At 42.7% G+C, this 144,179-nt stretch overlaps 4 protein-coding genes across 6 annotated transcripts; 2 read left to right on the forward strand and 2 right to left on the reverse strand.

Moving 5' to 3' along the window:
* Nucleotides 1-14,607: 14,607 nt before the first annotated feature.
* LOC311145868 (protein tweety homolog 3-like) lies at nt 14,608-76,642 on the reverse strand. Its single transcript, XM_084182217.1, has 14 exons — nt 76,224-76,642; nt 61,496-61,665; nt 43,690-43,801; nt 43,225-43,445; nt 41,548-41,643; nt 36,068-36,140; nt 35,387-35,462; nt 31,361-31,416; nt 29,827-29,919; nt 28,781-28,873; nt 24,912-25,048; nt 22,599-22,775; nt 21,871-21,949; nt 14,608-17,117 (listed from the first exon to the last, which is right to left on the reverse strand). The coding sequence occupies exons 1-14, from the start codon at nt 76,347-76,349 to the stop codon at nt 16,947-16,949; spliced, it is 1,680 nt and encodes a 559-aa protein (XP_084038343.1). The 5' UTR covers nt 76,350-76,642; the 3' UTR covers nt 14,608-16,946.
* Nucleotides 76,643-78,016: 1,374 nt separating this feature from the next.
* On the forward strand, nt 78,017-108,076 carry LOC311104527 (sorting nexin-8-like). Its single transcript, XM_084146390.1, has 13 exons — nt 78,017-78,077; nt 94,741-94,868; nt 95,574-95,703; nt 99,414-99,604; nt 100,084-100,204; nt 102,091-102,227; nt 102,361-102,441; nt 102,543-102,703; nt 102,907-103,036; nt 103,138-103,206; nt 104,922-105,071; nt 105,670-105,819; nt 106,029-108,076. Exons 1-13 carry the CDS (start codon nt 78,056-78,058, stop codon nt 106,116-106,118), a joined length of 1,560 nt encoding a protein of 519 aa, XP_084002516.1. The 5' UTR covers nt 78,017-78,055; the 3' UTR covers nt 106,119-108,076.
* A 64-nt stretch (nt 108,077-108,140) lies between these two features.
* LOC311104548 (oxidized purine nucleoside triphosphate hydrolase-like) lies at nt 108,141-111,130 on the reverse strand. 3 transcript variants are annotated; one of them, XM_084146415.1, is made up of 4 exons: nt 111,042-111,130; nt 109,383-109,539; nt 108,951-109,096; nt 108,141-108,755 (listed from the first exon to the last, which is right to left on the reverse strand). In XM_084146415.1, the coding sequence occupies exons 1-4, from the start codon at nt 111,049-111,051 to the stop codon at nt 108,583-108,585; spliced, it is 486 nt and encodes a 161-aa protein (XP_084002541.1). In that variant the 5' UTR covers nt 111,052-111,130; the 3' UTR covers nt 108,141-108,582. The 3 variants fall into 3 exon arrangements, with proteins under 3 accessions (XP_084002541.1, XP_084002540.1, XP_084002542.1); XM_084146414.1 differs by lacking the exon at nt 111,042-111,130 and adding an exon at nt 110,490-110,516; XM_084146416.1 differs by lacking the exon at nt 111,042-111,130 and adding an exon at nt 110,142-110,321.
* Nucleotides 110,960-117,480, forward strand: LOC311104538 (rRNA methyltransferase 2, mitochondrial-like). Its single transcript, XM_084146402.1, has 2 exons — nt 110,960-111,304; nt 116,873-117,480. Exons 1-2 carry the CDS (start codon nt 111,004-111,006, stop codon nt 117,298-117,300), a joined length of 729 nt encoding a protein of 242 aa, XP_084002528.1. The 5' UTR covers nt 110,960-111,003; the 3' UTR covers nt 117,301-117,480.
* Nucleotides 117,481-144,179: the final 26,699 nt, after the last annotated feature.

Raw genomic sequence — 144,179 nt, forward strand, 5'->3', positions numbered from 1 at the left:
CTGTAACTTTTCCCACTACATCTCACTAAGCCAAGCTATGATTATGGCCTTGTGGTCTGGATGTTTCTCTGGTAATTTGTCTCACATGCTCAGCTTCATTGATGGGTCCTTCATCCCTTGTTTACATGAAATGTTTTCTAAATGGACAAATGACTGTAAATGTAAAGTGGCTGAGTCAAAATATTAAAATGCTTTGAGAGATAGGCTACAGTCCCACTGAATGGAAGTCCTGAGAGCGTGAGACAGACAACCATAGACGTGTATTTACAGACACAACAGCAGGTGACAGATGACAGACATGTAACTGGTGAGATGGTTATCAGAGAGCAACAACAGGATGCTACAGCCCTGTAACCTCATCTCTTCTGGTGACTAGACATAATGTTGAAATAGAACCGGGGATGTTGTTGTGCCTCATCCTGTTATAATAATAATAATAATAATAATAATAATATGCCATTTAGCAGACGCTTTTATCCAAAGCGACTTACAGTCATGCGTGCATAAATGTTTTGTGTATGGGGGATCGAACCCACTACCTTGGCGTTACAAGCGCCGTGCTCTACCAGCTGAGCTACAGAGGACCACAGAGGACCTGTTATCACTGATAAAGATTCTAGGAACCAAACCAGTCCACTATCCAAATTCAGTTTTTAAATGAAGTATTGTCTGCATAGTTGGTGTTGTTTCTCCACACACTGATGCCAGTCGACACTCGATCTCCAGTCTTCCTTGTGTTAGCTTCTCCAGAATCGTGCCAGTCAAACTGTCTGCCCTCACCCTCCCTGTACTTGTGGCTTTAACCCTGGGAGTCAGTCATCATGAATAGCTGTTGTATCTTGTCTGTCTGTCTGCTCTGCCATCCTTTTAATGATAGTCAGTTCTGAGAACTCCCATGTGGCAGTTGACATGAATTCATAAGTACTTTAAACACACATTTACTTAAGGTTTTATATTTGTTTTGACTGGTTCCCCTCCACTTCAGAGGCTGCAGACTGTCTGAGTTCCGCCTTTTCCCAGACGGTCCATTTAATGGGTGCTTCCTGTCTAAAAAAGCTCACAACCTACTTGAGAATGTGTAGGCTAATAATAGAGCGAGTAGGATTCCAAACATTACAACTATAACTATATTTAAATCATGAAATCATGTTCTGCAATGTAAAGGACAGTACAACTGGTGCCTTGATAATGAAAAGGGAAAGCAAAGGTAGTTGCATTGTGACTCACTGACTCATTTGGTGAACACATTCAACAGTTAACCCAACTATAATTTTATCTAAAGAGAAGGAAGTGTCAGAGCTGACTATAGATGGTGATGACCTGGAACTGTCTGTATCCTGCTAAAACAAACAAACACTTCAACACCTTGGAGAATCTCTAGCCTTATAGGTGTTACTTCTAGCACCTCCCTGCTCGCTGTTGGTTCAAATGTGTCAAACTACACACAAAAAGTATGTTTTAGTAGGGAGGTCTGCCTTTTTTCATTCATACCCGCTGTTTCCACATAATTTCAATGAAATTACGTTGAACCAACGTGGAATAGACGTAGAATTGACGTCTGTACCCAGTGGGTATTATTTCCATTTATGTGTCAATTAATAAATGACTGTCTGACAATGGAATGGCCTTTGGCAGTGATGGTGTGGATTAGGAAACTCCTGCAGTGATAGTCATGGTGAATCCTGGCACAAGGCTAAAATCTGGCGAGGTATGGAAGGCGTCCAACGTTGGAACAACTGCCAGGAGACCAACTTTCTACAGCGCGCCGGGGATTATGGAGACACTGGTGACTCGCACGCTGTCACTGTGGCTTTCCCCTGAAGATCAATTAACAGCCCACGGTGTCTGTATGATTAGAATGGGCTGGAGTGGCGGGATGGTTCTGCATTGCCCCACTGGGAGGGAGCACTCACAGCAACTGGCTGAGGGCTTCATCCGCTTCCTCAACATGTACTCAAAGGCTGGGAAGGCTGTCTTTACCATAATCCAGGTATCACATATCTCTAGAAGTGAGGGCTCGCTTGAACTTCAGTGGCCATTATTTGTGAAGACATTGTCCTTGAACAGACTATAGTGAAGATCCAGCCTTAGAGAAGTGCTGTAGGCTCCTCCCAGACCAGTTCATCCATATACCGTAGCCTCTTGAAAGGTCCATTGGGTAAGGTAATACATGAGGGACCTTCTACATTGTCCCACAGCAGGTAAAACAGTTCCTGTGTGTTCAGCCAATAGCTTGATCTCACCCATCCATTCCACACTGACTCGGAATGGCTGTGCCTGTATCTCATTATGATTATTGAATTATTTGATCTGTGCTGGGCAATTAATTCCTGTTGACACAAGCTGTAATTGAATTATCCATCAACAGTCTTATAGTGACAATGATAATCTACTTGAACACTTTCCATTACATTGTCTTAATTAAATCATTTTAATTATCTGAAAACACCCACTTATTATTTCATCAAAGACATGAAAGACTGTCAAGATCTTGAAGATCATACATTATGCTCCCACCTATTCCTCACTCATATACCATTGCTGCCCCAGGCGTACTTTTTTACACTTACAGAAACATACACTGAGTATACAAAACCTTCTCTTTCCATTACATAGACTGACCAGGTGAATCCAGGTGAAAGCTATGATCCCTTATCAATGTCACTTGTTAAATCCACTTCAATCAGTGTAGATGAAGGGGAGGAGACAGGTTAAAGAATGATTTTTAAGCCTTGAGACATGGATTGTGAATGTGCACCATTCAGAGGGTGAATGGGCAAGACAAAATATTTAAGTGCTTTAGAACAGAGTATGGTAGTAGGTGCCAGGAGCACTGGATTGTGTCAAGAACTGCAACGCTGCTGGGTTTTTCCACGCTCAACAGTTTCCTGTGTGTATCAAGAATGGTCCACCACCCAAAGGACATCCAGCCAACTTGACACAACTGTGGGAAGCATTGGAGCCAACATGGGCCAGCATTCCTGTGGAATGGTTTCGACACATTGTATAGTTCATTCGCCGACGAATTGAGGCTGTTCTGACGGCAAAGGGGGGAGGGGTGTAACTCAATATTAGGAAGGTGTTCCTAATGTTTGATATACTCAGTGTATAAGGGAGCTACATTGTGAGGGAGGAAAGCTAACTCCATTATACTTGGGGAACAAGGATTAGATTGTGAAGTCAATACTGTACGCCCTGAGGTTTAATACTTTTCCCACTCCAGTGTTCTACAGTGATAACATTGGCACCTGCAGGGCTGTTGAGTGACGCTTGGGCCCACACCCTTTGCATTAACATCATAACGGTAACAGCAGAGGAGATCAGTATTTAAATCTTGATGCTGCTATCAGATATGCAAATATCACCGTCAGCGAGTTCTGTTGGGGAGATGAAGACTGACCATCTTTACCAGTTGAACACTAGGTAAAGTCGTTTGACCTCCATTACAACACATTCGTAAATGTACACATGGAAGGAGGCCTATTCTTATAACACCAAATATATATTTTGCAGAGATATGCAAGAAAGGTTGATTTGATTGTGGATGCAACACAATATAACACTTATTTTACACATTTAGGGAAATAGTCCTAACTTAGGGACTCAAGCACATATTGAACTGAATAAATCTATTTTCTTGTGTAAGTGTCCTGGGGTGTGCGAGACACGAGCTTTTGCATGGAATGCAAATTCATTTTCCAGACAGACAGCTCCTTCTCCAGACCTCTGCCCCAGACACTCAGAGAGATATGACTCCACCCTACGAGCGTTGACTGAAGCTTGATTACTGGCATGTGTGCCTCATAGCCACCTGTCTGGAGATTTTCAGTTAAATACAGTATAGTACAGCTATTGCATAACATTGTTTATTCATAATAACCTATACCAAATCCAAATAATTCATCTGTAATCCAGGATTACTGTTATAGGTGTGCCACACTTCAAATGGGGCTCAATTCAATCATTCCATTGCAGTATTTATGTATTAGGCCTAAGAACCAACCAGCAAAAAAATTAAAGTAATAAAAGAGCCAACCAGCAACCGACCAGCAACAAGACAATCGCCACCACAGAGGAAGACCAGTTCTTTGTAACACAATAGCTCTTTCTGTAAATGACATTTCCAGCCATTGTTGCTTTTACAGGAGGAATGTGGCAACATTCACGGCAAGTGTGGCAAACTAATGTGAAAATGTACCTTGTTAAACCTGTTACCTCAGAGGTGGTGTAAAAACATTGGTTCAAGACATTCGTTTTGCAGAGGAGGCAAGACGCCCCCCAAAGCCTAGGAATGAAAAGGGATACGGTTTAGATTACTGTCAAAAGTGGGACACAGTGAGAGGGAGGAGGGGATTTGTTCGAGAAGTTAACTACCCTGCACCAATACCAATGCTTGCTTCTGAAAATGACTGGTTTTCCACACAGCCATGGGATAAAAGGTTAAGGAGGGGGCAACAGGGTAGCTCCAGCAATCCCTCATTCTCCCTCCTGGTGTGTGTGGGATGTGTTTAAAAGAGCTGCTGGGGTGTGAGTAACACAGACACACCCCCCACAGGATACAGCTGCCTCTCTCTTTTGAGTCCAGCCACAAAGGAGAGACAAGCAACACACCCTGTCTCCTTGACTCCCAGGCACCCCCCCCATTACTGTAACTACAATGTGCCTGGTAAGATGTCCCTCCAGTCAAAGATGTCCAGAGACCTGCATTCACTGCTCTTTGCCTGGGTCAGTCCCACAGGACACTACTGTACATTATGTTAAAAAAGGGTGAATCAGAATACACTGAGAAATCCTCTAGAATTAGACTTTTCTTTACAGAAGTTAAAATGGATGACAACTTAGAGAGGCATCTACACTAATAGGTTTCTTCCGTCTGGTCTGTCATGCAGCTGCTTTGAGTCCTGGAGAGATAGCTAGGGTTAGAATCCTGCAGAGGAGAGAGAGCTGTGCTAGTGTAGGAGCACCTGGCAGCTCGCCCAGGCCCGACTCAGGAAGTGTCTGCTGGGGGTCAGAGGGCTCTGGCACCATCTCGCCCCGCTCCGCTATTCAGCCCTCCACCTCAATGCATTAGCAATGCATTCCTCCAATCCAACAATGGGGAGTAATTCAATTTCCTCAGGAGTAAGACTGTGTGAAATTTCATTAGTGCGCTCCTTCTCGCTGAATACATTTCCGGTGCATTTGTGAAAAACCAGGCTACATTTTCAGGAGAAACAAGACTATTTAAACACCGTTCTGCTTTGTTTCTTTACTTCTCAGTCAAACTGAAACTTTGAGAAGCAGGGAAGGAAGGGGGTAGACGTGCTTGCTATATTCATTTGTTTTAAGACAAGAATATTGAATTAGAAAAAGTTTCATTTGTTTCAATTTTTTTTCCATTGAATATCGTAAGCATCATTAACCATTTATATGTAATACCAAAATAATAGATTCTGATAGGCACGGTTGTCTCCATGCCGACTTAAAGTATATCATAAAGGGCAGTGGTGTAAAGTACTTAAGTAGTACTTTCAAGTATTTTTACTTAAGTCGTTTTTTTGGGTATCTGTACTTAAGTATTTATATTTTTGTCAACTTTTACTTTACTACATTCCTAAAGAAAATGATGTACTTTTTACTCCATACATTTTCACTGACACCCAAAAGTACTCGTTACATTTTGAATGCATAGCAGGACAGAATATTGTCCAATTCGCACACTTATCAAGAGAGCATCCCTGGTCATCCCTACTGCCTCTGATCTGGCAGACTCACTAAACACAAATGCTTTGTTTTTAAATGATGTCCGAGTGTTGGAGTGTGCCCCTGGCTATCCGTAAATAAAATAAAAAAGAGACAATTGTGCCGTCTGGTTTGCTTAATATCATTTAAAATTATTAGTACTTTTACTTTTGATACTTAAGTATATTTTAGCAACTACATTTACTTTTGATACTGAAGTATATTTAAATCCAAATAAAGTAGCTTGTGAAAGTATTCACCTCCCTTGGCATTTTTCCTATTTTGTTGCCTTACAACCTGGAATTAAAATTGATTTTTTGGGGGTTTGTATCATTGATTGACACAACATGCCTACCACTTTGAAGATGCAAAATATTTTTTCTTGCGAAACAAATAAGACAAAAAAACTGAAAACTTGAGCATGCATAACTACTCACCCCCCCAAAGTCAATACTTTGTAGAGCCACCTTTTGCAGATATTACAGCTGCAAGTCTCTTGGGGTATGTCTCTATAAGCTTGGCACATCTAGCCACTGGGATTTTTGCCCAATCTTCAAGGCAAAACTGCTCCAGCTCCTTCAAGTTGGATGGATTCCGCTGGTGTACAGCAATCTTTAAGTCATACCACAGATTCTCAATTGGATTGAGGTCTGGGCTTTGACTAGGCCATTCCAAGACATTTAAATGTTTCCCCTTAAACCACTCGAGTGTTGCTTTAGCAGTATGCTTAGGGTCATTGTTCTGCTGGAAGGTGAACCTCTGTCCAAGTCTCAAATCTCTGGAAGACTGAAACAGGTTTCCCTCAAGAATTTCCCTGTATTTAGCAGCATCCATCATTCCATTCTGACCAGTTTCCCAGTCCCTGCCGATGAAAAACATCCCCACAGCATGATGCTGCCACCACCATGCTTCACTGTGAGGATGGTGTTCTCGGGGTGATGAGAGGTGTTGGGTTTGCGCCAGACATAGCGTTTTCCTTGATGGCCAAAAATCTAAATTCTAGTTTCATCTGACCAGAGTACCTTCTTCCATATGTTTGGGGAGTCTCCCACATGGCTTTTGGCGAACACCAAACGTGTTTGCTTATTTTTTTCTTTAAGCAATGGCTTTTTTCTGGCCACTCTTCCATAAAGCCCAGCTCTGTGGAGTGTATGGCTTAAAGTGGTCCTATGGACAGATACTCAAATCTCTGCTGTGGAGCTTTGCAGCTCCTTCAGGGTTATCTTTGGTCTCTTTGTTGTCTCTCTGATTAATGCCCTCCTTGCCTGGTCTGTGAGTTTTGGTGGGCAGCCCTCTCTTGGCAGGTTTGTTGTGGTGCCATATTCTTTCAGTTTTTTAATGGATTTAATGGTGCTCCGTGGGATGTTTAAAGTTTCTGATATTTTTTTATAACCCAACCCTGATCTGTACTTCTCCACAACTTTGTCCCTGACCTGTTAGGTGAGCTCCTTGGTCTTCATGGTGCCCCTTGCTTAGTGGTGTTGCAGACTCTGGGGCCTTTCAGAACAGGTGTATATCAAATCAAATCAAATTTAATTTGCCACCTGCGCCGAATACAACAGGTGTAGACATTACCGTGAAATGCTTACTTACAGCCCTTAACCAACAATGCATTACATTTCTTAATAAAAAAGTAAAATAAAACAACAACAACAAAAAAGTGTTGAGAAAAAAAGAGCAGAAGTAAAATAAAATAACAGTAGGGAAGCTATATACAGGGGGGTACCGGTGCAGAGTCAATGTGTGGGGGCACCGGCTAGTTGAGGTAGTTGAGGTAATATGTACATGGGTAGAGTTAAAGTGACTATGCATAAATAATTAACAGAGTAGCAGCAGCGTAAAAATATGGGGTGGGGGGGGGGGGGGGGGGGGGGGGGGCAGTGCAAATAGTCAGGGTAGCCATGATTAGCTGTTCAGCAGTCTTATGGCTTGGGGGTAGAAGCTGTTGAGAAGCCTTTTGGACCTAGACTTGGCGCTCCGGTACCGCTTGCCGTGCGGTAGCAGAGAGAACAGTCTATGACTAGGGTGGCTGGAGTCTTTGACAATTTTGAGGGCCTTCCTCTGACACCGCCTGGTATAGAGGTCCTGGATGGCAGGAAGCTTGGCCCCAGTGATGTACTGGGCCGTACGCACTACCCTCTGTAGTGCCTTGCGGTCGGAGGCAGAGCAGTTGCCATACCAGGCAGTGATGCAACCAGTCAGGATGCTCTCGATGGTGCAGCTGTAGAACCTTTTGAGGATCTGAGGACCCATGCCAAATCTTTTCAGTCTCCTGATGGGGAATAGGCTTTGTCGTTCCCTCTTCACGACTGTCTTGGTGTGTTTGGACCATGATAGTTTGTTGGTGATGTGGACACCAAGGAACTTGAAGCTCTCAACCTGTTCCACTACAGCCCCGTCGATGAGAATGGGGGCGTGCTCAGTCCTTTTTTTTCCTGTAGTCCACAATCATCTCCTTTGTCTTGGTCACGTTGAGGGAGAGGTTGTTATCCTGGCACCACACGGCCAGGTCTCTGACCTCCTCCCTATAGGCTGTCTCATCATTGTCGGTGATCAGGCCTACCACTGTTGTGTCGTCAGCAAACTTAATGATGGTGTTGGAGTCGTGCCTGGCCATGCAGTCATGGGTGAACAGGCAGTACAGGAGGGGACTGAGCACGCACCCCTGAGGGGCCCCCGTGTTGAGGATCAGCGTGGCAGATGTGTTGTTACCTACCCTTACCACCTGGGGGTGGCCCGTCAGGAAGTCCAGGATCCAGTTGCAGAGGGAGGTGTTTAGTCCCAGGATCAGCTTAGTGATGAGCTTTGAGGGCACTATGGCGTTGAACGCTGAGCTGTAGTCAATTAATAGCATTCTCACGTAGGTGTTCCTCTTATCCAGGTGGGAAAGGGCAGTGTGGAGTGCAATAGAGATTGCATCATCTGTGGATCTGTTGCAAATTGGAGTGGTCTACGGTTTCTGGGATAATGGTGTTGATGTGAGCCATGACCAGCCTTTCAAAGTACTTCATGGCTACAGACGTCAGTGCTACGGGTCGGTAGTCATTTAGGCAGGTTATCTTAGTGTCCTTGGGCACGGGGACTATGGTGGTCTGCTTGAAACATGTTGGTATTACAGACTCAGTCAGGGACATGTTGAAAATGTCGGTGAAGACACTTGCCAGTTGGTCAGCAAATGATCGGAGTACACGTCCTGGTAATCCGTCTGGCCCTGTGACCGGGTGAATGTTGACCTGCTTAAAAGTCTTACTCACATAGGCTACGGAGAGCGTGATCACATAGTCATCCGGAACAGCTGGTGCTCTCATGCATGCTTCAGTGTTGCTTGCATAGAAGTGGTTTAGCTCGTCTGGTTGGCTTGTGTCACTGGGAAGCTCACGGCTGTGCTTCCCTTTGTAGTCTGTAATAGGTTTCAAGCCCTGCCACATCCGACGAGCTTCAGAGCCGGTGTAGTACGATTCAATCTTAGTCCTGTATTGACTCTTTGCCTGTTTGATGGTTCGTCGGAGGGCATAGTGGGATTTCTTATAAGCGTCCGGGTTAGAGTCCCGCTCCTTGAAAGCGGCATCTCTACCCTTTAGCTCAGTGCGGATGTTGCCTGTAATCCATGGTTTCTGGTTGGGGTATGTACGTACGGTCACTGTGAGGACGACATCATCGATGCACTTATTGATGAAGCCAGTGACTGATGTGGTGTACTCCTCAATGCTATCTAGAATCCAGGAGCATGTTCCAGTCTGTGCTAGCAAAACAGTCCTATAGCTTAGCATCTGCGTCATCTGACCACTTTTTTATTAACCAAGTCACTGGTGCTTCCTGCTTTAGTTTTTGCTTATAAGCAAGAATCAAGAGGATAGAGTTATGGTCAGATTTGCCAAATGGAGGGCGAGGGAGAGCTTTGTATGCGTCTCTGTGTGTGGAGTAAAGGACTAGAGCTTTTTTTTCCCTCTGGTTGCACATTTAACATGCTGGTAGAAATTAGGTAGAACGGATTTAAGATTCCCTGCATTAAAGTCCCCGGCCACTAGGAGCGCTGCCTCTGGATGAGCGTTTTCCTGTTTAGTTATGGCCTTATACAGCTCATTGAGTGCAATCTTAATGCCAGCATTGGTTTGTGGTGGTAAATAGACAGCTATGAAAAATATAGATGAAAACTCTCTTGGTAAATAGTTTGGTCTACAGCTTATCATAAGATACTCTACCTCAGGCGAGCAAAACCTTGAGACTTCCTTAGTATTTGATTTTGTGCACCAGCTGTTGTTTACAAATATACACAGACCGCCACCCCTTGTCTTACCGGAGTCAGCCGTTCTATCCTGCCGATGTAGCGTATAGCCCGCTAGCTGTATGTTGTCCATGTCGTCGTTCAGCCACGACTCTGTGAAACATAAGATATTACCGTTTGTAATGTCCCGTTGGTAGGATAAGCGTAATCTTAGGTCATCTAATTTATTTTCCAATGATTGAAGATTGGCTAATAGGATTGATGGAAGAGGCAGTTTACTCGCTCGCCGTCGGATCCTTATGAGGCAACCCGACCTACGTACACGATATCTCTGTCTCTATCTCCTGCGAATGACGGGGATTTGGGTGTCTGTAGGATATCCTTCGCATTCCGACTCGTTGAAGAAAAAAATCTTTATCCAATACGAGGTGAGTAATCGCTGTCCTGATATCCAGAAGCTCTTTTTGGTTATAAGAGACGATGGCAGAAACATTATGTACAGAATAAATTACAAATAACGAGAAAAAACACACAATAGTACAATTGGTTAGAGGGCTGTAAAACGGCAGCCATCTTCTCCGGCGCCATCTGAGATCATGTGACAGATCATGTGACACTTAGATTGCACACAGGTGGACTTTATTTAACTAATTATGTGACTTCTGAAGGTAATTGGTTGCACCAGATATTATTTAGGGGCTTCATAGCAAAGGGTGTGAATACATATGCACGCACCACTTTTCCGTTATTTATTTATTAGAATTTTTTTAACCAAGTCTTTTATTTATTTGTTTTACTTCACCAATTTGGACTATTTTGTGTATGTCCATTACATGAAATCTAAATAAAAATCTATTTAAATTACAGGTTGTAATGCAACAAAATAGGAAAAACGCCAAGGGGGATGAATACTTTTGCAAGGCACTGTACTTTTACTCAAGTAACGTTAGTATTTTCCTGGGTGACTTACACTTTTACTTGAGTCATTTTTCCATTAAGTTATCTTTACTTTCACTCAAGTATGACAATTGAGTACTTTTTCCACCACTGATAAAGGGTTACCAAGAAGTTCACGTCTGGTGTGAGATACTAACGGGACCATCCAGACTGATGACAGTGCAGTGAATACAATACAATACAATACAATACAATACAGAAGGAATACACAGCTGCTGAGTGTGTATCTACTTATCCAGCTGTTCACTTATCATCATCCTACTATCCAGGAAGAAATGTTGACCAGTTTTCTTTGTTCATACTACAGTCGTGGTCAAAAGTTTTGAGAATGACACAAATACTTATACTAATTTTCACAAAGTCTGCTGCCTCAGTTTTGATGATGGCAATTTGCATATACTCCAGAATGTCATGAAGAGTGATCAGATGAATTGCAATTAATTGCAAAGTCCCTCTTTGCCATGAAAATGAACTTAATCCCAAAAAACTTTTCCACTGCATTTCAGCCCTGCCACAAAAGGACCAGCTGCCATCATGTCAGTGATTCTCTCGTTAACACAGGTGAGAGTGTTGACAAGGACAAGGCTGGAGATCACTCTCATGTTGATTGAGTTAGAATAACAGACTGGAAGCTTTAAAAGGAGGGTGGTGCTTGAAATCATTGTTCTTCCTCTGTTAACCATGGTTACCTGCAAGGAAACACGTGCCGTCATCATTGCAAGCGCCAGGACCGTCTCTTAAAGTTGATTCAGCTGCGGGATCGGGGCACCACCAGTGCAGAGCTTGCTCAGGAATGGCAGCAGGCAGGTGTGAGTGCATCTGCACGCACAGTGAGGCGAAGACTTTTGGAGGATGGCCTGGTGTCAAGAAGGGCAGCAAAGAAGCCACTTCTCTCCAGGAAAAACATCAGGGACAGACTGATATTCTGCAAAAGGTACAGGGATTGGACTGCTGAGGACTGGGGTAAAGTCATTTTCTCTGATGAATCCCCTTTCCGATTGTTTGGGGCATCCGGAAAAAAGCTTGTCCGGAGAAGACAAGGTGAGCGCTACCATCAGTCCTGTGTCATGCCAACAGTAAAGCATCCTGAGACCATTCATGTGTGGGATTGCTTCTCAGCCAAGGGAGTGGGCTCACTCACAATTTTGCCTAAGAACACAGCCATGAATAAAGAATGGTACCAACACATCCTCCGAGAGCAACTTCTCCCAACCATCCAAGAACAGTTTGGTGACGACCAATGACTTTTCCAGCATGATGGAGCACCTTGCCATAAGGCAAAAGTGATAACTAAGTGGCTCGGGGAACAAAACATCGAAATTTTGGGTCCATGGCCAGGAAACTCCCCAGACCTTAATCCCATTGAGAACTTGTGGTCGATCCTCAAGAGGCGGGTGAACAAACAAAAACCCACAAATTCTGACAAACTCCAAGCATTGATTATGCAAGAATGGGCTGCCATCAGTCAGGATGTGGCCCAGAAGTTAATTGACAGCATGCCAGGGCGGATTGCAGAGGTCTTGAAAAAGATGGTTAAACACTGCAAATATTGACTCTTTGCATAAATGTAATGTAATTGTCAATAAAAGCCTTCGACACTTATGGAATGCTTGTAATTATACTTCAGTATACCATAGTAACATCTGACAAAAATATCTCATAACACTGAAGCAGCGAACTTTGTGAAGACCAATACTTGTGTCATTCTCAAAACTTTTGACCACGACTATATGTTGGAAGAACACGTCACAACTGATTTGATTTAAAAGGATTTGTTGGACATTTCTGTCATGTTTGTTCAATTAATGTATCGTATAGACGGAGTTCCTTACATTACATTTGTAGTAAAATGGGATGAACAAAATACCAGGATTAAATGTACTTTGGCTCATGATCTTTCAGGATCGAGGGACCATTCACTCTTCATTCATCCATGTCCCCATCCCATCCCTCCAACCCCTCTAGACTAGACAGGACGCCAGTCTTGGAGAGACAGCAGCTCCCTGACGGTCTGCCCTACAGGAAGGAGACAATGCTGGACGTCTGTCCTGTTTGTGACACTTACCTCTCACCTGCCATCAGCCCAGTGAGGTCACACACACACACAACACAACCTTTCTCCTCCAGTCAACAGGACATCCAGGCCTATAGCCTTCTATCTGCAGACTACAGAGAACAATAGCACATCCCAGAAATAGACAAATACATTTGAGCTATATCACTGCCTGCAACAAAGCATTACATTTACATTTTACAAAGCCTGATGTGTTGAATATCAAAATATTTGTATCAACAAACCACCATCACCTCAGAGTATTATAGCGCAGATACATTTACTGAGACACACTGTGCAGTTCTGCTGCTATACAGTGTTACTAGTCACATTGTCAGCCAAGTGGGGCAAGCAATCTGTTATCTTGGTTGTACCATTGATAGCAGCACATAGCCTAGATTATTATTTTACAGTGGAAGCATACATTTAAATCAAACTCTCGTATAAATAATTTGGAACAGTTATGATCAACATTCTCTATGTAAAGACAAGTCAGGGTTCAACAGTTAAGGTTGGTTTAATTTCAAAACACTGAGTTCAAGCTCAATAAAACCACAGGTTTAACATGTACAATATTTTTGTAATTGCTTTAAAATAATATAAAAACAATGAGTAAATCTACAGTGAAATGTTATCAAAACAAAGCAATGAAAGACAAAAACTAAATCGTATTCACATAAAAGAAACAAACATTTTGTGTTTGCTACACACGGTAATATATGCAACGAACACTAAAAATAATCAATGGTAAATTACTTTTTTTTTTTATGAAGCAAAGAGATTTCATCACAATGAGAAAGGAAATGTCAACTTCACCAGCTCATTTAGCAAACATGTTTTAAAGGGATACTTCAGGATTTTGGCAATTAAGCCCTTTATCTACTTCCCCGGAGTCAGATGAACTCGTGGATACCATTTTTGTCTCTGCGTGCAGTTTGAAGGAAGTTTCTAACTAGCATTAGCACCATTGCTAGTAGATACCATACACTTCCACTCATTGCACTATCGCTAGTTAGCATTGGCTTGCGAAACTACCTCTAACTCATACTGAATGCAGAGACATACACATGGTGGTCCATTAGTTCATCTGACTCTGGGGGAGTAGATAAAGGGCTTCATTGCCAAAATCCCAAAGTATCCCTTTAAAGTCTGTACATTGGTCTAGCATTACAACATTAATTAAGAAAATATGACTACTCCAAAACAGTAAAAATGCATCATCACTATAATAAATTGTCTTTCACACACAGAGAATAAAACAACAAGTTCAAAATGTAGGGCTCATTTTCCTCATTTGGTTGCTCAGGCAACCACAGTGCTGTGAACTGTACAAACAGGCGTTAGTGAGACATTTAAAAATATAATAGTAAAGGTAAGGTGTTGTGTTTGGTTATTGGCACAGTCTGAAGAAAGAAACACACCTCTCATATTGATTACAATGCAGAATGAAGAGGCGCCAAGAGAAGCGTCAGTAGCAACAATGTACAACAATATTTCACTATACATTTGAAGGGTCACGATGCTTTAGGAGTCCACAGAACCGTAGGATGCTCTTACTGAAAAGGTGAATGGTACAAATGAACCTGTGTCACTACAGCATTTCTTCAATTTACCCATTGTGAAACAACTCCCGCAGTTTTCATTTTTTTTTCTCCAAAAGAGTTCTTTATGCTAAAACACATTTTTGTGACAATGAAATGCTGGTGCATTAGGATGTAAATTTTGCAGTTCTGTTGGCTGTTGTAACATGCATAACTGTACACTATAATACATGTATTCCACACCCCTTGAGAGAAAATACATACTGATTAATGTACACAGCCTCCAGACACTCTGGATATAATGTGATGTTACAGTCTGTGACTATATCCATAGGGTTCAGCAGAGGAGAACGTTGCGAGGCGGTCGGAGATAGGAGTGGACTAGCTGCTGCTTTCCAGATCTGTTGGGAGGACAGGAGACGGCAAGCTAACACACCGACCACTGTACGCAGAGGAACACCAACACTAGCACAAGATATTTGGCTAATAGAAGAGCACCGCAAATTATATTTTGAACGAGAGTCTTATAATGGTGGAGGAAAACTTCTGTTTAGTTTAGTTTTGTCTGTCAGCAATCAGGAACCAGTCCTCAGCTGTCTGTTGAAAAAAAGCATGTGCTTCCGTTAGTTTAAAAATGTTTCCTTTCCCTTGTCTGAATAGTCTTCTGTTTGGGAACAAAACCTTACCATAGACGTGAACATTTTGCTAAGCATATTCTCAATTGACCAAACTCTTCAAATGTAATGAGAACTACAGTTCTGATAACAGCAGTCTGTGGTATTGATGAGAGGACAGTGGGTCCCACCATTTATAGCTCCTCTTCTTTAGTGACCTTTATCAGTCTTTTCAGCTCACATCATCCAAGAGCAGACGCTGGAATCGCAAAAGCTTCAGTAATTTTTCTGGAATAGTGGCATACTGTAACACTCCAATGGCAAACCTCCCTCTGGGGGGCAACAACAGCCACAAGCATGCAGGTCAGGACTAATTTAAGAGTTAAGAGGTCCCAGTCTTTTCCAGTCATAGACCTACTACTGTAAGACATTATGAAATAAGATAACTGAGATTTAAGACAAATGCAATAACAAGCTGATGTCTACCTAGATCAGAAATAAGTGGTCTTTCAGCTTGTTAGGCAGTAGTAATGATATGTCAATGTGATCTCGTCAGACACGTATTAAGAGACAGGATAATACAATTGATGTTAATGCCCTTTCTTCGATCAGGCGTTCTACTGGTCATGTTGCAAGTCCTCCAGATAACAGGATTACATGAGGAACTGAGATGTTTCACTATTATGAAGAACACTCACACGGAATGCTTGAGAAACACTGGTCTTTGTCTTTAAGACATATCATTGCCTTAGTATTGTTGCGGTACATCCAACCTTTGAGGAACTGTGCCTGCATCACAACTTGCTATGACAGAGGCCTAGTTCTGTAAAGGGTGTGAGGGAACGGTAGTTGCTAGGCCTTTCCACAGCTCTCTGTGTAAGGCATTGCTCAACATCTCCTACAGCAATGAGAGAGAGAGAGTACAGTACGTAGCAACATATTGAACAAAATCACTATCAATAGTTATAAGTGCTAGCCTAGACATTCTCTCTCAGTCCTCACCAAAGCAATGGCAGTTTAGTTTCATTATCTATTCAGGTGTTCTCTCCTTCACTACATTCACAGCACCATAACTAGCGGTTTTTGCAGTGGTAAACATGGACATTTGATTGTGGATATCTCCTTCATACAATATCAAACACAGGGAGACCCCAAAAGTGGCAGACAAATAAAAGCAAAGATGTTGTTTGAGCAACATATCCTCACATTAGACATTATCATTCAGTTCAAGATGATATTTGGTGGACTGAGCAGACAGAAGAGTGGAAAAGGAGCAGAGATCATTCATGATGAGCTGGAGGCCAGTTGCCTAATTAGTCTGTATTGTCCCTGGGCCACATGAGGATGGCCCAGCACAGAGACGAGGCGGTGGTAGGGGGTAGCAGGGGAACAAGGACCACCACTCAGTCAGTCCAATAGCAGCCCATGAAGCCAATGACAGCGATCACACAATGCTGGAAATAACCTCCTCTTGGCCCTCACAATGCACTGGCTAGCTGCTCTGCTCTATGTGGGCCAGCCCAGACTGGTCATCTGGAAACATCATGAAAGAGCCTCCGGAAAACATTGTAATGACGACAGCACTATTTACATGATGCGTCTGCCTTGCATATCCCTTTCTAAGCTCTGCTATCAATACATATTTGGCCCCGATGTTTGAAGTTGTTGCTGGGGGAGAGGGCTAGTAAGGGTGAAGAGGAAAGCAGATCTGGACTGTAGACTGGATGGGAATGGAGATGATGTCACAGAAATGTTGAAGGGCATTGGAGAAGAGGTTCCAGAGGCTAGGTGGTTCCACACTGGTGTGTCTGTAGGTGGTCACGCCCCGGTGTTGTCTAGAGCTGTGCTGTAGGGTGAAGTGGTGGGCGGTGTGGAGTGTGCTGTCGTGAGTGGTGTGCCGAGTCGTGTTCTTGGTGCTGTGATGGGTGCTGTGGAGGTATGGGTGTGGAGGTACTGGGACCAGGGCCACTGTTGGCCAGGTACTTGGCCCTCATGCTGGAGGTGTACTGTTGAGAGAAAGAGAAAGGTAGGCGTAACAAAACAGCATGGGATGACCCATGTATACACAGATAAAGAATTACAGTTTTCATCCAATAGAGAACTACAGTGCCTTCGGAAAGTATTCAGACCCCTTGACTTTTTCCACATTTTGTTAGGTTACAGCCTTATTCTAAAATTGATGAAATTGTTTTTTTCCCCTCATCAATCTACACACAATACCCCATAATGACAAAGCAAAAACAGGTTTTTAGAATTTTTTGCTAATTTATATATAAAAACAGAAATATCACATTTACATAAGTATTCAGACCCTTTACTCAGTACTTTGTTGAAGCACTTTGGCAGCAATTACAGCCTCGAGTCTTCTTGGGTATGACGCTACAAGCTTGGTACACCTGTATTTGGGGAGTTTCTCCCATTCTTCTCTGCAGATCCTCTCAAGCTCTGCCAGGTTGGATGGGGAGCGTTGCTGCACAGCTATTTTCAGGTCTTCCAGAGATGTTCAATCAGGTTTAAGTCTGGGCTCTGGCTGGGCCACTCAATGACATTCAGAGGCGTTGTCTTGGCTGTGTGCTTAGGGTCGTTGTCCTGTTGAAAGGTGAACCTTCGCCCCAGTCTGAGGTCCTGAGTGCTCTGGAGCAGGTTTTCATCAAGGATCTCTGTACTTTGCTCCGTTCATCTTTGCCTCGATCCTGACTAGTCTCCCAGTCCCTGCCGCTGAAAAACATCCCCACAGCATGATGCTGCCACCACCATGCTTACCCGTAAGGATGGTGACAGGTTTCCTCCAGATGTGACGCTTGGCATTCAGGCCAAAGAGTTGAATCTTGGTTTCATCAGACCAGAGAATCTTGTTTCTCATGGTCTGAGAGTCTTTAGGTGCCTTTTGGCAAACTCCAAGCAGGCTGTTATGTGCCTTTTACTGAGGAGTGGCTTCCGTCTGGCCACTCTACTATAAAGGCCTGATTGGTGGAGTGCTGCAGAGATGGTTGTCCTTCTGGAAGGTTCTCCCATCTCCACAGAGGAACTCTAGAGCTCTGTCAGAGTGACCATCGGGTTCCTGGTCACCTCCCTGACCAAAGCCCTTCTCCCCCGATTGCTCAGTTTGGCCGGGCGGCCAGCTCTAGGAAGAGTCTTGGTGGTTCCAAACTTCTCTCATTTAAGAATGATGGAGGCCACTGTGTTCTTGGGGACCTTCAATGTTGCAGAGATTTTTTGGTACCATTCCCCAGATATGTGCCTCGGCATAATCCTGTCTCTGAACTCTACGGACAATTCCTTCGACCTCATGGCTTGTTTTTTGCTCTGACATGCACTGTCAACTGTGGGACCTTATATAGACAGGTGTGTGCCTTTCCAAATCATGTCCAATCAATTGAATTCACCACAGGTGGACTCGAATCAAGTTGTAGAAACATCTCAAGGATGATCAATAGAAACAGGATGCGCCTGAGCTCAATTTCGAGTCTCATAGTAAAGCATCTGAATACTTATGTAAATAAGGTATTTCTGTTTAAAAAATATATATAATCTTAAAACCTGTTTTCGCTTTGTCAGTATGGGGTATTGTGTGTAGATTGATGAGGATATAAAAACAATATAATTTTTTTTAAATAAGGCTGTAACGTAACAAAATGTGGAAAAGGTCAAGGGGTCTGAATACTTTCCGAAGGCACTGTATAAAATATTTACGATAGTGGTGTATATTTTATATTTGCTATGTTTGAAAGTGCAGGTGTTTGCCCTGACATCAAAAAAGCATTACTAATGTAAAAAGCTTAGAACACCAAAAACAGGTCACCTTAACAAATCAATAGAGAGGGTTTGGCTGTGAGGGCTTGAGAATGAACAAGCCTCACACATTACATGACAACACCAACACAGAGAAAACATTCAGGGTCCGATTCTGACGATGCAAAGAAATGCGGTACTAGTGTGAAAAACAAAACAAAAACTTGTAGGACCATTCATTTTAAATTCAGTAACTGTGCAGAGTCCATGCGGGATACAGCGCCGCGGTTTTTGCATTGTGGGAATGCCACCATGGGAGTCATTTGGACAGCCTATTGTGGACACCTAGGATCAGCAGTATGTTCAGAATATCTCAGATTCCCCTACCCTCAGATTTGACTCTGAACAATCTGTGTGTGATATCAGAAATCTAACTGCTTGGTGCATAAAATCAAGTTTCAGTCTGCATTTTGGTTGGCAATGGCAAAAATGAATTGCATATTCAGTCTGATGGGAGGTAAACCTGAAATACAGATCATTTTGTCCCTTAACTGCCTTATCTGTATACCATTTGGAATTCTACCATATATATATATATATATACATATACAGTGGGGATTATCAGTGGTCATTTCCTAATAATTGCTCCCACAGTTGATTTCTTCAAACCAAGCTCCTTACCTATTGCAGATTCAGTCTTCCCAGCCTGGTGCAGGTTTACAATTTTGTTTCTGGTGTCCTTTGACAGCTCTTTGGTCTTGGCCATAGTGGAGTTTGGAGTGTGACTGTTTGAGGTTGTGGACAGGTGTCTTTTATACTGATAACAAGTTCAAACAGGTGCCATTAATACAGGTAACGAGTCGAGGACAGAGGAGCCTCTTAAAGAAGAAGTTACAGGTCTGTGAGAGCCAGAAATCTTGCTTGTTTGTAGGTGACCAAATACTTATTTTCCACCATAATTTGCAAATAAATTCATAAAAAATCCTACAATGTGATTTTCTGGATTTTTCTTTCTCATTTTGTCTGTCATAGTTGACGTGTACCTATGATGAAAATTACAGGCCTCTCTCATCTTTTTAAGTGGGAGAACTTGCACAATTGGTGGCTGACTAAATACTTTTTTCCCCCACTGTGTGTGTGTGTATATATATATATATATATATATATATATATATATATATATATATATATACATACATATATACACACACACACACACACACACACACTGTATCTATCTACTGTATCTATCTATCTACTGTATATATAGTATGTTTCTACATGGGAAAGTAAGGGCTTATCATACTGTACTTAGAGATAATAAACCATACTGGAATTGGGTTGGGTTGTCACATCTGTGTACATTACAATGTATGTATTGCAAAAGAGCAGACAAAACCAGGTGCACTTGCAGTACATACTCTGTGAAAGGATATGTGACAGGTTTACAGAACTAACAGGACTAAAGCTCCTAACACCTTATTCCAATTGCCTATAGCTCCTATATAATTTATATAATATATATATGCCATTTAGCAGCCGCTTTTATCCAAAGTGACTTGCAGTCATGCGTGCATCCATTTTTAGTGTGGGCGGCCCCAGTGGGCATCGAACCCACGATCCTCAGTGTTTTGCAAGCGCCATGCTCGGCCAACTGGATATAACCACACGTTATATCCTGCACATAGTTGTGCTGAAAAGTGGCCTTGCCAGATCAACATGATTTTCAATGGGAGTCTCTTAGACTTAGTGGTAAAGTGAGGTGGAGACCATCCCACTCCCCACTCAGGAGCCATTCTACCCGCTATACTGTACATCTATGAGCTCTGAAGGCCAGGAGAGAGAGACAGAGACATAGGTGGAACAACTTGACAATAGCAGAAGGATGTTATAGCTCACAGAAGAACTCAAGACTTCCAAAATGAACTAGTACAGGTTCTGGACTAGTGGAATGTTCTGGCAACAAACCGCCCAGATCTATCAACAACTGGATAAAGTTGTTCTCTTCTACAGTAATGAACTCGTTCCTTTTTCAAAACCGTCAATCCCTAAAGAGGTCCACTGTGATGTAATTCACGCAGTAATAAGTCCTTTCCAGGGCCTCCCTGTTTCAGGTGGAAAGGGGAATGCAACACTTAGTCTAAAGGGCTCGGAATGCAATGCAGTACGTGAATGTCATATGTAGGCTTAAATGTTCATGAAAGGAAAGCCATGATGGGCCTGAAGGCAGGACTAGAACGTGACATGTTCCACCTAAAACAGCTGCAGTGCTGGGGGATAGGATGGGCCACAATCAGGGGACACGTGTTAGGTGAGGTGTCAAACTAGCAAGACAAAGGAGGGCAGTGGGGTGGCAGGTAGCTCTGGTTAGGGCGTGGGTGGTTGGGGTGGGGGGAGTAGACTTGGTTTGGGGGAACACAGGCCAGTAAGTGAAGGTGGGGTGGGGGCATTGTCTGTACCTGTTAGCATAGCGGAGGAGGTTACCAAAACGATCTCTCACTCGCTGAGGGCTTTAACTGCCAGCTGTGGTGGCTGTAACTGTCCATGCCGGCAGTCAAATACAACTGTATGGGTTTGCAGGAAAGAAAACAACAGCGACAAGACAGTATAGAGAAGATACACAGCGCAGAGTTTAGGTCCAAGCAGACACACTGACACCGAGGAGGAGGGGCTCACTCTCCAGGACAGGAGGGCAACCGGCCAGGGAGGAACAGGGACCACTGACGGAAGGACTCAGGTTGACTTACAACACACAACCTATGGAGACTGGTAGCTAGGATCGTCATGTTGACTAGCTCTTACTGTGAGCCAATCTAACTTGAATATGTCAAAATCAGAGGCAAAAATACTGCACTGAGACATCATTTCCAAAACCAGGCCCTGTTGGCAGACTGTTTACTTTTAAACAACAATATCTCATTGGAAAGATCTTCGTCATTATCCTGTCCTACACAACGGCTGCCAAATGACCCAGTCAGTGGAGGTGTTCTGTCCATCAGTGTATAACGTAGACATTGGGACACTTACCGAGGGAGGAGGGGACTCTCTCTCTATCAGTGGAGTGTTCTCACACCGCGGGTTCTGGAAGGCATTGGCATTCTGGGTCCTGTGTAACAGAACAAACACACACTCCAAGGTTAAACACAGCCGGGGAGGGAACTACAGCTGCAGAACACGCACAGAAATAGGTTCACAAAAACGTCCATGACTTATTGACCCTCAAAATAACCTTTCCATGCCACAGAAGCACGTACACCCACATATACAAATCTTTCATGATACCATTTAAACCCCTACAGGCACCACAGACACAGACCCCCACAGTACATCCATGGCTGTACTATACTGTACAATCCACCAAAACCAGAGTAACACCAAATCCCCTCTCCCAGGCAACACATCCCCCATCCCAATCCTAAGAGGTCCATTCATAAAGCTGTTGGCCTTGGGTTTCAAAGGACCACAGCTGGAGAGCAACAGCTGCATCGGTCACGGACGCCAGAATGTGACCCTCTATGGGAGAGCAGAGCACGGCTCCTCTCTCTCAGCGGTGCCCTAAACGTGGAGGCTGTGCTAGTACAGCCCTGGGTCACATGGTCTCTCACATTCCTCATCCCTCACCACCACAGCCTGCTTTGAACCTTTCAACACTGAGAAAGTGGAGGGGAAAAAACAGATCCCCCTAACACTTGTAATTGCACCCACTGTTCCCCAGTGATTCTCTTTGAGATGAGTGTTGGTGTTACTGTACTCACATGTACTCTGTGACGGGGGCGTTGCTGACGGTGTGTGCTGCAGCAGGGATGCTGGTCTCGCTGCCGTAGCTGCTGCCACAGCTGTACAGGCTGGGCATGTGGACCCGGTACAGGTTGTCATGGTTCTGCAGTCTGCCTCCGTGGGCCATGGACTCCTCCTCGCTGTCCGCCTCGTTCCTATAGGGACACACAGGGACACACAGAGAGAGAGAGAGACACTGCTGAGTCACACAGGTCCACCAGGACACATTCTACCAGGAAAATCATTGAGGACAAGGCAACAGAAAACATGTCGTCCCCAAAGAATGATGTAGTGACCCCCCGGGCCAACTGAGATATTGCGTGTGACTAACACATTTCAGTGACGTTACTATAGCTCCCACCTTGGGCCAATCAGTGTAATTTTGTAAATGCTGGATCTCTATGGCAAGACGCATCATTCACCTAAGTTTAGTCAAAATCAGCCCAGTGCTGTCTGAGATACTGTGTGTGACGAACATACGGAGACAGATCCACAGTCCCCTCCCTGATTTCATCGTTGGGGAGAAAATGTGAATTTCAGTTTACTTCCAAATTCAAATGGAATTGACCACAACCCTGCAGAGTGACAAACGGCCACAAGGGGGAGCCCTCTCCCACTAAAAGGGAGAGCAGCTGCAGCACAAAAGCATGCACATTCACGGTCACGTTTTGTATTCATTCACGGTCACGTTTTGTATTCATTCACTGCCACGTTTTGTATTCATTCACTGCCACGTTTCTATTCAATTCCTTCACTGCCCAAGGTTAGACGAAAGATGTGTTCTCTTTGAAAAAGGGAAAGCAGCAAATTCCCGCTGAGCTTAAGGAATGAAACCACGCTCCAGTAAGATAAGAACGTATCTAGTTTCCACAGGAATATTACAGAATGATCTGCTACAATATGGATTGGTCTACATTGCCATTTCTGTTCAAACATGAGCTGTGATTGTGACTAGTGCAAGGGCACCACTGAAAGCCCACATTATCAAAACATAAAAACACATTTGCCCCTGAGGCACAATGGTCAAGATATAAAACCTGGATAACAAAAAGAAGACAGAAACAGCCCTGTGGTGCTGAAGGGAATTAGCGCTGATGATGACATGGTGGCGCTTGTCTCCCTCTAGTGTTCAACACCACCACCCATAGGCTTTTCCTCCACACAGCTAATTAATGACATCATCCCATTCAATGGCAGCACGAATTCGCACATACAGAACATTACAAAGACATTAGAGTATGTAGTTGGGGTGAAAATATAACTAATTTCCAACATTACCGTGTTCAGCTGGTAGAGCACGGCGCTTGTAACGCCAAGGGAGTGGGTTTGATCCCCGGGACCACCCATACACAAAAAAAATGTATGCACGCATGACTGTAAGTCGCTTTGGATAAAAGCGTCTGCTAAATGGCATATTATTATTATTTATTATTATTATATATAAAATATATCAATAGAATGGCTTAAGGGATTAAAAGCAGTACAGCTTAATGGGGGGTTATTAAGAATTACATGCATCATTAAAACAATGAGATATTATTCAAACAACTGTATGCCATTTAGAAAATGTATTCCTATAAAAAACCCTGTGTTGTATAACAGGAACAGTGAGCTGAGATCAAACTGCAGAACATAACATATCCACCCCTATCCTCAGTTAGAACTCTGCTAATTACATAGTGGAGTTAAGCTGGAGGCGTTGCCTGGGACAACTAATTCTCATCTCTCTTACAAGGCATTATGTTTAATCCTATCCATCTGCTGCTGATAGGGTCACCCAGTGGAGGGAAATCAGATGGATTTCATAAAGTACAACGTCAACCTCGGAAATTACACCACTCCACGCAATGGTTGCAATAGATTTAGGCAAAGCTTTGCACGATAAGGGAGAGGGGGATAACAGGAAGTGATATATTTGGGGAAGCAGCTGGGCCCTGCCGGCCAGGTCCCACGGAACACGCTGCCAGTGTTCTACACACTAGAGTATTGTCTCTTTCTGTCTGTCTACAGGCAAATCATTATAATTTCAGTCATTTCCGTGTAATGTAAAAATGGGACGCAGAGGCTACAGTCCACGGTTTCAGCAAAAGCTCTATTAACTGAGTTCTATTGGAGGCAATTCTAAATGGTTTCTCAAACACTGAAATACCTAAAACATCCTTTACTTTCTGAACCATTTTGCTCATAGACATGGAACACTAACAGACAAACAGAAATAGCATTGAGGTCCAATTGGACTGACTGTATGTGGTACTGGAGGATAGTGGTGTGTATGGGAGATGGGTTCTTACCTCTTGTTGTTCCAGGTGTGAGGCACGCTGCAGACGATGGAGCTGAACATGAGAGCCGTGACGAAGGAGAAGAACACCAGGTAGATCAGGCCCTCTAGTCCATCATAACACAACCCTGTTATAGCCTGGACATAGTCCTGGAACATAACACAGCAACACAGTTAATAACACAACCCTGTTATAGCCTGGACATAGCTGGAACACAACACAGCAACACAGTTAATAACACAACCCTCTTATAGCCTGGACATAGCTGGAACACCACAGCAACAGACAAGTTATTTATAACGGTACCTAACATTGATTATGAGCACAGTATGCACAGGGTGGTACAGTGCATATCAGGGTCAGTCTCTTCAATTACGTGATGACGCTATATCACTGGAAGACGTCATACATACATACATACATACATGCAGTATCTCACAAAAGTGAGTACACCCCTCACATTTTAGTAAATATTTGAGTATATCTTTTCATGTGACAACACTATAGAAATGACACTTTGCTACAATGTAAAGTAGTGAATGTACAGCTTGTATAACAGTGTAAATTTGCTGTCCCCTCAAAATAACTCAACACACAGCCATTAATGTCTAAACCGCTGGCAACAAAAGTGAGTACACCCCTAAGTGAAAATGTCCAAATTGGGTCAAATTAGCCATTTTCCCTCCCCGGTGTCATGTGACTCATTAGTGTTACAAGGTCTCAGGTGTGAATGGGGAGCAGGTGTGTTAAATTTGGTGTCATCGCTCTCACACTCCCTCATACTGGTCACTGGAAGTTCAACATGGCACCTCATGGCAAAGAACTCTCTGAGGATCTGAAAAAAAGAATTGCTGCTCTACATAAAGATGGCCTGGGCTATAAGAAGATTGCCAAGATGCTGAAACTGAGCTGCAGCACGGTGGCCAAGACCATACAGCGGTTTAACAGGACAGGTTCCACTCAGAACAGGCCTCGCCATGGTCGACCAAAGAAGTTGAGTGCACGTGCTCAGCGTCATATCCAGAGGTTGTCTTTGGGAAATAGACATATGAGTGCTGCCAGCATTGCTGCAGAGGTTGAAGGGGTGGGGGGTCAGCCTGTCAGTGCTCAGACCATACGCCGCACACTGCATCAAATTGGTCTGCAGGGCTGTCGTCCCAGAAGGAAGCCTCTTCTAAAGATGATGCACAAGAAAGCCCGCAAACAGTTTGCTGAAGACAAGCATACTAAGGACATGGATTACTGGAACTATGTCCTGTGTTCTGATGAGACCAAGATAAACGTATTTGGTTCAGATGGTGTCAAGCGTGTGTGGCGGCAACCAGGTGAGGAGTACAAAGACAAGTGTGTCTTGCCTACAGTCAAGCATGGTTGTGGGAGTGTCATGGTCTGGGGCTGCATGAGTGCTGCCGGCACTGGGGAGCTACAGTTCATTGAGGGAACCATGAATGCCAACAAGTACTGTGACATACTGAAGCAGAGCATGATCCCCTCCCTTCGGAGACTGGGCCGCAGGGCAGTATTCCAACACTGCCTTGCTAAAGAAGCTGAGGGTAAAGGTGATGGACTAGCCAAGCATGTCTCCAGACCTAAACCCTATTGAGCATCTGTGGGGCATCCTCAAATGGAAGGTGGAGGAGTGCAAGGTCTCTAACATCCACCAGCTCCGTGATGTTGTCATGGAGGAGTGGAAGAGGACTCCAGTGGCAACCTGTGAAGCTCTGGTGAACTCCATGCCCAAGAGGGTGAAGGAAGTGCTGGAAAATGATGGTGGCCACACAAAATATTGACACTTTGGGCCCAATTTGGACATTTTCACTTAGGGGTGTACTCACTTTTGTTGCCAGCGGTTTAGACATTAATGGCTGTGTGTTGAGTTATTTTGAGGGGACAGCAAATGTACACTGTTATACAAGCTGTACACTCACTACTTTACATTGTAGCAAAGTGTCATTTCTTCAGTGTTGTCACATGAAAAGATATACTCAAATATTTACTAAAATGTGAGGGGTGTACGCACTTTTGTGAGACACTGTACATGTATACATGTACAGTAGGCCTGTATGACAGGACATTGATGCAATTGTGCATGTGCAAATGTGAAGTGTTGCAATGCCTGGATAAAAAAACCACTAACATGGTCACAGATCTGTCTGTGCATATTATACTCCACTGTCTAGTAGGGCGATACTTAGGTGCCGATACCATATGTACTGCGACTCTATATGCACTGCGATTCTATATGTACTGTGATTCTATATGTACTGCGATTATATATGTACTGCGATTCGATACTGTGATTTTATTACGATTCGATCATCCAAAAATATTGCTGCTGCAGTGGGACAAGACAGAGCCATGAGAAAATGAGTTTTGATCAGTCACGGAAATAAAAGTGCTGAAAACTAATTAGCTCCCTATTTAAAAAGAAGATGGAGAACAAGGTATGAAGGGAAAATACTGTAGTTTTGGTGCATGTACAGCAAACTAGCGCAAAAATATTATTGCGATATTGTCAAAACTATGCGATATATCGTCAAAAAGAATACCCCGATATGTAACTATATCGATCTTTCCTCCCATCACTACTGTCTGGTTCGTTGTCATGTCATATGCTGTACATGCATGTATCTATGACAACTAGTGCACAGGCTAGACGTCCACATCATGTCATAGAAATACAACTAACCAGACAGACCTACCAAACAGATGCTTCATATTGCCTGTCTGTTTGCTACACAGGGTTCCTGTACGCAGCGCCCTGTCTGACACACATGCTACACATGCTGGAAGAGGAAGGTTAGACATTACTATTTAACCCTAACTCCGCCTCGTGTCGAGGAGTGAAAGCAGGCCAAGACAGTGCTTTTCCTGTGCCTTGCGTCAGAGCCAGGCACATTAGTCATTATTGAGAGGAAGTAGCTCGACAACATGTGCATTACCCAGGAGAGCTATTCAACATGACAAAAGCACAGAGTAAGTGGGGAATAATATAGTCCAGCTTTTAAAGAAAACCTTTCATGATGGGTGCTTCTGCTTCCTGCATTTGCATTGAGAGACCTCTTGGATGTTCCTTCTAGGTATAGCATGTTTACATGTGATGTAGTAGCAGACGTGTTACGGCATCCTCCTGGGTCATGCTCAGCACAATGTTCAGAAAGAAATATATGATGCAGAACAAACATCCCTCTCTGTAGAAGAACAAATCACATCTGCAACATTACACAAAGTTTGCCTACTGAAAGTAGCCCTGGTATAGGCAGAATGTGAGCTCCTGGGATACTGGTTGATTGGCTCAGGTTCTCCTGCCCTCTGCGGTGAGGGCAGTGAGTGGTGGGGATGAAAGTGGGAGTGACAGTAGGAACAGTGAGACCCAGGCAGGGTTCTGAGTGTGACAGTGGGCCTGGCCACATAGGGGTTAACAGGGGAGGATGTGAAGAGCTGTCAGGGAGGGCTGCTACTACAGATCATAGAGATATGCTGCCCAGCCCAGGGCGGCGGGTGCACTGCAGGCAGAGAGGAGCAGAACGGGGTTGAATACAGGGCTGAACCAAGAGCAGTGGAGCAGAGTTGAGCTCAGCTGAGCGGCGCAGATGCACAGGAGTGTGAACTGTGAACGTGGTCCTCTCCACCACACAGACAGAGGGAACGCCAACTGCAAGTCATGCAACGGGCTCACTGGACCGTTTACACAGCTCGCATACACATCTGCAAACATCATCGGACTAGACGTGCACTGAATATGCTAAAATCACATCACAGAGAGGGATATGTACACATGTAGACCATGAACATACAACACAGAGACCATACAACACCCCCTGTGGAGTAAGGATGTTAGCCATGGTTCCCCTGTAGTCCCAGGCAGGAAGGCAGCTCACCATGTGCAGGCTGCGGCAGTCCACCAGGGCAGTGAGCTGATGCAGGCCAATCTCTGTGGTGTTCAGTACCCCCTGGATCTGTTCTAGATTCCCCTGCAAGACACACACACACACAGTTTAAAAACAGGGCCAGGTCTCCATTTAACACAGTAAATTAGGCCAGACCACTGTCTCAGTGTGCATGTGTGTATGAAAGAGATACTTTGAATACTTATTTAGGTGTCCTACTTAAACTAGTAAAGAAGGTTTGTATGAGGTCAACAAAAGTAGAGTCGGCGAAACTTTGAGAAAACTCCCAAACCAAAACAGAGTCAGCAACCCTGACGCCTCTTGCAGACAGACTCCAGAGTTTTAATGGTGCGCGCCACATTCCATTGAAATGAAGGTACTTCCTCCGATTCTCAAACTTAGGCTATACCGCAGTCTGTCTGCACGAGGAGTAATAACAAACAACGTTCGGATTACATTTTCCTATGGACTGTAACGGTCGGTAGAGAACAGCATTTGTCCAGAGGTGCATTTTAAATGACCAAATACGACATGAGGGCTGTTGAGTGTTGGCAGAGTTATACATCTCTGATAGCCCTACAGTATGTGAAATATTTCCATGAACTCAGCATTTTCTCTCTTCACTGTGCCACTGAAGTATGCCTGCCTGCCTGCCTCTATTTTCCAACACGTCCCAAATGTCAGGCATCATTTGTTCCTCTGTGCACACAGTGGAAGGCTCATCGCTGGATAATACAACACAGGGCTGTACAGGAGGCCAGTGAAAGTAACATGAGCATAATGCAAAGGTGACGTGTCAGCAGACTTTTATGGCCAGGTGCGCTCATCTCCTCTCTCTCTGCCTGTTGGTCCTTTGGTTCCATTCAACCCTTAGAATTGCTACAATAGTACAGCCAGTGTAGCCAGACCAGGGGGAAGGGCAGGGTGTGTTTGTGTGGAGTGACTGAGCCAGCAGGTATACTGTAATATCAGTACACTGGGAGGTGGCATTCACAGCAGGAAGTAAAGTGATAGATCGCAAGAGTCAGGACACTCACCTTAGTTTGGGGGTACTCTCTGGTGGCCGAGTGAAGCAGTTCAGACAAGTCGTCCTGCATCTCCACTAAGGCTTTGTGGCTCCCGGACAACTTCTACAACACAAGAGGAAAACACAACCGCCTGTATCAGACATTGCATTGAGTACTACACTACTTGTTCAATGTCACCTGACCCTTACACAGAAAATATAAACCCCCTGCTAGCGAAAACTAGTCCTTTCTGATAGTCAAATATGTCCCTTTACACTCAACCCAATGTTGGCACATTGACACCCTGTACCTGTGAGATATATTGCATGCATTATGTATCAAACTTTTCTCTTTACAGATGTACCTGTGATAGCTAAGCCTGGGCTTGTACTGCACTAAGTCATTTGATCAATTCATGAGAATAGAAAAAAACCACTACAGTCCATTAAAAGCAAGTCACAGAAAGGGTCTTAGGGTAGGGTCTTCAAATCACATTCATATTTAACACTGGCAATTGCCTTAGTGGCCGTTTCGCAGTTCTACATTTAAACCTCCATGAAAAGCTGGGAAAAGCTGACATGTCCTTGAGTGGCCCATCCAGAGCCCGGACTTGAACATGATCGAACATCTCTGGAGAGACCTGAAAATAGCTGTGCATCGACGCTCCCCATCCAACCTGACAGAGCTTGAGAGGATCTGCAGAGAAAAATGGGAGAAACTCCCCAAATACAGGTGTGCCAAGCTTCTAGCGTCATACCAAAGAAGACTATTTGCACTGCCCCCCCACCCCATCCTTTTTACGCTGCTGCTACTCTGTTAAGTATTTATGCATAGTCACTTTAACTCTACCCACATGTACATATTACCTCAACTAGCCGGTGCCCCCGCACATTGACTCTGCAACGGTACCCCCCTGTATATATAGCCTCCCTACTGTCACTTTATTTTACTGTATATATAGCCTCCCTACTGTCACTTTATTTTACTTCTGCTCTTTTTTTCTCAACACTTTTTTTGTTGTTGTTTTATTCTTACTTTTTTTGTTTAAAATAAATGCACTGTTGGTTAAGGGCTGTAAGTAAGCATTTCACTGTAATGTCTGCACCTGTTGTATTCGGCGCATGTGACCAATAAAATTTGATTTGATTTGATTTGATTTGACTTGAGGCTGTAATCGCTGCTAAAGGTGCTTCAACAAAGTACTGAGTAAAGGGTCTGAATACTTATGTAAATGTGTTATTTCCATTTTAGAATAAGGCTGTATCATATCTTTTTTGGGAAAAAGTCAAGGGGTCTGAATACTTTCCAAATGCACTGTATGCAGTGAGATGCATTAGCTAGATGAGAGTCATCTCACTGTTCAGCCTCATTAGACCAGATAAATGATGGCTGCATCAAAGTTACATATCAGCCTGATTCACGCATATACTGTCTACTGAAATAGATGATATGAATACTAAACATGTTATAAAACCAACACATCATTGGGTCTGTGACGCCAATATCAAAGCTCTTTGCTACTGAAAATATGATGGCCAGTAAAAGTCTGTTTGAAGTAGCCTACCTGTTGGAATGGGTTGGTTTGGTCCACACTGCATCTCATGTAGTACTGCAAAATGTCTGTGGAAAAACACATACAACAGGACTGGATCAGATGATGTGAGCAGTACTGCAGACAATCTCAGTGTAGTTAGTTATAGTACAGTGACAGTCAATTGATCAATAAGGTGAATTGCATTAACCCATTCTCACAGAGGACATACAGTTTTCTCCAACCATTTCACACATGAAACCAGCTCCTTTAGAAGCTTCAGTGGAGGTCTCATTTGCCACCATGGTGACTTACTGGATGATATTTCAATTCCCTGACCTTGACATCCCATAGCCTTTATATGCCACTGCCTGAAGCAGTGCCCAGTCTACTGAATGTCAGGTGGTGAACCCCATAACCCCATAGCCTACAGTGCTGTGGTATCATCTCAGGTCAGCTTCCCCAGAGACAGAGATGGACAGAGATTGGGTTATTTCTGGGGTTGCTTTTCTGAAGTGGGTGAATAATGATCTTTGGGAGGGCCTGTAGAGTAATCAATGTATGCCGATTAGCTTCTTAACAAGGTACTGCAGAGCAGAGCTGACTGGGGGCTTGTAAGGAGAGGAAACTGGGGTTGCGTCTCAAATGGTATCCTACATGGCTACCCTACACTCTGGTCAATAGTAGTGCACTATACAGGGAATAGGGTGCCATTTGGGATAGAACCTGGATCGATGGGGATGGTTCAGAGCTCCGTAAACAATGCTAATGGGTTAGCTAGCAGCACGGTCAGGCACACTGTGCCAGTAGGATTAATAGTATCCTGCTTTAGGGAACTCAATCTGGGATGGTGTGAGAAGGAGACACGTATTCTCACCCACACACACCCACCCACATACAATTTAATAAATAATGATATTTGGGAGTGCGTGACTTAAACATAGCACACCATGGCACAGGCTTGAATCAGAGTGCCTCTCCTTCTGGTCCCCAGTATTAATCAGAGAGAATATCACCAACACCACCAACACAACACATGGCATCCTGTTCCTTACGCCACACTGGTCTGTAACGTCCACTGACTACCACACAGTCAAGTGGGTTCCAGATATTACAATTCTCTGTGAGGATTCCGCAGAGCTGTCAATTGGTTCCAAAGTGTGCTTTTACATTTCTCTCAGAAACCTCCCATCTCTCTCGCACGCGCACATGCACGCACACAGTGAGTGGTAGAGAGAACAGCAGCAGTCTGCTCTGGTTATGGATGGGCCAGTTCACATCTGCCTTAGCTACTCTAAGCTCCCTCCCTGTGAGTCTCATAAACAGTGTAATTATGCCACTGAAAAGGGAAATGAACTGCTCATTCAATTATATCCTTGGATGGCCATATACAACAGGCTGAATAGAAGACCTCTCATTTACGGCTTGTAATAGTGTTTAAAGCAGCCAGTCAGAGATGACAGACTCATAACTTCTCTTTGTGGGATCTGCAATAATTGGGTTCAGGATATTACTACTAAAATGTCAGAGTGATGTAAAAGAGAAACAATGGCCGAACATTAAGTATAAAACGGGAGAATAGAACAGCCTTTCTGTCGGGGCTAGGACAGGGCAGTAAAGAACAGCCTTTCTGTCGGGGCTAGGACAGGGCAGTAAAGAACAGCCTTTCTGTCGGGGCTAGGACAGGGCAGTAAAGAACAGCCTTTCTGTCGGGGCTAGGACAGGGCAGTAAAGAACAGCCTTTCTGTCGGGGCTAGGACAGGGCAGTAAAGAACAGCCTTTCTGTCGGGGCTAGGACAGGGCAGTAAAGAACAGCCTTTCTGTCGGGGCTAGGACAGGGCAGTAAAGAACAGCCTCTCTGTCGGGGCTAGGACAGGGCAGTAAAGAACAGCCTTTCTGTCGGGGCTAGGACAGGGCAGTAAAGAACAGCCTTTCTGTCGGGGCTAGGACAGGGCAGTAAAGATATACATATTACGGCCAGTGAGGAACAACAGATAAGATGAAGAATGGCAACAGAGCTGTTGAAATTATTCACAGAGAGACCTCAGTGCTGCAAAGTGAGGTATAGTCTGTAGCGTTTGTTTACCAGGGCAAAATAAACAGTAATGGCTTGTCCAGGACGGCCATTTTCTTCTCCTGTCGTCGAGTGACAGGTATGAAATAAGGACAGAATGGAATAAAGGTAATGAAAAGGGCGACCTTTTCAAAGGCTGCCATTGTAGATCGAGAACAACCTAGGGGTGGAAGGCTAGGCCATTCTTAGGGGTCACAAACATGTACTGGACACCATGTTGAAGAGAGAGAGAGACTCTCTTATAGAGTCATATTACAACTAGCGTAATAATTTAAAATCAAGTCTTGCAATGTCACATAAATGTTCAGCTCCCTTGTAAGTCTAAACCACCTTATATTGTCTTTAAATAATTTACATTGCTGCTTATAAACACACAGGCATGTTAACACGCAAGGAAAATAGAACACACAAACACCCCTGATTGCCTGATTCCAGCCTCAAGGCAGTGGGGGAAGCTACTGTACTGAAGATGAGATGATGCACATAGGTCAAATGAGTCTTAACAACAATAGTTACACTAATCAGGATCTACAGTTAATGTTGGCTTTCTTTATTCCTATAGTTCCTCCTCTAGTATTCCTATTGCGAGTAGGCAGAGAGGGCTTCACAATGAGATGGTAGAGAGCTCTATTCTCTCCAGCAACGACTTGACAATGGAGAGTGAAAGCTGGAGTGGTGATTTAGAGGGAGGATGACTAACTGGGCACTAGTGATGGGGGAAAATAGTTAAATCGATACAGTTACATTAGGGTATTTTTGACGATATATCGTATGGTTTTGATAATATCGCAATATTCTTTTTGTGCTAGTTGGCTGTACCTACACCAAAACACAAAATGTTTCCTTCATAGCTTCTTATTTTGTGAAATAGTGAGCCAATTTGTTTTCAGCACTTTTATTTCCATGACTGATCAAAACTTTTTTCTCATGGCTCCCTTGTGAGAATTGCGAAAATCTCAAGGCACCCAAGTATCGTGATAATATCGTATCATGAGGTCCCTGGCAATTCCCAGCCCTACCTGTGACTGTGTTAAATTACGCAGTACTTTTCCACAGATACCGTCGACTGCAGTAGGAACAAACACACACACTCTGCCTGCCTTCTCCACCATAGCATGTCTCTCCTCATCCCCCTCCTCCACTGGTCTTATCTCATTCACACACTCCGGGCTCTATCCCTCTCCTCTCACACTTCTTTCACCTCATCATGGGACCAGATTGGCCAATTACTCCACGGGCCGCATTGGACACTTAAAATGCAGCGCAGCCCGTCACCCATGGCTTGTCTGCCCGGCGACAGATGCTCTGGGGGTAATTTATTGAGTCCTATTACAGGTTTGAGGAGGTAGCTCATGCACCCTAGCCCAGGTCCATAAATCTGAAAGCAATATATTTTACCGCTGGCCAGAGAATAGAAACAGGTTTATATATCTCCCCAGGGTGGGATGGGGGATTGATTGAGCATCACACTGATTGGGCTTATCTGGCACATATTAAAGCGCTTTTGGCATTTGTGTCGTTGCTCTGTCATTATTTCTGCATCATATCTCAGTGCGCATGCTACTGATGAGAATGAATCCAATAATTTCTCAGAGCTATCAAAACATTCTCCAGATGAGAGTATTCCTCGACAAAAGAAACACTCATATTTTATCACAAACAAACAGACAGTGTTAGAGCCAGACTTGTCATTGGTGTTATGCATTTCCCCTACGACGATTTTCTATTTTCTACAACTGTTGTAGTGTTCTGTCAAGTTGAAGAGAGATTTTCATAGTCAGCAGACGGTTCTCCTCCAAAACAAACAGGATATGAAAGCTTATGTGACTGTGAGACATCTCTAACAAAAACTTGCCTCTCAGAATTCTTGCACAAACAACTGTTAAAAGTAGAGTTAGAAGTGAATCTCATACAGCGCAATGTCTGTATTTCACTTTATGATTGATCTCACAATAAACATGACACGTCTCTTAATGAATATTTACCTTTATTGAGCACTCCATACTGTTCTGTCATTTGGGTGACGAACATGTCAGGAGCAACGCAGAAGTCACTGGAAGTCTGCAAAGAGGGAGTAAAACACATTTCACACAATCTGAAAAACATAGCCAAACAGTCAGAAGCACAACAGGACATTTCACAACAACACAGTAGTTAGAATAATGAGAATGTTTAGTCTGTAGGATATTCAGTCTCAGTAGAGGATTCCATCTGGAGGTAATAAAGATCATATGCACCACCGTGTTACGGAAGGAAGACGAGGCAGGGGGTCATCTCTGATTCATATGCAGGGGAGGGAATTATCCATTTTAAATGGTGTGGGAGGGGGATTTGCATAAAGACAGATCCCACTGGGTCCTATATATTTGATAAAGGCATGCTGCGCACAATGAACGGCACACTGAACCAGCTATAAACTGTAGTAGCTAGTCTGCCTCGCAATTGTCCCTAGATAAACTTAGCAAGTGTTAACAAACCTAACTTCATGACTCATACTGATAATAATACCTTATGCCAAACATTCTATTTTGTTCAGTGTCAACTGGCCCAGTACAGTGATTCAGGTAAAGGTTGTACAGGTTCTTACTCCCACACTACTGGGACTGAGCTCTGGGTTCCAGCCTCAACATAGATATATAGAGCCATGTTCCCATGGAGATACTCACGGCAGAAACAGCCAACTCCAGACCCAGGGAGGCCCAGCTGATAACCAGAGCCAGCATGCTCAGAAGACACACTCTGGGGACGGAGAGAGAGAGGGAGGAGAGAGGTTAGAACAGGACTGCCGCCCAGAAGAAATATCAGCCCCCGCAGAGATGCACAACACTGAACTTCACTATAGTTTCACCCCGTTAGTTTACACTATCAACGTTTCCCTCTACTGTGGGAAGTGTGATCGAATCAACATAATATTAGCCCCTTTCAATGCAACATAACGGAAATAAATGGTCTGAGATTTTGTTCTAGGCAGAGCGCATCGGAGGAGGATTCTATTGCATTGACAGACACGAGCGGTCGCAAGCAGATGCGCTTGTTTTGAGATCAAAGTGAAGAATGTATCCGCGTGCACATTTTAGGGCTGACCCCATTTAGTCGACTGGTAGATTGTTTGGTCTATCGGCTGTTGGTCGACCGAGATTTCTTTAGACGAGCAGTAGCAAAAAAATGTATCATACAATTATGTGTACAAGACTCTGGAGGCCGTGGGGATGGCACAGTCCATCACTCTAAGATGTGCAACTGAAATTGTATATGGTTATATTACGTAAGAACAATGGTGCAACACTAATAAAAATATTATTATTTTATAACAAATGCGCTTTCTTCTGCGTTGGATGGCGGTCGCTGTCCGTGGTTCTGAAACACAGTGCGCTGTTGAATTGGCGCCTTTTCCTAGACCATGTTGCTATGTGCATAATAGCAAAGTTAACCAGCATATTGGTGTTGAGAACAATACGGTGGAGGCAGCAGTGGAGTTAGGAGACGAGAAAACAGCCCTTGCCTTAATTGTCTAAGAAAAGTGGGGAGAGAGGAAACTCAAACTTAATTAGGTCTATAATCAAAAGCCAAACTGTTAAATGTGCTTGGCTTAATAAATCATCCATATATATCTACAGAAATAAGACAGATCCTGCTTCTGTTGCCTGTTTGAGTGTTTGTTTAATAGCCTACTGATTCCGTGAGCACCAAGCCTCACGCAACCACAACAAGTCGGATAAACAATTTCACAAATTCACCCGTGTTTGTGATCTTTGCTATGCTGTAATAAAGGCTTTACACTTATTTTCGTCAGAACTGCCTCTCTGATATTATTTATAATTTATTTAGTGTTGTTTACACTGTTCCAAATTGTCCGAAAAATACTATTTATAATAATAATAACCCTCCTTTTTCTTGATCTCATTATTATTACTATTATTGTTATGATCATCATTATAATAATAATAATAAGTCATGTCATTATCATTAGTAGGCTTAGTATAGCAGCCTTGTATAACCACCATCAAGCTGTAGGCCTAAGAGCGCCTCCTGTTTAGTCTTAATACCGTAACTTACTTAGGCCTATATTTCAATACTTATATAGGCTACAGTACTGTATCAGTCAATCATTCATGTCATCACACAGCATATGAGTCATTCATGATTTGAAATGCAATCAAGCATTTTAGTTTTAAAATAACAAAGCAAATAATTAGTGTAAACAATAAATAAACCGTTCCATTTCGGAAATTGCATTCACGAATGAATCCGACTGCTTTTAGTCTTTGCTGTAATAAAGGCTTTACAAAAAACAAAAACATTACAACAGACTCTCTGGTATGCTTATAATTTATTTAGTGTTGTTTACCTTGTTCCAAACCGTCAGAAAAATTATATTGTAATCTAACAGTAACTGTTTGCCACAGATAATATGCACGCAGCGCTTGCACCGTACCTTATTTTTCTTGATCTCCTGTATTTTCCACAACTAGTCAAATGTATTCTACACATCTGACTTCCCCTTTACCTACTGAGCAACCAGTAAACATTCCCGTTTGTCGCATCCTCTGCATCCATTTTGCTGTCACGTGTTACGGTGTTCTGAGTTTGTTCAAACCGATATATTTATGTAATTATGATATGCTATAGGTCAGGCCCTATTTGTCACGTGCATACGATGCATACATGTGTCACGTAAAGAGAGCAAGGGTTGAGGAAATAGGGAATGTTTTTCCTAAACAAATGACGGATTTGGTTAACCTCTACGGGATCGGTGTCCCGTATACGGGACGGTTGAGCTAACGTGCGCTAATGTGATTAGCATGACTGATGTAAGGAACAGCTAACTTTCCAGGACATAGACATGTCTTCTATGGGTAGAAAGCTTAAATTCTTGTTAATCTAACTGCACTGTCCAATTTACAGTAGCTATTACAGTGAAAAAATACCATGCTATTGTTTGAGGAAAGTGCACAACAACAAAAAACGTATCATGGCAACTGGTTTGATACATTCACTTCTGAAGGTAAATAATGTACTTACATTCAGTAATCTTGCTCTGATTTGTCATCCTAAGGGTCCCAGAGATAAAATGTAGCATAGTTTTGTTTGAAAAAATCAATTTGTATATTCAAATGTAGGAACTGGGTTCTACAGTTTGAACCCCTGCTGTCTCTGGCTCCACACCCACCCCGCCCGGCCATCTAGATGTGTGAAAGTTAGTTTATAAGTTAATGATCCATCATGTATGACATTCCTGGGAGTGTGTAAACTTACATTTTGTATTACCATATAATTTTTGTATGTTCTCTATAGTTATGTACATGAAAATGTATCAATTGACCAATTCGGAACATTTGGGCAGACTTGATACAAAATAGTCCAGTCTTGCAATGCTTCACTGGATCAATCTGAAACTTTGCACACACACTGCGGTCATCTAGTGGCCAAAATCTAAATTGCGCCTAAACTGCAATATTATATTGTGGCCTTTCTCTTGCATTTCAAAGATGAAAAAAAAATAAAAAAATAAAAAAATAAAAAAAACGCATGTTTTTTTGTTTGTATTATCTTTTACCAGATCTAATGTGTTATATTCTCCTACATTAATTTCACATTTCCACAAACTTCAAATTGTTTCCTTTCAAATGGTATCAATAATATGCATATCCTTGCTTCAGGTCCTGAGCTACAGGCAGTTAGATTTGGGTATGTCATTATAAGCATAAATTGGGTCGAGTCGTGCGTTCTCCGAAACATGACCCGCCAAACCGCGCTTAACACACGCCCGCTTAACCCGGAAGCCAGCCGCACCAATGTGTTGGAGGAAACACCGTCCAACTGAAGAGCGAAGTCAGCCTGCAGGCGCCCGGCCCACTAGAGCGCGTTGAGCCAAGTAAAGCCCCCCCGGCCAAACCCTCCCTTAACCCGGACGACGCTGGGCCAATTGTGCGCCACCCTATGGGACTCCCGGTCACGGCCGGTTGTGACACAGCCTGGGATCGAACCCGGCTCTGTAGTGATGCCTCAAGCACTGCGACGCAGTGCCTTAGACCGATGCGCCACTCGGGAGGTGTCTTAATTATTTCATCAAACAGTGTGCTTAAAGTATCAGACAAGCTTAGTGCATATCGTTGATTTGATTAAAACACAAAGGATGTGTCTATATATGGAAAAATACACATTTTAAAATTTCGACAAAATCGATTGGTCGAAAGAACAGACGAATCTCGGTCGACTAAGTTTTTTATATTTTTTATTCAGGTACAGCCCTAGCACATTTGCTCATAGGCCTATTCTGCTAGTTAGTGAGTTAACTGTAGCAAATTTTTGGTCAGCAATCGGGGAGTGATTGCTTCCTACAAGAGCACAAAATTAGTGATGGTGGGGGAATCGATACAGTTACATATCCGGATATAATCTTTACGATATATCGTATCGTTTGGACAACATCGCAATATTATTTATGCGCTAGTTTGCTGTATTTATAGTATTTTTTATTTCGTAGCTTGTTCTTCATCTTCTTTTTAAATAGGGAGCTCATTTTTTTTAAGCACTTTTATTTCCATAACTGTTCAAAACTCGTTTTCTCATGGCTCTCTTGTGAGCAATATGTTTGGAACGCCGAATCGCAATAAAATCACAGTATCGAATCGCTAATACATATAGAATCGTCATACATATCGTATTGGCACCTAACCATGAAAATATCGTATCGTGAGGTCTCTGGCAATTCCCAACCCTACACAAAATGTGTACATTTCTAGCCATCTTTGAAAACCGAGTCAGGTAAAGAGCTTTTTTTTCTGGCTTTCAGGGGCAGTGGTGTATTTTAAGACAGGCTTGAATAAGCTAAGTAGCCAACATGCAGAGGGAAGCATACATTCTTGTCTGATTCTCTGAAATAATAATACTGGTATAGGAATAATATTGCATTTTATTATGTAAAGTGGTCTCTTGCATCAAACAACACAACAACAGTTTCAGTCACCTCCTTGTCTGAAGGAGAAGTGGCTAAACAGGTTCATGTCAAGCCATGCATGTTTTCAAAACACCACACATTGGCTGCTACTGTAGGCTGTATCATAGAACAGTTATTTCCATGTTAAAATGTTATGGGACGCATTTTCTCCATTGTTTTTTATGGTAGGCCACTCTGGTAGGCCTACATTATGACCAAATAGCCACAGTAGCTTACTTGGTGTGGCCACAGTAGCCTACTTGGCCACTGTTAAAACTATCTTAAAGCGGGTACAGTAAACACGTCCCAGAAGTTTAATAGAATTTTCATAACATTCAAGTTTCCTCTCAGCAGACCAAAAATGTGCTCAATGCCGGAAAAGTTTTGAGGGAAAATTGCCTTGGACTGGGAGTTGCTTAGCCTTAACCCCAAATGATGGCTATTACACATTTTGACTGATCTAAATAAAATGCTGGAGGGTTTAATGTTGAGCTATAAAAAAGGAAACCTTGACTTCAACCCTAAAACACCCACAGGGACTTGGGATAATGTTTCCCTCATCTCACAAAGAGAGTTAGGGTTCATTATTATGTCTCTGGGCAGGGCTTGAGGATGACCTGGGTCTGATTCACTGAGGATGAGTGAGATGACAGGACATAGGAGGGCTAGGAGAGGGGGACCTGGGGGAACCATGAAGCCTAATGCTCTTGAACGGACTCAAATGACAATGAGCCACCCAAACTGACCCCGCTGTATCCACAGACACAGATCATTACATTAAATAGAAGGGCAGGGACTGAAGAGGAGGACAGGCAGTGCTGAGCCTGTGTCCTTGATGCCTTTTAAAAAGGATCTAACATACTTACCTGCAGAGTTGTCAAGAGTTGAGACAGAGAGGAATTTTCGGAGAGATTAGTTTTAATGCACATTCCAAATGGACTGTGACCGGCTGACACTCCATGAAGCGTGAATTCGTCTCACATAATCGCAATGACAAGGTTGTTCAGCGTACAGTCAAAAGTAATTTGCAAAGGGCAAACAAAGTGATACTTGAGATAAAACTTCTGACACGTCGGAGGCTTTAATTTTGTTAAATCATTCAATAGCATGACAATTGCTATAAATATATGGCCTAGCAGAATATCGTCCCCCTCCCCACTGTTCTTACTGTTTCACTCCCCCACATGGTCACATGGTTGGACTTACCCAATAAGCGTTCCCTTGGAGTTGCGAATGAGGCCAAACAGCACCAGCAGGCAGATGAGGATGTTGAACAACAGCAGGCCCAAGTAGCCCAGCCACCTGAGGTGGAAAACAACAACACCCAAAAGAACTATAGACCAACTGACTGAAGAAACCCGAAAACCTGCTGACAAACGCAGCACAGTACAGCAAGAAAAAGGAGAAGTTATCTATGACCACTGTACAGTTCACATTGGTACTGTTAAAGAAATATAAAGGGTACAAACATGGGGATTGCTTTAAACATACACAAAACAAAAAGGAGATGTGATTTGAAGTAAACTTCCCCTGCGAGATGCTAAGAGAGGCAGTGTTTGAGATCTCAAGAGGAAGCAGCAGCGAGGGTCGGCTGCTGAATCAGACTGATTTAACTGTAAGGGTGTTTCCACTGTTGACTCCAGTTGTCTCTGTTAGCTACTTTCACACTCATACAGATCCAACTGAACATTACTGACTGGCTGGCTGGACAGTTTCACCAGGAGAGAGATGAACTATTCAACTGTGAAATTTACTGAGGATATCGAATAAACTCTACCTTATACTGCATGGGTGTTAACACGAGTTACAGGAAGAGGGATGACTGTGTTGTGTGTTTTGGGTTTCATCCAGTATCTCCTCCCACTAAATGGTTAATTTGAGGGGTTTTCCCAGAGAAATCTGAGGTCTGTTCAAGTTCATATTAGCTTAGTCATTTTCTGAGTATTGATGGGTTCTGACTTATAAACTAGAAATATCCTTAATCATGTCACAGAGGAAGAGAGAGGAATGCAGGACGTGTAAGTACTGACAGAACATGTTATTGTTAATTATCAAGTATCCTATGGAAATGAGGAGTGCCATAGTCTGGTTTCTACACCCGAAGTTAATGGTTATCTGTAGGAGGAATGTATATGGTGGAGGCAATCACATGGTTGCAGTCACTGATAAGGGTTGATAGCTGTGGATCAGTGAGGAGTGAGGAATGAGGTCAGGTCAGGTCACATTAAGGGAGAAGGAACAGTTTATTGCCTGCATCACTTAACTTCCTGCCTAGCAATAAACATGTAATGTTTAGAGGGAAGGAGGATACTTCACCCAAATTGGGGTATATATACTTGTGCTGGTGGAAACATGTCTTTGTCTTATGCAGCTGTGGGACCCAGTGGGTGAATAAACTTGGTTGAGCTTTACTAATCGTCCGTGAGTTTTCCTCGGTTCGTTTAAAACCTAACAGTATCAACTTTGAGATGATTCTCTCTCTAAAAGGCCTAGCAGTAGAATTATGCGGGACGACATCGGCATAATCATACATCTATGAGGGACGACGTACTGTTCACTTAAACTGCTAATCCTGTATATTCCTCTCAGAGTGGAAGCTGTGTAGTTCTGTTCACACTCCATTAAACCGAGGTTGCTGTGAGCTCCTGTATGTAAATGAGGCAGCAGCAAAAGTAGCTAATAATAAAAACTCACTAATCCTTACCTTGAAATACAAGCAATGTATCATACAACATGACAGGAAAACAAACCTGAACTACATTCACCTACAATAGCCGAACAAAGTAATGAAACAAAACAAGCCTCAGTTCTGGTAATGGTTTTGGTGAACAATAGAAATTGTATGTCCTGAGATGTCATGTATTGAGACTCCCTGTCTCTCACCTGTACCAGTCGTAGAGCTCGATGTTGACGGCCAGCTCCTCCAGGGAGATTTCTCTGTTGTCCCAGAAGGGGATCTCCACCATCTGCCTCACCAGCTCGTCCAGCTGGCCCTGCAGCTTCTGGATGATGGACAGGTAGTCTGTGTGCTTGGCGTACTGGCCCTCCAGCTGCCCCAGACTGCCATCCACCGTCTGCTTCAGGGACCCCGTGCTGTCTGATACCTAGGTAGTAGGCACAGGGAGGGACACGCAAGGTCACAAACAACCCGCTCCTTATGGGGATGGACAAAATGAATAGTCTTTATTATATTATATCGTATCTATGTGGGGTTAGCAGGGGAATCATTGCTCCTTATAGTGATCAACAGTATGATAATTGTGAATGGTAGGCCCAGCCCATGTTATGGCTGTGACAGTAGAGATGTTGCTGGGGTGTCATTATTTCGATGGGAGTTCTGAGTCTTACCAGTTTCTGCACTCCTGCCACCGTGCGGTTGGCGTGGCGCAGGGAATACGTCAGCCTGTTCACTCCGTCACAGGTCTCGCCGTTCCCATAGAAACCAACAGCAATGCCGGCGCTGAAGGGAGCCAAAGGGGAGTAGAGGAAGTGGTTAGGAGGAGGAAGAGGGATCGGCACAGCACGGCAGAGAGAGAGAGAGCGAGAGAGAGGGGGGGGGGGGGGGGGGGGTAGGTAGGCGTGTGAACCCTACATCAACCCTGCCAGGGATAGATCTGAACAGGCTCCAGCAGAAAGCCTCTCTATACAGAGTCCATAGCAACCAAGAGGAATGGAACAGCAATGCCCAGAGCCCCATGCCAGAGCTGACAAAGGCTGCACTGACACAGGAGATCAACCCTTGCCCATTCATGGAGGCCGTAGATTATAGGGTGAGCTGTCCTGGCAATCACAAAGACCTACTGCCAGCCAGCTAGCGCTAGACCAGTGGTTCCCAACCAGGGGTACTAGGACCCCTGAGGGTACTTGGCCTATCCACTTGAGAAGACTCATGAGACCATAGGCCTACTGGTAAAATACACATGAGGTGGTACTTCAGGGGTACTGCGGGCAGAGCAAAATTCAGGTGGTACAGTAACCAAAAAAGGTTGGGAACCACTGCACTAACCTATAAACAAGTGGTATCAAATGCATTACAGGTGGCAATATCCAACACTACATTTCTGATGCAAGTATCATCTAATTACTTGCATAAACATTCAGTACATTATAGTGGTCATCAATTCCAACTTACTAGCCACCTATCAAATACTGCTACCAGTAGGCCTTTTGAAGTCTGTGTTGTCCTTTAGAATAGAATGCAATAACATTTAGTCTCTCTCTCTCTCTCTCTCTCTCTCTCTCTCTCTCTGTGTGTGTGCTAATAGTACGTCAAAAGTAATATTAATCAAACAATAACTATTGACCATGCCAAAAGAGTTGAAAAGGAACGTTTTGAGTGAGGAAAAGAAGGCTTCATTTCTGGCTTTACTGGCAGAGGGATACAGTTAGCGTCAAGTTGCTTCCATCCTTAAAATTTCAAAGACGGCGGTTCATAAGAACAAGGTCAAGCAGCAGACATTGGGGACAACAAAGCTACAGACCGGTAGAGGTTGAAAACGACTCTCTACTGACCGGGATGACCGCCAACTCATTCGAATGTCACTCAACAACCGTAGGATGACATCAAGTGACTTACAAAAAGAATGGCAAACGGCAGCTGGGGTGAAGTGCACGGCGACGACGGTTCGAAACAGGCTCCTAGAGGCAGGGCTGAAGTCGTGCCAAGCTAGAAAAAAGCCCTTCATCAATGAGAAGCAAAGAAGAGCCAGGCTGAGGTTTGCAAAAGACCATAAGGATTGGACCGTAGAGGACTAGAGTAAGGTAATCTTCTCTGATGAGTCCAATTTTCAGCTTTGCCCAACACCTGGTCGTCTAATGGTTAGACGGAGACCTGGAGAGGCCTACAAGCCACAGTGTCTCGCACCCACTGTGAGATTTGGTGGAGGATCGGTGATGATCTGGGGGTGCTTCAGCAAGGCTGGAATCAGGCAGATTTGTCTTTGTGAAGGACGTATGAATCAAGCCACGTACAAGGTTGTCCTGGAAGAAAACTTGCTTCCTTTTGCTCTGACATTGTTCCCCAACTCTGAGGATTGGTTTTTCCAGCAGGACAATGCGCCATGCCCCACAGCCAGGTCAATCAAGGTGTGGATGGAGGACAACCAGATCAAGACCCTGTCATGGCCAGCCCAATCTCCAGACCTGAACCCCATTGAAAACTTCTGGAATGTGATCAAGAAGATGATGGATGGTCACAAGCCATCAAACAAAGCCGAGCTGCTTGAATTTTTGCGCCAGGAGTGGCATATAGTCACCCAACATCAATGTCAAAGACTGGTGGAGAGCATGTCAAGACACATGAAAGCTGTGATTGAAAATCAGGGTTATTCCACCAAATATTGATTTCTGAACTCTTCCTAAGTTAAAACATTAGTATTGTGTTGTTTAAAAATGAACATGAACTTATTTTCTTTGCAATATTCGAGGTCTGACAACACTGCATCTTTTTTGTTAGTTTGACCAGTTGTCATTTTCTGCAAATAAATGCTCTAAATGACAATAGTTTATAGAATAAAACAAAAATGTTAATTTCACCCAACCACATACCTATAAATAGTAAAACCAGAGAAACTTATATTTTTGCAGTGGTCTCTTAAATTTTTTCCAGAGCTGTATATATATATATATATATATATATATATATATATATATATATATATATATATGTCTCTTAAATTTTTTCCAGAGCTGTATATATATATATATATATATATATATATATATATATATATATATATATATATATATATATATATATATATATATATATATATATATATATATATATATATATACAGTGGGGAGAACAAGTATTTGATACACTGCCGATTTTGCAGGTTTTCCTACTTACAAAGCATGTAGAGGTCTGTAATTTTTATCATAGGTACACTTCAACTGTGAGAGACGGAATCTAAAACAAAAATCCAGAAAATCACATTGTATGATTTTTAAATAATTAATTTGCATTTTATTGCATGACATAAGTATTTGATCACCTACCAACCAGTAAGAATTCCGGCTCTCACAGACCTGTTAGTTTTTCTTTAAGAAGCCCTCCTGTTCTCCACTCATTACCTGTATTAACTGCACCTGTTCGAACTCGTTACCTGTATAAAAGACACCTGTCCACACACTCAATCAAACAGACTCCAACCTCTCCACAATGGCCAAGACCAGAGAGCTGTGTAAGGACATCAGGGATAAAATTGTAGACCTGCACAAGGCTGGGATGGGCTACAGGACAATAGGCAAGCAGCTTGATGAGAAGGCAACAACTGTTGGCGCAATTATTAGAAAATGGAAGAAGTTCAAGATGACGGTCAATCACCCTCGGTCTGGTGCTCCATGCAAGATCTCACCTCGTGGTGCATCAATGATCATGAGGAAGGTGAGGGATCAGCCCAGAACTACACGGCAGGACCTGGTCAATGACCTGAAGAGAACTGGGACCACAGTCTCAAAGAAAACCATTAGTAACACACTGCGCCGTCATGGATTAAAATCCTGCAGCGCACGCAAGGTCCCCCTGCTCAAGCCAACGCATGTCCAGGCCCGTCTGAAGTTTGCCAATGACCATCTGGATGATCCAGAGGAGGAATGGGATAAGGTAATGTGGTCTGATGAGACAAAAATAGAGCTTTTTGGTCTAAACTCCACTCGCCGTGTTTGGAGGAAGAAGAAGGATGAGTACAACCCCAAGAACACCATCCCAACCGTGAAGCATGGAAGTGGAAACATCATTCTTTGGGGATGCTTTTCTGCAAAGGGGACAGGACGACTGCACCGTATTGAGGGGAGGATGGATGGGGCCATGTATCGCGAGATCTTGGCCAACAACCTCCTTCCCTCAGTAAGAGCATTGAAGATGGGTCGTGGCTGGGTCTTCCAGCATAACAACGACCCGAAACACACAGCCAGGGCAACTAAGGAGTGGCTCCGTAAGAAGCATCTCAAGGTCCTGGAGTGGCCTAGCCAGTCTCCAGACCTAAACCCAATAGGAAATCTTTGGAGGGAGCTGAAAGTCCGTATTGCCCATTGACAGCCCCGAAACCTGAAGGATCTGGAGAAGGTCTGTATGGAGGAGTGGGCCAAAATCCCTGCTGCAGTGTGTGCAAACCTGGTCAAGACCTACAGGAAACGTATGATCTCTGTAATTGCAAACAAAGGTTTCTGTACCAAATATTAAATTCTGCTTTTCTGATGTATCAAATACTTATGTCATGCAATAAAATGCAAATTAATTACTTAAAAAGCATACAATGTGATTTTCTGGATTTTTGTTTTAGATTCCGTCTCTCACAGTTGAAGTGTACCTATGATAAAAATTACAGACCTCTACATGCTTTGTAAGTAGGAAAACCTGCAAAATCGGCAATGTATCCAATACTTGTTCTCCCCACTGTATATATATATATATAAATATTATCTCTCTCTAACTCCCCAACTCCCTCCCATTGTGAGCACTTCAATAGGCATCACAATCACTGCCTCCCTGCTGACTGAGAGACTGCCGAGCCAGACAGCCCAAACAATAGCATATTGACCATATGGCCACTCTCATGCAAACGGGAGGAGCATTCCATGTGTACAGCAGCTTGTTGAAGGACAGTCCATTTACAGTTCACACACGTGACGTCAGATGGAGGACGGGCTCCATACAGACAGAGAGAGAGAGTCCTCCATTATTTTCAAGAGTTTCAAAAGGTTCAGAGCTATAAACTAAAGCAAATAGGCCGATATCATGATGACATCATTGTAAGGCAGTTGGAGCGACTGCACAAGCAAGATGGAAGAATATCTGAGGGCAGTGTATCAAAAGAGGCATTCTGGTAAAACAGACTGGCTTTTAACATTGTAGTGCAGGATTTGAAAGCTTCACTGCCATTATCCTACAGTATGTTTAAAGCAGGTACGTTCAGTTGAGGTTCTCAGACAGATGTCATCTTCCTAAGGCTATGGTCACATGATTTTCAGCAGCCGTAACAGAGTTCCCATCATTCCTGCAAGGCAGTAAATATGCCAGGATGATCTGTATAGGGTGTGGGTCCATGGCAAGGCCAAACAAAGGGTTCCTCTGGCATTGATAAACATCTAGCTTGTCCATCACCAATGGAGCCAAGACCAGGCCATTGCAGTAGCAGTTACCAAAACCTTTAACATTTCAAAAGATACGTTTGAGTGTCATGCATTTAGGGCTGCAGCAATAACTACGCAACATCAACGGACACAAAGTCTACTCAACATAATGTCTCAGTTGAACTAGAGAACCTTCAAGGACAGATCAGGAGAATATCTCTGAACAAAGAGTTGATCTGAATTCTACGATGCAGCCACAGCAACAGTGATATTATATTTTGACCCACCATCAATGACTTATGAAATTGCCATGGCAACCACTCCAGAGCAAAGTTAAAGCGGTACAATACGACAATTACCTCAGGAAGGGGAGAAAGAAGCAGAGTCATAATGATTATAGACATAAGACAAGGTAAGCTACTTCAGAACAAACCTGGAGAAAGACATTAAAATCATCCCCTGCATAAAATCTATAGACACAAAGTGTTGAAAGCGTTCCACAGGGATGTTGGCCCATGTTGACTCCAATGCTTCCTACAGTTGTTTCAAGTTGGCTGGATATCCTTTGGGTGGTGGACCATTCTTGATACACTCAGGAAACTGTGAAGCATGAAAAACCTAGCAGTGTTGCAGTTCTTGACACAAACCGGTGCGCCTGGCACCTAGTAACATACCCCGTTCAAAGACACTTAAATATTTTGTCTTGCCCATTCACCGTCAGTGGCACACATACACAATCCATGTCTCAATTGCCTCAAGGCTTTAAAAAAAATCATTCTTTAACCTGTCTCCTCCCCTTCTTCTACACTGATTGAAGTGGATTTAACAAGTTTATCAATAAGGGATCCTAGCTTTCACCTGGTCAGTCTATGACATGGAAAGAGCAGGTGTTCTTAATGTTCTGTACACTCAGTGTATATTGTGAAGACTAAACTGATCTAGCCCTCCTACGCTGTCTAGACATTGTGTAAAAAAAACAGACTTCAACGAAGGTCTGGGGAGTTTGCTGGCCATGGACCCAAAATGTCGATATTTTGTTCCCCGAGCCACTTAGTTATCACTTTTGCCTTATGGCAAGGTGCTCCATCATTCTGGAAAAGGCATTGGTCGTCACCAAACTGTTCTTGGATGGTTGGGAGAAGTTGCTCTCGGAGGATGTGTTGGTACCATTCTTTATTCATGGCTGTGTTCTTAGGAAAAATTGTGAGTGAGCCCACTTCCTTTGCTGAGAAGCAACCCCACACATGAATGGTCTCGGGATGCTTTACTGTTGGCATGACACAGGACTGATGGTAGCGCTCACCTTGTCTTCTCCGGACAAGGTGTTTACGGATGCCCCAAACAATCGGAAAGGGGATTCATCAGAGAAAATGACTTTACCCCAGTCCTCAGCATTCCAATCCCTGTACCTTTTGCAGAATATCAGTCTGTCCCTGATGTTTTTCCTGGAGAGAAGTGGCTTCTTTGCTGCCCTTCTTGACACCAGGCCATCCTCCAAAAGTATTCGCCTCACTGTGCTTGCAGATGCACTCACACCTGCCTGCTGCCATTTCTGAGCAAGCTCTGCACTGGTGGTGCCCCGATCCCGCAGCTGAATCAACTTTAGGAGACGGTCCTGGCGCTTGCTGGACTTTCTTGTGCGCCCTGACGCCTTCTTCACAACAATTGAACCTCTCTCCTTGAAGTTCTTGATGATCTGATAAATGGTTGATTTAGGTGCAATCTTACTAGCAGCAATATCCTTGCCTGTGAAGCCCTATTTTTGCAAAGCAATGATGACGGCACGTGTTTCCTTGCAGGTAACCATGGTTAACAGAGGAAGAACAATGATTTCAAGCACCACCCTCCTTTTAAAGCTTCCAGTCTGTTATTCTAACTCAATCAGCATGACAGAGTGATCTCCAGCCTTGTCCTCGTCAACACTCTCACCTGTGTTAATGAGAGAATCACTGACATGATGGCAGCTGGTCCTTTTGTGGCAGGGCTGAAATGGGATTAAGTTCATTTTCATGGCAAAGAGGGACTTTGCAATTAATTGCAATTCATCTGACCACTCTTCATGACATTCTGGAGTATATGCAAATTACCATCATCAAAACTGAGGCAGCAGACTTTGTGACAATTAGTATGTGTCATTTTCAAAACTTTTGACCACGACTGTACGTTTTGTTTATTCCATATGTAACTCTGTGTTGTTGTTGTTTTTAATCGCACTGCTTTGCTTTACCTTGGCCGGGTCGCAGTTGTAAATGAGAACTTGTTCTCAACTGGCTTACCTGGTTAAATAAAGGTTAAATAAATAAGAATAAAAACAGAGACCTGCTGTGAAGCCAAGGTGAATCTTAACTGTCATGCACTTTGTGTTGTGGGTTAATAATCTGCCCATAAAGATTTGGGTGGATGAGAAAACAGCTCCTTCAGCTATAATTTAGAAAACATGAGTTTTGTGTTGTGGGTTCAGCCCCCAAGCCACCTAAACAAGTAAACAGTTTAATCTGTTTCCTCTATTTGTTTAGTACTTCTCAGATTATGGCATCATTGTCTAGACAGAAGCCCAGCCACGAGTCTCAAGGCGCTGAAATGGAAGTCCTTCTGCTCATCTAGGGACACACAGATGGACAGACAGTGAACTGTAGACAGTCACTGTCTGTAGCTGGTACATACATGATCAAAGGGGAAATAGGAAAGCAGCCACAAAGGCACAGCAAAATGGCCTCATGGCAAGAGACAGGAGAAGGAAGGAAGGACGGACGGACAATAAAAAGGGCCGATAACTTCTGCTCTTCATCTTTTTCAATGTATTTCTGTTCACCTGTTGACCACATGTGAAAAGAGGCTATGGCTCTTCATGGATCCACCCAAATAAATAATATAAATAATATAAATAAATAAATAAATATTTATATAAATTCTTTAAGGCGGTTTTCTGTGCTGCGCTGCGTTCAAGGACACCTTTTAAGAATCCAACCATCTGCTTTGTGCAGTTTATGTTCAGCAATGTGAAGGTGAAAAACATTTTTTCACTACAAATCTGCCTGGAAACAAAGCCCTATTCTCTCATCTATAATGCTATGTAAGTAATCCTCTGGGATCTGACTGTTAGGCCAGATACTTGTATAAGCATGCAGTCTCAGAGGAGCCATGAGAAAGGGAAGAACAACATGAGAGCAGAGCACAAAGTACTCCCACGCATACAGAAAGCTGAAAATGTCTTCCAAATGGAGGACGCCCAAGAGAGACACACATTAAAATCTTCCATATCCCCAATAAAGAGTTCATTTATTTGTGAGAGCTTGTGAAATCCTTTTATGACCTTCTTGCTGACTCAATTGAGGAATCTTCCTGTTTTTGTCACATCCATTTTAACACTGGGCTTCACTGAATCCTGTTTTCACTTCTCCTGAGTTGGTTCAGTTCAGAGCCATCTTGTTGGATTTAGCTGAAATCACAGCAGAGCGGTTCACAAAAGCATGGAGACTTGATGAGCATGTGGGCTGCATGACAATTACTCTCTCTCTGTGTGTGTGTGTGTGTGTGTGTGTGTGTGTGTGTGTGTGTGTGTGTGTGTGTGTTAGTAAAAAACCTGCATGCGGTATGCCAATTCAGTTTGATGCCACGTGAATGACAGGCAGTGTAAGTTCATGGTCCAACTGTCATGAAACTTGAGAGAATCTTGATGCATTTTTTACTGAAGTCTTGCATAAAGCTCATGATTTGAGGGAGTCCTAACATTCACATGCCCATCCTCTGTCACTCTGTTAAGTTTTGGCTGCAAAACTTGAGGTTGTCTAGATGAGAGGAGTTGTTGCTGCTTGCACATTTTAGCTGTGTTATTGCATAATTAAATATTATGGAAATCCCAGGCAATAGCCTAGGAAGCAGAACTTATTTTCATGTAAATCTGTTTTAGGCTTGACATTGAGTGTGTGATAACATGTCTCTGGTTTGTCTTCAACCTGCTGTAAACTCACTGTGCTGGTCGATGACAGGGGGATGGAACTCAGGCAGGCATTAGAGATTAGATCTGGACAGATACAGTGGGGGAAAAAAGTATTTAGTCAGCCACCAATTGTGCAAGTTCTCCCGCTTAAAAAGATGAGAGGCCTGTAATTTTCATCATAGGTACAGTGGGGGAAAAAAGTATTTAGTCAGCCACCAATTGTGCAAGTTCTCCCACTTAAAAAGATGAGAGAGGCCTGTAATTTTCATCATAGGTACATGTCAACTATGACAGACAAAATGAGATTTTTTTTCTCCAGAAAATCACATTGTAGGATTTTTAATGAATTTATTTGCAAATTATGGTGGAAAATAAGTATTTGGTCACCTACAAACAAGCAAGATTTCTGGCTCTCACAGACCTGTAACTTCTTCTTTAAGAGGCTCCTCTGTCCTCCACTCGTTACCTGTATTAATGGCACCTGTTTGAACTTGTTATCAGTATAAAAGACACCTGGGGCGGCAGGTAGCTTAGTGGTTAAGAGCGTTGTGCCAGTACCCGAAAGGTCGCTGGTTCTAATCCCCGAGCCAACTAGGTGAAAAATCTGTCGATGTGCCCTTGAGCAAGGCACTTAACCCTAATTGCTCCTGTAAGTCGCTCTGGATAAGAGCGTCTGCTAAATGACTTAAATGTAAAATGTAAAACCTCAAACAGTCACACTCCAAACTCCACTATGGCCAAGACCAAAGGACACCAGAAACAAAATTGTAGACCTGCACCAGGCTGGGAAGACTGAATCTGCAATAGGTAAGCAGCTTGGGTTGAAGAAATCAACTGTGGGAGCAATTATTAGGAAATGGAAGACATACAAGACCACTGATAATCTCCCTCGATCTGGGGCTCCACGCAAGATCTCACCCGGTGGGGTCAAAATGCTCACAAGAACGGTGAGCAAAAATCCCAGAACCACACGGGGGGACCTAGTGAATGACCTGCAGAGAGCTGGGACCATATATAACAAAGTATTGAGAAACTTTTGTTATTGACCAAATACTTATTTTCCACCATAATTTGCAAATAAATTCATTAAAAATCCTACAATGTGATTTTCTGGATTTTGTTTTCTCATTTTGTCTGTCATAGTTGACGTGTACCTATGATGAAAATTACAGGCCTCTCTCATCTTTTTAAGTGGGAGAACTTGCTCAATTGGTGGCTGACTAAATACTTTTTTCCCCCCACTGTATCTCATTTCTGGCATTGTCTTTTTGAACACCTAAACATAAAGCACTTAAAAAGTCATGTTATCTGCCTGCTTTGGCAGTCCTGAATCACTGACAGAAAAGTAAGAGAAACAACAACGCTCTGTAGATTTCTGTGAAACTGCACAGGGGTGTAGTATGGATGACACAAACCGGATTTAATGTTTTCTAGACACAGAAACTCCTAAACAATCAGGGCGGTCAAAGATAACACTAAGCCAACAAACTAGTGGGGTTGTTGTGTATTTCATCTCTGGCTGTGTTTCCTGTTCCAAGTTTCCACCACAGTTACCAGTCCCCAGAGGGAGATGTGCTTTGTTTGCCCTGAACACAAACCCATAGCTCCAGCTCACCTTTCCATCCTTCAGAGTATAAGAGGAAGAGATTACCCTAGCTAGCACTACTTCAGGAAATGGCCAATCCCATCCACTCATTGGATGCAGGGTGAAGAGGAGTAGACTGGCTCCCATTTTAACAGGAGGTGTTTCCCTTGTCAACATGACACTTGATTTAATCCCCTCTGATGTCAGATGCTCTTGTGTAAAGAGGACTGGGGAGAGGGACTGGGGATGTTATGTCACAGGCAAGAAGAGTTAAGCCTATAAAGACCTGCTTTTAAAACTGAGCTTCAAATTCACTACTTGGTTTTATGGGGGAGATTGAACATTTGATATTATTTGTTATCTTATTGAGAACTTGTGGTCAATACTCAAGAGGCGGGTGGACAAACAAAAACCCACAAATCTGACAAACTCCAAGCATTGATTATGCAAGAATGGGCTGCCATCAGTCAGGATGTGGCCCAGAAGTTAATTGACAGCATGCCAGGGCGGATTGCAGAGGTCTTCAAAAAGAAGGGTCAACACTGCAAATATTGACTCTTTGCATAAACTTAATGTAATTGTCAATAAAAGCCTTTGACACTTATGGAATGCTTGTAATTATACTTCAGTATACCATAGTAACAACTGACAAAAATATCTCATAACACTGAAGCAGCGAACTTTGTGAAGACCAATACTTGTGTCATTCTCAAAACTTTTGACCACAATAGAAAATCTATATACAGTGTGTGCAAATGTAGTAGGTTATGGAGGTAAGGCAATAAATAGGCCATAGTGTATTAACACTGGAGTGATAGATGTGCAGAAGATGATGTGCAAATAGAGATACTGGGGTGCAAATGAGCAAAATAAGTAACAATATGGGGATGAGGTAGTTGGGTGGGCTAATTACAAAATGGGCTGTGTACAGGTGCAGTGATCGGTAAGCTGCTCTGACAACTGATGCTTAAAGTTAGTGAGGGAGATTTTTGCAGTTCGTTCCAGTCATTGGCAGCAGAGAACTGGAAGGAATGGCGGCCAAAGGAGGCGTTGGCTTTGGGGATGACCAGTGAGATATACCTGCTGGAGCGCATACTACGGGTGGGTGTTGCTATGGTGACCAATGAGCTAAGATAAGGCGGGGATTTGCCTAGCAGTGATTTATAGATGTACCTGTTTTGCAAGGCTAATTACCAAACCACCCACTACTACGGTTACTGTTTATATAATTAATGGCAGACTGGATTTATTTTCTCCTCTTCCAACAAGGCTTCCCTGCACACAGACTGACTAGGGATGGGCATTTGAAATGTTTTCACTATTCGAATAATATCATTATTTTTTCCCCCGGGATATCCGAAATACATGATTTTTTTGTGAAACCTTTGTTTCACTAAACTTTGTGAAACCACCTTGCAAGTTATGTTCCGACCTTTTGCTGTTCCTGTTTTAGTAGCACTTGTCCCGCAATGGACGGTATCCGTAATTGGTAGACGGTTCTGATGGAAAGGTCGTTGTTTGCGTCGCCGAGCAGTGCACAAGAAAGTTTTAAATCCAATTGTTTGAGGCTACCACCCACCTCCAAATCAAAACCAAACATTCCTTGTTGTGTTCTCACTTATCGCTCACACCTGTCTGTGTTTCACACCTGTTTGTCTAGCTAATTAGCCTCGCAATTGGGCAACATGCTGCTGCAGACGGGAAGTAGAACGGAGCGTGTCCGTACAAACATTGACATCCATGTTTGCTTTTGATTTGAAGGGGTGGTGGTAGCATTAAACAATTGGATTTAATACTCTCTTGGGCACTGCTTGGCGATGCACACGACAAACTTTCCATCAGAACCATCTACCGATTACGGATACCGTCCAACGTGGGATACGTGCTGCTAAAACAGGTACAGTCATTGGCTGAGTACTAATCTCGCACGCTTCTCTTATATAATGCCCTAAGATGGAACATTACGGTTAAAATAACTTTACAAACTGTAATTAACTGTATACGTGATGGCGAGCCTCGTAGGGATTCAGATTAAACAACAGCCTACCTGTTACCTTCTCATTAAGGTAACTTAATTTTTCCCCAAAAAATTCCGTCATTTGTATTCCTTTTTGTGTTGATTAGAAATATCCCACTTGCTAGGCTACATATGGAGCCTCTGACTGTAGTGCCGCTTTGACTGCCCGACAATAACAACAAGCTACACGCGTGAAACATGTGAAGGCTACCGGTATGTCTTTTTTTATGGGTTGCACATCATAAAAACTACATTCAAAAGTTTGTTGTTTTATTAAATGAAGAATTTCAAATGTCATGGTATATACTTGTATTTAGCAATGTCACATCATTTTAGTTAATGCAGACAAAGCCTTTCCATTGTTAAAATAGGCCTATAATTTTATGGTGCCAAAAAATTTACACTCGCAAGTAATCGAATATTAACATCCGTTCGGATATTCTATTATCAATTAACCGTGCCCATCACTAGCACAAACCACATGAATTATACATTAGCATGAAGCACAGAGAGTCTTGCTCAATTCATGAAAGCTCTGCTGCTTATTATGGGTTGTGCTCCTTCCCAATGGGGAGAGACCCTCTCATAGACTGTGAAAGGAGGGCAGGGCGAAGTGAGGTTTCGATTAATCTCTTCTCCCTACCAGCATAGATGGGAGTTGATAAGACTCCCGCAGCCGTGAAGAAATATTTTAGGCTGCCTGGGCGTGCAGAGACTTGCATTGTGTGGATGGATTAATTCTCACAGGTGGGCCAGAGAGGCAGCAGAGAGACTCCAGAAGCTCATTGTGATGGCAGCAGCAGGTGCTGACTGTCATTACTCAATGGGGGTTCAAGGAGGCGAGAGATCCATCATTCAGATTCAGCCAGAGATGAAATTACAGTTCAGGGAGAGGTACCATCCTCCATCTGGGTCACAGCCCCTTGAAACAGAAGGCTGGGAAGTGCCTATCCCACAGACAGATGGAGGGAGACTGAGGAGGGAAGATGATAAACCCTTCATCGGTCATAAATACTGCGCTGTGCCACAGACACTACAGGAGCGGCCATTCTGGCCAATAGCTTTGTCTTAAGAGATCACTAACAAAGGGGCAGCATAATCGAAAAGGAAGGTTTTTCTAGGATTTCTAGGTCCATTATTTTGACAGACAGCATTGTTCATTCCCTTGTCTGTCACTGCCACTCAGAACATGACCCTTTGTGAGACCCAGGGATTCCAAAGCTTGTCTGTGTGACTGTGGTGGACTCGCCTGTCGTTCTTCCAGACAGCCGTGTAAATCAGTGGTTGGGAGGCACTCTGGAGGGAAGCACTCAGAAACAGACAACAGTTTGGTCTGGTTTCCCACTGGACTAGACACAGAGCGACTCTTTGATAGTGAAAGGGCATATTGTCCTTAACATTTACCCCCTACTTTGCCATCCCATTGAAGTATACTGAACAAAAATATAAAATGCAAAATGCAACAATTTCAAAGATTTTACTTAGTTACAGTTCAAAGAAGGAAAATCAGTAATTTGAAATAAATAAATTAGGCCCTAATCTATAGATTTCACATGACTGGGCGGGGGCGCAGCCATAGGAGCCATGCCCAGCCTAAAAGGGCTTTATTACAGACAGAAATACTCCTCAGCAACTCCCCCCCAAGTACTGCCAAATTCTCTAAAATGACGTTGGAGGCGGCTTATGGTAGAGAAATGAACATAAAATTATCTGGCAACAGCTCTGTTGGACATTCCTGCAGTCAGCATGTCAATTGCACGCTCCCTCAAAACTTGAGACATCTGTGGCATTGTGTTGTGTGACAAAACTGCACATTTTAGAGCGGCCTTTTATTGTCCCCAGCACAAGGTGCACCTGTGTAATGATCATGCTGTTTAATCAGCTTCTTGATATGCCACACCTGTCAAGTGGATGGATTATCTTGACAAAGGAGAAATGCACACTAACAGGGATGTAAACAAATTTGTGCACAACATTTGAGAGAAATAAGCTTTTTGTGCGTATGGAACATTTCTGGGATATTTTATTTCAGCTCATGAAACATGGGACCATCCCTTTACATGTTGCGTTTATATTTTTGTTCAGTATAGTAGGCCATCTAGTGTTGCTAGCTCTGCAAGATTTACACTTTTTTTGGTGTATCCTAATTCCTGAAAATATACCACCTATTTTACTGTGCAGTTCAAAGGATTCTAACTCTAAACCACTAGAGTCCCCGAGTATCCCTCTGCCTGCTCTGTTCTGAGCCAGTCCTCTGGGTCTTCTTCTGTGTCCTTTGTTGGCTTCTGAGAGAATGTTGCCATGGAAACTACAGTGGGCACTCATTTGTAGCATGATTTCAGTTTGAATGTGGGAAATCCTTTATTTTCTATAACTTTTTCATTACTTTCCAATACATTGCTTGATGACTACGTGCAGAGACGAGGCCTCACAAGCTCACGGTTATCATGTCTGTCCCAGAGCATATGGATGTTGGCATGGTGTTTGGTAAGGAAGCAAAGTTTCAGACTGAGAGGCTGAAAACTGGCATGGTTCTATGGCAATTTTGACTGCAGTGCGGAGCAGGAACTTGCATATCAATGATGCAAACTAAAGCCTAAATATGTATGGCTGGCCATTAAAATAATTAGTGATTCAGTCTAGAACTGTTCAACAGCTGCGATCCATTCAACAGCTGAGACCCATCGCATAACCACAAAAAATGCTCTCTGTGTAATACTTCACTATTCATAATCATACAGAAGATTACATCACACAACAATGCCTCTCCAACTTCCTCTTGTTCCACTTATTCAGTGTTCTGTGGTATCAACTTACTCTCTAAATAGAATCAATATGTCCTCATCTTTCTCTATAATAGCATCTCTCAGTCAGATCACAACAACCACTTCAACAGCTTTAAACAAATCAATACCACTCCCACTATAATTAATCCACATATTATGTTTATCCAAGAAGTCAAAATAAACTAATTGATAATCCCAGAAAGACCTGGCTTTTCCTTAATTAGGCCTAGTTAGACTAAACATATAGATTTGTGAATGGTATTGCAGCTTTGTATGTTGTATTTATAAGTATAATCGTTAGATAGCCTAGACTAAGAAAGGAAACCTAATAGCCTAGATACAAAAAAGTAGCAGTGACTGAGGGTCATTTCATTTGAGGCAGACAGCAAAAAGTACATGGTAGAGGGATTTGTGGTTTCAAGCCTCAGGGAAGATCCTTTCAATCCTGTGCACTTCTCATTCCCTGCTTGAGCAGATTTCACAGCTGCTAGATTGTTTCAAAAATGCAAACACCAGATGAGAAAGGGGTTAACAAGTAAGCCCAAGTAGCTTACTCTCCAATTGAGAGCTCCAATAAAGTAAGGAGAAGATTAGTTCTAAAAATACCACCATCTCACCACAGTAGTTCGACACTAAAGCTGCAGCATCTTGCAGATGCTACGCCTACCAGGAACTTAAACACTACATCTCTTCCACAGCAGAGAAGTTGCGTGCATATACAAAACAAAATAATTTCTCAACGAAATTCAGTTTATGGGTCAAGGTTTAGAAGAATTGTGGGGGTCCTGTGTGTCTTCCCCAGACTACACCATGCAACCCATGGTTTGTGAAGGCCAATGTCACATGAAGGTCTGCTCTTGTATCCTCAGTTCAGAAGGGGAGAGATGTAAACAACAATAAAAGCGGCATCAGACAGCGTGCGTCAAATACCTCCTGTGTCCATTATGAGTTAGGAGACAGCAGGTCACACAGCTCTGCTCTCCCTAGAGTTCAGCATCCAGCAGAGTAAACTATCCATAAATTCTAGGGGTCTAATGGTTCACCAAACCCACGGTTCGGTACGTATTGCGGTTTTGGGGTTACGCTTCAGTTTGGTTTCGGTACAATGGGAAAATTAAATGCCATTCACAATGTTCAGCATTCACAATGTTCCTGGCATTGTCTGTTGTGACTGGATTGTTATGTTGGGCCTCTCAATTTTCCACTCTGATGCTGCGTTTGTAACTAAGTGGGAGGTGGGAATTTACCAGTTGTGAAGTCGTAGATACCAGTTGGATGCATGCATTCATGTGATTTGAACTCGTTGAGAAACGCCGATTGGCTAATGGCCAACAAGCTGCGTCAACCATGTACTAAAAGTACATCTACCATGCTTGTAAACAAATTATATAGTTAAAAAAACACAATAATAGATAGCTTTTTATAGCTAATGTTTTGTTGTTGCATTTAAGGCCATTTCCTTAGTAGGTGATGTCAGAGGTCACCATGTGGGAGAAGTGGGTGCTCAAGATGATAGAAGAGTTTCCCACTAGTAATTACCAGTTGGAGGGCCATTCAAGTGGATTTTTCCCAGTCATATGAGGTAAATTCACAATTCCCTCTTGGTTATGAACGCACCATGATAGTTGCTCAAGCACTTTTACGAGGGGCTGAAACCTTCCATTCTCAACCACCGTGAATGGGTGCATATCCGTGGCTACAAACCAAAGACTGTAAAAAATAAACAGTCTACCAATCGCTCTTGTAATTTCTTTGGCCCGGTCAGAATCAGCTGCCAAAGAATGCTTGAATGCAGAGGGGAGACGATGTTGTTGTTGCTTCTTAGGTTTCTGTCTTGCTCTGGTATACTGGGGTGTGAACCTATTTGAGGTGTGGGCAGCTGCATAGGCTATTCTCGTTGAGCGTGGCGACATTCTATTAAGCATTTATCCACAACTCTGTCTATCGGCGTTGTAATCTACTGGGAAGCCAAAATGTTCCCAAACTGGAGATTTAAACGATGATGGAGGATTCTCCAATTCTGGTTTATCAACCCCACCACCCGCCTTCATACAGAACTAGTTCCCGGCTGCGCTTCACAAAAAGGACAGTTTGATATGCGCCAATTAAAAGGAGAATTTTGATTACAACGTGCGCAAAGGCTCTAGTTGTTTTTAACGGAATAGTCTGAAATGTACTCAAGAGGCAGAGGCCTACAACGCAGCGTAAGCATAGCCTATAGGCCTAGTGTTTTCATTTTGTACTGTGAATAAGTTTTTTTATGTATTCATTCGGGTTCACAGTACGGACTGAACCGAGGTCCCTGTACTGAATGGTTCGGTACGAATATGTGTACCGTTAAACCCCTAATACATTCCCTCAGGCAGACTAGGCATGAGGTCTTAAAGCCAGTCACCTATGACACTGTGGGTGGTGCTCATTCATCTCAGAGGAAGGGTGCTGGCTTTGTGCTAGGCATCAAGGAGGAGATTAAAGGCACAAACTGCTCCATCATGCATGGAGTACGCTTATGTCTGTGCACTACAGGGCCAGCCGAGGAGGTTAAGGGGTGATTGTGAACATGGCTAATCCGAGGAGGTTAAGGGGTGACGGTGAACATCGCTAATCCTTGCATTGTCGTCTGCAGTCCCAGGCTTTACATGTTGAAATTAGAGATGGCCCACCTCATTAAAGCTAGGCCTATATTTTGGGTAGTGAACCAATGGTCTGTTGAGTGATCAAAGCCTTATGTCTTTCCACGTGGGACTCACCTGCAGACGAGCGTGGCGATGATGACACACCAGGCGGTGCAGCAGCAGTCGGCGTTGGGCTGCTCCTCGCTCTTCTTCCGCCGGCAGCACAACCAGAAGGAGTAGAAGAGCAGGAAGAGGAGGTCCAGGGCCAGGCAGGCTAGAGCCACGCCTCCCAGCAGCAGGATGGACTGAGGGGGGAACAAGAGGAGGACAATGAGACATCATCTCACACACAATGAATAGCAAAGCAAGGCTTTCAGAGGTTTTTACAAACATACAACCGATGGTGAAAGCTTTCAGAGAAACAATGTAGAATGTAGATGGAGAGATAAAGGAGCCAAGCATCCAGGATCCAATTTTTTACTGCATAGCTGTTGCCCGTTGGAGTGATATTGGGGGAATGGGGATACCTAGTCAGTTGCACAACAATGCATTCAACCTAAATGTGTCTTCCGCATTTAACACAACCCCTCTGAATCAGAGAGGTGCGGCGGGGCTGCCTTAAATCGACGTCCACGTCATCGGAGCCCAGGGAGCAGTTGTTGTTGGGGGTTAACTGCCTTGCTCAAGGGCAGAACGGCTGATTTTTCCACCTTTCCGGCTCGGGGCTTCGAACCAGCAACCTTTTGGTTACTGGCCCCACGCTCTAACCGCTAGGCTATCTTGCACATCAAGTCTGCAAGGAATGAGAAGCTATTAAAGCAGATATACCCTCTGACCACCCAGAGGAGTCACAAGGTAATGAGATGGTCTCTCTGATTATTAACTATGCCCTTTGGCTCGTCATAGCTCATTTACACCAGATCACAGCCAATTAAGGGTTATCATCATAACTTTGAGAATAACGGAGAAGACAGAGGAGAAAAACCTCAAGCCTCATTAAAAGTCCCCCATCATGAACAAGCACAAACACACCATCATAAGGCGCAAACACTGTCATAGCCTACTTAAACAGACACATAGAAACCATCATCCTAGTCCCTAATATCATCACACATGAATAATGTGTTTGTTTCCCTGTCCGCATTTTGAAGATTCACTTAAAGCCAGTTCTCATATGCTCCCAATCTGTCTGCTTTACAGTAACTTCTGTCTTATGATTCATTGTAATGGATATATCCTGTATGAAATGTGGGCTTGGCTTGATATCAAATAACTCGATTTTTGTGGACCCAGTGAACTCCTGTTTCCATGTGAGCACTTCAAAATGACTGGAATATTGAAGCTCACAAGCTGCTATCTTTCCCTTTCAATGTGTGCCATGTATGTCTCACCTACTCTGTGTAGGAATAAGTACAGGGGGCTGGAGAGAGCATTGTGTTGGCTCAGGCCAGACCAGAGAGCTTGTGACTTTATAGGAAGTGGGATAAAGAGAGTCAGGGTTCGTGTGAGGAGGCGACTTACTTCTCCAGCAGAGGGAAAATAGAAGAACATCTGGAGAGGAGTGGCATGGTCAGAGTCTTGGGTGACCAGGGCCCTGGGCTTAGCACCGCTCACTGGCTCTTTGCTGCTGTCAGATGTAAATTTGCAGTGGTTTGCCGATTGCGATACTGTATACCATTAAAATGCCCAGATAGCAGTGGTCATGATTTGGCTTCACTACCTCATGGATATCAAGTTGAGAACAAACGTGCATAGGACATTATCTTTTTGTTCTCCTCCACCTTTTCCTGTTGTTGTAACGCCTTAAACGAGAATTCATCCAGTATTACTGTACATTTTCCCTCAACAATAGCTGCTCTGTTCTCCTATGAGATATCAAATGATTTCCAAAATGCAGCCCAGTTCCTTTAGGCAAATGCTAAATAAGGATCTAATTTTAGGCACTGCCTGGGCTCCAGTCTTCTGTTCTGCGGACAGAGAAAAGCGAACAAAAAACAAGGCATTCTCCCTAAAATGGAACAGTGGATAAAGGGAAATGAAGACTTCTTGACTTTAATGAGTTTTTAGATGCATTTATTTATCTAGCCCATCTCAGGCAAAATGGCATTAATTATTGCACATGAAAAACAAAATAGACTATATACTGCCAACTGTATGCCAAGTAAAAATTGTTTAGAAAACAAATACTTTTTTCAGTTCTTAAATGAAAAAGGATGTTTGCAGAAGTTGGTAACTATCTGTTTATGAACAAACTATTCTGGATGGAGTTAAATGAGTGTCGGGTTACTGTTTATCTATCCATCCCATTGCCTAGTCACTTTATCCCTATCTATATGTACATATCTACCTCAATTACATCGTACCCCTGCACATCGACTCGGTACTGGTTCCACGTGTATATAGCCAAGTTATCTTTACTCATTGTGTATTTCTTCCTCATGTTATAATTTGTCTATAATTTCTCTTTTTTTCTCTCTCTGCATTGTTGGTAAAGACCCATATGTAAGCATTTCACTGTTGTTTACAAAGCATGTGACAAATCAAATTTGATTTGATAATTGTAACCAACTGGGCAGAGCTAGTTATGAGCTTTATGAAGCATGAATCAACCATTAAGACATGAATTTGAAGTGTTCTACAGTGGTAAATGAACCACTCTCACAAAGCCTAATCTCAGAACAGGGGAAAGAGAACAGGGGTCTATGTGGAAATTGCCAAGTGGTTTAAAAGTAAGGCAAAAGTGAAGGGGAAACGGAAAGCTGCAACTGAGCAGGAATGCAGCTAAAACAAGCCAATCTGGGAGCGTGGCCAGTATCAATTAAGATATGACTGTTCCCCTGATTTAGCCTAATGCCGAAAGAATAGCAAGAGCCTGTCTTCTCTATTAGCAGTGTAGCCTTCTCAACTTGGGAGTGTAAAATCATATCAGCAAGACAATTTATGTAGGAGGACACTTTAATCGCCTACAGGTAATGTGGATCAAGATGATAAGAAAGTGGGTTCAATACTGACGTAAACTCACTAGTGACAAGTGGAGTCCTGGCTAGGCTGCAAGGCAGATGTCATGGTCTGGGATCAGATCTTACGACATAGAGCGTTGATGTGAAAAGGCACCCATTTGCTGAACCTTGGAAGTCTTAGGGTGAATGTGCGTGTGTGAGAGAGAGGTGCAAAGAGAGAGAGAGAGAGAGAGAGAGAGAGAGAGAGAGAGAGAGAGGAGGTGAAGGAGAGAGAGAGCGAGCGAAAATGTGAGGTATGTTTGAGTAATGAAAAGGCATGTCAGTGAGTGAACGAGTGAACTAAAGAGACTGAATAGCCTAAGTGAACCAGCTTAGGCTAAATATGATCAAACAAAAACAACATAACATCATTATCAAATGCATCTCAAGGCCTAATGACATGTTAAGTATTGTGCTAGAGAAACAAGTCTATTGCGGAGTACTGTAGGTCCACCACCAGTCCCATACTTCAGCCTGCAGCACACAGGGAGAGGGCAGGCACTTCATATGTAGTTCACACAGTCAGTGGGCCGCTCTCTCACGTTTGTATTCCTGTGGGGGAATCCAGGCAGGGAGTTCACTGTAATTACACAGATTTAGATCTAGACAGTTTTTCTTCCCTTAGTCGTCTGATAGATTAAACAGGAAAATACCGGCACTCTGGTTCTCTAAACAGATGCATTTTTCAGTAAGATCAGCCTAATGGGCTGCCCCTGTGCTCTTGGTGAATGGAGGCCTCTCCATTGAAGCGCTTTATTGAGACGGTTTCCCTGCCCTGGAGAAACAATATCTGACCTCAATTACAGTATCTCACAGAGCTCCATCTCCTGGGCAGACATCTTGTTACCTAGTGCTATTATACCACTACTTCATGGATACACTGTGCAAACATTTTCAAATACTACATCTGCTGAAATGCAAGTATGGACAATTCATACACTGAGTGGTTAAATAAATGGAAAATAGGCAATGTCACTGTCTGACTTAGTGAAGTTCAAATGGGCTGGAGAGGAGACGTACCATCCTGTGCACAGGATGCTGGCATATTTCAACCCCTACTCATCTTCCCAGCTTCTGATCCAAGACAATGGGAATAGGAGTTCAATGCTGACTAATAATGACTTTTTTCCATTTAAAAGTCCTTCTCTACCTTTTAGTCATGATTTCTTTCATATTCACTCTCCACTGTTGTGATTCAAATTTCAGGAATTGGGAGTTTCGTTTTTCACATACCGGTAGTCAAAATAACACATCATGGTCCATATGTGTTCCATTAAAGGGCACTTAAGTTTGGCTTTGAATAAGACACATTGCCATGAAAGAATAGCAGACCCAAAGGGAAGAGAGGAAGTAAAAAGTGCTGACTCAACTGTCACTCTGTCCTTTACAATCAGGTTTCACTTCCAGGTCAAACAAATTCCCCACATCCAAAATGAACTGCTTGATGAACATATGCAGAAGGATGCAGTGACAAACCTGTAACAGCTAGGAGTCTTGTGTCACACCAGGCGAACAAGCTGACACAACAGATTAGCACCTTGTTGCCCTTTTCCACTCCCTGTGCATCAAGGCACATCATTAGATGACACTATGTAAAGACAAAGTAATTGGATAAATACCATTGCAGTTTAGGCTAATGTGCACAAACACCCCAGCACACCAGGTAAACAGAAATTGGTTTTCTCGTACATCTCACTGTGCTATTGGCAGTGTGGATGTCAACATACTTGCCCTAACCAAAGCAGCCTAGTTAGAAAAATAGACATTTATGGCCAAGTATGGTCTAAATCAAAATAATATATATTTTCCCCACTCCTCTGGCCAGCCTGGGCTCTCTCCTGGTTCTCTGACCCAGGTAGGAGAGGCTAAAACCATGCTGGCCCTGTCTGCTCTCCTCACCCCAGTCTGCCCACACCCAAACAAACCCAGCTCCAGTCCCACACCCATCCATCACAATGGCAATAGACTGCCTCTCTTCTTCCACCTCACAAACCTTGGCTCTGGTCCACGACTTACAAAAGCTGCCTTGTGACAACCCCCCTCCATGTTGGCCTTCAGAAGAGAAGGAATTTTTGTTAGACAGCCATCTTCACTCGTTTCTCACTATTGGCAAAACGTTTCTAACTCCTTTATAATGCACAAATGAAGAAAGTGGATGAATGTGTCATCATTAAGACATCATTGGATATCAGAATGAACAGCATGAAAAGCGTGATTACTGTATGTATGCCTCAGGACACATTTAGCATATATGCCTGGTTAGGCCTATAGATAACCTCTGATTTGGCTCACAGAGGTTAAGGGGAGAATTGGCGTACTTGGGAACACAGGCATACTCAAAATTGATGTGGACACTCGAGGCGGGGGAAAAACAAAGCATTGACCAAAACAAATCCTGGCTTTTGTCGTACCCTGTCGACAGACTGGCAATTATCTCTCATTTTGAAATCCACTTCAACACTAATTTCTTAGCGCTCGCCGTTAAAAAGAGAAATGGGAAAAAGTTCACTGATAAGTGCATCGAGGACACAGTGGATTTTACTTCAGGGAGGGTTGCGCTAAACCCTTAACTAAATGAGCTGAGAATATCCATTAACTCTGACCCTGTGGACAAGTGCCATGCTGCAGAGTGCAGGAGATTGGTTCTCCCCTCCCCCATCTTCAGCTGTGCAGCTCGCTTGCCTGGGCTGCTGCACTCACTCATCATCTACTACACACATTGGTTTAACCTCCAAATCTATGGTAGTGGAAGTCGATGATGGGCAATAGCCAGGGCAGTTCATTCATGCAAATGACCTTAGAGTAAATCCATATCAATTCAATCACTTTTTGACAGCATCCCTTTTGATTTAAACAAAACTTTCCATACGTTTGCCCATGGAAGAAGTGGTCAGAAAGTGACTTTTTGAACCTGAAGGCCAAAACATCCAGGAGATAGAGACGCTCAAAGTTGTCCCATTTTGCATAGTCCACCATATCATGAGATCCATGTCTTCATCACTGGAAATTCTAAACAGTTGAGTTTGATATAATTTAAAAGCTTACAAAACAGGTTTGTCAAACTATTTTATAATTTCTTGAATAGTGTTTTGTTGTTGAATAAAACATATACTTTTTTTTATTTTTATACCTTTAATGTAATTTATCTAAAAACGCGTAAACTTTTTTTCATATTTGCATACGTATTAGCTTGGACCCTACTTTACATAATCTGAGGTTTTAGTGTTGTGCCCGACATTGGTTGAGACACAACATGCTCTTGAATACAGGGTGGGTGTCATTTCAAACATAGAAATAGAATTCATAGAATGGACCTATCCCTTCAGACCACTGCAAGTTAGCTGCTATACTTCTGAAATGTTAAGTGGATTGTAACTTTAACTTCTAATTAGTACCACAAAGACGGCCGTCGGTCCACCCACTGTCCAATGTCAACTTAACATGTCTAATGTATTTTCTATATTTCTATGATTTCAATAGGTTTCATATGGAGGATTGACTGTAAAGAAAACACACACATATACATATATATATACATATACATATATATATATATATATATATATATATATATATATATATATATATTCCAATTCAAGTCAATATTCTCTGATTTGTGGACCTCCAACCATCTTTATGGTACCATTTGAAAGTCAACATCTAAATTGTATTCCTATTTTAGTACATTTATCAACCAAAACATGACACCCACCCTGTATTCAAGAGCATGTTGTGTCTCAGCCGATGGCGGGCACAACACAAATACCTCAGATGATGTAAAATAGGGTCTAAGCTACAACATGTTAAAAATATGAAAAGTGTAAGCGTTTATACAGTAGATAATTGACTTAAGGTTAAAAAAGTACATAATTTGTATTATTTTAAAACAATCAGGAAAATATGAAAGTTTGACAACCCTGTTTGTAAGCTTTTAAATGATATCTCAACTGTTTATATTTTCCAGTGATGAAGACATGGATATCTCATGGTATGGTGGTGTATGCAAGATATGTCAACTTTGAACACCTTTATCTCTTGAATGTTTTGTCATTCAGTTCCAGAAAGTAACTTTCTGAGCACTTCTACAATGGGTATGAAAGGTTGCATTCAAATCAAAAGGGGTGCTGTCAAAAAGTGATTGAATTCAAATGGATTTACTTGCTACAGTAGTATGCCTCATCACCATTACCCTGCTGCTTGAACCAGGCAGAGCACTACAGGGCAGAAATGAGGAATCCTGATCATCATATACTGTATGTTTCAATCATGTTTACAGTAGTCAGGTGTGAGGTATGGCCTAAGTAGGTATAGATAAGAGATGGGTTGGTGAGTAGAAGATGGGTAGAATATTATAGGCGTCAAGAAAGACTGTGGAGAGGGAGAGGGATGTTGGAGGGGGGTAGCCCTCAGTCACCAGGGACGGCAAGAATGTCAGCATCAATAATCTGTCCGACTGTCTAATTATTCCCTGACATACTTGGCCCATTACCCTTAAAGACCTTTAAAGACTGAAAGCAGGTTATAGCCTAGTGAAAAGTGTGCTGGACAGCATAAAGCCTGCCCTGCTAACACTGTCTGTAACATCCAGTGGTGTAAAGTACTTAAGCAAAAATACTTTAAAGTACTACTTAAGTCATTTTTTGGGGTATCTGTACTTTACTACACTGAACAAAAATATAAATGCAACATGTAAAGTGTTGGTCTCATGTTTCATGAGCTAAAGAAAAAAAAAAAAAAAGAAATGTTCCATACGCACAAAAAGCTAATTTCTCTAAAATGTTGGCCACAAATATGTTTACATCCCTGTTAGTGAGCATTTCTCCTTTACCAAGACAATCCATCCACCTGACAGGTGTGGCATATCAAGAAGCTGATTAAACAGCATGATCATTACACAGGTGCACCTTATGCTGGGGACAATAAAAGGCCATTTTAAAATGTGCAGTTTTGTCACAACACAATGCCACAGATGTCTCAAGTTTAGGAGTATTTCTGACTGTAATAAAGCACTTTTGTGGGGAAAAACTCATTCTGATTGGCTGGCCTAGCTCCCCAGTGGGTGGACCTTGCTGCCAAGTGGGTGGGCATATGCCCTCCAAGGCCCACCCATGGCTGCACCCCTGCCCAGTCATTGTTGCGTGTCGCTTATATTTTTTTGTTCAGTGTATTTATGACAACTTGTACTCCATTACATTCCTAAAGAAAATAATGTAATTTTTACTCCATACATTTTCCCTGACACTCAAAATTACTTTGAATGCTTAGCAGGACAGGAAAAGGGTCAAATTCATGCACGTATCAAGAGAAGATCCCTGGTCATCCCTACTGACTCACTAAACACAAACTCTTTATTTGTGAATTATGTCTGAGTGTCAGTAAATACAGAAATAAATACAATTGTGCCATCTGGTTTGCTTAATATAAGGAATTTGAAATGATTTATACTTTTACATTTGATACTTAAGTATATTTTAGCAATTACATTTACTTTTGATACTTAAGTATATTTAAAACCAAATACTTTTAGACTGTTACTCAAGTAGTATTTTACTGGGTGACTTTCACGTTTACTTAAGTCCTTTTTTATTAAAAAGGTATCTTCACTTCTACTCAAGTATGACAATTGGGGTACTTTTCCCACCACTGGTAACATCTATATAACACTGTTTTCGTGCACATTTAATACATCCTATATGCTTGACACTTGACAGCTGCCTGAGTGTTATTGAACAGAGTTGTCATAATAAAGAACAGGTTTAAAAACTACAGGTATTCCTTCTTTCTTTTCTTTCCAAAACACTTGAGCGTGCTGACTGACCAACTCTCTCGCTATCTCTCTCAGAACGATCTTCTTGTCCCTAACCAGTCAGGCTTCAAGACGGGTAACTCAACCGAGACTGTTCTCCTCCGTGTCACGGAGGCTCTCCGCACTGCCAAAGCTGAGTCTCTCTCATTTTTACATTTTAGTCAGTCATTTAGCAGACGCTCTTATTCAGAGCGACTTACAGTTAGTGAGTGCATACATTTTTCATACTCTCCTCTGTTCTCATTCTCCTAGATCTATCCGCTGCCTTCGACACTGTGAACCATCAGATCCTCTTCTCCACCCTCCCAGGCTCAGCACACTCTTGGATTGCGTCCTACCTGGCAGGCCGCTCCTACCAGGTGTCGTGGAGAGGATCTGTGTCTGCACCACGTACTCTCACTACTGGTGTCCCCCAGGGCTCGGTTCTAGGCCCTCTCCTCTTCTCTCTATACACCAAGTCACTTGGCTCCGTCATATTCTCACATGGTCTCTCCTATCGTTGCTATGTGGATGACACTCAACTACTTTTTCCTTCCTCCCCTTCTGACACCCAGGTGGGGAGACACATCTCTGCGTGCCTGGCAGATATCTCAGTTTGGATGTCGGCCCACCACCTCAAGTTCAACCTTGACAAGACGGAGCTGCTCTTCCTCCCGGGGAAGGCCTTCCTGCTCAAATACCTCTCCATCATGGTTGACAACTCCACAGTGCCCCCCTCCCAGAGCGCAAATAACCTTGGCTTGACCCTGGACATCCCCCTGTTGTTCTCTGCAAACATCAAACCAGTGACTCTCTCCTGCATGCTCTACAACATCCATAGAGTATGACCTTACCTCCGGGCACTTGTCATCTCCCGTCTTGACTACTGCAACTTGCTGTTGGCTGGGCTCCCCGCTTGTGCCATGAAACCCCTGCAACTTATACAGAACGCTGCAGCCCGCCTGGTGTTCAACATTCCCAAGTTCTCCAATGTCACCCCGCTCCTCCACACACTCCACTGGCTTCTAGTCAAAACTTGCATCCACTACAAGACCATGATACTTGCCTAGGGAGCAGCAAGAGGAACTGCCCCTCCATACCTTCAGGCTATGCTCAAACCCTACACCCCAACCCGAGCACTCCATTCTGCCACATCTGGTCTCTTGGCCCTTTCACCCCTACCGGAAGGCAGCTCCCGCTCAGCCCAGTCCAAGCTTTTCTCTGACCTGGCACCCCAACGGTGGAACGAGCTTCCCTCTGAAGCTAAGACAGCAGAGTCCCTGCCCATCTTCCGAAAACATCTGAAACCCTACCTCTTCAAAGAGTATCTTAAATAATCAGGGCATCCAGAAAACGGAGGCTCCAAAACCACCCAAATTCATCCTTTTACAAACATCAAAGCTCTCAGTATCATGATGCAGGTCTTTAGATGTTGCACACAAAGTTTTATCATACCAAACATTATCCACAACATTATAATCCATTTTGTTGAACTCGAGCGCTAATTTCCGTTGCTCGCATATTGCCGTGCATGCGTGTACGTCCCTGTTTCTCTCGCTACGTGCGTGTAAGTAGGAGGTGTGCTACAGGCACAGGTATTAGGTAGCTAGCTAGCTAGTTACGTTTTCAGTCAGTCACTCACGAGATTAGCCAGGCGACGACAAGGGGACTGAAGTAGTTTTTGTTGAAAATGGTTCCCAGATGTGCAATCCTAATATGCGACAACGCAATGAGAAAATATACAGTATATATAGTTATCAGAAATAATATGCACACTGCTTATCAACAGTTACCAATAATGCTTTCGCTTATATGTATAAAAGACTTATTTGGCATTGTTGTCTTGTTGCTTATGGTTTTTTTATGTCAAAGGAAACCTCAAGTGAATTGACCACTGCTCCAAGTCAGCTAGAACCAACCCATGAAGTTGCACCACAAGTGAGTGGATTACATTGTACTCTCAGAAGCTTTTCAGATTTCAACATGTGTTAGAATTTGAAGACCTTACACCTTAGATCAGTGTTTCCCAACTCTGGTTCACGAGTAACCCCCACATCACACATTTTTGTTGTAGCCCCGGCCAAAAACACCTGACAGGCAACCACTGCTGCAGGTAAAATGTGATGGTTTTGCATTGGACAGGTCATGGATTCTATAATGGACAGGTCATGGATTCTATAAAGGGCCATGGTGACTGGAGACATTGTCTAGGGTTAGGGAGAAGCTAATCACATCGTCATTGTTTTCATATCTTTGTAGACTCTTATTTTCAGGAAAGGTAGACACCAGGCAGACTTCGTGAGTAAATCTTATGCGGAAGTGAAAAAATTTCATTTCTCCTCAGGCACACCTAGGTACAGTATGGTTCTCTCAAAACAAACCAAAGCATGGGACACTAAGAACATTTACGAGCCAACAAAACAGACCTTCCGGTTGGACCTGGTAGAGCGTGTGCTGAAAAGACGGGAGGACAAGGACCCGCTCTCCCGCGTACAACTTCCAAGACGACCACCCAAGAACATCGCATGTGTTCCAAGACCAGACAAGGCCCAGATTGTAGCTGATTCGGACTCCTACCCCTTACCACTGTCGCTCCAAAAGGACAAAATGAACGTTCCCACTCTGGTGCCGGCACCCCAGTGTGAGTTCCTGCTCCCTAAGCACAGCCACCAAACAAATGGTAATCAAAAAATGGGAGGTAACAATTATATTTGTACACTTGTTGACATTGATATGAGTCTTAATAAAAATCTACTTGAAACAAGACATTACACTTCGTTATTATCATGTCATTTCATTATTATTCAGGTTATTACTTATAAATATTAATCAACAAATTAACAAATGCTAGTTTGGAGAGGATCGGTCACATTTTTGTATTGACACAACATTAACAAGTCAAAAATAAAGATATGCCTACCTTGTCCTTGTCTGTTGTCTTTTCTGCATATAACATTTTCTAATACAGATCCTATTTCGACGCACAAAACCATTCAAGCAAAGTCCGATGGGTTTTCTCCCACTTCTCCCTAAATAGTCGCACGTCGTCACAAACCCTGCTGCTGCGGTCATTCGATGGCAATGGCATTGACATATTTTCTTCAAAGAGAACGCCGTAATGGGGCGGCAGGTAGCTTATTGGTTAAGAGCGTTGTGCCAGTAAACGAAAGGTCGCTGGTTCTAATCCCTGAGCCGACTAGGTGAAAAATCTGTCGATGTGCCCTTAAGCAAGGCACTTAACCATAATTGCTCCTATAAGTTGCTCTGGATAAGAGTGTCTGCTAAATGACTAAAATGTAAATGTATGAAAAAACAGGTGCACCATGTGCTGGGGACAATAAAAGGCCACTCTAAAATGTGCAGTTTTGTCACACAACACAATGCAACTGCATGCTGCATGCTGACTGCAGTAATGTCCACCAGAGCTGTTGCCAGAGAATGTAATGTTTATTTGTCTACCATAAGTCGCCTCCAACGTCATTTTAGAGAATTTGGCCGTACGTCCAACCTGCTTCACAACCACAGACCACGTGTAACCACGCCAGCCCAGGACCTCCACATCCGGCTTCTTCACCCGCGGGATCGTCAGAGACAAGCCACCCGGACAGCTGATGAAACTGAGGAGTGTTTCTGTCTGTAATAAAGCCCCTTTGTGGGGAAAAACTCATTCCGATTGGCTGGGCCTGGCGCCCAAGTGGGTGGGCCTATGCCCTCCCAGGCCCACCCATGGCTGTGCCACTGCTCAGTCATGTGAAATCCATAGATTAGGGCCTAATGCATTTATTTCAATTGACTGATTTCCTTATATGAACTGTAACTCTGTAAAATTGTTGCATTTATATTTTTGTTCAGTATAGATTTTCCAAAGCTGGTATAAGCAGGTCCAACTCTGCGCAGCAAAGATACTTGGCTTCAGTGGGCATCGCTTGGCATTGCCCACAGGTATACCACCAGATCCCAGATGTCCCGAGTCGCATCTCAGCTGCTGGAGGAATATCTGCCTGAGCTCCTGCCTGCTCAGTCCCTCCCTCTCCTTTTGCCGTCATCCTCCATCTGTTGAAGATCTTCGTCTGTGTATGCCGGTTCAAATAAATAACGCTCGCCTGCAAATTCGAACATTTCCTCCTTGTATTTTCTAGTCAGACATGTTGGTAGCATAGTAAAAAAGAATGTAGCTTGCATGGTAGATTAGCGAACGGCAGCTAGCTAGCAGCTCTGCGTTTACAGTGGACACGTTGTTGTGGACTGCCTAGTGTGTTTCTGAGCCACGCCCCTCCCCTAACTTATATGTGCGCAGTAGCCACTGAGGTATAAGCAGAAGCGTGAGGAACAAGGAAATACATGCATGCACGCCAATATGTGCACGCTAGAAATTATCGCTTGAGTTAAGAAAATGTATTATAAAGTTGCAGATACAGTTTGGTATGACAAAATGCCATGTGTACAACATCTAAAGACCTGCATCAGGATACTGAGAGCTTTGCCGTTTGTAAAAGGACATATTTGGGTGTTTTTGGAGCATCAGTTCATGTTTTCTGGATGCCCTGTAACGCCAGGGTAGTGGGTTCGATTCCCGGAACCACCCATACGTAAAAATGTATGCACACATGACTGTAAGTCGCTTTGGATAAAAGCGTCTACTAAATGGCATATTATTATTATTATTATAAAATTCTCCGTTAAGACGAATGCACTAACTGTAAGTCACTCTGGATAAGAGCATCTGCTAAATTATTAAATGTAAAATCAGGCAGCCAAACGACAACCTCAGGTCAATGGTCATACATCAAGGTCTTAATGACCTATTGGTGCTGGGCTCTGTCTCCTGAGGAAAAGAGTTCCAGTATGACAGGAATGCAGAAAAGAATGCCAATAATGCCTAACAGACTAATCATCAGCTAACACATGGCACATTACAGACATAACTGAGTCTCATTCACACTGACATGGCCCACAGCTTGCCTTGGTTAGGACAGAGTTATCTCAAGAAATGTGAGAAATTACTTTGTAGGTCGGGGATAGTACATTCAATTCCTTCAGCATGACTTCACCTGGGGTTATCTTGAGATGTGTAGGCTGGATGAAGTGTTTGGTCAGCAGGCCCACGGCCCAGCATTAAGTTTGATAACTGACAGGTTATCTTGGCCCTAGAAGCTGTGAATGAACAGCTCTGGCAATCTCCCTTTCCCTTCTCCCTGAGCACTCAACTGACAGTCACACGCAGTGCCAGAAAATACAGCCCTCTTTTTTGAGCCTGTTGTGACAACTCTGTCGTCGTGATACCCACAGCAGCTGACAAAGAAGGGGAAGCCATCTGTTAATCTCTTGTCCTCCTCCATACACTTTGGAAGCAGACAAGCTCGTTTCGGAAATCCCCATCTCCTGTGATTAGCTAGTTAACTTAAAATGTCCATAGTTTCTGTTTGCTGTTGCACAGGCCAAAGCCATAATGGACACACAGTAAATGGGCATTATTCTTCCCCCCCACATACACTTAATTAGGAGAACTGGAAAACAAGCCTAGATTAATAGTTATGATTATGCAGCAATTTATGACATATGGGATCCCTGTTATGACATGAGTCAGTTTAAAGACCGCTGTCTTTAATCCATCTCCACCCATCCCTGGAATCCATACATGTCATGTCTTGTCAGAAGGCAACAGTGGCTGTTTCTGCAATGGGAAATCAACATTCCAACAGTTTGAGGAATATAGCCTGCAAGAGTAGTTGTCAGTCACCCCCCAGTCACCCCCCAGTCTCAGCAGGGACTAGGTCTAGGCCTATATACTGTACCACACCTAGGGAATTACGGTTAATAAGGAGTCTTGAGTATTTTTTTCAAAGGCTCTGCACCAAACAAGTTTAATAAGCATTGTCTTTGGTCTGTGCTGATGCCTGCCCCATTTGTTCAACTCCCCCAAAATCCTCTATCAATTGCATCATCCCAGAATATTTTCATACATCAAACAACAGCAACCAACTGGCACCTCCTTTGTTTACAAACGTATGTTTGACTGAGACATGTATTGCTTCTGATTCACAAGGCACAGTTCAAGTAAGTGCATGTCAAAAGTTACCTGTTGATATGAAGAGTCCTCTGGGCGAAAATCACTGCTTGTCTGTTCGAATTGAAGGTTGAAATGAGGGAGTCGGTGTAGCAGGTTCACCCACCATGGTGGTGAGTAGTTGACAACCGCTGCCATGGTATGAGGGCTGTGGAAGCTTTAGGGAAACTGTGACCGGTGTGGTCAGTCAAAAATGAAATAATAAACTGAGCCTGCGTCATAAAGTTTTTGTTAGCAAGCGGTCCAGCAAAACCAGAGATCCCTATGTCCGAATGCAGAACGTCAGACCTACTGCATTGTAGTCCAACGTTACTGTACCTGAGATATCGGTTGTCACTTCTTTCCTACTGTCCTGCCAAAACGGTAGCTAACTATATCCACTGTCCTATAACACTCCCATGTTCACTTGTCATTTCGTAACAATAAACTGTGTCGAAAAAAGCTGAAGGAAGAATAATGGCCTACCCAGTCAACTAACTTCACCAGCACCCACACGCAGGTGACAGTCCATCCACCTTATTGTAGTTGCCTGCCTGGTTAACTAGTGTACAGATGACGTAACGTTATTTGGCTAACTGGATGGCTTCCCAATTCAACATGCAAGTAACGTTAGCTAGCTAGCCGGCTAGCTATTGTTGTTAATCAATTCTACAGACCGCATCCATTCCATTCAAATACTTTTGCAATAAAAAAATGCGTACCTAAAACATTTGATTGATTCTCAACCATTCCTTCTGGACTACAATTTGACTATCCTTTCCTCGTTATTAGTCATAGCCAGTTGATAGTTCCTCGTGTTCCAATTGATCAAGCTAGCAGCAGGCTAACGGATATATCCGTGCCCCGTCCGTGGTTGCTCCAGTTCCATTTGGGCCCTTTGTCTTTGACATCTCGGCTTTCTTCAATTTTCCAAAATGCTCTGATGACGGCCAAGTCTTTTACTGTATTGCAAAGTAGTTTAAAGTCGACTATTCCTGTTCATGCACTAAAGATAAACAACAATCCGGTGAACTGTTCAGGGGACAACGATGCAGCAACCTCCACACCATCCGATGCAGATTGCCGTCCCGCTCGCACCCACAACAACCCCACTCCTCACGCATCACAGCTGTCTCGTGCAAATTATTTGTGTGTAGTGACCTCTGGTGGCGAGTTGGTGAAGCTACACACACCCAGGCATATTTTGAGTAAGCACGAATTGTCGAGTCGACCTGCTGAGTAAAGGGAAGAATGAACAAACTATTGGGCTGTATCCAGGAAATCATTATGACACACACACACACACTGTACAATAACACCATCCTTCGGGATCTATTGGAGGAGACAAACCCACAAATCACCCTTCAACCGTTTAGACCGTCTGAACCCATTGAGTGACCAACAGGTAAAAATAGGTTACAATGTAAACATATAAAAATGTGTATATCAATATCCAATAAATAGATTTGGTGCAATGGTCCTCAAAGAGATGATATTTTATTTATTTGGCTAGAGTTTTTTCCCCAAATCAAATTAGGGTTTGGCTATAATTAAGGGGGGGGGGGGGGGGGGGGGCGCACATATACAATGGCACATATTGGGGGGCGGCACATAAATAATAACACTTGTCCACCTATGCTCCTATGTTCTGGATTCCTAATATCCCATTTGCAGTAATCCAGGTCTAGTTTAATGCCTACTGTGCCTTCAATCATGTATGGACATATACAGTACTGTTGCATAAGGTCTGAAATCTGGCAAAAATCCAAAGTTCACTACAACTTTAAGAAATAGGAAATTCTTCGGGTTTTTTTCTTCAGGAAATCACATGGAGGTGCTGTCGTGCTCACATGACAATCTGAACTATGGCAGGCGAGCTCAATGAAGGTAATTTGCTAAATACATGTTATGTTCCGCATCTTTATGTTGGATTTAAGAATGTGTTCTCGACTTTTTCTAAACGTTCTACGTGGCGACAATGTTTTTTGGGGGGTTGTTTGTTGATTGAATTCAGACCAAGAGAACGCGGTGTTAAGTGTTCAGAGCCATATTTAAGCATACGATTCGTGATGTAACTACAAAACCTGTCAACTGTAAGGTAAACAGTAATATAGTAGGTTTACTGAGAATTGTAAAATATAGGTTACTAGTCTGAGCATTAGATTACAAGTTTAGGAAGGGTGTTTAGTATAGTTTAGTTTATTGGATCCCCATTTGCTACTCTTCCTGGGGTCCACACGAAACGTACAAATACATGAAAGTACAGAACAGTAATAGACAAGAACAACATGAGATATTATTCAATAAAAAAGTCATTAAGGGTGATTTGACCGATACCTGTAGTTTTTTTTTTGTATACAGTAGGTTAAACTACTGTACTGATGCATTGGTCTCCTCAGTCCCATGTTCTCACCTGTTATGGATGTTACCTGTCCCATAGAAATACAATCTAGATTATATTTCTATGACCTGTTCAACTCGCGTATTCAACGTTCCATAGCATAGGACTAGCCTGGTAGTCGTCTCTGTTTAGCTATTATATTCCACTCCTTGCCTATCCTGTCATTTGCCTAAGAGACTAGCCTTTCGGCAATCTTCATATGAACATTCTATCATTAATGAGCTCGAGGAGATCAGAGGATTTGATCCGGATTCGATAACCCTCACAGCAATCATCCAATCACAATGTTTATGCAAATTAGGCGGATAGGAAAACGTTCTAATGGAATTAATACATTTGATTACAAACATTCTAACATTGGGTATTCTGACATAATACATTTAATTGGACGTGGGGAGAACAGAGGATTCCCGTTGTACTTTTTTAAAATCAGCATCTTGGCAAATGACAGGAGTGGAAAGTTAGCTAAAAAGACTGGTACCCAGACTAGCATAGGAAAGTTATCGACATACTATTAAAAGTTTACTTTGTAAACATGTTTGCCAATACAAAAATATATTATTTTAAGCACTGTTTCGCCCATAGACTTACAGGTAACTGCCAAAATAATGGGAACACTTGAGTATATGAGGGAAACAAAGTATTGTAACGACCCGGTATTGTGTTCTGTGTTCGTGGGTGTGTTATTGTTCTCCTACAACAATTCCCAGTAGGGGAGCCCTTGGAGAGACTGGGGGTAGACATAGTGGGGCCGTTTCCAACCACAGACAGCGGTAACAGGTGGATTCTAACTGCTATGGACTACTTCACCAAGTGGCCAGAGGCTTACGCTCTCCCAGACCAGGAGGCAGAGACAATAGCTGATGCGTTGGTAGGGGGAATAATCAGTCGGTTTGGGGTGCCACAGTCTATTCACAGCGACTAAGGGAGAAAATTAGAGTCACGGGTGTTCTCAGAGTTGTGTAGATGGTCAGGCGCGGAGAAGACGCACACTACTCCGCTTCACCCCCAGAGTGATGGCCTGGTGGAAAGATTTAACAGAACATTAGCGCAGTAGCTGGCCATCGTTACCTCAAAACACCAGCGAGATTGGGACACCCACTTACCGTTTATTCTTATGGCATGTAGGTCGGCTGTTCAAGAATCGACTGCGTGCTCCCCAGCGCTACTAATGTTAGGTCGTGAGTTGTGCACCCCAGCCGAACTGACGTTTGGCCGCCCTCCTGATAACGACGACGGGGTTTTGCCTGGCCCGAACTATGTTCGTCGTCTGCAGAACCGGTTAGAAGCGGCTCACACCTTCGCAAGAGAGCAGCTCGAGAACGCAGGAGTGCACCAAAGCGCCACTATGACTCGCGTGCTAGGGGAAGGCACTTTGGAGTGGGAGAATGCGTGTGACCTCACAACCCCACGCGCAAGAAGGGGCGGTGCCCAAAGCTGGACAGTGCCTGGGTGGGGCCGTGTCTGGTGATAGAGAGAGTGGGGGAGGTGACGTACCATGTGGAGGTCCCCCCACGGAGCAGGAAGGTGGTGGTCCACCGGGATCGATTGGCGCCCTACAGAGGGAGGAAAACGGTATGGAATGGGAGTGAGGACTCTGATGTGAGCCCACGGGAACAGTCTAACGAGGAGACTCTAGTGCAACCTGAGCCTGGGGAGGGGGCTGCCTCTTCGGAGGGCGCTGGAAATGACATTTGGGCAGATTAGTGTTCTGGAGGTCCACCGGTGAGAGTCACGGGGAGGCCCAAGAGACTGATGCGACCTCCGGGTCGTTTTAAGGATTTAAGGAAAGGTTGGGTGGGTATGATGGGTAATCCTGCAGGGTTTTGAAATGCATAAATAGGGGTTACTTTCTCATCTCTCTCTCTCTTCTATTCGGGACCCTGATCTGCTCCTATGAGTCTGCCCCTTAACTTGACGTTGTGTATTTGTGTACGTTCGGAATTTAGCGGCGTGGGCTGTGGCCTGAACAATAGCCCAGTTTAGGAATAAACCTGTGTTCTGCCCTGCACACCTGGTGTCCGTCTCTTTTTCCTTATGACCCAGCCCGGGTCATTACAGTATATTGAAAACAGGTGTGGTTCTTGAGTTAATTAAGCAATTAACAACCCATCATGCTTAGGGTCATGTATAAAAATGCTGGGCAGGCCATTATTTTGGCTACCAAGGCTTTGCTATCGATTACAATGCCTTCATCCCACAGGGCACGAGTGGCCACTGAATGATTTAATGAGCATGAAAACGATGTAAACCATATGCCATGGTCGTTTCAGTCACCAGATCTCAAACCAATTGAACACTTATGGGAGATTCTGGAGTGGTCCCTGAGACAGCGTTTTCCAATACCATCAACAAAATATAAAATGGAATTTCTCGCGAAAGTATGGTGTCGCATCCCTCTAATAGAGTTCCAGACACTTGTAGAATCTATGCCAAGGTGCATTCAGGCAGTTCTGGCTCGTGGTGGCCCAGTGCCCTATTAAGACACTTTATTTGGTTGTTTCCTTTATTTTGGCAGTTACCTGAATGTACCTTCAGAAAGTATTCACACCCCTTGACCTTTTCCACATTTTGTTGTGTTACAAGTTGGGATTAAAATGCATTTAATTGTCATTTTTTGTCAACGATCTACACAAAATACTCGAATGTCAAAGTGGAAGAAATATTATAATATTTGATAAAATATTTTATGAAAAATAAAACACTAATATATATTGATTAGAAGTATTCAACCCCCTGACACAATACATGCTAGAATCACCTTTGTCAGCGATTACAGCTGTGTCTTTCTGGGTACATTTAAAAAACATTTTTAGTCATTTAGCAGACGCTCTTATCCAGAGCGACTTGCAGTTAGTGAGTGCATACATTTTCATACTGGCCCCCACGTGGGAAACGAATCCACAACCCTGGCGTTGCAAGCGCCATGCTCTACCAACTGAGCTACAGGGTAAGTCTCTAAGAGCTTTGCACACCTGGATTGTACAATATTTGCACATTATTCTTTAACAAATTCTTCAAGCTCTGTAAAGTTTGTTGTTGATCATTGCTAGACAGCCATTTTCAATTATTGGCATAGATTTTCAAGCCAATTTAAGTCAAAACTGTAACTAAGCCACTCAGGAACATTCACTAGCTATGTTTCCATTAACTTGTCCAGTGATTATTTTGTTGTTGTTGTCGACATTTGGAAAGTTTGCATAGAAAATACGTGACCAGTCAAAAAAGTTTGGCCACACCTACTCATTCCAGGGTTTTTCTTAATTTTTACAATTTTCTACATTGTATAATAATAGTGAAGACACCAAAAATATTAAATAATACATATGGAATCATGTAGTAACCAAAAAAGTGTTAAACAAATCAAAATATATTTTATATTTGAGATTCTTCAAATAGCCACCCTTTGCCTTGATGACAGCTTTGCACACTCTTGGCATTCTCTCAACCACCTGGAATGCTTTTCCAACAGTCTTGAAGGAGTTTCCACATATGCTGAGCACTGTTGGCTGCTTTTCCCTTCACTCTGCTGTCCGACTTATCCCAAACCATCTCAATTGGGTTGAGATCGGGGGATTGTGGAGGCCAGGTCATCTGATGCAGCACTCCATCCACTCTCTTTCTTGGTAAAATAGCCCTTACACAGCCTGGAGTTGTGTTGGGTCATTGTCCTGTTGAAAAACGAATGATAGGCCCACTAAGCCCAAACCAGATGGGATGGCGTATCGCTGCAGAATGCTGTGGTAGCCATGCTGGTTAAGTGTGCCTTGAATTCTAAATAAATCACAGACAGTGTCACCAGCATTAGTGACAACCTGTATGCCCTCCCACCTATGTTTCATGTCTCAGGTAGTCCACGAAAGCCAGCATGTACAGTGCCTTGCAAAAGTATTCATCCCCCTTGGCATTTAAATTACAGATTGTAATGCAACAAAATAGGAAAAATGCCAAGGGGGGTGAATACTTTCGCAAGCCACTATATAGAATGCAATAACTTTTTTACAAATATTTGCCAAATTCTAATACTTCTCATGTGCCAACATATCGCTACAGTCCGTGCCATGGTAAAACTTGCACTCGTGTAGATCTGAAATAATTGGATGGTGAAACTTGCCAGCCAACCAGAAAAGCAAGGCAAAGCAATTCAGGCAATCTTGAAAGTCAGGACAATCCTTGTCCTGCAAAGAAACATTATACTTACAGGTAAAAGTCAGTAAATTAGAATATTTTGAAAAACTTGATTTATTTCAGTAATTGCATTCAAAAGGTGTAACTTGTACATTATATTTATTCATTGCACACAGACTGATGCATTCAAATGTTTATTTCATTTAATTTTGATGATTTGAAGTGGCAACAAATGAAAATCCAAAATTCCGTGTGTCACAAAATTAGAATATTGTGTAAGGGTTACATTTTGAAGACACCTGGTGCCACAAAATAATCAGCTGATTAACTCAAAACACCTGCAAAGGGCTTTAAATGGTCTCTCAGTCCAGTTCTGAAGCCTACACAAACATGGGGAAGACTTCAGATTTGACAGCTGTCCAAAAGGCGACCATCGACACATTGCACAAGGAGGGAAAGACACAAAAGGTTATTGCAGAAGAGGCTGGCTGTTCTCAGAGCTCTGTGTCCAAACACATTAATAGAGAGGCAAAGGGAAGGAAAAACTGTGGTCAGAAAAAGTGTATAAGCGATAGGGATCACCGCGCCCTAGTCAAGATTGTGAAAAAAAACCCATTCAAAAATGTGGGGGAGATTCACAAGGAGTGGACAGCTGCTGGAGTCAGGGCTTCAAGATCCACCACCAAGAGACGCTTGAAAGACATGGGTTTCAACTGCCGCATACCTCGTGTCAAGCCACTGTTGACCAAGAAACAGCGCGAAAAGCGTCTCACCTGGGCTAAGGAAAAAAAGAGCTGGACTGCTGCTGAGTGGTCTAAAGTCATGTTTTCTGACGAAAGCAAATTTTGCATTTCCTTTGGAAATCGAGGTCCCAGAGTCTGGAGGAAGACAGGAGAGGCACAGGATCCACGTTGCCTGAAGTCTAGTGTAAAGTTTCCACCATCAGTGATGGTTTGGGGTGCCATGTCATCTGCTGGTGTCGGTCCACTCTGTTTCCTGAGATCAAGGGTCAACGCAGCCGTCTACCAGCAAGTTTTAGAGCACTTCATGCTTCCTGCTGCTGACCTGCTCTATGGAGATGGAGATTTCAGGTTCCAACAGGACTTGGCGCCTGCACACAGCGCAAAATCTACCCGTGCCTGGTTTACGGACCATGGTATTTCTGTTCTAAATTGGCCAGCCAACTCCCCTGACCTTAGCCCCATAGAAAATCTGTGGGGTATTGTGAAAAGGAAGATGCAGAATGCCAGACCCAACAACGCAGAAGAGTTGAAGGCCACTATCAGAGCAACCTGGGCTCTCATAACACCTGAGCAGTGCCAGAAACTCATCGACTCCATGCCACGCCGCATTAATGCAGTAATTGAGGCAAAAGGAGCTCCAACCAAGTATTGAGTATTGTACATGCTCATATTTTTCATTTTCATACTTTTCAGTTGGCCAACATTTCTAAAAAATCCCTTTTTTGTATTAGCCTTAAGTAATATTCAAATTTTGTGACACACGGAATTTTGGATTTTCATTTGTTGCCACTTCAAATCATCAAAATTAAATGAAATAAACATTTGAATGCATCAGTCTGTGTGCAATGAATAAATATAATGTACAAGTTACACCTTTTGAATGCAATTACTGAAATAAATCAAGTTTTTCAAAATATTCTAATTTACTGACTTTTACCTGTATAGTGCCGGTCTTGACACCTTAACACTGCCATAAATTAGAGAGGAGGATAATCTATCTCTGGCCCTCTAGTATGGTGAAAGGAATGTGCCTTGTCCCCCAGAATACTTTTGCCGCCAAAACTTTTACATCCAAAAAGTGAACACTGGATCAATATTTCCAACATCAGAATGTGGGGAATGGTCAGTGGGGATCTAAAGAATAATCATGTCATATTGTTTATTATTTTGTGATGTCATTAAGGATGGTATCAAGAAAGTACTGTAATTTGGAACATATACACATTCCATCTGTCAAGTCTTAAACCAATACGTTGTGTATAAGAAATGAAAAATTATGAAAGTATTGTTGTTAAGATAGGAATGTGATTTTAGTTTTCTAACAAGATCATAGGTTTTCATATAAGCTATGCACAGTCAGTAGCCACGCCCCGAGTGAGCTCAGAGACCGTGTCAGCAAGTAGGAACGCCCCTTTTACCAGAGTGCATAAAAAGCCTTGGTAACGAAATTTACATTAGACCAGAAAGCGTGGAGCTGTGGCTACATGGCTTAAAATGGTTAGACCAGAAAACGTGGAGCTGTGGCTACATGGCTTAAAATGGTTAGACCAGAAAACGTGGAGCTGTGGCTACATGGCTTAAAATAGTTAGACCAGAAAACGTGGAGCTGTGGCTACATGGCTTAAAATGGTTAGACCAGAAAACGTGGAGCTGTGGCTACATGGCTTAAAATGGTTAGACCAGAAAACGTGGAGCTGTGGCTACATGGCTTAAAATGGTTAGACCAGAAAATGTGGAGCTGTGGCTACATGGCTTAAAATGGTTAGACCAGAAAACGTGGAGCTGTGGCTACATGGCTTAAAATGGTTAGACCAGAAAACGTGGAGCTGTGGCTACATGGCTTAAAATGGTTAGACCAGAAAGCGTGGAGACGGTAGTCCACACATTTGAAATGCTTAGAACTTTGAATCTCAACACAAGGTGAAGAAGATAAACTCACCAGACTAGACCTGAACATTGCCAGTCTGCAGCTGTAAACTCTGACTAAAGACATGAGGTGGGAAGGAGAAAATCCCATCTCAGACAGTCATTAGAAGGCTTCTGAGTATTTGTTCTATTTGAACACTCCACTCCAAGCCAAGCCAGGACAACAAAGAAGAAGGACATTGTGACCTCTGGTGGGCAATCAGAGCCTTATAAGTGAGCTGAGCGAAGACCCAGCCAAAACCTCCTTTCCAAGAGGGCTTGTTTCAACAGAGATAGACGAGCGGCAAACATGTAAATACATTAATTGGTTTCTTACTCCAAAATGGGCGTTGGTTCGTGAGCAATGTATGATGATTACTTTGAGGGCAGTTTCCAAATGTATCAACAATAAGTTTGACTCTCTCTTTCTCTCTATCTCTCCCTCTTCCTTTACCCCTCCCTCTTTTGATAACCAAGCAGTCATGCTGTTATTAGTCCGCTAGGGACTTTTTCTCATGTATTAAGTATGAATGTATTCTGTGTTATTATTTAGTTAGCTAGTAAATAAATAATTAAGCCAATTTGTGTAGTGCTGAATCATAAGTAATGCTGGGGTTTGTGCAGATCCAAGAAGTCTACGAGCATTCAGAATGAGACTGATAAGAGGTAATGATTGATACGTTGACTGTTTTATACATAGTGATAGGTAAAGACCTTTTAGAGTTTAATTCGGGAGATGGTAACTCTATAAACAACTTCTTCTGTGGTGCCCCAAATCCTAATGAGTTAATTGTTACATGATTAATTTAATCGAGTAACCATTAAACATAGTTAGTTGATTCAATAAATTATAGTCAACAGATTAATGAAAGTCACGACACTTGCGTACATTCAAAATGATTAGGCAATCATCATTTATTTGAAAAACACTTCACCATGGTCAAAGGGATATTCAATGTTTTTTTTTTTTTTTTTTTTACCCATCTACCAATAGGTGCACTTCTCTGAGAAACATTGGAAAACCTTCCTGGTCTTTGTGGTGGAATCTGAGTTTGAAATTAAGTGCTCGACTGAGGGACCTTACAGAGTGTGTGGGGTACAGAGATGAGGTAGTCATTCAAAACTCATGTTAAACACAATTATTGCACACAGAGTGAGTCCATGCAACTTATTATGTGACTTGTTAAGCAAATCTTTACTCCTGAACTTATTTAGGCTTGCCATAACAAAGGGGTTGAATACGTATTGACTCAAGACATTTAAGCTTTTCATGTTTAATTAGTAAACATTTCTAAAAACATAATTCCACTTTGACATTATGGGGTATTGTGTGTAGGCTGGTGACACAAAATCTCAATTTAATCCATTTTAAATTCAGGCTGTAACACAACATGCACTGTAGATCCAAGTTGTCTAGACTTTAAATATAAAGATTAGCTGGCTACTCACTAGCAGGTGGGCTTGTGCTTGAGATTGTTTATGAGATCTGTGTTAAAAATGCACTATGCAGAAATCGCTCCGCCATTTCCTGACACAACAATTCTAATAGTTTGCCTAATTTCAGTTTGTGACAAAACAAGCAAGTATAGTGTAGAGAATCATTGTACCATCTAAACCACTGTGAAATAATATATTTTCTGTAATCAATAATATTGTTTTACCCACTTCATATGTATATACTGTATTCTAGTCAAGGCTCATCCTACTGCTGTACACACCTTTTCTATTCATATACTGTCCACACTGTCTATAATTCACACCATTATATGCATATTCACTGAGTATATCAAACATTAGGAACACCTTCCTAATATTGAGTTGCACCCTCCCCCTCCCCTTTTGCCCTCAGAACAGCCTCAATTCGTCGGGGCATGGACGCAACCAGGTTTCGAAAGGGATGCTGGCCCATGTTGACTCCAATGCTTCCCACAGTTGTGTCAAGTTGGCTGGATGTCCTTTGGGTGGTGGACCATTCTTTATACACACTGAAACTGTTGAGCGTGAAAAACCCTGCAGCGTTGTAGTTCTTGACACATCCCTGTGTGCCTGGCACCTACTACCATAACCTGTTCAAAGGCACTTAAATATTTTGTCTTGCTCATTCACCTTCTGAATGGCACACAAACACAATCCACGTCTCAAGGCTTAGAAATCCTTCTTTAACCTGTCTCCTCCCCTTCATCTACACTGATTTAAGTGTATTTAACAAGTGACATCAATAAGGGATCATAGCTTTCACATGGATTCACCTGTTCAGTCTATGTCATGGATAGAGCAGGTGTTCTTAATGTTTTGTACACTCAGTGTAATATATATATATATATATATATACATACATACATACATACATACATACATACATACATACATACATACATACATACATACATACATACATACATACATACATACATACATACATACATACATACATACAGTGGGGAGAACAAGTATTTGATACACTGCCGATTTTGCAGGTTTTCCTACTTACAAAGCATTTAGAGGTCTGTCATTTTTATCATAGGTACACTTCAACTGTGAGAGACGGAATCTAAAACAAAAATCCAGAAAATCTCATTGTATGATTTTTAAGTAATTAATTTGATTTTATTGCATGACATACAGTGGGGAGAACAAGTATTTGATACACTGCCGATTTTGCAGGTTTTCCTACTTACAAAGCATGTAGAGGTCTGTAATTTTTATCATAGGTATGATTTATAAGTAATTAATATGCATTTTATTGCATGACATAAGTATTTGATACATCAGAAAAGCAGAACTTAATATTTGGTACAGAAACCTTTATTTGCAATTACAGAGATCATACGTGTGGTCCTCTGTAGCTCAGCTGGTAGAGCACGGCGCTTGTAACGCCAAGGTAGTGGGTTCGATCCCCGGGACCACCCATACACAAAAATTTATGCACGCATGACTGTAAGTCGCTTTGGATAAAAGCGTCTGCTAAATGGCATATTATTATTATTATTATTATTATACGTTTCCTGTAGGTCTTGACCAGGTTTGCACACACTGCAGCAGGGATTTTGGCCCACTCCTCCATACAGACCTTCTCCAGATCCTTCAGGTTTCGGGGCTATCGCTGGGCAATACAGACTTTCAGCACCCTCCAAAGATTTTCTATTGGGTTCAGGTCTGGAGACTAGCTAGGCCACTCCAGGACCTTGAGATGCTTCTTACGGAGCCACTCCTTAGTTTCCCTGGCTGTGTGTTTCGGGTCGTTGTCATGCTGGAAGACCCAGCCACGACCCATCTTCAATGCTCTTACTGAGGGAAGGAGGTTGTTGGCCAAGATCCCGCGATACATGGCCCCATCCATCCTACCCTCAATATGGTGCAGTCGTCCTGTTTCCTTTGCAGAAAAGCATCCCCAAAGAATGATGTTTCCACCTCCATGCTTCACGGTTGGGATGGTGTTCTTGGGGTTGTACTCATTCTTCTTCTTCCTCCAAACACGGCGAGTGGAGTTTAGACCAAAAAGCTCTATTTTTGTCTCATCAGACCACATGACCTTCTCCCATTCCTCCTCTGGATCATCCAGATGGTCATTGGCAAACTTCAGACGGGCCTGGACATGCGCTGGCTTGAGCAGGGGGACCTTGCGTGCGCTGCAGGATTTTAATCCATGACGGCGTAGTGTGTTACTAATGGTTTTCTTTGAGACTGTGGTCCCAGCTCTCTTCAGGTCATTGACCAGGTCCTGCCGTGTAGTTCTGGGCTGACCCCTCACCTTCCTCATGATCATTGCCCCACAAGGTGAGATCTTGCATGGAGCCCCAGACCGATGGTAATTGACCGTCATCTTGAACTTCTTCCATTTTCTAATAATTGCGGCAACAGTTGTTGCCTTCTCACCAAGCTGCTTGCCTATTGTCCTGTAGCCCATCCCAGCCTTGTGCAGGTCTACAATTTTATCCCTGGTGTCCTTACACAGCTCTCTGGTCTTGGCCATTGTGGAGAGGTTGGAGTCTGTTTGATTGAGTGTGTGGACAGGTGTCTTTTATACAGGTAACGAGTTTAAACAGGTGCAGTTAATACAGGTAATGAGTGGAGAACAGGAGGGCTTCTTAAAGAAAAACTAACAGGTCTGTGAGAGCCGGAATTCTTACTGGTTGGTAGGTGATCAAATACATATGTCATGCAATAAAATGCACATGAATTACTTAAAAATCATACAATGTGATTTTCTGGATTTTTGTTTTAGATTCCGTCTCTCATAGTTGAAGTGTACCTATGATAAAAAATACAGACCTCTACATGCTTTGTAAGCAGGAAAACGTACAAAATCAGCAGTGTATCAAATACTTGTTCTCCCCACTGTATCTCTCTCTCTCTCTCTCTCTCTCTCTCTCTATATATATATATATATATATATATATATATATATATATATATATATATATATATATATATACAGTGAGGGAAAAAAGTATTTGATCCCCTGCTGATTTTGTACGTTTTCCCACTGACAAAGACATGATCAGTCTATAATTTTAATGGTAGGTTTATTTGAACAGTGAGAGACAGAATAACAACAAAAAAATCCAGAAAAATGCATATAATTTTTTTTATAAATTGATTTGCATTTTAATGAGGGAAATAAGTATTTGACCCCTTTGCAAAACATGACTTAGTACTTGGTGGCAAACGTTTCTTGTAATTGGCCACCAGGTTTGCACACATCTCAGGAGGAATTTTGTCCTACTCCTCTTTGCAGATCTTCTCCAAGTCATTAAGGTTTCGAGCCTGACGTTTGGCAACTCGAACCTTCAGCTCCCTCCACAGATTTACTATAGGATTAAGGAATGGAGACTGGCTAGGCCACTCCAGGACCTTAATGTGCTTCTTCTTGAGCCACTCCTTTGTTGCCTTGGCCGTGTGTTTTAGGTCATTGTCATACTGGAATACCCATCCACGACCCATTTTCAATGCCCTGGCTGAGGGAAGGAGGTTCTCACCCAAGATTTGACGGTACATGGCCCCGTCCATCGTCCCTTTGATGCGATGAAGTTGTCCTGTCCCCTTAGCAGAAAAACATCCCCAAAGCATAATGTTTCCACCTCCATGTTTGACGGTGGGGATGGTGTTCTTGGGGTCATAGGCAGCATTCCTCCTCCTCCAAACACGGCGAGTTGAGTTGATGCCAAAGAGCTCCATTTTGGTCTCATCTGACCACAACACTTTCACCCAGTTCTCCTCTGAATCATTCAGATGTTCATTGGCAAACTTCAGACGGGCCTGTATATGTGCTTTCTTGAGCAGGGGGACCTTGCGGGCGCTGCAGGATTTCAGTCCTTCACGGCGTAGTGTGTTACCAATTGTTTTCTTGGTGACTATGGTCCCAGCTGCCTTGAGATCATTGACAAGATCCTCCCGTGTAGTTCTGGGCTGATTCCTCACCGTTCTCATGATCATTGCAACTCCACGAGGTGAGATCTTGCATGGAGCCCCAGGCCGAGGGAGATTGACAGTTATTTTGTCTTTCTCTGTTGTCACCTTCACACCAAGCTGCTTGGCGATGGTCTTGTAGCCCATTCCAGCCTTGTGTAGGTCTACAATCTTGTCCCTGACATCCTTGGAGAGCTCTTTGGTCTTGGCCATGGTGGAGAGTTTGGAATCTGATTGATTGATTGCTTCTGTGGACAGGTGTCTTTTATACAGGTAACAAACTGAGATTAGGAGCACTCCCTTTAAGAGTGTGCTCCTAATCTCAGCTCATTACCTGTATAAAAGACACCTGGGAGCCAGAAATCTTTCTGATTGAGAGGGGGTCAAATACCTATTTCCCTCATTAAAATGCAAATCAATTTATAAAATTTTTGACATGCGTTTTTCTGGATTTTTGTTGTTGTTATTCTGTGTCTCACTGTTCAAATAAACCTACCATTAAAATTATAGACTGATCATGTCTTTGTCAGTGGGCAAACGTACAAAATCAGCAGGGGATCAAATACTTTTTTCCCTCACTGTATGTATATATATATATATATATACACTGCTAAACAACACAATGTAACTCCAAGTCAATCACACTTCTATTAAATCAAACTGTCCACTTAGGAAGCAACACTGATTGACAATACATTTCACATGCTGTTTTGCAAATGGATAGACAACAGATGGAAATTATAGGCAATTAGCAAGACACCCCCAATAAAGGACTGGTTTGCAGGTGGTGACCACAGACCACTTCTCAGTTCCTATGCTTCCTGGCTGATGTTTCGGTCACTTTTGAATGCTGGCGGTGCTTTCACTCTAGTGGTAGCATGAGACGGAGTCTACAACCCACACAAGTGGCTCAGGTAGTGCAGCTCATCCAGGATGGCACATCAATGCGAGCTGTGGCAAGAAGGTTTGCTGTGTCTGTCAGCGTAGTGTCCAGAGCATGGAGGCGCTACCAGGAGACAGGCCAGTACATCAGGAGACGTGGAGAAGGCCGTAGGAGGGCAACAACCCAGCAGCAGGACCGCTACCTCCGCCTTTGTGCAAGGAGGAGCAGGAGGAGCACTGCCAGAGCCCTGCAAAATGACCTCCAGCAGGCCACAAATCTGCATGTGTCTGCTCAAACGGTCAGAAACGGACTCCATGAGCGTGGTATGAGGGCCCGACATCCACAGGTGGGGGTTGTGCTTACAGCCCAACACCGTGCAGGACGTTTGGCATTTGCCAGAGAACACCAAGATTGGCAAATTCGCCACTGGCGCCCTGTGCTCTTCACAGATGAAAGCAGGTTCACACTGAGCACATGTGACAGACGTGACAGAGTCTGGAGACGCCGTGGAGAACGTTCTGCTGCCTGCAACATCCTCCAGCATGACCGGTTTGGCGGTGGGTCAGTCATGGTGGGGTGGCATTTCTTTGGGGGGCCGCACAGCCCTGGGTTCCTCCTAATGCAAGACAATGCTAGACCTCATGTGGCTGGAGTGTGTCAGCAGTTCCTGCAAGAGGAAGGCATTGATGCTATGGACTGGCCCGCCCGTTCCCCAGACCTGAATCCAATTGAGCACATCTGGGACATCATGTCTCGCTCCATCCACCAACGCCACATTGCACCACAGACTGTCCAGGAGTTGGCGGATGCTTTAGCCTCATCAGGAGCATGCCCAGGCGTTGTAGGGAGGTCATACAGGCACGTGGAGGCCACACACACTACTGAGCCTCATTTTGACTTGTTTTAAGGACATTACATCAAAAGTTGGATAAGCCTGTAGTGTGGTTTTCCACTTTTAATTTTGAGGGTGACTCCAAATCCAGACCTCCATGGGTTGATAAATTTGATTTCCATTGATAATTTTTGTGTGATTTTGTTGTCAGCACATTCAACTATGTAAAGAAAAAAGTATTTAATAAGATTATTTCATTCATTCAGATCTAGGATGTGTTATTTTAGTGTTCCCTTTATTTTTTTGAGCTATATGAGCTATATATATATATATATATATATATATACAGTGGGGAAAAAAAGTATTTAGTCAGCCACCAATTGTGCAAGTTCTCCCACTTAAAAAGATGAGAGAGGCCTGTAATTTTCATCATAGGTACACGTCAACTATGACAGACAAATTCAGAAAAGAAAATCCAGAAAATCACATTGTAGGAATTTTTATGAATTTATTTGCAAATTATGGTGGAAAATAAGTATTTGGTCACCTACAAACAAGCAAGATTTCTGGCTCTCACAGACCTGTAACTTCTTCTTTGAGAGGCTCCTCTGTCCTCCACTCGTTACCTGTATTAATGGCACCTGTTTGAACTTGTTATCAGTATAAAAGACACCTGTCCACAACCTCAAACAGTCACACTCCAAACTCCACTATGGCCAAGACCAAAGAGCTGTCAAAGGACACCAGAAACAAAATTGTAGACCTGCACCAGGCTGGGAAGACTGAATCTGCAATAGGTAAGCAGCTTGGTTTGAAGAAATCAACTGTGGGAGCAATTATTAGGAAATGGAAGACATACAAGACCACTGATAATCTCCCTCGATCTGGGGCTCCACGCAAGATCTCACCCCGTGGGGTCAAAATGATCACAAGAACGGTGAGCAAAAATCCCAGAACCACACGGGGGGACCTAGTGAATGACCTGCAGAGAGCTGGGACCAAAGTAACAAAGCCTACCATCAGTAACACACTACGCAGTCAGGGACTCAAATCCTGCACTGCAAGACGTGTCCCCCTGCTTGTCCAGGCCCATCTGAAGTTTGCTAGAGTGCATTTGGATGATCCAGAAGAGGATTGGGAGAATGTCATATGGTCAGATGAAACCAAAATATAACTTTTTGGTAAAAACTCAACTCGTCGTGTTTGGAGGACAAAGAATGCTGAGTTGCATCCAAAGAACACCATACCTACTGTGAAGCATGGGGGTGGAAACATCATGCTTTGGGGCTGTTTTTCTGCAAAGGGACCAGGACGACTGATCCGTGTAAAGGAAAGAATGAATGGGGCCATGTATCGTGAGATTTTGAGTGAAAACCTCCTTCCATCAGCAAGGGCATTGAAGATGAAACGTGGCTGGGTCTTTCAGCATGACAATGATCCCAAACACACCGCCCGGGCAACGAAGGCGTGGCTTCGTAAGAAGCATTTCAAGGTCCTGGAGTGGCTTAGCCAGTCTCCAGATCTCAACCCCATAGAAAATCTTTGGAGGGAGTTGAAAGTCTGTGTTGCCCAGCGACAGCCCCAAAACATCACTGCTCTAGAGGAGATCTGCATGGAGGAATGGGCCAAAATACCAGCAACAGTGTGTGAAAACCTTGTGAAGACTTACAGAAAACGTTTGACCTGTGTCATTGTCAACAGAGGGTATATAACAAAGTATTGAGAAACTTTTGTTATTGACCAAATACTTATTTTCCACCATAATTTGCAAATAAATTCATTACAAATCCTACAATGTGATTTTCTGGATTTTTTTTTCTCATTTTGTCTGTCATAGTTGATGTGTACCTATGATGAAAATTACAGGCCTCTCTCATCTTTTTAAGTGGGAGAACTTGTACAATTGGTGGTTGACTAAATACTTTTTTTCCCCACTGTATATATATATATATTCCGGACACTGACATTGCTCATTACGATATTTCTTAATTTATTTATTTTAATTATTTTGATTTTGTGTGTTTTGCATTGATAGGTATTACTGCACTGTTGGAGCTAGAAACATAAGCATTTCTCTGCACCTGCGAGAACATCTGTAAAATATTTGTACTCGACCAATACATTTTATTTGTTTAGGTTAAATAAAATAGAATTTGCCATGATGTTTAACAACAAATCATGCAATTAAGAAAAATGTCTATTCATCCAGATAAATCCATGCCTAATGGTTTGTGCTCCTCCTCTCTCAGGATCAGTTCCTCCATACTACAGGGAGGTGTATGAGGCCATCCGGAGTAAGATAGATGAACGAGTGCAGGTTGAGGTCTTCCAGAGGTTGCTCAGCAGGACAGATCTTCCCAGTGCTGTGCAGGGCCAGGTGAACACAAAACGTTTGCTTTACTTGTCACAGCTATAATTAGAATGCCCGCCAAATGTGGAAAGGAAGTTTGTGGTTAGGTTTTTTAGGCTCATGTTTTTGTTGTTATCACACAGAAGCACAGACTGGTTTGTTATGTATTAGGGTTTTCTATCCGCTTCCCTTCTTGGAACTCCAAGAAAAGTGAACAAGACATTCTTCAGAATAGGAGGTAGACACTAGACAGAAAATACTTGCAAAATATCTAGCGCTCTTTGATACAAACCATTCAACTCTATCCAAAGACCCTCTCAAGCCTATATTTGTTTTACCACTAAGTACTAAGGGGGTAATTACAATACTAGTTCCAACACCAGTTATTAGTAAGGGTGTTTTCTCCAAACTATCTCCTTGCTGCCTTTTAATTAGTGGTATTTGCTTCAGTAAAGCTTACTCGAAAGTGATGGTATTTGAGGGGATGACGTTTAAAAGTTGTGTTATTAAGTGCACATGGACATGGAAAATATAATGTGTTACACATTATCCATGGAAACACTTCATAGATTTATTTCAGCTGAGGCCTCATGGTTCAGTTTGATGTCTCTTACTGTAGTATATCAATACTAAAGTGTTTTCTGCATTTTCTTGTCAACCACTGCTGGATTTAGACCTTGGATTGAGCAATGACCTTTTAAGAGAGTCATAGTATGTCCTTGTCTTTTCCAGATTGCTGAGCATGTTAACTACACTGATGGATTCTTAAGCAAGTTGTCCCTCTATAAAGCACTGGCGTTGATTGCACTTGCTCAGCAAGGAAAGCAACCAAGCCCGAAACTCTTGGAGAACTGCATACAAGGTAAGCCTTTGAACTAGTTGTTTTCAAGTGAGGACACCGCAGTAAATGTGTAGCTTAATGAGTAGCTTGACTGTTTAGTATCTAAGGTCAAGAACCATTGTGACTCCTATAAACAGCTTGTGTGAGAAAGTTCAGTTCACTATATATTTATTGTGTGAAGTTTAATATGCATGTGACAAGCTAAAGTACACATTGTATTTGCACACAAAACAAGCAAGTGTGCTGTGCCAAAAAGGTGGTCCTAGTTTTAACATAGTGTGTTGTATGTGTTGGCCGGTTTCCTCTAACCGCTGGGCATTGCGTCCAGGAATACACCAGCTCCCGTCCCAGAGAGTTACAGGAAGAACTCTTCCCTCTCTCTCATGTACACTTGTATTTCTTGATTATATGAATCAATTTACTTTCACATGCTGCGGCTAGGTTTTTGTGAAGAAAAGCATGAGTGTTACAGTGTACAGTACCATTAAGTTGGAGAGGAGGATGAGTCTTTGATTTTTCAGAGGTAGCCATTACTCCAAACACAGCCCTGAGTTAGAGCTCTGTTCCAAAGCTCATATGATTATTTAGGGCCCTCTGTGTTATTTCAGGTGCTGCCAATATGGCAGCTGACTGCTTTCTGTGAAACTGATGTCATGTTTTCTCTGCTGAGCTATGGTAGAACTGGTTTCCTGGTTGTTGTAGGAAGTTGATTAACTCTGCTCATACCTCTCTGTGAAATGTGCAAGGAGGGTTGAATTCAGGATCACATGAATCACACCCTCATCACTGTTGTTTGAAAGACTGTGGGGATCTAGATGTGATGCCTAGTTTAGAAAGAATGCATTAATGATTAAATATAATAGGTTTGTACTGTACTGTTGTTTCACATAACAAGCTGTGATTCATGTGAGGAACGTTAGGGGGTAGGATGAGATAAGACTTGTATTTCTCACAGACACGAACACTGCCTCTTTGTGATCTGTGAACCGTCCAAGGCACGTAGGTACAAGGAGTACAGGGGAACAGTGTCTATGGGTGCTGACTCTACAGGTTGTGATGATAACAAACGTATGCCTGGCAACAGTGTGCAACAGTGGAGCGCCAAGTGGCTGGGACCAGCCTGTGCACCAACGATTGGCTGAGTAAGTCTAAACCACGCTCAGTCTCTACTCTGATTGGCCCAGCAGGGAGCGGGAACTATCTCTGTCAGAGTATTTGAAGAAGAACTTAGAACAATGGATCAGTTCTCTGAGTGCCCTGCGTGGTATTTCAGTGGACCCGTATATACGAACATCATATTTACCATTGAAGGTTTTGCATTAATTAAAATACTAGTCTTTTTTAGAAGACGTGTATTGACCTCTTTTGTTCCTAATACCAGATTTGAATTGACGCAACTTAACAAGACGAAAGAGACATTTGAGTTTAGGGAGAGGCATGTGTGCTTTCTGATGGTGTCAAGTCTAGTTTCCTCAATATTACGAAAGGTGTACCGCAGAGGTCGGTATTGGGACCTGTTCTCTTTACTATTTATATACAGTGGCGTGAAAAAGTATCTGCCCCCTTTCTAATTTTCTTTACTTTTGCATATTTTTTATACTGAATATTATCAGATCTTCAACAAAAACCTAATATTAGATAAAGGGAACCTGAGTGAACAAATAACACTACAATTATATACTTATTTAATTTATTTCATAAATAAAGTTATGCAACACCCAATGCCCCTGTGTGAAAAAGTAATTGCCCCCTTACACTCAATAACTAGTTGTGCCACCTTTAGCACAACCAGGAACCAAACGCTTCCTGTAGTTGTTTATTAGTCTCTCACGTCGCTGTGGAGGAATTTTGGCCCACTCTTCCATGCAGAACTGCTGTAACTCAGCGACATTTGTGGGTTTTCAAGCATGAACTGCTTGTTTCAAGTCCTGACACAACATCTCAATTGGGATTAGGTCTGGACTTTGACAAGGCCATTCCAAAACTTAAAATGTGTTGCTTTTTACCCATTTTCATGTAGACTTGATTGTGTGTTTTGGATCATTGTCTTGCTGCATGGCCCAGCTGCGCTTCAGCTCACAGACGGATGGCCTGACATTCTCCTGTAGAATTCTCTGATACAGAGCAGAATTCATGGTTCCTTCTATTAAGGCAAGTCGTCCAGGTCCTGAGTCAGCAAAGCATCCCCAAACCATCACACTACCACCACCATGCTTGACCGCTGGTTTGAGGTTCTTACTGGGGAATGCAGTGTTTGGTTTTCGCCAGGCATAATGGGTCCCATGTTGTCCAAAAAGTTATACTTTTGAATCATCTTTTGAATCAATAATAGAACATTCTTGCAAGAGTCTTCATGATCATCCAGGTGCTTTTTGGCAAACTTGAGTCAACTTTTTGGACGACATGGGTGCCATTATGCCTGGCGAAAACCAAACACTGCATTCCACAGTTGACCAAGCTATGTTAGAGCTGCGATCTGATTTTGTTGCATTACAGAAAGCCCTTGTTGATTTAAAACGTGTACTTAATGCGGGCAAAACTAAATATATGTTATTCTCTAAGATGAGCTGCATATTCACTAATTGGATGGTTCTCTCATCGAGCGGGTTCCCGCCAATAAATATCTGGGCGTTTGGATTGATAAAGATCTAACGTTTAAAAAACATACTGATTAGCTAGTTAAAAAGCTAAGATTTAATGTGGGCTTCTTTTATCTTGTCTCTCCATGAACAGCAGGAAGCTCTGCTCCACAAGTTTCCAACATACCTCACTTCCCTGTTTAAATATTAAAATATGAGATACCAATCCCGTTCTGAGGTTTTCTTAACTCTTGAGGTCCCAGTTGTCTCCACAAAGTTTGGTAAATTTGCCTTTAGTTTTAACGCACCACAGTTATTGAATACCTTACTAAACAAATTACACCTGGATTCCCTGGTACCGATAGGGCAGTTTTTAAAACTCTGTTGTTAAATGAGTTCACTGAAGTGTGCAGTTGTTTCAATTGACTATTATAACTTGTTGTAATAATCGTATGTAATGTATTTATAGCTGTCTTGTAGTTTATTTTCTATATTTTGTTGTTGTATTGATTACATTTTTGTCCTCAAGGCACCATTGCAAAAGAGACACTGGTCTCTTTTGGGCTCCCCTGATTAAATAAATGTTTTTTAAAAATGTGAATGGGAGAATTCAAGTGTCTGAAGGATCAGACTTTTATTTTATTTATTTATTTCACCTTTATTTAACCAGGCAAGTCAGTTAAGAACAAATTCTTATTTACAATGACGGCCTACACCGGCCAATTGTGCGCTGCCCTATGGGACTCCCAATCACGGCCGGTTGTGATACAGCCTGGAATCGAACCAGGGGGTCTGTAGTGAAGCCTCAAGCACTGAGATGCAGTGCCTTAGACCGCTGCGCCACTCGGGAGCCCCCAGGATCAGACTTACCGTCTGATCCTTCAGACACTTGAATTCTCCCATTCACATAAGGGAGGTGAAATGTCAAATGTACATTGGAACATGCTTGCTTTTCCCACACAACATGGATGTGTGTAGTAAAACATTTTTATTCAAACCTGCACTACAGGGAATCATAAATTATGTATATTAGTTCAATACAGCTGGATGTGTACACCTTGTCTGTGAGCATAGCTGTGCTGATTGCCTTCTAGATAAATGAGTATATGAGAGCATTGGTTACTCATGTTTGACTTGGTGTTTGTTTGAAAGAGTTCCCTAAGCCCCAACTTGGTGAGTTCAAGGACCTCCAGAATCTGAGGATGCAGCCAACTCAGGAGAGCCCCCTCACAGTGTCCCAGACCCTGGGCAAGCTGCTGGCCAGGGATACAGTCCAGGTGGAGCTAATTCCTGAGAAGAAGGGTCTGTTCCTCAAACACGTGGAGTACCAGATCACCAGCCAGGTGAAGGCTGCATTTAATTATATATGATCGTAACAAAAATGGCCTTCGTTAGAAGAAGGAAATTATTCATAAAAAACGTCAAGCACATACTTTACCATATATTTACCTTTTTAATTTTTACTAGGAATTTTGATCATAACTCCAAAAAGCCAGTAATTCCCTCTGGCTCTATTGTTGGCTCCTCAATTATTTCTGGATTTTTGGCTTGGTGAAACGAATGGCTTTAATGCTTGTTATAAAGGGTCCATCTAAGAATTAATGTATACATACTGTACATTGCATCGTTTACACTGGATGCCTCAGCTGAACAGAGCTGGTGTTGTTTCTGTGCAGTGAGCATTTACAATCAGTATGAACCAAAGCCAACGCATGACAAACACATCCATTGTCAATATATTTGTTGAATTCACAACCCAAAGCATTATGTTATTTTGTACATCTCGGTTATTCACTGATAATGTTTGTTTTAACTTTTGTAGCGTTTTAAGATATCCGTTTACCGGCGGTACAGTGATTTCGATGTCTTCCACGAGCTCTTACTGCAGAGGTTTGCCTACAGAATGGTGCCTGCACTGCCGCCTAAGAGAATGCTGAAAGGAGGTATATATAGGATGTCAGTCAGAACATTTGCTTATTAGGAGGAGAGTGAGGCTTTGATCTGTAGATACTAGTGTTCCAATCTGCATCAGAGCTGGGGTCCCGCTGCCCCAAGGGAACTCCAATGGTATTAATCCAACTTCACTCCGTGTTCCTACAGCAGACATTAACTATGTCTTTATATTACCATTATTAAATACAAATGTTATTACTTTATGACTGTATTCAGGGTTGGGCGAATAACTTGAAAAATGTAATCCGTGACTGATTACAATTACATGATAAATAAAGTAATCAGTAAAGTAATCATTTGGATTTCTCAAAATTAGTAACCTAATCGGAATACATTTGGATTACTTTTGCATTACTTTCACTTCTAACACCCAGACATATTTTTTAAATGCTTAAAAATATAGCTTTTTTTTTGTAACATGGGTATTTCCAAATGGGGACTAGTGTAAGAGCCTAAAGATCCTATAATTCACATGTTCTATTCTATGTGTAAGACAGTGGAGGCTGCTGAGGGGAGGACTGCTCATAATAATGGCTGAAACGGAGCAAATGGAATGGCATCAAACATGTGTTTGATGTATTTGATACCATTCCATTCATACCGCTCCAACCGTTACCATGAGCCCGTCCTCCCCAATTAAGGTGCCACCAACCTCCTGTGGTGTAAGAGCACAGTCATAGGTTTCCATACTAACCTTTTCACTAGGTGGCACCAGCCCATGATTTGGTTGCACCACAATTGCTGGAGGGTCACCCAATATAAATAAATATTAGCCTCATCGTCTTATAATGTAATTCAAAGAGTTTCATTCTGAAGTGACTACTAAAATAGTATGATTCAAGAAATAAATGGTTTATTCTAACATCATATTCAAGCACAAATACATGATTCCAGATATATTGATGTGCAACCCCTAACCAGTGATTGTCATGAATTTGGGGTTTGGCAACTAGGCAATTGTTGTTATTATTTTACTATGAAAATAGGGTTCCAGAATTTTCATATTTATTTTGTTCAATAGATAATTATTTGTCTTTATCTTTTTGGGCACTAATATCATATAGGCTAATTTATTTGGGACTAATTACCCAACTGAGGAAGTGGTTAGCTAGATTGCTAACTCAAAATATAGCCTATTACTGATAGTTAGCCGTGTAATTGATATCTAACAGTACATTTAATGTATATGCCTATGCACCCACCTTGAATGGCCGAATGCCCTTTGTGGAATATTAAATACAATTCAGACCAGAAAGCTGAGACCCTTTTCTCTTCAACTGTAACAATATTGGTTGCTTTCAATAGTGTTTCCCCCGCGATTAAGCCTACATTTTGAAATATTGGGCAATCAGAAAGCATTTCACAAAGGAAAGAGAGAGTGAAACTGCACTGCTTCAAAGCAGCAAGCAGGAACTCTGTAGTCCAGACGATTCGGATTGACCAGTGAGCCAGGTGTAAATGTTTTGGAAGCCTTACCTATTCATTCAACCACAAAAGGAGCCATCCACCCTTGGTGGGCGATCATCAGAATAATAGAATCTCTGAGAGCATGTGAGAAGTGTTGATGGTGCGCTAAATGACAGCAATGATGACAAAGTTTTATCAAATGTTCCTCTTGATAATAGATTAAGTAATCCCGGAAGTAATCAGCTGTTTTTAAGAATGTAAGTAATCCGATTACACGTTTTATAAAGTAATCCGGGTTTATTAGTTACTTCATTTTTGTAATCCGATTACGTAATCCCAGTTATATGTAATCCGTTATTACCCAACCCTGACTGTATTACATAAAACAGTATGACATCATCTGTTCTCTTTTACGGAAGCAGAACAACTGATTATTTTGGCTCTTTAACTGACCTCTGTCTGTCTACAGTCCTGACCTCCATGTCTGAGCGGGACTTTATAGAGGGAAGGCGGCGTGCTCTGGGCCGGTTCATCAACCTAGTGGCACGACACCCCTTCTTCTCAGAGGACGAACTGGTCAAGACCTTTCTCACCTTCAACGGCTCGGTATGTCTCTGCTACTGAAAAGACCACCTTGCATCATCTCTGCTAGTTGTCTTCGCCAAGATCACTTTGTTATTGGGTTTGCCACGAATAATGACAGTATTGCTCACACAACTTTACTCTCTCTCTCTCTCAGGACGTTCAAGTGAAAATGCGTGATGCTTGCAAGAAAATGGGAGATGAATTCATGACGAATAGAATGGCAACTCTGGCAAAGGTTTGTGTTGTTTCTATTATGAAATACTGTATCAAATGACTTAGCTATTTGAAATCCTACTGAGATGCAGCAGTGTGAGTCTTTGTACATCTGTGCAATAGGAATATCTCCCAGCTGATATCCAGGCCCAGTTTTCATCAAGCAGGGAACTGATCAAGAATATCCACAACAGCTTTCACAAGCTGCGGGACCGGGCAGAGAAGATGGCAGAGCGCTCCAAGGAAAACGCCACTGATTTGCTAATGTTTGGAAGGGAGCTCAGGTACAGAACTCAGCATTTAAGGGCATAAAGCGCTCTTTCTCTATCGCCACTCTCTACACAAGTGTTTTGGCCCAAGGAAATGTATTATGTTAGCTATCCCAAGGATTTGTTTTTTTTCCTTTTCATGGTTCTCACTTAAAATCGTTTTTCTCAGCCGAGACACAGTACTGGTCCATCTTCACTAGTTATGCTTTCTGTTGCAGTACACTGGGCTCCGATGGTTCACCCATTCCCTCTCTGGCCTCATCCCAAAGCACCTGGGGCATTCTCCGTCAGTCTCTGAAAGGCCTTTCCGTAGAGTTTGCTCTGCTAGCCGACAAAGGTGCTCAGCAGGTACAATCCAGCTGACTGTATACGTACCACCTGCTCTACTGTGCTATTGCCAAACTCTACCTGCGTGCAAAACATAATCATTTATTCATTGATATCTTAAGGGGAGGAGAGAAGAGGACGATGTTGTGGAAAAACTGAATCTATTCTTGGATTTGCTGCAATCATACAGAGTAAGTTTGTTTGAGAAATGTAAAAAATGCAGTTACTGAAGAACTATGTAACAACATGTTAATACAATGTTACTAGTGTAATTACAAATTTACTACACAGGTATAAGAGCAACTTAATTTAGAGTGTTACCTATATATATGTCCCGTTTGGCTCAGTTGGTAGAGCATGGCGCTTGCAATGCCAGGGTTGTGGGTTCGATTCCCACGGGGGACCAGTACGAAAAAGTATGAAAATGTATGCACTCACTACCAGTGGCGGCTCCTGAAAAAATTCTCAGGGGGGGCAATTTTTCTGATGATTTAGGTGACCTACACAAATTTTAAAAAAGAGATGTCCAGCAACAACATGAAGACAGGGGCAGCATATAAGTCAATACCAGAAGCATTTATTGACTGATCTCAAAAGTGTTGGCTTACCAGGGTTGGTGGAGCCCTCAGTTTCATCTTTGCCTCGCAAAGCTAACTCAAACACTCCGCAAAACTTCACACACTGGATTAGCCGGCTGAGGATGTGGCGGTTCTTGCTAATGTCGTAGTAAATATATTTGTTATAGTGAATATGGAATATGATATGTTGAGTAAAATGTTGTGCTAAGATCTATTTAGGTCAGGAGCTGGTTATAAGTTCTGTTCCTATCCAATAACAATGGACAAAAGGGTCCTATCTTGTCAGCCTTGTCAGTTTCAGTTCTCCAGTAAACTTGTGATTATCAACACTAACCTCATCGTTGTGGCGGCGGACAGCTAGCCTGTATCCCTCATCCAGTTGAGTGGGAATGTTCACTCTCCCCAAAGCAGACAATCTCAAACAGCTATCCATGTGGGTCTTTGACAGCTCATGTTTCTTAATCTTTCCTGAAAGATGGTGCATGTCCGTTACACACCAGTCGCTGTCCAAGCGGTGCTGTCTGCCGTGCCGCCTTCAGGGTGAAAGAGTAAGCAGGGGGTAGCAGAAGACTGCATTAGCTGCATCGCAGCCTGCTAGCCAGGTTTTTCGTTCGTACCAATTTTTGGAAAATCCTCGGGTGTAGGACTTCCCCCCTTTAGTAGAAACCTGTTGAATTATTAAATTTGGTCTGGGAGGTCCTAATTGTTTCGTTGCCAATTTATCTTGATTTGTTCGCCGACAAAAAGTAACTTATTTCAAAGAGACAATCGAGTTGCACTGAACGCTATAGCCATCTTGATAGTAGTACGTGAATTGATTGATGAGGCTACCCGCTCTTTTCTTAGTTACGTTCATGGTTACGTTACGTATGACGAAAGCGCGTAAGTGCAAGCCCTCAGAAACCCATAGAGATTGTATTGAAAGCTCTGATATTTGAAAAAAATAGATTTTACATGGGAGTCTATGAGAGACTTCTGGGCGATTTTCAACCTGACTGAAATCGCCCCAAAAGGGGGGGGGGCCATTTGAAGCACGACTTTAGCCTGATTGGACATTTAGTGGCACTGTGGCAGATCAGACGTCTAGATTACAACACTGATAACTACTGTTGCCGTGATATAATTGATTAGAAAAAAAATCCCTTCCTTTTCCCGTTTGGCAGTGCGTCGCCCATATCGCCCTATTGAACACACCGCCCCTGCTCACTACTTACTGTAAGTCGCTCTGGGCAAGAGTGTCTGCTAAATGACTAAAATGTAAAAATGTAACAGGGTAGATGCTGCGCTTTAGTAATGTCTTACCCTGTGTGTGTGTGTGTGTTCCATAGGATCTGTGTGAGCGGCATGAGAAGGGAGTATTGCACGAGCACCAGAAAGCGCTGCAGAAGTATGGTATGATGAAGAGGCAGATGATGAGCGCCACAGTGCAGCCCAAAGAGCAGGTGTCTGTGGAGCAACTGGAGTCTCGCATTGTGCAGGTTTTCTTTCTCATTCATTCTATCTCTTTCCCTTCCCCTTTCTTTCTCTCTCACTCACTCACTCACACTCTCTCTCTCTCTCTGTGTGTGCTTGAAAACGCTGTTCCTTCCTCATTCACTCAGGGTTGTCACACGTCAAATCAACACTGTTTTGACATTATTAATACAGCTTTGTCAGCTTCATAGCACCCCTGCTAACATGAACACTATTCAATCTTCATTATGCTGAGACCAAACATCACAGGCCAATCCAATCTCCCTCGGAGAGACTGTGTCCTCTCTGACATTGAGAGGAAGGAGGGAACAGCATTTTCTCACATGCCATCATTGGGGAGTTGATTGATACCCTGGTATAAGGATTGATATCCTGGTACATCCTACCACATTTCTCATACTAAACCATCTTAGGACGATATTGCATTTGACAGTTGGGCATTTCAGCCTTTAGAATGGATCTCATATGTCATGTTTTTCAACACACTGACTCCTACAGACAAGGCCATGACAGCATAGTCTTATGATCAATGGGTTTGTTCCTCTTGATAACCATCATATGGTTGTGGTTTGTGAAGTAATAGTTTGTATCCTCCCCTAACAGCAAGAGAACGCCATTCAGACCATGGAACTGCGGAACTACTTCTCCCTGTTCTGCCTTCACCAGGAGACTCAGCTCATCTTCACTTACTTGCCCATCACCTCTCACATCCTGGGAGCCTTTGTCAACTCACAGGTCCAAGGACACCAAGAGGTGAGACTCACCTGGAAATATACAGTGTCATGCATGGATTTCTAAGGCTTGAGTTGAAGCAGTAGAGGTCACAGTTCATTAGGGGTGTGTGTGGATTGTAACTAGAATTGTAATCTTTAATAGATACACAATTATAAGATGATCGTCTTTGAATTTTGGTCAGAGGATGCTTTCACTATAACAGACTTCTTTGTTTGTTCGATAACTAGATGGGTGCAGTGTGGAATGATCTCCAGCCGAAGCTTGGGTGTCTCTTTGGTGTCAATGGAATGCAATCCCCTCCTCTTACACCCAAATAGACACCCATGCTCTCTCAACAAGCAATGAAGATGCTGCTTTGCAAGCCAAGATACAGTCAAAGTCTCAGAAGGGACTGATGGTGAACTGTTTTCATAAAACCTTGAAAAACACTACAAACTGTGCCTTAAGTAACAGTTGTGTGGTGGAGGGTAAACGCAAGTAGCCTAATGCAGTGTACTCACCTCTTTGTCTTTATGGGACAGTTTATCCACCTTTTGCAGAAAAATGCATTGAAGTATAGGGAGTGTTACTTTTTTTTCTGCTACCGGTGATCAGTTTACCCACCAATTTCTTTTTTTACCACTACATCACTGATTTCAATGAATGGATGTGGTCTGCAGCTCATGATATATTATACTGTACGTGCATCCTCATTAGGGATGTCACAGAGGTTGATCAAAGGAGCTCATTTGGAAGTGGAAGAGTGCTTTGAAGAATGTGTGCTGCTGCTGCTGCTGCACCACCGTTGATGCTGCACCACCGTTGATGCTGCACCACCGTTGATGCTGCCTTGCTGTACGAGAAGAGGACAATATTGCTTTCATAATTGATATACGGGGAACATTTTGTTGAAAAGGAATCCACAAAAAGCTGGACCTTTCTGTGTTATTTTGTAGCTCACTGCCTTTACCATATGAGGGACTTCTTAGCTACACTTCTTGGAGGATTATTCAGCTATGTTGAGGTATAATGTAGTGTCTTATTGCAGGCAGACAAATGTAAGAATGTATGTGCATGTAAGAAAACACTAATTAAGCTGATTGACAATGTTGCCACACAGGGAAGATGTGTTTCCTGGCCGCAGCCAGGGGGCGGCAATATACCCTTTTGTGTTTAAAATGACTAGTGTAAATGTTTAAGCTGTTTAGAAAGATTCTAATCAGGGCACAGCCTCATTTCCAAAAGACAGGCAAACCAATATATATTTAAGGAAATGTAGTAGCAGCATGCTATTCAATGGTTTGTTGTAAAATAAAACATAGACCACACTTGTGCAATTGGGCTTGCTAGCTTGTTGTCTTTATATTCATGCAAAGGACTTCAGATTCCTTGCTTCAATCGAATCTTAGTTGCAACACTGTGAAAAGCTACTTCAGTTTCTACGCCTGAGCCGAGCAAGCTATCAAGAGGAAGAGGTTTGATCAAATTAAAATAATGTGTGATTTATGGCTGTTATAACACTCCGTGACCATTGGTGAACATACCAAAGAAACCAAATGTGCTCTGTGTTAATGCTTCTAACCTGTTTGCAATGTTTCAGTTTCAATTAAGATTATATGGTGGTTCAGTGTTTTCTCAATGTAGATTTGAAGAAAACTAAATAGAATATTTTTCTTTGTGTATGTAATATTCTCTGATTTATCATTTATCTTGTCCTTTTATTCAAAGGTATACATTACAATTCCATGTCTAAAGAATAAGATTGTTGGTAAAGTTTGTCATTATTTGATCTGATTAAAAGTTTAACCAGCAATTTTTCACTCACAATTTTGAATGTTTACGTAACCTCTCTGTTCTTGCAAAATTCACCCTCTTCTTGCAGGATGGGCAAATTGCATGTATTTTACACGTAATGAATGAGGCTGTGTAATAAACAATGTCTCCCAATTAGAACTGAGTAATATTAGAGAGCTCCGGGGCAATATGTTGTTATTCTATGCATTATTTTTAGTCTTCTCTGTGGAACTGTTAATTGGTTCCTCACAAGTTCGTATTATTGTGTCAGAGATATTGTCATAATATTTTTGGCAAGTCTCAGATAATGAGAGGAACAAATGTTTTATATGATCTTTGAGAAAGAAAAGAGGAACTAGGTGAAGGATGTAGATACAGGAAAGTTTAACTATTGTACAGTTTTATGTTGAATCTCACTTGACGTTAAATAAAAAGTATCAGATACCGGTCTCATTATTACCCTTATGATACTAAATTGAATTAAACACGATGTTGAACAATCAAAATCATTGTCATTCCAATTTACCATACCACCTTTTTGAGAAAGTAACAAAAGAGGTGCAGCACATACTTCAACAATTTAATATAAACAAACACAATAGTGGAATGGGATACATATGTCATCAACATTTACACATCCAGTATTTAGTTTTGGCTCAGTGGGAATTCTTAGTACTGATTCACAGGCATATGGTTATCACTGGCAACTAAAAGCATTTGTAAATTTACAAAGATCTGGAGATTTCCTGGCACTGAATATGAACAAGGGTAGCTGGAATCAGTAGGAATTCTGCAGGTAGGCAACATGAGAGAATAATAATATGCCATTTAGCAGACGCTTTTATCCAAAGCGACTTACAGTCATGCGTGCATACATTTTTGTGTATGGGTGGTCCCGGGGATCGCACCCACTACCTTGGCATTACAAGCGCCGTGCTCTACCAGCTGAGCTACAGAGGACCACCTTTGATACAGTATGAATGAGTCAGAGGAGGCCAGTAGTCTGTCTCAAAGCTTGTCTACCTCCTCCAACTTGTGATCGATGATCAAGTCATGACCCAGAAATTTGAAGTAGCCCAAGAACTTCTTCTTTTGAAGCATCAGTGGAAACCACAGAACATCATCAACCCACATTTGACTGAAGGGTATCTTGTCAGAGTCAAACCACTGTGGCCTCATCTCTATAAGAGAAAAAGTATAAGTTAGTGAGCTTCGTCAGACATTAGTCTAAGAAATGTCCATAGAAAGGCATGTAGTATAGGGTCAGCAGTTTTTTCCAGGAAAACTATGGGGTCTACGATTATAGCCTATTGGGCCATGAGTTTATCCTGGTCACAAAACTCCTGGCCCTAAATAGAATGATTGAGAATGAATACCATCTGACTCTGTTGGCTCCCCATTGTAGTTGTCAGCTCGGAAAACATGGACGTCAAGCAGCTCTGTTTCTCCGATGAATTCAAATGTGATATTTCCAATCTTATCAAGTGCATCCACTGTGAGGCCACTTTCCTCCTGCAGTTCTCTGGAGAGAACAACGTTTGTAAGTAGAGAGAAAGTAGCAGGAAAGTGTGTTGCCTTCAGACCAAAGTAGGAAAAAACTAGATAGCAGGCCTCATAACAGGAAATAGTCAGACCATGCCTACTGTAATGTCACAATATGACATGTATGAGGGTATATATACCGTGTTAGATACTGCCCAGTGCTGGAATCTGTTTACATGATTTTACATGCAAATTGTTAAACAAAACTGTAGGAAAAAAAAAATTTCAAGACACATCCAACTACCGAGGACTGCAACCAATCTCACCGCCTGGCAGCCTCTTCAATAGTCTCCCCAGATTGGATTTTGTCACCAAACCCATTCCACTTCCCTGCTCCGAACCCTCTCTTCTTCATGCCCAGCAGCACCCGTCCAGGCTGCACCACCAGCACCAGGGTCAGCAGCTTGTTGGTAAACATTGTACCTGTATTTATACATAATCAGTGTGCAATAATCAGTAGACCACAATCCATGGATGATCTCACTCTCTTTGTTGCATCGAAGCTACAGTATCTCTAGAGATGATACACAGCAGATTATTGAGAAGCATTCTGTAAGGCTATTTGCTGCCAAAACACACTATTGTAAGAGTTCTGGTATGCAAGACATCACAGCAGCAAACTTAAACTTGTAGCCTTTTATTGCCTTCTTCAAGTAGACTACCTTTACATTTTAGTCATTTAGCAGACGCTCTTATCCAGAGCGACTTTTTTTTTTTTTATACTGGCCCCCCGTGGGAATCGAACCCACAACTCTGGCGTTGCAAACGCCATGCTCTATCAACTGAGCTACATCCCTGCCGGCCATTCCCTCCCCTACCCTGGACGACGCTGGGCCAATTGTGCGCTGCCCATGAGTCTCCCGGTCGCAGCCGGCTACGACAGAGCCTGGATTCGAACCAGGATCTCTAGTGGCACAGTTATCTCTGCGATGCAGTGCCTTAGACCACTGCGCCACTCAGGAGTACACCTCCATGCAAATAACTTGCCCTTATAGCAATTTTTAGGTTGTCAATATAGTCCCTACGTGGTTTTCATAGATTAGAGTTATCCAGAAGAAATAACGAATATCTCCAATCCCGCGTTTACAGTAGCAAGGCCTGCCATGTGATTGTATTCAACATGTCGGGCACTGACGACCTTCTTTCTTCTTCAGTGGGGTTTATCAGCGGTTGGCATCCAACGTTATGGTGCATTACCGCCACCTACTGTACTGGAGTGTGGGCCAGAGACAGGGAGAATCTAAATCCTACCTATCAGCCCCGTTGCAAAAAATATTTGACACTATATCTAATGACGTTCTACTCAACATACTCTTTAAACGAATTTCCTGTATCCCCTTCTCCCTCATACTATATCTCATCCGGGCACTGACCTGTAGTATACGACATCGATATAAATACAATTTAGGATAAGGTCGGTCGTTTTAGTTAAATATCTGTGAAAATGTGTTACCCTCAAATATTGTCGACTGGAAACAGAAGTATAATGCCACACCATTTCAAAACAATTCCATAGTTGGTGAGATCAATTGCTGTAGTATTACGGTAACAGCTTTAATTACGCAACCTCATAATTTAACACGTTTGAAAACAAAATTATTGTCACGCGTTATAACTTTTCCTAAATAAGCAGATCTGCGTAGATTATGTGCATCCTTAACGTTCTCGGATACATTAATTAGCTGCGCTTAATTTAGCTCGCGCGGCGCGCCGGTAGGCGGATCACGCATCGTTCAATGTCGCCCTGCAGGACTACCGGCGATAAATCACAGAGTCGGCTGATTTTGACTAAATCGAGCGTATCCAAAAAAACTCACGTGATCAGGAAGTGCAGCTACAAAGTCAAACAAAATGCTGTCTGCCAGCAGCATTACATTTAGCTGAACAATGTGGTACTCGGTGTTACAAAAATCATATCTACATACCTCTGTACATCTCCTAAAAAAGGCTGCGTATAATCTGAAAGGAAAGAGTACTGCTGATCAGCGTTGGATAGTTCGGCAGCTTAATGACCCTTTTGTGAAGGCTGCCCATGTGCACAACTACCGGTGTAGAAGCGCCTTCAAACTGCTGGAGATTGATGACAAATACAAACTTTTAAAACCTGGATTCAACGTAATAGATTGTGGTGCTGCACCAGGTGCTTGGAGCCAGATAGCTGTTCACAGGGTCAACTCAACTGGGGCTAGTGAGTGCATCTTGTATTTACCCAACTGACAGATTAACACATGACATGCTGTTATAATTAACCTACCAGCCAGGCCAAATATATATTTTCCTGCATCTGACATTGTTCTGTCTGCCATGTTTATTTGTATTATTTATTTAACCTTTATTTTATCAGGGAGTCATACTGAGATGTTAGGTACAGTGGGACGTTTTGTAAAAGTGCTTTATAAATGAAAACATAGCAATGTATCAACCTACGTGACAACAGAGGGCCAACCAACATTCTGATAAAGAATGCAGTGATGAGTACTAAAATTGTCGCCCGTAATAAAACAGTACGCTATGATAAACTGTATCTTTAATCTTTAAACGGCTTTAAAGAAGTGGCAACTGCGTTCATATACAGTGCCTTGCAAAAGTATACATCCCCCTTGGCATTTTTCCTATTTTGTTGCATTACAACCTGTAATTTAAATCGACTTTTATTTGGATTTCATGTAATGGACATACACAAAATAGTCCAAATTGGTGAGGTGAAATGAAAAAAATAACCTGTTTCAAAAAAAAAAATAACGGAAAGCTGGTGCGTGCATATGTATTCACCCCCTTTGCTATGAAGCCCCTAAATAAGATCTGGTGCAACCAATTACCTTCAGAAGTCACATAATTAGTTAAATAAAGTCCACCTGTGTACAATCTAAGTGTCAAATGATCTGTCACATGATCTCAGTATATATACACCTGTTCTGAAAGGCCCAGAGTCTGCAACACCACTAAGCAAGGGGCACCTTCAAGCAAGCGGCACCATGAAGACCAGGGAGCTCTCCAAACAGGTCAGGGACAAAGTTGTGGAGAAGTACAGATCAGGGTTGGGTTATAAAAAAATATCTGAAACTTTGAACATCCCACGGAGCACCATTAAATGCATTATTAAAAAATTGAAAGAATATGGCACCACAACAAACCTGCCAAGAGAGGGCCGCCCACCAAAACTCACAGACCAGGCAAGGAGGGCATTAATCAGAGAGGCAACAAGCCTGAAGGAGCTGCAAAGCTCCACAGCAGAGATAGGAGTATCTTTCCATAGGACCACTTTAAGCCGTACACCACCGGTCAAAAGTTTTAGAACACATTCAAGGGTTTTTCTTTATTTTTACTATTTTCTACGTTGTAGAATAATAGTGAAGACATCAAAACTATAAAATAACACATATGGAATCATGTAGTAACCAAAAAAGTGTTAAACAAATCAAAATATATATTATATTTGAGATTCTTCAAATAGCCACCCTTTGCCTTGATGACAGCTTTGCACACTCTTGGCATTCTCTCAACTAGCTTCATGAGGTAGTCACCTGGAATGCATTTCAATTAACAGGTGTGCCTTCTTAAAAGTTTATTTGTGGAATTTCTTTCCTCCTTAATGCGTTTGAGCCAATCAGTTGTGTTGTGACAAGGTAGGGGGGGTATACAGAAGATAGCCCTATTTGGTAAAAGACCAAGTCCATATTATGGCAAGAACAGCTTAAATAGGCAAAGAGAAACGACAGTCCATCATTACTTTAAGACATGAAGGTCAATACGTAAAATGTCAAGAACTTTGAAAGTTTCTTCAAGTGCAGTTGCAAAAACCATCAAGTGCTATGATGAAACTGGATCTCATGAGGACCGCCACAGGAAAGGAAGACCCAGAGTTACCTCTGCTGCAGAGGATAAGTTCATTAGAGTTACCAGCCTCAGAAATTGCAGCCTTAATAAATGCTTCACAGAGTTCAAGTAACAGACACATCTCAACATCAACTGTTCAGAGGAGACTGTGTGAATCAGGCCTTCATGGTCGAATTGCTGCAAAGAAACCACTACTAAAGGATAAGAAAAAGAGACCTGCTTGGGCCAAGAAACACAAGCAATGGACATTAGACCAGTGGAAATGTGTCCTTTGGTCTGGAGTCCAAATTTCAGATTTTTGGTTCCAACTGCTGTGTCTTTGTGAGACGCAGTGTGGGTGAACGGATGATCTCCGAACGTGTATTTCCCACTGTAAAGCATGCCGGAGGTGGTGTTATGGTGTGGGGGTGCTTTGCTGGTGACACTGCCTGTGATTTATTTAGAATTCAAGGCACACTTAACCAGCATGGCTACCACAGCATTCTGCAGCGATACGCCATACCATCTGGTTTGGTCTTAGTGGGACTATTGTTTGTTTTTCAACAGGACAATGACCCAACACACCTCCAGGCTGTGTAAGGGCTATTTTACGAAGACGGAGAGTGATGGAGAGCTGCATCAGATGACCTGGCCTCCACAATCCCCCGACCTCAACCCAATTGAGATGGTTTGGGATGAGTCGGACGGCAGAGTGAAGGAAAAGCAGCCAACAAGTGCTCTTCATATGTGGGAACTCCTTCAAGACTGTTGGAAAAGCATTCCAGGTGAAGCTGGTTGAGAGTGCCAAGAATGTGCAAAGATGTCAAGGCAAAGGGTGGCTATTTTTTGTTTACTACATGATTCCATATGTGTTATTTCATAGTTTTGATGTCTTCACTTTTATTCTACAATGTAAAAAGTAGTAAAAATAAAGAAAAACCCTTGAATGAGTAGGTGTCCAAACTTTTGACTGGTAGTGTATATATGGCCACTCCTCCCCCTTTCTGTAATCTGTCACATCTAAAACATTATAATAATTTACTTCAATGTCTTTATCAGATACAGAACCATTTAACCATGTTTCCGAGAGAACCGGAATGTCAGGACGAGTCCTGTAACCAAATGTCAATTGTGTCAATTTTTTGAATCATACTCCGCACATTTAGGTGCGTTATCCCAAGCCCCCTACAATATCTAATGTCAGAGGGGGTATTCAGCTCTTTAGGGCATAAGGTGAGCTGAGACTTTGCCAAGGTCCCTGGCCAATCCACGTGAGAGCAGAGTAGACTGAGCATTTGACAGACCTCCCTCAAGTCGCTGGATGCTGGGGTGGGAACTGGGAGAGCAGTGTTGGCAGAGCTCAGTCCACCCTGATGAAGTACCTGCCAAAGGAGTGGATCTGCTGCAGGGGATCGGAGTTGCTGCCAATGCTCCATTCTGTGTATGCACAGGAGGCCTTGATGTGGCTCCTGTTGCAGGGTTGGGGCTGCCATGGGGGGCAGGTGTGTCCCAGGCCTGTCCTGTGGATGAGACTAGGGAGGGTAACCAAAACAAGCCTGGGGGGGAATTGAGGAGGGTGGTGTGGAGGCTCCAAACTCTCAGCATATGAGGGCTGATGATGTGAATGATACATGGTGTGGACTGCATCATATGGTGCACTACCCTTGACAGTGTTTTTGCCAGACCCTAGGGTAGTGGTTGGTGCTTTGTAGAGCTAAGTTGAGGTGGGCCTGGTCTGGTAGAGCTGTGCTGTGATGGGCAGGGTCTGGTAGAGCTGTGCTGTGATGGGCCGGGTCTGGTTGAGCTGTGCTGTGATGGGCAGGGTCTGGTAGAGCTGTGCTGTGATGGGCCGGGTCTGGTTGAGCTGTGCTGTGATGGGCAGGGTCTGGTAGAGCTGTGCTGTGATGGGCCGGGTCTGGTTGAGCTGTGCTGTGATGGGCCGGGTCTGGTAGAGCTGTGCTGTGATGGGCCGGGTCTGGTTGAGCTGTGCTGTGATGGGCAGGGTCTGGTAGAGCTGTGCTGTGATGGGCCGGGTCTGGTTGAGCTGTGCTGAGGCGGGCCGGGTCTGGTAGAGCTGTGCTTTGATGGGCAGGGTCTGGTAGAGCTGTGCTGAGGCGGGCCGGGTCTGGTAGAGCTGTGCTGTGATGGGCAGGGTCTGGTAGAGCTGTGCTGAGGCGGGCCGGGTCTGGTAGAGCTGTGCTGTGATGGGCCGGGTCTGGTAGAGCTGTGCTGTGATGGGCAGGGTCTGGTAGAGCTGTGCTGTGATGGGCAGGGTCTGGTAGAGCTGTGCTGTGATGGGCAGGGTCTGGTAGAGCTGTGCTGTGATGGGCAGGGTCTGGTAGAGCTGTGCTTTGATGGGCCGGGTCTGGTAGAGCTGTGCTGAAGCAGGCCTGGTCTGGTAGCATGGAAGGGAGGTTGTAGGGGGAATTGAAGAGGGTGGTGTGGAGGGCAGTGTGGCCGGCGACGCTCCAAACTCTGCATGGGGCCTCTTTGACTGAGTACGGCTTGGGCATTGCTCAGTGTATCTGCATGCAATTCCTGGGAGAGAGGTGTTGTGGGGGGCAGTGTTGCTGGCTGTTCTCTAGGTCTAAAGGAGCGTCTGATTTGTCTCAGGGAGTTGGTGGCTGTTCTGTTGCTCCTGTGGGGTGAGGTGGACTGGCAACCCACAGCAACATCCTTTAACGTCCTGGCGAAGGTGGGGACTGCCTCTTTGTACAGGTCTACATTGTCGTAAAGACAGTCCAGGCTGAGGGGTGAGATGGTGGGCCAGGTGTACGTTGGACCATAGCACACAGTCCTGAGAGAGGCTGGCATTTACCCTCTGGATGGTGGCAGGGTGGAAATCTCTCCTCTGGAGCAGGGTAGATATTCGCAAAGGGGAAGATGTTGGAGACCCTCTCTCCTGTTAGGCGCGCAGGTCATTGGTCCCTGTGTGAATGATGATATGGCTTGGGGAGACAAGCTGGGCCACAGCTCTCTCTGTTGTGGGGCACCATAACTTTGACACTTTTATTTGGGAAAAGTTTATTCTCTAATATAAACTTTCCATTTGAGTCCATCAATAATATAATGTCTGGTTTCTCGTCAGGTCTATGGAGGATGGCAGGAGTGATGGGAGAATTACAGGCCGTGAGATTGAGGGGGTCTGCTGGGTTGGTGCATTGGTTGGTGGGTTCTGATTCAGCGGTTGGCCTGGTCCCGGGTTTTTGTGGGACTCTTTGTAGAGTGGATGGTGGTGGCTGAGAAATTCCTGCCTTAGCTCATGTAGCTCCTTCTGCAGGTTGTGCATGTGGCTGGTGTTGACTGAGCTGGACAATTCCTCTCCAAGTCTGCACACGTCCATCCTGAGAGCCTGGTTGTCCTCCTCAACATTCTTCATTGCACACTGCAACTCCCGGATCTCATCCCTATGCTAAAGCACCAGGCTGATATCTATAATATGCTGTGGTACTGCAGGTGTCACGTGTGAGAGAAGCATGCTCAGGGTTGTGTCTGTTGCAGGCGAGGGAGGGAGAGGGACACTGGGGACTACATACTAGGGCACAGAGGGAAGGGAGGCTGTTGTAGGTAGTGACAGTGGAGAGGTTTTAAGTTCAGCAACAAGGTTTTATTTAGTCGAAGTAGTGGACAAATTGATCCAGACTGGCCTCCGAAACTTGAACCCTCACAGTGCCGTTATAATAAATATGAATGTTACATTTGGGGGAGGAGTCAATGTACAGTTGTCTCATTGTTCTGTTTTCGGACATTTTAAAAGTTCATTGTTGGTCTTGTGGAGAGCTGTGTGCCAGGCATTAGGATCATCAGTGTGCCATCAGTGAAATAAATTGTCAAGGCTTGACAGTGTTATCCAATGTCCTTTTAGCACGAGAAGCTGTGAAAATGAGTTATGACAGTAGTTCTACACTGCATGACCTCTTGCATGTTTTGTTACTTCCAGATGGAGAATTCCCCCGTGGCACTGTGGTTGGGATTGACCTTCTGCGCATAGCACCTCTAGATGGAGCCCACTTCCTGTCCAATCATGACATCACTGATCCTGTCACACATACCAAGCTGCTTGAACTTCTCCCTGGTGCCCAGGCTCATGTCATCATGAGTGATATGGCACCCAATGCCAGTGGTTTCAAGGAGATGGACCATGAAAAACTCATCACAATGTCATTGTCATTGATTGATTTGGCTGAGAAGGTGTTGCAGACTGGTGGCTCTCTGATTTGTAAGTATTGGGACGGGGCATTGGCGCACCAGCTTCAGCAGAAGCTTTCAGCTGTGTTCCGTGAAGTCAGGACAGTCAAACCAAAAGCCAGCCGAAAGGAGTCGTCAGAGTTGTTTTTCCTTGCCAGGTCGTATAGAGAAATAAAATAGTCTGATTGTATATTTTCATGTGTATTGTAAGCTTTGTTGACCTGCAAAGAAAGGCTTTAGGTGCTAAAGCACTTGAGGAGCCCCTCTATTTCTCCTTCCTGAATGTACTTTTTGTAAAAATCTATAATATTCTATGATATCTTTACCAACTCATTAAAATCTATGGATATTCTACAATGATTTGCATTATTCAACATCTACAATTCTTGAAACCTTTCCTAAAATATTTTAGGCATACTATATAAGTACAAGTCAACAGTTTTTTCCCCATCCATTCCACATCTCTAAATCCAACAATAAATTTGGATCAAGCATGCATCATTCATTTCTCACTTGAGGTGAAATATTTAGCCTACCAGAAGATGGCACCCTTGAGGCATCAATAAGCTGTGCATTTGCAGGCCAATAATGTCTTATTAGGGGCTGTTTCCATCTTTACCTACAGACAAGGTGATACCAACATCTATGGGCCAGAATGTATTTAATGTATTAAGCCCTTATCATCAGAGCCACCGTGTTCCTCATGTTCTGTGCATGTCAGAACTATTCTTTTCCCTTTGTCAGGCATGTTTGAAGTATTACAAAATACATGTGGTATTTGTTTGATAAGAAATATTCCAGTTTGCCATTTGTAATGCTTATAATCTGCTTTGCCAGCCATGTAGATACATGTAATCATTCTCTCATTTAGGGCTTATAAAGGGAAAAATAGCCATGGACAGCATGACTAATGAAAAGGCTGATGCCACTGAAGCTGTGCATTATAAATAGTGTTGGGCTTCGTTCTCAGAGAGCGGGGATGTGCTCTTCAAAACATCATCAGGTTGGCATTTGAATGCTCTGCTTGAAATTATGTGATTTTGCATTATTTTAGCCAAGTGGACTGCCACTGATTGAGATTTCCCTCAGATACAGATGAAGGCCCACAGTAGTGTTGATTTGGCACTATTTACTTTGCCTGTTTTTCTCTCTAGGCGTATCACTGACTACTCTCTGTAATTCTATGGCTCTCAGGGTTTGAAAGTACTCTGCTGATTTTACCAGGAACAAAGAAACAAATGTATCAGAACTGTGCAAAGGACTGAGAAGACAATTACATGTGATGGGGACAGGAGAAACAGATACAAATGTCCCTTAATATCAAATATGATGAAAAGAAGCTCATCCTAAAGATTGAAGGTTTCATATATTTGATGCTAAACATTGGTGGAGGGGACCTGTCTCCATGATAATATTATAATCCTTCATACAATTAGCCAGTGAGCTGTGACTTTCAAGCCATGGATACCTCCCTGTTATCTCCTCAGTTATATAAGTGATCAGCAGCTAGATTGTAAAGGGTTCATTGTTGGTGCATTGGGTTCCACATGACTTGTGTTACAGCACATAGAATGAATAGTAATGTGGACATCAGAGCCTGCACAAAAATATTAGGTTTGTGCACGACAAATCAACCTAGTTTTAAATCTTGTCTACATGGTATTGACCACTGGACTCAACATTGAATTATGTTTTTCAAATACCTTCACTTTTCATAAATCATTGATGACCAAAGCCACAAATAATGTCCAGTTAAATGCCTTAGAACAGACTGAATGAGCAAGGAATTTCTATTCAATACTCCTTCAACCTGAAACTAGCACTGACTATACACATTCCATAGAGTGGTTTGGAGCCAGTCACCTTTACCATAAAACATTGTGCATTGGTAGGAGAGGACGTAATAGATGACATTGTACACTGTGTGAGCTGATATGCTGTCCTATTTCTTTCCACCTCCGTGGTAACCTCAAGTTCGATTTGTTATTGCTGCTGACACAGAGGTGAACGATGAACCACAACCAATGTGACGGTTTCACCTGCTCCTGCAGGAGAGTGTGCAAAGAACTTCTGAAGTAAACTAGTGTCTAGTCATTTGCCCTTCCATTATTGTCTTTGAAGAGTCCTCACTTTCCAGCTTCAGGGACATTTCACCAGTTTCTGTAATGTAGTGTAAATCCTCAATACAGGTGGTTGTGAAGTGCCTGTGGAGTTTTACCAGAGCCCTGATAGACCGCTTTACCTGCTGTTCATAGCAATGGGTTTAGTATGCCAATTATAAGGCATGAGTTAATTGGGAATGATTTCACATTCGTAAATGGGCATTTATTTTGCTGTCTTTACAAACCCTGATGTAAAAATGAATTCTGATGCCAGCTTCTGTGTTCAGCCATCCCCAAGTATAATGTCTACCAGCTGTTTTTCAGAATTGTACATCCTTTACAAGTTACAAAAGAATGAGACGTAAGTATTTTATGGGTCACAACAAAAGATAACCTCTTAAATTCATATTCTTTTCAAATTGATTTTTCAAATAGAACTTTGACCGTATCTTACAATTGGGGTTGTTCATACTAAATTGGTGAAACAAAACATATTTCTTTTAGCAGAGTGCCTAACAGTGTTTTAACATTTCTACTGAATAAAACCTCTCAAAGGTTTAATTTTATTTAATTAATCACCTGCTCTCAGGCATAGGCTGAATATACTCTACATGAATAAATGCCCTTCAAATTACCACTGAGTTAATATCCTTGTTGAAATCTGATTAAAACCTAAAATTGAGTTTTTTGAAGTCTGATTATCCCATGAAATTGAATTTTTTTACCTAATTATGACTTGATTTGAATGTATTTATGGCACAAATGAAATAGATAGTTCATGTTAATGTATTAATTAAATCTGCTTATTTGGTTTCCTTTAGGCAACCTGTCACTTTCTTAAGGAATGATGACTGAATATACATTGTTGAACACATTTCTGCCCCTGCTGAAATTACGTTTATAAAGAAGAAACCTTTAATCTCAATTGTTTGTCCGTTGATGGAGAGGAAAATGTGAAAAGCTGACCCATTTTTTTCAGCTCATTACTTGTTGATCATCCACTTCTTCGATATTTAAATCACATTTTAATATTATTCCCAAAACACTGTGTGCTGCTGATACATATTTAGATACAATCCCTTTGCACTTGTTACTTATGTTGCTGAAGGGCTAGGCACAATGCTTTGCAGGTTAATTTACCTTTGTGGAGACAGCTGGTGGCTTTTATGTAAATACTAGTCAATTAAGCTAAAAAATATATATTTTCGAGGCACTATAAATTCCTTCAAATTCAATTATGGAAATGATCACCTCTTTAATCATCTGGCTTGTGAACAAACTTCCACTGCTTTAGAGGAACTGTTTGAAGTTAACTTTCTAATGTGTTTCCTTTCTTTCAGGCAGCACTAGGGATTTCCAATAAACTTTCTCATGGATTGTGGTGGAAATGTATTCCCACAGGGATTGTTAATAGATGTAGCTACCTGGCTCCGTCAGCAATGAGTTAATTTGCTCTTGTGCTAAAAGCCTTTATCCTGGAGTTTAGGAGCCTCTCTTTTAGTGGTTAAATTCATGAAGTGTTGGCTTGGGCCTGAATGTAATGTGATGTTGTCTGTAGTCATTTGAGTTCAGAGTTGGATGACACATGAGAAATTGGTGCTTGTCAAGGATTCGGCCTTTAGAGAAGGACTAAGAAAGTTGCCAACCGAGTATTCCATGCAGATCCTGACACTTAGCTATTACTTGTTAAAGGATTGCCTTTGCTTAACAAAATGTAAAACTTGTGACGTGAAAACAGTTTAAAAAAAGTACATTTCCAGGAAAAAGTATGTATTTTCTAGTCACCTCCTCATCTTACTTTGACACAGCAGAAAAACACTAATTTTAGAGCATTGATTCACAGTGCCCATATGACCACATCTGTATGACATCAAAGAAAGAGTAATATCAAATGTGACTGCATTAGAACAACAACACAGTTGACTCAATAATCAGTTCACTGCATTAGGATCCTGCATTCACTTCTTGGAAGAAGAAATGGAAGAAGTAAAACTACATCTACCAACTTTCACCCCCTAGCTTGTTGAATAGACTTTTAGGCCATTATCCACTTATCCAATTTTATGTGCAAGCACAAATCATGGTTGACTGGCCAAGCATTCACAGAAGCAGAAGAATGACTATTTCATAACTGCACTCACAGTTAAATGAACATGAAATTGACACTTTACAGATTTAGCAGATGCTCTTATCCAGAAATCTCTTGATGATGAATGTTTGCCTTTCTTTGTGTTATCAATAACACTTACATTTCATAATGTTGATGGTTCAGCTACGTCAATTGACACAGAGACGCTGAGAGACTTGTCTGCAAACATCTAGGTGCAGGCCCTCCTGAAGGATGTGGGAGGGTACAATGAGGCATGCAATTGAATATTCATACCTGTTCAGCATTAGGTTGCCAATATAAAACAGTATGTGCTTAAGTGGCTCTCTCTACACCAGGCAAAAGGCTTTCAGACATGTGTCCAAACTGCTCTCTTCAATTAGACATTTCTCTTTCTAGCATAAATGTTCAAAATTACACCCGTCCAGGAGTACTCAAGGGTTAGCTCTCCTCATCAGCTGTCTCCCAGGCTAGTCTAAGGCAGATCAATTTAATTCCATTTTGGAGAGAGGGAGGGAGGAGATAGAGACACAGGGCATTGTCTCCTTTAATTCAGGTAGTATCTGAAACCCCATATATGTTCTTACTGTATAAAGTACCTATAGGCCACATGGACTTCCATATAGTCCCCATTAGAAGTTTCTCTTTTAATTGCATGAGAGAGCTTTGAGAGAGCTATTAGGATCCTCTGCCATGGACCAATTATTCCTTTCATTTAATTAACTTGTCAAGGGACAGGTGTGTAACTGGTTTCTGGGGTTACAGGGCTGGATCGCAGGCTGGTGGACAGTATAAATGAGAAGTTACAGCCGGAATGGAGCGTGTGGTGAGACAGGTGGTGCAAGGGCTAGTTCTGGGGCATCTTGCTTCGTTACCTGTCAGACGGGAAATTATTTGGATCCCACTACAAGGAAAACATGGGAGATGTTGATGATTTATTCACAAAAATGTAGCAAGTACATTTATTATCTGCACTTTCTATCTGCTACAAATTAGCCCATGACATGTAATTTGAACATGATATAGAAGGGACCTCTCAGGGCAAGCACTAAAATACTTAAACTAAACTAAACCCTGACTGATTTGTAAGTAAGTGTACAGTTGATAATATTCCTGTTTAAAATTCACTGATGATGCTTAAGGGAACTTATTTTTTCCCCAAATAATATTATTGACATATCACTGACGCGTACAAATGTTCATCACCTTCATACCTTCACGCCAAGTCTTAATTGCTATAAATGATCCCTGCATATCAAATCCAAACCTTTGAAGACAAATTCCCCCACTTTGCATCTCTGGTTATGGCTGAATGCCCTCCTGGATTACTTTGGAACCCACAGTGTAAACTGGGGAGTCTTTTGGACTACATGTAGTCATTCATCTCTCTAAAGATGATGACAGAATTTGACACAGCGCTACAGTAAGTTCCACTATAGGGTCCGAGTCAGTATAGAGAGGTGTATGTTGGAACAGCCTCCCCTGTGTTTATGGAGGGGTGTTTGTTGCTAAAACGTTCTGACTGGCTGTCTGGAGAACCAAAGGGTTCCCATGGTGCTCTGCTGGTCATTCCTGTTGACTCACCTTTGGTGATAGTTCTCAGGCTAACAGCAGGAGACATTACTTTTTGGTAAGACATCTAACATTTCTCTCAGAATGGAAAGCAGCAGGAGGTCTACAAATGAAGGGGGAAAAAACGACTATTCTTGCTGTTACACAAGAGCTTTGAATTATACATGTGACCTGTTTAAATTACACTTTGGTCTTGTTTAGCTGTACTTTTTTAAAGATTAGCATTTCTGAGGTACAGCACTTCACTTGAATCGGATTTGAATTTAAACATGGCATGATCAATTATTCTTCCAAATCAGAATGTGTCAGAATGTGCAAACACCATAGGATGTGCAGTAGCAGTTTGTCATCACAAACTGCATATGGCTCAATATGAAGAAGTAAAAAAACAAGTTGCACATCACTACTTTATTCACCCAAAGTTTAACCAAAAGGAGCATTTAATGAAGCTTAATCTGTCTTTAGCATTTCCTCTGCCAAGGATATTTTGATACATTTGCAAAGAGGAAAAGGGGGTAACTGCAGATTACTTCGTAATCTTAATATATTTGCCCTAAAATAAATAAAACATGCAGAAAAATTCCATTTCAAACCTGTTTTATCCTCGGGTAAATAATCAACTGGTGTTTTAATAAGATATTCGGAAAGTGTGTAAATACAGAGTGGCATAAACATGATTTGCTCAGGGATGTTTCTTGTTTTGTCTAATTGCCACAGGAACTTACAAAAAAAGGCATTCGGTTTGGCTTTGAAGTTCGCTTGCTAACAATCTAAGGCATGATCTTAATGTTTATGAAATCTTTGAAAACTTTTTCATCCCTTAAAAAACATATATCTGCTCTAAGTATACTGCAGCATCCAGCACCATCTATTTTCTAATGAATTACTTTATTGCTGCCTATCATATAGCAAGAAGAAGGGGTTTAAAATGACATGATAAACAGAATTTACACTGTCTTTTCATCTCGAAAATGGAATTCAGCTAATTAGCTAGGCCTTTCCATTCCAGCCATGCAGAGTTGACAGCTTTGATGAGTGGTCAATCCAACATCTAATACCGTTTCCTTTTATCCTCCATTAGAGAGAATGACGCATGCATTCACTCAGGAAAGGTTGTCTGAGATGGCACATTTTTCCATTAGGATTAAGATGAACTATTATTCTCAGCTCAAACGTTAAGAATAATTATATTTTCAACAAGGCTTAAATGCATAACATTACATTGAACTTTAAATTTTAAGAAATGCAATCGATTGTCAAGAAAAATGATGGATGGGTGACAGACATAAGGGGCTGCCAAACACTCAGAAATGCCAGGAGTGAGCTAGATGAGAATCAAACCAGAGTCTCTCACTCAAGGTAATCGCCCTGAAGCCCTTACTGAGGAATCCAGATATCCCGCCTGAACAGTGTTGCCAACTCTTCAGTAAGGAAAGTAGCTATTGGCTGTCTTAAAAGTCGCTAGAAGTCGCTAAATGACGTCATCACCTAATTTACATAATTGGCCATGTGCATATCATTGTGATGGACGCTGTAGGAGAGAGGAATAACGTCGTGGGAGAGACAAAAAGTGAGTAAAAAACACCCTACATTTACATCCCGCCCTGAATGTAAGCCAGGGCGGGATCAGCCAGCGGCGGCTTCCCGCATGCGCGATTCATTTGCAGTCTGGACGCGGAGTGGTGAACATCTCCTGCTCTAACTGCAGCTGGGAGGGACTGCTGCGCGAGGACTGGGCCGTCTGTGAGTGCTTTGGGATGGGGTTGGGGCCCACAGCAGCCACGGCAGCACGCGCTGCTCGTTGAGAAGAGTAAGAACGATACCTACTTTCACGTCAGAGTCTCCAAAAGTCTCCAATAACACCAGAAAAAGTCGCTAGATTTGTCGCTAGTCGCTTTTTTGAAAATGTGTTGCTAGTGGGGTCTGAATACTCGCTAAATATAGCAACAAAGTCGCTAAGTTGGCAACACTGCTCCTAAAGGCACAATCTGTTATTTCAACAGTCTGACCTGGCTGGTATATATCATTAAGTTCCATTGAACAGTGGGAAATCTTACAGATTGTTAAATCCCATCTTAACAGAACACTGTTGGTGATAGTCAATGGCAACTGGCAAGTCAAATGAGCTTGCTTTTGCATCGCATATGAGAGTTAAAAGTTGTAAACATTATTTACATTGAGTGCATTAACCATATTGCTGCATTATTTATAAGGCAAGTCATTCATTAATGCTTATGGATATGAACCTATGGATGATATAGAGTCATTTAAATCTGAAGTATAACAAACAAAAGGACAATATAGGAATAAGGTGGAATCATATTACACAGGCTCCGACGTCCGCCGCATGTGGCAGGGGCCACAGTTTATACGGATTACAAAGGAAGACCCAACTGTGATCTGCCCAACGATGCCTCTCTACCAGACGAACTCAATGCATTTTATGCACGCTTTGACAACAACAACATCGTGCCAGGTGTGAGGGCTGTCACCGACCCAGTGGATTGGGTGATCTCACTCTGAGGCCAACGTGAGAAAGGTCTTTAATCAGGTCAACACCAGCAAGGCCATTGGCCCCGGCAGTATTCCAGGGTGCGATCTCAGAGCATGCGCAGAACAGCTGGCAGGCATATTCACTGCGATTTTCAACCTCTCCTTGTCCCAGTCTGTTATCCCCACATGTTTTAAGATTACCACCATCATTCCTGTCCCCAAAAACTCTAAGGCTTCGTGCCACAATGACTACTGGCCTGTAGCACTTACTTCTGTAATCATGAAGTACATTGAGAGGCTGGTTAAGGCACACATTAACTCCACCATCCCAAACACCCTAGACCCACTCCAATTTGCATACTGCCCCAACAGAAACATAGATGACGCAATCTCAATTGCTCTCCACACTGCCCTCACCCAACTAGATAAGAGGAATACATATGTGAGAATGCTGTTCATTGACTACAGCTCAGTTCAACACCATTGTCCTCTCCAAGCTCATCACCAAGCTTAGGACTCTGGGTGTGAACACCTCCCTCTGCAACTGGAACCTGGACTTCCTGACAGGCCGACCCCAGGTGGTGAGGGTAGGCAACATCACCTCCGCCACGCTGACCCTCAACACAGGGGCCCTACAGGGGTGTGTGCTTAGTCCCCTCCTGTACTCCCTGTTCACCCACGACTGCGTTGCCACGCACAACTCCAACACCATCATCAAGTTTGCTGACGACACGACGGTGGTAGGCCTGATCACCGGAGACGATGAGTCAGCCTACAGGTAGGAGGTCAGTGACCTGGCAGTGTAGTGCCAGAACAATAACCTTTCCCTCAAAGTCAGTAAGACCAAGGAGCTGATCGTGGACTACAGGAAACGCCCCCATCCACATCGACGGGGCTGCAGTGGAGCAGGTCGAGAGCTTCCAGTTCCTCTGTGTCCAAATCACTAAAGACTTAAAATGGTCCAAACACAGTCATGAAGAAGACAGTGCCTCTTCCCCCTCAGGAGGTTGAAAAAGTTTGGCTTGGGCCCTTAAATCCTCAAAAAGTTATACAGCTGTACCTTTGAGAGCATTTGGCTGCATCACTGCCTGGTATGGCAATAGCACCGCCCTCGATCGCACGGCGCTACAGAGAGTGGTACGGACAGCCCAGTACATCAATGGGGCTGAGCTCCCTGCCATCCAGGACATCTATATCAGGCGGTGTGGTAGGAAGGCCTGGAAAATTGTTAAAGACTCCAACCACCAAGCCATAGACTATTCTCTCTGCTTTCGCACAGCAAGCGGTACCGGTGCATCAAGTCTGGCACCAACAGTAAGACTGATAAATAGCTAACAAAATAGCTACACAGAATATCTGAGTTAACCTTGTATCTTTATTGAACTTTTATTTGTAAAATATTTGTACACTGTCTCTATACACACTCACATGGCCCTACACACACTCACACCATCATCTTCTCACTCACACATAACATGCAACATACATTTCTACTGACTCTACACACACGCACACCCACTCACATACAAGCTACTGCTACTCTGTTTATCTTATATCCTGTTGCCTAGTCACCATACCCCTATACATATCTACCTCCATCACTCCAGTATCCCTGCACATTGTAAATATGGTATTGGAACTGACCCTGTATATAGTATGCTTACTTACTTACTTACTTATTGTGTTCTTGATATTACTATTACATTTTTGAGTTTTGAGTTTGCAAGAAAGGCATTCACACTTGAAACTTGAAACTAATGCTCTTAGTTATGTCACTATTTGTCAGTGTTTTGGGGGTACATTAGTATGTTCTGGTGCCAGACAGCCATTGCTTTGTTTTCCTCTATTGTGAGCGGTATCGTTAGTTTCTGTGATTTCTTTTAGTTTTTTTTTTTTTTTTTTTTTGGGGGGGTAGATCAGCTTAATATTGCAGATAGATTGTAACTTCCATCAATGTAATTGTCTGCACATACATATACATATATACACATACATATACATACACACATACATACAAACATACACATACATATCCTTTAAAATATATATATATATTCCCCTTTATTACTTTCCAACCCCGCCTCCCTTTCCCTACTTGGAGTAAACTAGTGAACAACAATGCTTAGGCCTCTACTTCCAGCTTATACCTACTATCTACATTTTATGGACACAGTCAATTTGACAATAATTATATTTTGTTTGTTTTTTCTCCTGAACTTCCTCTACTCTCAACCTCTCCAATCATTTTCATGATGTCCATCCGGTTTGCTTCTACAGTGGGGAAAAAAAGTATTTAGTCAGCCACCAATTGTGCAAGTTCTCCCACTTAAAAAGATGAGAGAGGCCTGTAATTTTCATCATAGGTACACGTCAACTATGACAGACAAAATGAGAAAAAAAAATCCAGAAAATCACATTGTAGGATTTTTAATGAATTTATTGGCATATGATGGTGGAAAATAAGTATTTGGTCAATAACAAAAGTTTCTCAATACTTTGTTAGATACCCTTTGTTGGCAATGACACAGGTCAAACGTTTTCTGTAAGTCTTCACAAGGTTTTCACACACTGTTGCTGTTATTTTGGCCCATTCCTCCATGCAGATCTCCTCTAGAGCAGTGATGTTTTGGGGCTGTCGCTGGGCAACACAGACTTTCAACTCCCTCCAAAGATTTTCTATGGGGTTGAGATCTGGAGACTGGCTAGGCCACTCCAGGACCTTGAAATGCTTCTTACGAAGCCACTCCTTCGTTGCCCGGGCGGTGTGTTTGGGATCATTGTCATGCTGAAAGACCCAGCCACGTTTCATCTTCAATGCCCTTGCTGATGGAAGGAGGGTTTCACTCAAAATCTCACGATACATGGCCCCATTCATTCTTTCCTTTACACGGATCAGTCGTCCTGGTCCCTTTGCAGAAAAACAGCCCCAAAGCATGATGTTTCCAACCCCATGCTTCACAGTAGGTATGATGTTCTTTGGATGCAACTCAGCATTCTTTGTCCTCCAAACATGACGAGTTGAGTTTTTACCAAAAAGTTATATTTTGGTTTCATCTGACCATATGACATTCTCCCAATCCTCTTCTGGATCATCCAAATGCACTTCAGACGGGCCTGGACATGTACTGGCTTAAGCAGGGGGACACGTCTCGCACTGCAGGATTTGAGTCCCTGGCGGCGTAGTGTGTTACTGATGGTTGGCTTTGTTACTTTGGTCCCAGCTCTCTGCAGGTCATTCACTAGGTCCCCCCGTGTGGTTCTGGGATTTTTGCTCACCGTTCTTGTGATCATTTTGACCCCACGGGGTGAGATCTTGCGTGGAGCCCCAGATCGAGGGAGATTATCAGTGGTCTTGTATGTCTTCCATTTCCTAATAATTGCTCCCACAGTTGATTTCTTCAAACCAAGCTGCTTACCTATTGCAGATTCAGTCTTCCCAGCCTGGTGCAGGTCTACAATTTTGTTTTTGGTGTCCTTTGACAGCTCTTTGGTCTTGGCCATTGTGAAGTTTGGAGTGTGACTGTTTGAGGTTGTGGACAGGTGTCTTTTATACTGATAATAAGTTCAAACAGGTGCCATTAATACAGGTAACGAGTGGAGGACAGAGGAGCCTCTTAAAGAAGAAGTTACAGGTCTGTGAGAGCCAGAAATCTTGCTTGTTTGTAGGTGACCAAATACTTATTTTCCACCATAATTTGCAAATAAATTCATTAAAAATCCTACAATGGGATTTTCTGGATTTTTTTTTCTCAATTTGTCTGTCATAGTTGACGTGTACCTATGATGAAAATTACAGGCCTCTCTCATCTTTTTAAGTGGGAGAACTTGCACAATTGGTGGCTGACTAAATACTTTTTTCCCCCACTGTATATGCCATATCGTTCTAACTGTGCTCTTTCACAAAAGCTCCCAACCTACAACCTATATACTTATTATGGACACAGTATGCTTACATTATTAGTTATCTTGTTATTATTTGTTGTTAGTTGTTATTGGTCCCATCCTTCAATTCCATTCAACACCTCCCATCTATCTTTTAACACCATCCATATAGGATTTCTATTTGCCATATATATTTCAACTGTACTGTGATGTCTTACAAAAGTTCTGAACCATTCTATTCTCATTGTTTCTACAGATTGTGAATTGAAAATAAACATTTTTGCTAAAAGTATTATTATGTTATTGATCGATTGACTATGACTTTTCAGATCACCCAGTAATGCTATCTGCAAGGTTAGCTCCAGGTAAATATTGAAATCCTTTAGCCATTCCTGGACCTGTGTCCAAAAACAAGCTACAAATGGACAGTACCAAAACAAATGATCCAATGATTCTTCGCAGCAAAATCTGCAGAGCTGGGAAGATTGTATTCCCCCATGTAAATAACATTCCATTGGTAGCAAGAATTCTATACAATAATTTAAATTGAAAGACAATGGTTTCTGCTCCAGCGACTGACACTGCTCAGAGATCACGCTGTACTTTACTCTATCTATCTGGATGGATTATCAAAGATGATCTGTTGTTCAGACTTCAATTAGACCCCACAGACTTGTTGTTGTTACACTCCGTGCTGTGCAATGCACACTTCTAACTGGTGGTAAGACTGTTGAAAAGCTAAACTGTAATTCTACTGCTGTCAAACAACAAGTGAAAGCCTCTACAGGCAATGAGTACTGATGGGGATGGTGTTTGATATTTCCCCTTCATTAAAGAGAAGTTTTCTGAGTCCTCGAGGGGGGAAAAGGTGGCCAATACTTTCCACACAATAAATGGTTTCCACAAGCTGCCTCAAACTCTGGTGAAAAGCTCCCTAACTCCTTGGAACCAGCACCATGCTTCTCAAAGACACATGTGACGAAGAAAGTGGGCTTGGAGAATCTCGTTTCAGCAGTATTCTCAAAGAGTTTGGATTCTGAGATAGCTCTGGTTTTGTCTTTAAAAATGCTGTCCTCATGTCCCAAAAGCCTTTGTGATTCTAAACTTTTCAGCTGTATTTGAATTGTATTCCCTTTAGGAATTTTAGCAAAAAACATTTATCAAAAATACTTGACAGAAATAAATCATTATTAATGCATGCTTTTTCATGTAATAAGCCAGCTATTATTTTGGTCTATTCTTTTCAAGTTCCATTTACTTTAATCTGCAAGGTTTCTCTATGATAGCCTATGTTTCAATTCAAATCCTGCCCTTCTCAGAATTTAATAATCTACTATATACCCTCTTTAGCTTGACACAATTATTCAAATGACGTGGCGAAGTTAGATACAATAACTGTGTAATGTATACAATTTGAACAGTTCTGTCTCACAGATATGGCATGTCATTTTATTTCAAGTTCACCCATTGAAGTGAATTCACTTAACTCGACTTTGCATATTGTACTCTTACGAGTTTTCACAAAATGGTCTCCAAATTATGCAAAGAACACGACCATTTTTCTCTATTCTTATTCTATTCTTGCCTTTGCTGTCTGCAGCAGTTTGTGGTTCCTCTTTACCAGCCAGGGGTGTCATGGTAACAACAGCTGAGCTGACAGTCAGATGACTTGGGAAAAGCTTGCACCTTCTAATGTAAAATACCCAGGCTCTAATGGCCAAGTCATCATAATACATTCAGTTCCACAGAATATATGCCTGTTAATTATACAAGACCATCTTCATTGAATAAAAAACGATTTGCATGGTTATGATGGCAAACACATAACATTAGGAGCAAAGCAACATTAAAGACATAAGAACAATGTGAGCATCAATGTCTAGAGCCATCAACACATTTCCAATGAAACAACAGCAAGAGAGAGAGTGATATGGGCTGGAAACCAGTTTTTGATACAAGCAAAGTATGTATAATTTACATAAGTGTTGTGTTTTTAAGATTAATGCTGAATAGATATAAACGTGTAGTGTCGTTATGTACAGCGCATTCAGAAAGTATTCAGACCACTTGACTTTTTCCACATTTTATTAAGTTACAGCCTTATTCTAAAATTGATTAAATGAAAATTTTACCTCAATCTACAGACAATACCCCATAATGACAAAGCAAAACGTTTTTTTTTTTTTTTTTTTTACATTTATTACAAATTAAAAACAGAAATACCTTATTCACATAAGTATTCAGACCCTTTGCCATGAGACTCGAAATTGAGCTCAGGTGCATCCTGTTTCCATTGATCATCCTTGAGATGTTTCTACAACTTGATTGGAGTTCACCTGTGGTAAATTCAATTGATTGGACATGATTTGGAAAGGCACACACCTGTCTAAATAAGGTCCCACAGTTGACAGTGCATGTCAGGGCAAAAACCAAGCCATGAGGTTGAAGGAATTGTCCGTAGAGCTCCGAGATAGGATTGTGTCAAGGCACAGATCTGGGGAAGGGTACCAAAAAATGTCTGCAGCATTGAAGGTCCCCAAGAACACAGTGGCCTCCATCATTCTTAAATGGAAGAAGTTTGGAACCACCAAGAATCTTCCTAGAGCTGGCCGCCCAGCCAAACTGAGCAATCGCGGGAGAATGGCAGAGAATGGTCTTGGTCAGAGAGGTGACCAAGAACCCAATGGTCACTCTGATAGAGCTCCAGAGTTCCTCTGTGGAGATGGGAGAACCTTCCAGAAGGACAACAATCTCTGCAGCACTCCACCAATCAGGCCTTTATGGTAGAGCGGCCAGATGGAAGCCACTCCTCAGTAAAAGGCACATGACAGCCCGCTTGGAGTTTGCCAAAAGGACTCTGACCATGAGAAACAAGATTCTCTGGTCTGATGAAACCAAGATTGAACTCTTTGACCTGAATGCCAATCATCACGTCTGGGGGAAACCTGGCACCATCCATACGGTGAAGCATGGTGGTGGCAGCATCATGCTGTGGGGATGTTTTTCAGCGGCAGGGACAGGGAAACTAGTCAGGATTGAGGGAAAGATGAACGGAGCAAAGTACAGAGAGATCCTTGATGAAAACCTGCTCCAGAGCGCTCAGGACCTCAGACTGGGGCAAAGGTAAGCCCACAGCCAAGACAAAGCAGGAGTGGCTTCGGGACAAGTCTCTGAATGTCCTTGAGTGGCCCAGCCAGAGTCCGAACTTGAACCCGATCTAACATCTCTGGAGAGACCTGAAAATAGCTGTGCAGTGATGCTCCCCATCCAAGTAAAGGGGTCTGAAGACATTCCGAAGGCACTGTAAGTATTCACAGCCCTGAGTCAATAAATGTTAGAACCACCTTTGGCAGCGATTACAGCTGTGAGACTTTTTCTGGATAAGTCTAACACCTGGATTGTACAACATTTGCACATTATTATTTTTTAAATTCTTCAAGCTCTGTCAAGTTGGTTGTTGATCATTGCTAGACATCCATTTTCAACTGTAGCCATAGATTTTCAAGCTGATTTAAGTCAAAACTGTAACTACGCCACTCAGGAACATTCAATGTCTTTTAGGTAAGCAACTCCAGTGTATATTTGGCCTTGTGTTTTAGGTTATTGTTCTGCTGAAAGGTGAATTTGTCTCCCATTGTCTGTTGGAAAGCAGACTGAACCAGGTTTTCCTCTAGGATTTTGCCTGTGCTTAGCTCTATTCTATTCTGTTTTTTTTTTTTTTTTTTTTTTTTTTTTTTACTCCCTAGTCCTTGCCGATGACAAGCATACCCATAACATGATGCAGCCACCACCATGCTTGAATATATGAAGAGTGGTACTCAGTGATGTGTTGTGATGGATTTGCCCCAAACATAACGCTTTGTATTCAGGACATAAAGTGAATTTCTTTGCCACATTTTTTGCAGTTTTACTTTAGTACCTTATTGCAAATAGGATGAATGTTTTGGAATATTTTTATTCTGTACACGCTTCCTTTTCACTCTGTAATTTAGGTTACTATTGTGGAGTAACTACAATGTTGTTGATTCCTCTTCAGTTTTCTCCTATCACAGCCATTACACTCTGTAAGTGTTTTAAAGTCAACATTGGCTTCATGGTGAAATCCCTGAGTGGTTTCCTTTCTCTGCGGCAACTGAGTTAGGAAGGACTGGGTGTATTGATACACACACCATCCAAAGTGTAATTAATAACTTCACCATGCTCAAAGGAATATTCACTGTCTGCTTTAAAAAATGTTTTAGGTGCCCTTCTTTGCGAGGCATTGGAAAACCTTTGTCTTTGTGGTTGAATCTGTGTTTGAAATTCACTGCTCGACTGAGGGACCTTACAGATAATTGTATGTGTGGGGTACAGAGATGAGGTAGTTATTCAAAAATCATGTTAATTAATGCACACAGAGTGAGTCCATGCAACTTACTTTGTGACTTATGTAGGGGTTGAATACTCATTGACTCAATACATTTCAGCTTTTCATTTTAAAATCATTTGTAAACATTTGTACAAACATAATTCCACTTTGACATTGTGGTATTGTGTGTAGGCCAGTGACACAAAATCTCAACAAAATGTGGAAAAAGTAAAAGGGTATGAATACTTCCTGAAGGCACTGTAGCTATCAGAGGACTAGTCACGGCTGTTGATGTCATTTCTGACACGGCACAGGGAGTTTTGTGGAGATTAATAATGCATGCTGTCGCCTCTTGATAGGCCGAGCTTGACAAGAGTTGAGCAAGTAATTCAAAGGCTCTCTCCCTGTTGATGCATGAAAGTAAAAGATAATTAGTGTCTGGTGTAAACGTGATAAAGTTAAACAAGGAGACAGGAATTCTCATTGAAAAAAATCTAACAATATTCCATAAGAGACAATATTGACACATCTTGCTTTTTCACCAGGCCTACACTTTGAAGTGGTTAAGTGTGCAATGCCAGGGGTTCAATAAAGTGGGAACCCATGTCAAAGGTAGCTATTTTAATGATGAGAATGTCTCAAAGTACTCTATTTTGCTTCAGAGGATTCTCCCTTGTATCGACAAGGGGTCATTAGGTTTGCCGCTGTAAAGGGAAGATTGAAGGTCTGTTACGTTCTCTACTTTGGAATCTGCTGCATTGTTTTGAGTAAGGAGTCATTTTGCTTTATACTTTCATTGGATCTGTTATTGTAGTTACCCTTGAAACTGTAATGTAGTTGCCTGGCCTAACAACATCAGGCATTGTGTTCAAGAAGAATAACAGATGGTTAAAACTTTGTATGAAATTAAGTTACATATTTTTATGAGATTTGTTTCTATGATTGTGCTACATTCATATGCGAGAACAATGCCTAAATTGCTGATGAGCATTACGTAGCTCTAACTGATGCCATTGCAAAAGTGATATTGTAAACAGGAAGCTTTTTTTAGTACACTATGCAGAATAATGAACTGGCAAAGCCACAAACAGTCAGCCTGCAGTGCAGTCTGAAAGTATTCCAAACAGTCAGCCTGCAGTGCAGTCTGAAAGTATTCCAAACAGCCAGCCTGCAGTGCAGTCTGAAAGTATTCCAAACAGCCAGCCTGCAGTGCAGTCTGAAAGTATTCCAAACAGCCAGTCTGCAGTGCAGTCTGAAAGTATTCCAAACAGCCAGTCTGCAGTGCAGTCTGAAGCTGGGGTCGAGGGCAAGCCCCAGAGAGATGATCCAAATGAAGTGAGTTAATCAAAGGGCCAAGCTGCAGACAGAACATCAATATTATCGATGTTCCATAAATAAGAGGCATATATTTTACATTTTGACAGGGCACTCCTGTTGTCACAGGGTAGTTTCCACGATTAAGCTATGGTGCTATTTTGTTAAAGGAGTAGTTTACTATTTTACAACTTGATGTTAGATGGTTACTCACCCTGAAAGTAGTCTATGTATAACGTATACGCCAGGAAGCAGGTGCAGAAGGTGAGTTTAATAATGAAAGGATAAACAAGAACAAACATAAGAAGCGTACTGAACGTGAGAGCAATACCACCTAATGACAACTGAGGGCTAAATAAAGGGGGAGTAATCAAGGAGAAAAGGAGGAGCATGTGTGCGCAGTGATGGTTGTCAGGTGTGCGCAATGTGGGTTGCCAGGACCGGTGGTTAGAAGACCGGCGATGTCGAGCGCCGGAGGGAGGGAGCAACCTGCTTGTTGTACTGAGGCCAGTACCCGGATGTGAGGCTGACCGTGAACCCCAGTTTCTCCATAAAGGCTTTCCAGACCCACGATGTGAACTGGGGACCACGGTTGAAACGATGTCCTCCGGAGGCCATAGCACTGGAAGACCTGCTGGAATTGTGCCTCATCAACCTGGAGAGCGGTAGGTAAACCAGAGAGAGGGATAAAACGGCAGGATTTAGAACATCTATTAACAACAACCATAATAGTAGTAAAACCATCAGCAAGGGGAAGATCAGTTACAAAGTCTATGGACAGATGTGACCAAGGCCGCTGAGGCAAGGGAAGGGGAAGTAGTTTCCCTGCTGGAGCGTGCCGGGGAGATTTGGATTGGGTACATATGGAGCATGAGTTGACATATTGGGCGACGTCCTGCACCAACGTGGGCCACCATTATTTATCGGAGAGGGATTGGATGGTGCGGGTGATACCTGGGTGTCCAGCGGCGAGGGATGTGTGTGCCCAGGTCAACAGCCAATCTCTCACCCCCGGGGGACGTAGATGTGCTCTGGAGGACAGGAGGCAGGAGCAGGTTCCCTCTCCAGAGCCTGGCGGATGTCCACATCTACATCCCAAAACATGGGACCAAGGATACGGGAGGACCGATTGATGGGCTGGAGGGCACTTACAGTACTCTCAACCGGCGTGGAACCACAGGGTACGGGAAAGCAGGTCCTCTGGCATCCTGTTCCCCAGGCAGTGATTTTCATCCTCGACCAGGAGATGGTGTAGTTATGACATTGGAGCCACGGGAGGCCAAGGATGACTTTGTGTACGGGTGAGGTAGTGATGAGGAAGGGAAGGCTTTCCTGGTGCATGGGTCCCACGGTGAGGGTGAGCGGTGCTGTGATGTGCGTAATTGTGCTGGATCCCAATGGTTGTGTATCTAGTACTTGGACAGTAAAAGGAGAGGAGAGCGGGTATGAAATAATGTCCAGGGAGAAGGCGAGGGCCTGGTCGATGAAGTTCCCAGCGGCACCGGACTCCACTAGAGCTGTAGAGACAACACTTGAGGGACAGCCAGCGAAATGGAAACCAGAAAGGGTTTGGCGGAAAATGATAATGGAATACTCACTCCTACCCTGGAAGACGGAAGGTCACAAGGCCGCCCCTCTACTCTAGTGGACCCCGGGTTAGGATGCACTGGACACTGCTGAAGCTGGTGCCCCTCCTGGCCTCAATAAGGGTAGAGCCCCAGCGGTCTTCGGCGACGCCGCGGAGAGGTGTGTGGCCCCTACCTCCATGGGTTCAGGCTCTGCCTCAGGACAGCCAAAGGAGGGAGTCGAGTGGCGAGGTGGACGCCAGTGCTCTCAAAGAAGGTTATCCAGACAGATGGCCATCGAGATGAGAGCGACCAAGGATATGTTGTCATCCCGACATGCCAACTCCGTCTGGACCTCCTCGCACAGTCCACTGCGGAATAAAGTGTGGAGCGCCGGCTCATTCCATCTGCTGGAGGCTGCCACAGTCCGAAATGTGAGGGCGTACTCCGCAGTGGTCTGGGCACCCTGCTGGAGTTGGAAAAGTCGCTCACCTCCCTCTCTGCCCTATAGAGGATGGTCGAAGACTGCCCTGAACCTCTCATAGGAACCCAGCTCCTCCTCTCCGCTCTCCCAGACGGCCGTAGCACACTCCAACGCTCGTCCGGTCATCAGGGAAATGACCGTGGCAACCTTGGACCTCTCTGTAATTAGGGCTCCCGTCTGATAGGCGAAATAGAGGGAGCACTGTAGTAGGAAGCCACAGCATTTCGATGGAGTACCGTCATACTTCTCTGGGCGGACGGCTGGGGGACTGACTCACTGTGACGAACCGTGGTAGGAGGCCCTCTGATAGGGGTATGGAGAACCTCGCTGGTGGTGTCGAGGCGGTGGAGGACAAGGATAACCTCCTCCATGGCCGTACCCAGTTGCGCCAGCTGGTCGTGGTGTTGGTGGAGTAGATGACCCTGTTCGTTGACCGTCTGGAAGATGGTTTTATCTTCTGCTGATTCCATATTTTGAGGAGTCAGGTACAGAAGGTGAGTTTAATAATGAAAGGCTAAACAAGAACAAACATAAGGGGCATACTGAACGTGAGAGAGAACAATACCACCTAATGACTGATGACAACTGAGGGCTAAATAAAGTATTTTAGGGGGAGTAATTAAGGAGAAAATTATGAGCAGGTGTGCGTAATGATGGGGAGCAGGTGTGCGCAATGATGGTTGCCAGGTGTGCGCAATGTGGGTTGCCAGGACCGGTGGTTAGTAGACTGGTCCTGGTAGAGTAGGCATGACACTATGGGCCAGGAGTAACTGTAATCCATGGTTCAGTTTTTTTTCTACAGCTATTACAAACTTGAGCTAACTTTAGCCACCATTAGCTAAAAATCTATGGACGTGATGGGGGCTTGTGAGCATGTTCTAATTTTTTTTAAATGGCCAAATCACCTTTAATTAAGTAACATCAGACCAAATATGGAGTTGATTTCAGGTGATTTGAACATTATTTTTCTGAACATGCTCATATGCCCCCATCACATCCATAGATTTTCAGTTAGCTGAAGTTTGTAATGGCTGTTTAAACAAAACTGAACCATGGATTACAGTTTCTCCTGGTCCATAGACTACTTTCAAGGTAAGGAACCATCTAACATCAAATTGTAAAATAGTGAACTAGTCCTTTAACAGGCTCTGGTAAATTGGTTGTTCATTTTTTCTCTCTCAGTACAAAATCATTGTAGCTAAAGCTCAAGATCTAATGGTCAATGAGACAAAGACAAATTAAGCACTGCATATGTCCTTCAGTAACCTCTTGGTTAGCTATATTGGCTCTACACTGTACAGAACTGGACACTGTTTGTTTGAGCTGAATTATGTAGGTGAACTCAAGGGTCTGTTTTGCATGATAACATGGAGGCAATTATTGTATAACTGGGACCTAATTATATTCCTTTTGCTCTAAGTTATTGATTTGACTTTAAAACGCCTATTATTGATATCTAAGGGATCAGGAGAGAGCCAAAACACATTATCATGTTCTATTAATACATGGTGGAGGAGAGAAAAGTAGGTACAAAAAGATAGCAGTTTTCCTAAAATGATAACCGCTGGGGCTTTGTCCATATTAGACCTCAGTTATGAATGTACATATTTGTTGTCTGTGGGCACAATGAAAAATAAAAAGCCTCCAGTTTTGATTGCCTATATTGTGAGTTATTGACTAATATCATTGCATTTTCTTATCAGGCGCCACACCTGCTCTGTTATGTAGATATACAGTACCAGTCAAAAGTTTGGACACACCTACTCATTCAAGGGTTTTTCTTTATTTTTACTATTTTTTACATTGTAGAATAATAGTGAAGATATCAAAACTATGAAATAACACATGGAATCATGTAGTAAACAAAAAAGTGTTAAACAAATCAAAATATATTTTATATTTGAGATTCTTCAAAGTAGCCACCCTTTGCCTTGATGACAGCTTTGCACACTCTTGGCACTCTCTCAGCCAGCTTCAGCTGGAATGCTTTTCCAACAGTCTTGAAGAAGTTCCCACATATGCTGAGCACTTGTTGGCTGCTTTTCCTTCACTCTGCCGTCCGACTCATCCCAAACCATCTCAATTGGGTTGAGGTCGGGGGATTGTAGAGGCCTGGTCATCTGATGCAGAATTCCATCACTCTCCTTCTTGATAAAATAGCCCTTACACAGCCTGGAGGTGTCTTGGGTCATTGTCCTGTTGAAAAACAAATGATAGTCCCACTAAGCCCAAGCCAGATGGGATGGCGTATTGCTGCAGAATGCTGTGGTAGCCATGCCTGTTAAGTGTGCCTTGAATTCTAAATAAATCACAGACAGTGTCACCAGCGAAGCACCCCCACACCATAACACCTCCTCCTCCATGCTTTACGGTGGGAACTACACATGCGGAGATCATCCGTTCACCCACACCGCGTCTCACAAAGACAGACCAAAGGACACATTTCCACCGGTCTAATGTCCATTGCTCGTGTTTCTTGGACCAAGCAGGTCTCTTCTTCTTATTGGTGTCCTTTAGTAGTGATTTCTTTGCAGCAATTCGACCATGAAGGTCTGATTCACACAGTCCCCTCTGAACAGTTGATGTTGAGATGTGTCTGTTACTTGAACTCTGTGAAGCATTTATTTGGGCTGCAATTTCTGAGGCTGGTAACTCTAATGAACTTATCCTCTGCAGCAGAGGTAACTCTGGGTCTTCCATCCCTGTGGTGGTCCTCATGAGAGACTGTTTCGTCATAGCGCTTAATGGTTTTTGCGACTGCACTTGAAGAAACTTTAAAAGTTCTTGAAATGTTCCGTATTGACTGACCTTCATGTCTTAAAGTAATGATGGTCTGTCGTTTCTCTTTGCTTATTTGAGCTGTTCTTGCCATAATATAGACCCAAATAGGGCTTCTGTATACCCCCACCTTGTCACAACACAACTGATTGGCTTAAACGCATTAAGGCAGAAATAAATTCCACAAATTAACTTTTAAGAAGGCACACCTGTTAATTGAAATGCATTCCAGGTGAAGCTGGTTGAGAGAATGCCAAGAGTGTGCAAAGCTGTCATCAAGACAAAGGGTGGCTACTTTGAAGAATCTCAAATATAAAATATATTTGGATTTGTTTAACACTTTTTTGGTTACTACATGATTCCATATGTGTTATCTCATAGTTTTGATGTCTTCACTATTATTCTACAATGTAGAAAATAGTAAAAATAAAGAAAAACCCTTGAATGAGTAGGTGTGTCCAAACTTTTGACTGGTAGTGTACATGGGGAACAATTTATGGTGGTGCTTATTTACCATTACATAAATATGTGTCAGTTGATATGATCTTCCATATACAGTACAGTATGTGCTTGTAGACTGTACATTATTATTATGTCAATAGGCTGAGTTTCTGTCACGCCTACTCCCATTCCCTCTATCCGGCGCTCGATGTCGCCGGTCTACTAAACACTGGTCCTGGCAACCCACATTATGCACACCTGGCAACCATCGTTACGCACACCTGCTGCCCATCGTTACACTCACCTTCTGCACCTGCTTCCTGACTCCTAGCGTATACGTTACAGTTTCCTATTATCCTGTTTTCGCAACAAGACAGGCATTGAGCATTTCTCTGTGTTTGTCTTCTAAGGCAGTGTACTGCTCTTCCTTCTAGGCAGGGTCAGGGTGTCAGCATTATTCCAAGTCATTCAGGTTTATTCCAGGCGAAGATGTTAGTTCAGACTTATTGATTTATGCTTACACAGAGTCCTTGGCTTTCTCAGACATGAAGCACAGCAAATCCGTTTGCAAGTCATGGCTGCATCAGTGTTTATCGAAACCATGATTGTACATATTCATCCGAACATGACTCATCCAGCTGAGGATGGTTTCTCATTCTGGTCTCTAGAACCAGATAGTTAGCGTTGCAAAATCTGTTCCAAATTCCTGCTTGCTGTGTCACAAATGCACCAATGGTACTCAGTTGTCACCTAGTGACACACACATGCACAAAGACCCAAAATATGGATTTTTATTCAACGATCTTGTCATTGCTTTTTCTTTGTACTGTGAACATTTGTTTAGTTACACAGAAACATTGCAATTGCAAGTAATCTACAGAACCGAAATGAAATGTCAGTGTTAATCAGTATAATCTTGGGTAATAATGGAGATACATTTGTAGAATAGCTGGTGCTGAATGTGAATTTAACATCCAATAACTGACACTGAGATTGAGTCAAATGCACTTCCAAAGCACTGAGAGTAATGCCCTGTCAGGGATGATATTATGAGTGTAGTTTGATGGATGTTTTGTTGTGATTCAGCGGCAGAAAATGAAGTGGCATTATCCATAACAAAATTGAAATTATCTCAGTCTACATTATCGCACAGGATGTGCAATCACAGTGGAAATTGATGAATAACGAATCATCAGCATGCTGGTTTAAAATAGACAGCCAAACACAAACAAATCCCTTCTGGTTGGATGACTTGCATATCGCTGGATATAGCTACTTTTCTATACTCTGTGAAATGGCTGAAAACCGTCTTGTGGCTGATATCCTGATTTGCATTTAAACATGTATAAAGGATATTTAACTTTGTGAATTGTAAGCTGTACTTCCCTATTGTTGTAAAATACCCATGTTTCTGAGGACTGGAAAAAAGAAGGGGATACAGTAAATGTGAGAAATATTTGCTAGCCTTCACACTGAATTTGGTCAAATGCAGCATGTGGCATGGTGGTTCATTTTCACTTCCTTCACTCAATCTGGACACATTTTCCTTCTGTCAATATGTATCCATCTGATTTTCCTGAGGATGAAGTGATATTTGACAGCATGAATTGCATGCGCTTCGAAGCACACTCGCTTTGTTTTTCTGTAACTGTAGGCCTGTACGTCAATGCCTAAGGGTGTGTGAAAAAAGATATCTGATTTTGAACATAACCCGTGAATGAATGTGATGTCAAATAGATGTCCGATTTGAGAGGAAATAATATGAGTGAATCATGTTCTGTTGCTGAATATAAATACAGCAGGTTGTTTATAATGAATGCCTGCATCACCCTGTGCATGTATCATCCAGTAACTACATCTCAGGCTCCACAGCCATGCACTTTGTTTGGGCTCAGAGGACCAAGTGGGCCAACAATCACTCCACTCTTCACCCTGTGAAAGTAGAGGTTGTGGTCACCTTTGTCCTAAAATAAAGTACACAGACACTCCCACAGTAGTTGACCTAAAAAGACATACTTATTGCAGCGATGGCACAAAAGAGAGTGGTTGAAATAAACAATGGGCTGCAGGCACTGCACAGGCACCTGATGATGATGATGATGATTATGTTGAGTCTGTAGAATGCAGAATAGAAACAAGGATGGAATATTTTATTTCAAAAATAGTTTTATTTTATTTTAATGTGTTGGGTTTATGAACGTGCCACCAACCATGCTCCCTCAAACCAAATTATACTTGGGCAGATTCACAGGCACTCTTTATTGCCGTTGCTAATTTCTAATTATGTCTTACAGTCAACGACACTAGGTGCTACGGGGCTTTCACAGTCTGTAATTAGGAGAGAAGCATTTCTACATACCTTCACCTCTAAAGGAAACCTATGATTAAATATAAATATGGTTTTGAGAAGGTCTATGTCCTGGGTACTTTCAAATGCCGCAAACAACAGTCATTTGAGTGCCAGTTATTATTAAGAAAAAACTAATTACCAACATTTTGCGTTTCAGAAGTGTTATGTACTAACAATCATCAGTGGAACACTGAATGTTGCCAAGGTATATACATGGTGTTATTTTGAACACCCTGTTATTGTTCTCATTAAGCCTAGGAGCCTGTTATTGCAGACGCCACACCACAGATAAATCAAATCAAATCAAATGTTATTTGTCACATACACGTGTTTAGCAGATGTTATTGTGGGTTTAGAGAAATACTTGTGCTTCTAGCTCCGACAGTGCAGTAATATCTAACAAGTAATATCTAAAAATTTCACAACATATATCCAATACACACAAATCTAAGTAAGGAATGGAATTTAAGAATAGATATGGACAAGCAATGACAGAGCGGCATGGACTAAGATACAATAGAATATTATAGAATACCATATATATATATGAGATGAGTAATGCAAGATATGTAAACATTATTAAAGAGACTAGTGTTCCATTTCTTAAAGTGGCCAGTGGTTTCAATAGGCAGCAGCAGCCTCCAATGTGCTAGTGATGGCTATTTAACAGTCTGATGGCCTTGAGATAGAAGCTGTTTTTCATTCTCTCGGTCCCAGCTTTGATGCACCGGTACTGACCTCGCCTTCTGGATGATAGCGGGGTGAACAGGCAGTGGCTCGGGTGGTTGATGTCCTTGATGATCTTTTTGGCTTTCCTGTGACATCGGGTGCTGTATGTGTCCTGGAGGGCAGGTAGTTTGCCCCCGGTAATGCGTTTGGCAGACCGCACCACCCTCTGGAGAGCCCTGCGGTTGCGGGCGGTGCAGTTGCCGTACCAGGCGGTGATACAGCCCGACAGGACGCTCGCAATTGTGCATCTGTAAAAGTTTGTGAGGGTTTTAGGTGTTAAGCCAAATTTCTTCAGCCTCCTGAGGTTGAAGAGGCTCTGTTGCGCCTTCTTCACCACATTGTCTGCGTGGGTGGACCATTTCAGTTTGTCAGTGATGTGTACGCCAAGGAACTTGAAGCTTTCGACCTTCTCCACTGCGGTCCCATCGATGTGGATAGGGGGGTGCACCCACGATTATCTCTTTTGTTTTGTTGACGTTTAGTGAGAGGTTATTTTCCTGGCACCACACTCCCAGAGCCCTCACCTCCTCCCTGTAGGCTGTCTCGTCATTGTTGGTAATCAAGCCTACTACTGTTGTATCGTCTGCAAACTTGATGATTGAGTTGGAGGCGTTTGGCCACGCAGTCATGAGTGAACAGGGAGTACAGGAGGGGGCTGAGCACGCACCCTTGTGGGGTCCCAGTGTTGAGGATCAGCAAAGTGGAGATGTTGTTTCCTACCTTCACCACCTGGGTGCGGCCCGTCAGGAAGTCCAGGACCCAGTTGCACAGGGCGGGGTTCAGACCCAGGGCCTCGAGATTAATGATGAGCTTGGAGGGTATGATGATGTTGAATGCTGAACTATAGTCAATGAACAGCATTCTTACATAGGTATTCCTCTTGTCCAGATGGGA

Source organism: Coregonus lavaretus (assembly GCF_964263955.1).
Source record: "Coregonus lavaretus genome assembly, chromosome: 2".
In the NCBI taxonomy this organism is placed as follows: Eukaryota; Metazoa; Chordata; class Actinopteri; order Salmoniformes; family Salmonidae; genus Coregonus; species Coregonus lavaretus.

What these genes read in the sequence shown, in the direction of transcription:
- LOC311145868 (XM_084182217.1), bottom strand. Translation starts at nt 76,349, where the DNA reads ATGGCAGCGGTTGTCAACTACTCACCACCATGGTGGGTGAACCTGCTA. An exon ending in TGGCAGGAGTGCAGAAACTG is followed by an intron (nt 43,446 to 43,689) that starts GTAAGACTCAGA and finishes CCTACTACCTAG; the next exon opens with GTATCAGACAGCACGGGGTC. An exon ending in CACACCTGGAACAACAAGAG is followed by an intron (nt 22,776 to 24,911) that starts GTAAGAACCCAT and finishes GTGTCCCTATAG; the next exon opens with GAACGAGGCGGACAGCGAGG.
- LOC311104527 (XM_084146390.1), top strand. Translation starts at nt 78,056, where the DNA reads ATGGCAGGCGAGCTCAATGAAG. An exon ending in CCAGTGCTGTGCAGGGCCAG is followed by an intron (nt 94,869 to 95,573) that starts GTGAACACAAAA and finishes TGTCTTTTCCAG; the next exon opens with ATTGCTGAGCATGTTAACTA. An exon ending in GAATGGCAACTCTGGCAAAG is followed by an intron (nt 102,442 to 102,542) that starts GTTTGTGTTGTT and finishes TCTGTGCAATAG; the next exon opens with GAATATCTCCCAGCTGATAT.
- LOC311104548 (XM_084146414.1), bottom strand. An exon ending in ATTGAAGAGGCTGCCAGGCG is followed by an intron (nt 109,097 to 109,382) that starts GTGAGATTGGTT and finishes TGTTCTCTCCAG; the next exon opens with AGAACTGCAGGAGGAAAGTG. An exon ending in GGAGCCAACAGAGTCAGATG is followed by an intron (nt 108,756 to 108,950) that starts GTATTCATTCTC and finishes TTTCTCTTATAG; the next exon opens with AGATGAGGCCACAGTGGTTT.
- LOC311104538 (XM_084146402.1), top strand. Translation starts at nt 111,004, where the DNA reads ATGTGGTACTCGGTGTTACAAAAATCATATCTACATACCTCTGTACAT. An exon ending in GGTCAACTCAACTGGGGCTA is followed by an intron (nt 111,305 to 116,872) that starts GTGAGTGCATCT and finishes TGTTACTTCCAG; the next exon opens with ATGGAGAATTCCCCCGTGGC.